The sequence below is a fragment of the Leiobunum rupestre genome, chromosome 11 (genome assembly GCF_980474605.1).
Source record: "Leiobunum rupestre chromosome 11, qqLeiRupe1.1.hap1, whole genome shotgun sequence".
Classification (NCBI taxonomy): Eukaryota; Metazoa; Arthropoda; class Arachnida; order Opiliones; family Sclerosomatidae; genus Leiobunum; species Leiobunum rupestre.
In genome coordinates, this window is record NC_143394.1 from 48,313,642 (window position 1) to 48,457,820 (window position 144,179).

The 144,179-nt window shown below is 36.0% G+C and overlaps 1 protein-coding gene across 1 annotated transcript; it reads right to left on the reverse strand.

Moving 5' to 3' along the window:
* Positions 1–29,542: 29,542 nt before the first annotated feature.
* On the reverse strand, positions 29,543–79,694 carry pb (homeobox proposcipedia). The gene is made up of 3 exons (XM_090162347.1): positions 79,370–79,694; positions 43,162–43,224; positions 29,543–32,072 (listed from the first exon to the last, which is right to left on the reverse strand). The coding sequence occupies exons 1-3, from the start codon at positions 79,692–79,694 to the stop codon at positions 30,067–30,069; spliced, it is 2,394 nt and encodes a 797-aa protein (XP_090018473.1). The 3' UTR covers positions 29,543–30,066.
* Between the last annotated feature and the right edge of the window lie 64,485 nt (positions 79,695–144,179).

Consider the following 144,179-nt stretch of genomic DNA (forward strand, 5'->3'; position numbering starts at 1 on the left):
ATGTTTGGCCGCGTTGAATTACCCGGCGAAAGTTGCATTTTTTTTTCTGTTCTGGTCAAAACATTATCTCAGCCATACGCGTCTATTGATTTTGCAATACAAAGTTTTCCGCATCTAAATTAATCGTGGCACGAATCTCGGGTTCCGAAGGTGGTTTTCGACATGAAAATGCGTCCTCGCCGACGCCCACAACCCTAATTGGTTTTTCGCTGGATCATTTAGTTGTTTGTGTAGAGATCCCGAAACAGTTTGCCCAGTTCCCTTCCGTTGTTGATTCCGCCTGAAAAACAACACTCAAATATATTCGAAGAGACATATTTTCTACTGCTTTTTTTTAAATGAATAATATTGATTGTAAAAATTTTGCAGTTTGAAATACAAACGGAATGGTGTGTTTTTTTATAATTTTCAATGTACATTTTAGTAATAACAAAAGTTAGATAGATAATTTAAGCGAAACTGTACATCGATAAATGAACTTGTAGTATTTTAAAAATAACTTGGAATAATGTTGCTTACATACTTAAACAGTTGGAAATGGAACATTAAGTTTTTGGGAATATTCAGTTTGCTTTTACTACGGCCAAAACCCATATTTTGTGCAAGAGTTACGCGATGATCGAGTTGCTGTAAAGGTAAACGCCTATTAGAAAATGTAACTAAGTTTATTTAAACTTCCGTGTTTGCTAGTTATGGGTTTCACAAGGGATCCATTAAGCTACTTGCAGTGTTGCCGGCTTCCGCTAGGTATTTTCTGAATGTACCTTTATAGAATACGGAAACGTACTTTTGGTACTTTCGCTATAAAAAACAGGGCGCCAAATATTTCGGTATATTTTTAATGCCAACAAGTTTTAATAGATGGCGCTTAACTTTATTTTTCTCAGAAATGTTTCAATTTTAAATTGAAATGTGGTACAACCAAATTTTGGTAACTTTGAACATGTGAGTCTCAAAAGCCTAATTTTGTAAATTATTGTAAATCTAACCTAGCCAGGAGCTTCTTAAAGGTCGTTTTTCTCATAATTTTACGGTTATGAAAGACCTCGAAGGAAAATTTCCCAAAATTCTGAAACGTACTAAAATTCTCCTTAAAATTTTAAAAATATACTTTTGTACTTTGTTATTTCAAATCGTACCGAAAAAGTACAAATTTACCAGTTTCGGCAACACTGGTGACTTGTCCTTTGATATTTTGTAACGAAACAGAGAAGGTTTTGGATAGATGGCGCAACACTCCATGACCTCGAGACTTAACTTTTAATTGGCCGTTAAATGGTCGATGCAGGTTCGGTAAGTAATCATTGTAAATTAGATTTAAGAAACCTTTATTCGTATTATCACCGACGTTCTTGGAAAATTGAAAACGTTTGTTAAAAATTACTTATTCGATCATAAACTCACGTATTTGGATGTTTAAGAAAGAACGAGTGAGGTACGTAAGCTATTGATGTACCAAGGCTTAAAAGTATCATTCCCTAATCGAACGCGAAAACTACTACGGCATATTATGTACTGAATTTCATGAAATTATGCAAAATAATAATTTATTTTTATAGATACTGACGTAAAGGATTTTGAATTTCATCGTTTCAAGTAAAACACTATCAATTTGCTTGAATTTTCGACGTAAATATTGGGTTCAGAACAGATTCAGAAGTGATTAACATATTCAGTAAGTCCAATGCTTTTTTTTGGCTGCATAAATAAAACATTTTTGTAGGTTTATATATTAAAATAACGTATTATACAGATCTGAACCTTCAAAATTATGATTTTTAAAATTGGTAACTTGTCCACCCCTGTTTCAGACTGACCGCCGTAGATATTTCGCTTTTCCAACTTATTCTTAAAATAAATAAAATTTGACCTATGAAAATATATTCCACGTATGATCAATATTTATATTACCTTTTTTTATCCACTTAATGCTTATTTATTTTATACTTAAATAATGATTAGGTATTTTTCCAAGCGTGGGGTAATTTTAGTAGAAATCTATCTTTTTTTTGGTGACTAAATCGGTGCTTAATCTTTCACTTTTAACTGTTTAATGTCTACATAAAATAGGCCTAAGTTTCGATCGTAGGTTGTTATTAATTTATTTAAATACGTATCTTTATAATATAATGAAAATATACTTGTACATTTCTCACGACAAAGTGTTGGGCGCGTTTTCTATTCTTAATTATGTCCTGTCAAATGTCGGATTAAAACCAACGTAGTGCCTCCTAGCAGCCCTACTAAGAATTAAATTGAGAACGCGGGGACAAAAAATGGTCCCACGTTGAAAGCCCCCTTCACGGAGCGACAACTGTATACGTACGTAAATCCAATATTCGCTTTTCTTATAAGTGCCTCTATAATATAATGAAGGCCGTCATTCGCCAAATTGTACACCTTACCTGACACTACGCGTAGAACCGGGCCCGTACCCTTCCGTCCCTTTAGCGTCGCTTTTAGTTAACGGTGGACCCGTACTCGAGCTGCCATTGCCGGTGTCGCCCTCTGGTAGTATCCCTTCTAATCATCGCCGGGAAAAAAGGCGAAATGAAGACGAAGCTCTCGAGGGGGAGGGGGGGGGGGTGCTCTTTCGCAATATAAGATTTAGACCGCGCGGTGTCACTGCCTATCAATTAACATACTACGGCACAAAAAACTTTTAATATCGTAGGACGCAGCCTTTAGCAGTGGGGCCGAAAAATTAAGCTTGCCACTCATCTGCCTTTATTTTTTAATATCACGTCTGTGAAACGTTCGAAGGCTTAAATACAATTAGGCTCCCGTTATTATAATTAAACTCTTTCAATGTGATAATTTTTTTAATTCTACGTTACCGAATATGCGTTATTACGAAATCAACTTGTCGAAACTTGAAAATATATAATATATAAAATAATTAACGCATATATAATGTATGGAATTTGAATATTAAGGGGAACTTTGCGTTTATAATATTTTTTATATCTTGAACTTGAATTTTGATAAATTATAAAAATACGGTACTATACTAACGGCTTTATAAATTTCTGTTGATTTGACTCTGGAATTTTTTTTTGGCAGTGGGGTCCAATTTTTTCTAAATAAGCCACTGGTTTAATGTAGTGCTCGGAATTGTTTATTCATTATCCACAAATTTTCCGATTTATTTAAAAAACGTTGGTAAAAAGAATATCATTTTACGCAACCAAGCATTTATTTGCATAAAAGTGGTATTTATTTAAATAATTGTTTGTTTTATTTAAATAATAGGCTTATTCACTTTCGATTATTTAAACATTTTACAATTTTTATTCAACTATTGGTTATTTAAATAAATATTATTTAAATATCGCTGAGCTTATTTTATTCATGGATAAAAATTAATCGAAATCCGAGCACTAGTTTAATGGCAATAAATGGGCCTTAAATAAATAAATATGTATCGATTCCATAATTTCCAAAGTAAGCGTTATTTTATACATAAAAAAGGCTCTTGGTTGAGAATTGTGGAGCAGTTCCAAAGATTTGTAATAACTAAGAGAGTTGTCAGTCCTTATCCACGTAATTATTTATGTTGTCAATGGTGAAACAGACAATCATTGAAAAAATTCGCTTTGTGATTATTCAATGATTATGTTATGGAGATTAAATTTTTTTTTTCCTGAAAATAAATTAAATTTGAATGATAGAAAATTTTATTTCTAACTTTCAAGACAAATAAAATGCCACTTATTGATATAAAATGACTTCGATATTTCTGTTAAATACTTTAGATAACAATTAGAACGTGTCATACTTAAAGTTATTACTTTACTTATGATAATGGTGTTAAAATAATCTTTACACCAGTCATACTAAAATTGCTTATGGTGTTAAGTTAACAGGTAACTTTTAGTATGACCGGTGTAAAGATTATCTTAACACCATTATCATAAGTAAAGTAATACATTTTAGTATGACCGGTGTAAATATGATCTTAACACCATTATCATAAGTAAAGTAATACATTTTAGTATGACCGGTGTATAGATTATCTAAACACCATTATCATAAGTAAAATAAAATATATTAGTATGACCGGTGTAAAGATTATCTTAACACCATTATCATAAGTAAAATAAAAAATATTTTAGTATGACCGGTGTAAAGATTAACACTGTGAAGATAATCTTTACACCGGTCATACTTATGATGAAAACGTGACTTAGTGTTGGAATGACCGGCGAATGACGTAAAAGAACGAAACCTAAACGTCTAAAGTGGTGTCATACCCTGGCACCCGAGGCTATGCCCCCGTCTTATGATTGCCATGGGATGATTCATTTTTTTATTCACATTTTTCGAGCGGGGGGGGGGGGGAGAAGCTATTTCGTAGGAATGATGGTAGAGAGAATGCGGGTTGCATGCAATCTCGGAGGCGAGTGTCTTCGTTGATGGAAACCGTACAGAGAGCATTTCGCTCTTCAGTTAACACTATTTCGCCGATGGGCAACTCAACTAAGACTACTCGCCGTATCTGATTATCTCAATAGCTGCCGCCAGGCTGCGCTACCATCTACTCTCTCTCTCTCTCTCATATAACGAAAAAAATACATATAGGCGTCGAGAGCGAGCTTTAAAACATAGAGCTAACGAAATTACGGTCTTTGGACTGGCATTGTATAAACGTAACGCGAGTTGGCCACGAACCGTGCAAAAGAGAGTCGAGTTGATAGGGAAGAGAAAAAACCCGGCTAGTTCTCATAGTTCTTCTATACACGGCGAGAGTGGAGCCCCCGAAAAAATCTGGATCTGGGGAACTCTGTCACCTTGTCTACGCGGATGCGCGACCTCTAGTCTCGGCAGCTGCGTCCGGATGACAGGGCGGCCGTCGCCGAGCGGGGGCAGCCCCGATGATGGATTAGGATCGGCCCAGACCCGCCAAGCGAAAGCCCCTTCCACGGAGAAACTCCTCCCCCGAAAAAGAGACCATTTCTACCCCCGCGCGCGCTCTATACTTTTCGTCGGCGGGTTCCGGTTCTTCGTGGCGGAAAATACAAAGAATTCGCCTATATCAATAAAGCGTAACTCCGAGGACCTATACGGATAGTACGGTAGGATGGCCTGGCATGTGTGGTGCGCCCGGATTTCGACGCCGATTCCAGTTGCGGTATTGTTCGCCCGCGCGACAGCCACGGCGCCTGCGCCGAGGTCATTCTCTGGATGTGCCCTTTTCCGGGACTTCAACCGCCACCCGACAGCGCCAACGTAGGCCAATGTTGTCGTTCCTTATCCTTCGCGGTATTGTCCGGTTAAGATTACTTCCGAATCGTCCCGGTAATTTTTTTGGATGTTTGTTTCAAAATTTCCCCCAATTTCCTTATTCCCGTAGAACCCCCCCTTTTTAGCGGGTGGGTGGAAGTCGTTGGTTTGTGACGTTTTAATGGTATTAGCAGATGCGGGTTGACATTTTTGCCAATAGTGACGTGTCAATTTCGTGTATTTGCCGTATTAGTTTATTCTTTTGTTGAAATCCACGTGGCTCTAAGCGCATCAATCATTGCCGAGGGGGGCTCACCACATTCGAAACACTTTGGCCCGTTACTCCCCTGGAAAATATAGATTAGATCATTTTCCTTTGAAGTTAAATTACATTTGAACTATAGAAAATTTATTTCTTATATAAGAATTATCGAAAATTTATTTTTTATATTAGGATTACCGAAAATACATTAAAATTAAAATTATCGAAAATATATTTCTTGTATAAGAATTAACGAAAGTAAGTTTCTTATATTAGAATTATCGAGGGGTCGGACATTTACCAAAATCCCGTACACTTTGTCTAAGATCGCAAAATCTTTTAATTCTCTTTATGGTAAATTAACATTGAAATCCCAAAATCACTTCAATAAGTAATGATAAAATCGCCAAAATCTCTACGAAATCCCGAAATCCCGTACAAAATAATAGCAAGTGTCCGACCCCTCGAGAATTATCGAAAATATAATTCTTACATTAGAATTATCGATAATTTATTTCTTATATAAGAATTATCGAAAATATATTTATATATTAGAATTATCGAAAATATATTTATTATATTAGAATTATCGAAAATTCATTTACTATATAAGAATTATCGAAAATTTATTTATTATATAAGAATTATCGAAAATATATTACTTATTTTAGAAATATCAAACATTACTTATTTTAGAAATATCAAACATTACTTATTTTCGAAATATCAAACATTACTTATTTTAGAAATATCAAACATTACTTATTTTAGAAATATCACACATTACTTATTTTAGAAATATCAAACATTACTTATTTTCGAAATATCAAACATTACTTATTTTCAAAATATCAAACATTACTTATTTTAGAAATATCAAACATTACTTATTTTCAAAATATCAAACATTACTTATTTTAGAAATATCAAACATTTATTTTTTTTTTAGAAATATCAAACATTTATTTTTTTTAGAAATATCAAACATTTATTTTTTTTAGAAATATCAATCATCTTACTTCCAGTACAAGAAATATAGTTCAACTAATTGATATAAAATGGTCGCGAAGACATTGGGTCAAAAGGACGACCCGTTGGTCCAGATCACAGATATACTATTAGTCGGCTCTGCGCGCGCGAGGGAATCACTGCCGGCGCGCGGCTATAAATGGGGGATATCAACAGGTCAAGCGTTGACCAGGGCTAAAGTGTCTTAGGAGCCAGTGATTAATAATCCTTAAGTACCTTTGAAGGGCCTTCATTACGTCATACAGGTGGGTCATTTTTGCGGCCACTCGGGAAAGGGCCGTGACTTTCCGCGTTGGAAGAAATCGCCGTTATGGTCTTCTAATGAGCGAGCGTGGGCCTGGAAGCAACCCCGGCGCTTACAGGCTTCGTAGATCAATCTGGTAACCCTCCTTAACCTATGCAAATTGCTTGTATTCCAAGCCGCCTAATTTCCGCATTATAATTCGCCAGCGCCGCTTCTAACGAGTTCTTCTTATAGCTCTGTGTAAGAAAAGAAAAATTGATTAGGGGGCCCGTTCCTAGATAAGAAAATGGGTCAAAAATGAAGACTCGATCCCTTCCCTTTATATTTTAATTGATATGGGATTTTAATTCGACCACTAAATCATCCGACTTCATCCACAAGTGCCTTTTAAAATAAATTTCTTCTTAATTTGTTCTTAATTTTTTATTCTTGCTTTTTTATACGCGGATTATTTTAAATATAGGTATAGTTGGGATAGCTTTTTCAAATTAACTAGAAATGCATTAGATAAAAACTAAAATGTTATATAATTTAAGAAATTAATGTTATTTTTGGTAATGATGAGATAATAAAATTTTATTATATTGCATTACATTATATTTTTAATTTTTATTATATTTACATAAAGCTGTAAGAACTTGTACGTTTAGAATAATCACGGGGAAACATGCAACTAGAGCGAAGCGCTTAAATATTACATTTTATTGTTTTATTTATAGATGGCGCCAATTTCATCTTTTTGTCGGAAGGGGAACAAATACCGAGGTCATTCTCTGGATGTGCCCTTTTCCGGGACTCCAACCGCCACCCGACAGCGCCAACGTAGGCCAATGTTGTCGTTCCTTATCCTTCGCGGTATTGTCCGGTTAAGATTACTTCCGAATCGTCCCGGTAATTTTTTTGGATGTTTGTTTCAAAATTTCCCCCAATTTCCTTATTCCCGTAGAACCCCCCCTTTTTAGCGGGTGGGTGGAAGTCGTTGGTTTGTGACGTTTTAATGGTATTAGCAGATGCGGGCTGACATTTTTGCCAATAGTGACGTGTCAATGAGATAATAAAATTTTATTATATTGCATTACATTATATTTTTAATTTTTATTATATTTACATAAAGCTGTAAGAACTTGTACGTTTAGAATAATCACGGGGAAACATGCAACTAGAGCGAAGCGCTTAAATATTACATTTTATTGTTTTATTTATAGATGGCGCCAATTTCATCTTTTTGTCGGAAGGGGAACAAATACCGATTTATTACAAAACGAAATTTCTAAAACTATAAAACTATAAACTATAAACAAAAATCTACTGAAAAAATTCGCACAAAAAGAAAAGCGAAAAATTATTTTTGGTGGATTTAAGATAACTTATAATTTTTTCAGACTGGTGGCGCCATCTGATAAACGTTTTATAGTTTTGTAGATTTTAAGCTGATTCGTTAATAAATTTAGTTTCTTTAGCTCCTTGGGGGTTAACAATACTTAACAATTGAATATAAAATTATCAGCACTAATCTAAGCAATGAAGGCTTTTTAAGTCATACTCGAGGCAGGAATTTAACTTATTTAGTTGATTAGGCTCCTCTTTAACATTTTATTACTAATTTACTATTAAATTTAAAATTATCAAAACTTATTTAAGCCATAGAGGCGAGAGTATTACATATTTTTCCGATTGTAAACGCGACAATAAAACCGTCCAACTGGAAGGAACAGAAATCAACAGGCAAAGGTCATAGTACCCTAACAACATTTCGATAAAGAACGCGCAAAGAAAGTGTAAACTAAATCTTCGATTTAATATATAATCTCCGCTGAGAAATATTTTGTTCGGCTCGGTTGATTTTCTCCAATATCCGAGGAATCCAATATAGCAAAATCTCGTAAGAATGCAATTGATATCGTCTTCGGAAAACCGCAATAATCCGGCCCTTCAATCTTGACATTATTTGCGTAGCGAGTTATAAATTCCCGTGTTTTTGAGGAGAAACACAGTTGCGGAATTGAAATCGCGGGCTTCTCGTTCGCCTCTCAAATACGCGCTCCGCACAAAAGAAACTTGAATGATTTCCTGTCAACTTCGGGTCTAGATAGTCGCGCCTACGACGACTACAGCCAGTCAGCGCTCGCCGCTCCCTTATCACGGTTCTCGCTCTCCCCTTTCGCTTCTCCTTCCCTGTATGGCTCGATTTCGCCCCCCCCATCCCCCTCCCTCTCTTCTCCGCCGAGGTTAGGCCTAAAAATTTATCCCTCTCAACGAGATAGAGGTTTGAAAAGGCGAACGCGTTCGTGGCAAAAATATCTTTCCAACACTTTGCATTGTGTGTGTACGATTTTCGGGTTAACGGTGTAAAGGGGGCCTAGCTTGTAAGGGGAGAGGAAAAAATCTGCAAAGCCAAGTTTTAGCCGATAACCGATTCCGGTTTGCCGAGCCTCGATCTCATCGAACCGAGAGACTCTCTTCTCGATAAGAAACATTTTCAAAAGAGCCAACTTCGACGGCCGTCGATAGGCCGATGATGAACTACCCGCCGAACGGGCGAGTTCCCCGTACACGCGTCATAACCGACGTTTTATATTTCTATTTCTGAAACCTTGTTACCACTCTTTAGTTAGTTTTGAATGGTACTTAATTTTTTTCAAACTTTTAGCGCCAATGTATACGATTCAATAATTGGCTGAAATAAATAAATTATGTAAATATTTCAAGAACCCAGCTAGTCCATTTTGGAATACATATTAGTATTATGCTTATGTAAGATAAATGTTATTCACATTTTTGTGCAAAAATTGGCAGAAAAACAAAAGTTCAAAAATGAATCGAAATTATGTAACTATTACATGAACCCAGCTAGTCCAATTTGGAACAATTTTTTTTAAATATATTAGTATTATTTTTATATCAGATAACTTTTATCCACAGTTTTGAGCAAAAATTGAGCGTCAGATTAAAAAAATTCCAAAAATAAAATGTTCAAAAATGTATCCAAATTAGATAAATATTTCAAGAACCCAGCTAGTTAATTTTGGAACAAAATGTTTTAAACAAATTAGTATTGTTTCTATAACCGTTAAATTTTATCCACATTTTTGAGCAAAGATTGAGCATCAGATTCAAAAATTGGCAGAAATAATATGTTCAAAAATGAACCGAAATTATGTAAATATTTCAAGAACCCAGCTAGTTCATTTTGGAACACATATTAGTATTATGTTTATGTCAGATAAATTTTATAAACATTTTTGAGCAAAGATTGAGCGTCAGATTCAAAACTTGGCAGAAATAAAATGTTCAAAAATAAATCGTAGTTATGTAAATATTTCAAAAACCCAGCTTGTTCATTTTGGAACACATATAAGTATTATGTTTATGTCAGATAAATTTTATAAACATTTTTGAGCAAAGATTGAGCGACGTATTCAAAAATTGTCAGAAATAAAATATTAAAAAATTACAGGTTAATTATCGCAAAATATCTCGTCACAATGAAAAACAAACAAAAAATATGTAATTGGTGGGCTATTAAAGGAAGTATAACCCTAGTAGGAATGTCAAGCTTTCATCAATACTCACTCGTGGCGCGACAGTCTAGAATGTAGAATATAGTTGGGAGATATACACCCTAGCCGAATTTTATACGAAGTTCTAGACTGTCGCGCGAGTTTTGATGGAAACTTCACATTCCCTGCTACGGTTATACTCCCTTTAATGACGCAATTAACCATCCTGCTGCCAGGATGGTATAGCGAAATTTTACACTAAGTTCTAGACGGTCGCGCCACGAGTGAGTACTGATGGAAACTTCACATTCCCTGCTACGGTTATACTCCCTTTAATGACCCAAAAAATTTTAAATAAACAAAATCGACTTTTAATATTTATGTTTCACTCGGAAAAGTTACATATAATTTTTTTAATTTTATTTTGACGATCAATTTTTGATATCGCTATTTTGTTTAGCCCCTGTAAGAGATTAAAATAATTAAAAAATCACTGTTATACAATTAAAACGTTTTATTACAAAAATCCTTAAATAAAACCTTTTAATTGTACAACAGTGATTTTTAATTATTTTAATCTCTTAATTAAGTACAAGAACTGTCTTTTTATTAGTTTAGCCCCTGTAAAGTAACTTTCCTCAGAACACCGGCGTGCTGCGGTTCAGATACGCTTCTGATTTTTTTTCGGATTAAATGAGTCTAACCCCCCCTCACTCCTTAAAGGGCTAGGTTTTCTTCCGTTTGTCACTCTTTAAATATACTTTCCTTCCAAACAAATACCCTGGTGGTAGGCCAACGTGTTCCGTCGGCCTACCACCAGGTTATTTGTATGGAAGGAAAGTAAATTTAAAGGGTACAAACGGAAGAAAATCTAGGCCTTTAAGAAGACCCCGAAAACCGGTGTATTGCGGTTGCAACACTTCCACAGGCGCTAGTAGGCCAAAACATACTAATTTTAAACATCTCTAAATAGGTCTTAAAAGGGTATGATTATAACCGAGCCTCCGAAAGGGAATGAAGTAGACTGTCCTTTATGTCCTCGACACGGGTTGTTTCGTCACTGTATTTAGTCGGCATCGGACGGAGGTTGAAGAGATCGCCCAGGCGGTCTGCAGCGAGATATGGGAGTGAAGGAGAAGCTTGATCGGGACACGTGCTTGACTGGGCAGAAAACGTCCGAGCATTGTCTTTGGCTAATGACGGAATAATTTGACAGATTTATGCATAATGCTGATAAGGCCTAATCGATCCGCAATCTGCCGCCCCGAGAACAACCTTAGCGCCCAAAATGCTCCCTAGAGGGCGCCTCTCCTTCCCCCCCCCCCCCTAGACTTCGCTCGGCATTCTTGGCGAAAAATAGAAAGCGCCACCTTTTTCCTCAAATGGAAACCTAGCGGAGGAATATATATTTTTTTAATGCTTCGAAAGCGAACCAGCGATTTTTTTTTCTCGTGAGTTCCAATAGTTGCGAATCGAGCCTGGTGAGATTGAAATTCAAAGCCGCTTTGCCGGGGGTTTTTCCCTTCTGACTTGGCTATCGCGTCTGTAGCTTCCCGAGGGACTAGTAAAACCACAGTCTTGGAATATAGATTTTGTGTTTTAGGCTGAGCTAGCCGTTTCACTACTAGTAAACCTAATTTATCTTTATCGAAGTTAATATTTGTTCATTATATTAGTGCTATTTTTTAAGATGGAGATTATTCAAAATTTATAAAAATTTCAAAGTGACCTAATTTTTTTTAAATAACCTTATTTTTACAGAACTATTTTTTTGCCTCATTTTCATATTAGACCAAATTAACCTTATCTTTATCGAAGTTAATATTTGTTCATTATATTAATGCTATTTTTTAAGATGGAGATTATTTCAAAGTGACCTAATTTTTTTTTAAATAACCTTATAACCAAATTAACCTTTTTTTTATAAAAAAAAGTACATTTTTATAACGAAATTTTTATTTTTATTAAAAGAAATATTTTGGGACTCATTTTCATATTAGACCTATTATGGTTTGAGCTTAAAAAAATATGTAAAAATAAAAAGTGCCAGGCCTGGCTGAGATCTTGGCGGAATAAATAAGAAGAATCCAGTGGCTGGCTGTGGATCTAGTTTAAATGAATTTACGCCCGCATTATGTAGATTCTCCTTTTACTGTTACTCAAACGACCGAGTTTAGACTTTCAGAACGAGAGCTGCAGGTACTGACGTAAAAATATGCGCGTTTTCTTAAAGGCAGATTTTTCTCTTTTTTCATTTTACTTTCTTCCCCGAACAAAAAAAAAGAAATTGCAGAGGCGGAAACGGGCGAAAAAAATTTACCTACAGTAAATAAAACTTTCATTCTTAAAGGCGCGTGTATACCCTTACATCGGGAACGTAGACTCAAATGAACTAGTTTAAGGATTCCGAAAACCGGGGCGAAAATAGACCCTTTTCGCGCTAGAGTTTAAACCGAGTAACGGCGGACGTCATTGTCGATCACGTTTCCGCGCGGAAAAGTAGAGGGATCCAATATGGCTGCCTCCCGATTGGATGGCTGACGAAAAGAGTCCGTTACGGAAACTTAGCAAACTAGAGACCCTTTGGAATATATATTTATATATGATTTTAAATCGAAGGCGTCGCGAAAGTGGGTGAAGCTTTTTAGCGTTTTTCCGCCGTTATCGAAATGCCGTTCCCTTTTGTGTCTATGGCTGTCACCATCAATGGTACGTTTCGACGCTGAAAGCCGCATTCCGCCGCCGCTTATATCCGAAGCCCGCTCACTCGGCAGCGCGGGGAAAGGGGGCAGACGCCCTACTTAGTCGCGTCGGCCGGGGAGCCCGCTTTCGGGGGCGCTATCTCTCCGAAACGAAGGGCGGGCGGGGGGGCTCCACCTCGACTGAGACGTAAAATCAATGGTGAGGCGCTCCAAATGACGATTTCATAGTGCCGAAATCCTCCCCAGCCTCACCCGGGCCGGGATGCTTTTCTCTTCCGCGAAACCTCCCCCTCTTCTCCCAGATTCGCCCCCCCCCCGCGGTACAGGGTGGGGAGTTGGTTGTCTCCGAATCGGAACGGTGATAGGCTGATGTAGCGTCGAGCACCCAACCGGCCACGTGGTAAAAGGAAAATCTAGCCAAGCGAGGATCCTGTATCCCGTTAGGCTTAGCCCAAACAGAGTCTACATTCCTCTCTCTCTCCTGCAAATTCGGAATATATAGATTCCCCCCTTTAGCCAGCTTCCCCGCATTGACAAGCCGGTTACCATGGAGATTTATGGGAGAATGGGACGCTTCCGATGCCGCCGCGCGTCTTCTCCCCCACCTGGTAGCTCCCCCCCCCCCCCGCCTTTATCCATAGATACGTCGAGTCCTTCCACTTTCACTCCAAACAAGAGCACCGCTTTGTCAAAAGATTTCCCCCGCGTTTCTCTTACCGAGACTTTCCCTTTATTTTTTCTCTATTCCCGGAGCTTTATCTTATTTTCTTCAACTTCTCCGCGTCATTTTTCTTTCTTACTATTTTTATTCCATCGAATTTTGAATTATTGTAGCCCGTTTTTCACGGCGGATCCCGAGCTTCTCTCTTTCCAAACGATTAAAGGTTTACCGTTTCTTATTTTCCCCGTCTCCCCCCCTCCCGAATTATTTACGAGGCCCCACCCTCCTCAAACTCCTTTCCTATACGACTTCATTTCAAATCACTGACAATATATCGTTATTTTGTTGTTTAAAGGATCTGTACTATTGCATAATCTGAATATTTAATTTAATTAAAAATCTCTGTTTGGTTTTTGGGATGAATTTCAGCAAAGCCAGGGAGATTTTAGAGACATCCCGAGGTGTTTATCCCCGATTTTTTTCAAACTCGGGGCTTAGGTAGATCTTCGTGTACCTTGAAAGCTCCGAAAGGAAAATATTCAATGAGCATTCGTTTTGCCAAGGCAAGAAAAAATGTTTTTCACAACTCAAGTTTAAATTTGCCCTACGTAAAATAGCATGGGGAAATCACGGATTGTAAGGCCCCCCCCCCCTTTTCCAAAATCGATAAAATTGGGTAAAATCGATAAAAATGGATAATATAAATTAACCAATTTTATCAATTTTACCCAATTGTTTTGCCAAAATTTTAATTTTTTAATTTTTTGAAATTGGCATGCTACTAAGTTTGAACTTAATTTGTGAAAAACATTTTTTGATTGTCGAGCTTTCAAGGTACATGAAGGTCTACTTAACCCCGAGTTTGAAAAAAAAATGGGGAGGACCACCTCAGGATGTCTCCTTGTTAGTACACTATCAAATTAATTTGATGAAACGTCCACCAAGTATTTTGGAAACCTTGACGCTCCCATTCCGAAATATCGCCTACTGAACCTCTCATATTATACCTTACATAATTAATCACAAATATTATTGTGGTAGCCTTGCCCATTTATTTTAATCTTAACTTTAATCTACCCCAGTTTGTACAAAATTCCCCAAGTGTCAATATTTAAAAAAAAAGTATAATTAGTATTATATAATATGTAAAAATACCAATATTATGTAACTAGGCTATCGACTATTGTATCTATGGAATGGATTGTTTTTAGCTTTTTTTTTCTTTTTGAACCCTGCCTAATACGAGGCCTAAAAGTCTTATAAGACTTGGCCATACTAACTGACAGTTTCTATATGTTTTAATAAATAAATAAATATTTGTTTTGCCTCGGCTGCTTTCTCTGCAGGGCCAGATTAAGACTTTATGGGGCCCTAGGCCCAAGTTAATTTTGGTGCCCCCTTTCAATTTATAATTGAGAAATGGAAGGAAAATTCATTTTGCTGCCAGATTTAGTATGTCGTCAGGGGCAAGACGGCAGTCCGTCAGAGAATGTGACAATCAAACGTTTTTGGTTCATAGGGGTGGACGCATTTTCTAAAATTACTCCGGAAAATATTTTGTGAAAAGCAAATTATAAAAGTTTTGTACTTTTTTTTCGAACCCTCTTGGTGCCCCTTGTAGGCTTGCTGCCCTAGGCCCAGGACTATTCGGCCTATTGGTTAATCCGGCCCTGCATCTCTGGCATACTTATGGGTAATTAAGTTACTTCAAACCATATCAATATTTTCAGATCTGGAAATTATAATTTCATACACTTGGAGCTTCTAAGACTGGAGCTCGTATAACGGTTTATGCGCATTTTAAATTCGTCAAATGATTTCTTAAATTAATTTTGAAGTATGTTTATTTTCGAAGCAGAGATACGTTTTACATTCCCATTTAAATTTACAGTGACTCTACATTGATATTGAGCACCAGATTCGTGTGCTTCTGATATTACAAAATTTAAGTTTAAACGTATGATGTATAAATAATGATTTGATTAATATTCTGAAACTTGTTTTCCTTTATTTGAATAAGCCTCTATTAATCACACTCTTCGCGCTTAATTATTTTTAATTTTCCCCAAACGCCGTGCCCATTAAAAGTATCCGGAGAGAGCGAGGCTTAATCGGTTCTACAAACAGAAGCGGCGACAAATATTATTCCATCGGTGGCCCCTGAAGAAAAACCACTTTCGTCTCTTTCAAGTCATTTAACAAAAAGTTCGTTTTTCAGCCCTTTTAAACAATTAGTCGCTATTACTCTTAAGTAACCCGAAGGAAATCAGTCGACCTTAAAAAAGGACAACTTCGTTTTCTCTTTTTTCCTCTCGTCCTCTTTGTCTGATCCTCCGTTTTACGCCGAGATGAAACAATTCCGTCAAATTGCGACAAATCGCTTCTAATTTTTATAAAACACTTTTTCCCGTCGCCTTTTACGATTCCCAATAGTGCCTTTAATATTTTTCTCTTTTTTTCGTGTCCCTGTACGCGGGCTCTTTGTTAATTTGTTAAGTACGTTGAAAAAAGTTCATTAAGATCTTTTTGCATATTGTGGTAGAGGTAATACTAGTCAAAGGTCTCTATTCTAGCTTTGTACAACGCAAAGTTATAAAAATACGTATACGCTGTCTTCATCGGTTTTGCTTGATTTAATTTAATTTAATTGGAATCAGCTGTTTATATTTAGTTTTTAATATCGGCTATTTAGTTTTAAATCAGCTATTTTTTATTTAAAAGCATTGATTTAAATATTAGAAAATATTATTTTAAAAGGAATGCTATAAATCAATTTGTTAGATATCAGAGATTTAATTTAATTTTAAAATTAACTCAATTTATAAATAGTAAAGTTATTATTGTCCATAATTAAGAATGTATTCTGATTAAAATTTTAAATTGAAGAATTACATATTGGTTGTTGTTTCCATTATAAAAACCTTTTAGTAATTAAAAGCGTTTAAAATAATTATACATAATTACAGAGGCTCTCATTTTAATTTAAAAGTATTTATTTAAATCATATGGTCAAAGAATTTGTTAAAAATCAATTTAAATAGTTTCTGTAATTATGCAAATTTAAAGTATACCAAATATGGTATTTAAATTAAATTAAGATTAATTAAAATTTGAGGTTACTCTTCGAGCATAATTGGGATTGTGAGCAACACTAAAAGTTGTTTGAACATAGTCATCCTCCCAACTACTGGGAGCCCAAAGTTCCTATAAATTCCTATATTTTGATATTTTGCCCATTTCAAATTGCGCCACTTACAAGTTAGTTAAATTGCTAGATTTAGCTTTATGATAAATTCTTAGACAAAGTCATTCTAGTCTAAACTGTTATTACTGTTAACATGGTTAGCTACTAGTATATTTTTCTGATAAAATGGTTAAATAGTTTATATTTTTAAGTTAAAATTAAAGATTTATTTCACTAAATATAGATTTTGTTTTAAATGCATAAAGTTGGTAAATGAAATAGCATATATAATCCTATAACATCCTATAATTTAGAAAAAAGTCCTATATATTTAAAAATATAATCCCATTTTCCTATAAAAAATTCAAAGATTGGAATGGGGTCCTACAAGTATAATTAAAAAAATATGTATAACATATAACTAGTTAATTTGGGATCATTTATATAAATATATAACATATAACTTGTTAATTTTGGATCATTTATATAAATATATAACATATAATTTGTTAATTTTGGATCATTTATATAAATATATAACATATAATTAGTTAATTTGGGATTATTTATATAAATATATAACATATAACTTGTTAATATGGGATCATTTCGCATGGGCTGCACTGCTTAGTTGCAACTCAACCAGTCCATAGGTATAGAGAACTGAAGGACTGGCACGTATACGCTTTAACTTTCTCCTCTCTTTCCTGTTCGCGGAAGAGAATAGTCGGAATACTGGTGTTAATTATCTGATTTTTTTCCTTTATGTTCTCCCCCGCTGGGGGGAGCTTATCGGCACGATGCAGAGCGCGCGCACGTCGGAAGGTGCACTGGCTCATTAGAAGAAAGAATGTCCCTTCGGAATGTCGCCGAAAACCGAGACGGCGACTGAAATCATTCAAATGAGCGAATGGCATTTAAGCACGCGCTTCGAACGCGTATACCTTTTTACAAAAATGCCACCCGGGACTTGACTCGGGACAGATGATACCGAAGAGGAAAGGAGAGAAAGATGGAGATCCAGTTTCCGAGAAAGTTTTTGCCGCCTTAGCCGCCTTTTTTACGGGCGCCTGCCATTAGGAATACTCCGCGCGAAGTCGGCCTAATGAGTTGTCAAAATGTCTTTTAGAAACGCGACGCTTATGGGAGCCTTTCTTAGCTTACTTTATTCGAGTTTGTTTATTCGCCCGGATGAAGAAAGGCTGGGAGGTTAAGAGAGTCTTGATTAAAGATTTAGCGTGATAACCTTTTGAACCGTTGACGTTTTCGGAGTTTAGAGTAGCTTATATCGGTATGCCAGGAACGTGGTAACGCGCGAATTAAGTCACCATCGGTGGCTAAAACTCGAAATGGGATACGCGCGGAGAGCTCTGTAGCAATCGTACGACTTTTAATTTATGATGTACAGTCTTAATTTGGGTTAATGCGCTTTTATTAAATGTCGAGTGTGTTGGCCTGTTAGCTCTTTTATACGCTTCTTTTCCGTTTAGGGTACGTGGCTAGTTTGCGTGGTAGTCGATACTGGTTTAAAAAGGTGATAAATAGTTTCGGTAAAAAACAGTTAATACAATGGTTAGCAATTAACGTAATTCCAAGTAAGAGGTAAGATTTGATGTAGAAGCGTATTTAATGGACCATTGACAATGGTGCACCAGAGGTAGAAGCGTATTTAATGGACCATTGACAATGAGACACCAGAGGTAGAAGCGTATTTAATGGACCATTGGCAATGGGGAACCAGAGGTAGAAGCGTATTTAATGGATCATTGACAATGGGGCACCAGAGGTAGAAGCGTATTTAATGGACCATGGACAATGGGGCACCAGAGGTAGAAGCGTATTTAATGGATCATTGACAATGGGGCACCAGAGGTAGAAGCGTATTTAATGGACCATTGACAATGGGGCACCAGAGGTAGAAGCGTATTTAATGGACCATGGACAATGGGACAACAGAGGTAGAAGCGTATTTAATGGACCATGGACAATGGGACAACAGAGGTAGAAGCGTATTTAATGGACCATTGACAATGGGGCACCAGAGGTAGAAGCGTATTTAATGGACCATTGACAATGGGGCACCAGAGGTAGAAGCTTATTTAATGGACCATGGACAATTGGGCACCAGGGGTAGAAGCGTATTTAATGGACCATTAACAATGGGGCACCAGAGGTAGAAGCGTATTTAATGGACCATTAATAATGAGACACCAGAGGTAGAAGCGTATTTAATGGACCATTGACAATGAGACACCAGAGGTAGAAGCGTATTTAATGGACCATTTACAATGGGGAACCAAAGGTAGAAGCGTATTTAATGGATCATGGACAATGGGGCACCAGAGGTAGAAGCGTATTTAATGGACCATGGACAATGGGACACCAGAGGTAGAAGCGTATTTAATGGACCATTGACAATGGGGCACCAGAGGTAGAAGCGTATTTAATGGACCATGGACAATGGGACAACAGAGGTAGAAGCGTATTTAATGAACCATGGACAATGGGGCACCAGAGGTAGAAGCGTATTTAATGGACCATGGACAATGGGGCACCAGAGGTAGAAGCGTATTTAATGGACCATGGACAATGGGGCACCAGCGGTAGAAGCGTATTTAATGGACAATGGGGCACCAGAGGTAGAAGCGTATTTAATGGACCATTGACAATGGGGAACCAGAGGTAGAAGCGTATTTAATGGACCATTGACAATGGGGAACCAGAGGTAGAAGCGTATTTAATGGATCATTGACAATGGGGCACCAGAGGTAGAAGCGTATTTAATGGACCATTGACAATGGGGCACCAGAGGTAGAAGCGTATTTAATGGACCATGGACAATGGGGCACCAGAGGTAGAAGCGTATTTAATGGACCATGGACAATGGGACAACAGAGGTAGAAGCGTATTTAATGGACCATTGACAATGGGGCACTAGAGGTAGAAGCGTATTTAATGGACCATTGACAATGGGGCACCAGAGGTAGAAGCTTATTTAATGGACCATGGACAATTGGGCACCAGGGGTAGAAGCGTATTTAATGGACCATTAACAATGGGGCACCAGAGGTAGAAGCGTATTTAATGGACCATTAATAATGAGACACCAGAGGTAGAAGCGTATTTAATGGACCATTGACAATGAGACACCAGAGGTAGAAGCGTATTTAATGGACCATTGACAATGGGGAACCAGAGGTAGAAGCGTATTTAATGGATCATTGACAATGGGGCACCAGAGGTAGAAGCGTATTTAATGGACCATGGACAATGGGGCACCAGCGGTAGAAGCGTATTTAATGGACCATGGACAATGGGGCACCAGAGGTAGAAGCGTATTTAATGGACCATGGACAATGGGACACCAGAGGTAGAAGCGTATTTAATGGACCATTGACAATGGGGCACCAGAGGTAGAAGCGTATTTAATGGACCATGGACAATGGGACAACAGAGGTAGAAGCGTATTTAATGAACCATGGACAATGGGGCACCAGAGGTAGAAGCGTATTTAATGGACCATGGACAATGGGGCACCAGAGGTAGAAGCGTATTTAATGGACCATGGACAATGGGGCACCAGCGGTAGAAGCGTATTTAATGGACAATGGGGCACCAGAGGTAGAAGCGTATTTAATGGACCATTGACAATGGGGCGTCAGAGGTAGAAGCGTATTTAATGGATCATTGACAATGGGGCACCAGAGGTAGAAGCGTATTTAATGGACCATGGACAATGGGGCACCAGCGGTAGAAGCGTATTTAATGGACCAGGGACAATGGGGCACCAGAGGTAGAAGCGTATTTAATGGACCATGGACAATGGGACACCAGAGGTAGAAGCGTATTTAATGGACCATTGACAATGGGGCACCAGAGGTAGAAGCGTATTTAATGGACCATGGACAATGGGACACCAGCGGTAGAAGCGTATTTAATGGACCAGGGACAATGGGGCACCAGAGGTAGAAGCGTATTTAATGGACCATGGACAATGGGACACCAGAGGTAGAAGCGTATTTAATGGACCATTGACAATGGGGCACCAGAGGTAGAAGCGTATTTAATGGACCATGGACAATGGGACACCAGAGGTAGAAGCGTATTTAATGGACCATGGACAATGGGGCACCAGAGGTAGAAGCGTATTTAATGGACCATGGACAATGGGGCACCAGCGGTAGAAGCGTATTTAATGTACCATGGACAATGGGGCACCAGAGGTAGAAGCGTATTTAATGGACCATGGACAATGGGGCACCAGCGGTAGAAGCGTATTTAATGGACCATGGACAATGGGGCACCAGCGGTAGAAGCGTATTTAATGGACCATTGAAGAAGTTTTTGGAAAGTAGGCCATGTCGATGGAGCCCCATATTTATTTTGGGCCCCTTTGAAGAATTTGGGGACCTTTTTATCGTCCTGAAGTTAGCCAAACATAGCGATGAACACACTCCACACGTTTAAGAAATAAAGGGTCCTAAAGCTATTTTATGGTATTGTCCTAAATGTGTTGGTGAAGTTTAAAAGATAATTCGGATAAAATTAAAGGGGTCCCCTTTAAAAATGTTAAGGTAGAACTTGGTCTACCTGGTCTACCCCTGGTACTGCCAAATAAAAGGGTCATTTGTTCCAATTTTAAATACTGGATGCAGCTTTTAATGTATTCACGTGGTCTATTTCTGTTTGGACTTTATATTATTTAATATCTTTGGAGCTATTTTCAAGAATTAAAAAACACTTTATTTTTAATTTCTACCATACCTTTGTTTTAAATAAAACAGAACAAAGGTATCCTTATAGAGTAATATGAACGTGACGTATGTTGACGTCACCTATACTATTTCCTATAGATAAAAAACTGCCCTCTAAATGGCGGCTATAGTCCAAAGCTACAGAGCGATACTACTCTATAATCGCGTGTCTTACCTTAACAAGATGTTAACTGATGAAATATACGTACGGCGCTTGTCACGTTACTGAATTCGAAGGTCAACAACCAAATATATTAAACATGGCCGCGTCCATAGAAGATATAAGAAAAGAGTCTATTCTTGTTTGTGATCTAGTAATGTAAGTCGGAAAATGACCGAGGCCTTTTTTCCTGAAAATTTTCCGTATTTTTCCGAAATAAAAAAGTTTTCATTCCATGATTAGGCTAATATGGTTTGCAAATTTAAATAAAGCGGCATTTTCGCCTCATTTTTTCGAATCTGAAAGTAAAAATAAACCTCTAGACTAGCTTTAAACTGATTAACAATGTAACACTATTAATGTTTTGTAGTATGTTTTTATTAGACATTTTATATCGATAAAAATTTAAAAAAAATTGAAAACCCTTAAAAAGTAATTTCAATTTTTTATTTTTACATTTTGCGTAAAATTATCCGCAATTCGGAAAATTTTCTGGAAAATTAACAACACAAAAATAGATTTAGATTATTCGGTTTACAGAGCCGCTGTATGATATGGAAAATTAAACGTAATTATTTACGGGGGAGTTCGGTCGTTCCAGGAATCGATACACGGTGGCGCGGTATACGTTTCAACGTGATTACTACGTTGGCGCCGGTTACAACGCTTAAAGCCGGTTATTACGGCAGCTTCTTTTCTTTTTATCCGTCCAATCAAAATTAGGCGCTGCGGGTTACCGAGTCGCTTCTATTGTTCGGCAAAACTTTGGCTGCGTGGCAGACGGAGCGCGCAGCGACTGGCAGCGAACCGCGCTTTCAAAAGAAAAAGGACCTCCAAAAAAAAGAGTTCTGACGCTGGGCCGGATTGAGAAAGAGAAAAAACTGAAACTTCCTTTTTCTCTTAACGAAAGCGCGACAACAAAAGGGGAAACACTAAGGCTTCGGACGAAGAGAGACAAAAAATTGCCAGCATTTCCTAAAAGGAACAATGTTTTTCAGGGGAGAGCCCTCTGCTGGTGCTTCGACGAAATATTTTGGACTTTTCCTTTTTTTTTGGAAAAAATCAAGGCTTTGTTCGCATTCGCTTTGAAGATATAAAATATTTTTATTTTATTTTTATTTACAATAGATTCTTTGAATGGTACTAGTTGGTCGATTTCTAGTGTAACCTTCGTGAAGAAGGTATATTTCAATACATAGTTATACAATTATTGCGTTACTTACTTACTTACTTAAATTGAAATAATAATATTGATATATTTTCAAATATATTCTAGCCGATTTTGCTACTGGCTTTGGTAGTAGACGGCATGTGATTTAAATCAATCGCTTCTAAATAATCCAGTTTTTTAATATCACTGTATTTATATCCAGTTTTTTAACATCACTTGATTTAAATCAATAGTTTTTTAATATCACTTGATTTAAATCCAGTTTTAAATATCACGGAATTTATATCAAGTTTTTTTAATATAACTGGATTTAAAACAAGTTTTTAAATCACTTGATTTAAACAAAGTTTTTAAATCACTTTATTTAAAACATGTTTATTAATATCACTTGATTTAATTCCAGTTTTTTAATACAACTTGATTTAATTCCAGTTTTTTAATACAACTTGATTTAATTCCAGTTTTTAATACCACTTGATTTAATTCCAGTTTTTTAATACCACTTGATTTAATTCCAGTTTTTTAATACCACTTGATTTAATTCCAGTTTTTTAATACCACTTGATTTAATTCCAGTTTTTCAATATCACTTGATTTAAATCTAGTTTTTTAATATCAATTAATTTAAATCCAGTTTTTTATTATCACTTCATTTAAATCGTTTTTAATATCACTTGATTTAAATCCAGTTTTTTAATATCACTTGATTTAAATCCAGTTTTTTAATATCACTGGAATTAGAACAATAGTTTTTAAATAAAGTTTTTTAATATCACTGGATTTAAATCAAGTTGTTAATATCACTGGATTTAAATCAAGTTTTTAATATCACGGAATTTATATCAAGTTTTTTTAATATAACTGGATTTAAATCAAGTTTTTTAATATCACTGGATCTAAATCATGTTTTTTAATATAACTGGATTTAAAACAAGTTTTTAAATCACTTGATTTAAACAAAGTTTTTAAATCACTTTATTCAAAACATGTTTATTAATATCACTAGATTTAAAACAAGTTTTTTAATACAACTTGATTTAATTCCAGTTTTTTAATACCACTTGATTTAATTCCAGTTTTTTAATACCACTTGATTTAATTCCAGTTTTTTAATACCACTTGATTTAATTCCAGTTTTTCAATATCACTTGATTTAAATCTAGTTTTTTAATATCACTGGAATTAGAACAATAGTTTTTAAATAAAGTTTTTTAATATCACTGGATTTAAATCAAGTTGGTAATATCACTGGATTTAAATCAAGTTTTTAATATCACTGGATTTAAATCAAGTTTTTTTAATATCAATTGATTTAAATCATTATTCAATTCAAATGGATTGAAATCAGTCACGTTCTCTGAGTGAATATTAAATCAAAGACGAAGGATTGGAAATTGCATTGCACAGTCTTAACGTGATCTTTGACTATTTATGTCCGTGGTAGTTCAACCCATTAAAAATGTAAGTCTAGTTGGCGACCTACTAGCTGTGATTTTATTTTCCCGAGTTTAACCTCTTTATTTATTTACAAGTTGAAACGAACTAAAAACTAAAATTGAACCTTTTGTCGAGCATAAAAATTGATACGAAAGAAGAGAATATTCCCGGCAAAAGCCAAGTTTCTTTCGTGTTGCCACAAAAAATGGCAACAATAAAAAATGGGGCGTTGATTTTTTTCGCCGTATCTCAACAGGGGACGGCGAAGAATCTCCACCCATTTTTTCGCGCGTTGACATGTCCACACGCAAAAAAGAATTAGTGCCGGTAAAACGGCGGCAGGCGGCGACAAAGTCGTGGTCTCTTTTTTGTCGCGATGGGCCTCCTCACTCCTCTCTGTATTCTAGCGCCCTTTTTTGCGGACACCTATTCTTTCCTAATTGAAATCCAATAAGAAGGGAACTCTATATATCATACAGTTCCAGCCACTGCTCGCCACCTATATGTAGAACAATGCACCGCGTCTCTTCTGTTTTGGGTCAATATGAAACTTTACTAAAAGCACGCCGGACAGTGTCGCGACCGTCCATGAAGATTGCGAAAATGTCCCAAAAGTCAGTGCTATATAATTATAGTAAAAAGCTTTTTGTCACTATTTTTCCGTACTACTAAAAGCAACCGTAAGGTTTTGTATTGATTACTATCAAAGCTGTAGAATTACTTGGTTGTACTTATATTCTTAATTTAGTAGTTAAAGGCCTAGGATTTCTTCTGCCTGTTTTCCTTTAAGTTTACCTCCCGCCGCGCAAATATCCTGGTGGTAGGCCAACCGCGGAACACATTGGCCTACCACTTAAAGGAAAACAGGAAGAATAAATCCTAGGCCTTTAAAGTATTTCAGGGCCCCCAGAGTTCCTATAATTAATATAAAATCCTATATTTTCAAAAATGTCCTATAACATCCTATATTTTTAGCAAAATCCCTCAAAAGTCCTATAAAATCCTATAATTTTGATATTTTGCCACTCAGTTAAATTGCTAGATTTAGCTATAGGATAAATTCCTATACCAAGTCATTCTAGTCTATAATTTTGTTATTATTAACATGGTTAGCTACTAGTATATTTTTGTGATAAAATGGTTAAATAGTTTGTTTTTTAAGTGAAAATCAGACTTATTTCTCTAAATATAGATTTTGTTTTTAAATGCATTAAGTTAGTTAATTAAATAGTCCTATAAAATCCTATAATTTTGTAAAAATAGTCCTATAAAGTCCTATATTTTTAGAAAAATAATCCTATTTTTCCTATAAAAAAATTGAAGATTTGAGTGGGGGCCCTGGTATTTCTAATTTGGAATTATTGGCATTTCCATATCATAACGTGGCCTTCTTGTTTACTGTTTTTACAATACTTCCCCAGCTCTCCCACTGAATAGACCAAATGAATTCGTCCATAGGCTTGACTGCGCTATCTCCTGAACAAGTTGGGCCGTCCTAGCGAATTTATGGAAAGGTGAGATTGAGCTAAGGTGAAAGAATCGTCTTTTTCCTACTCGTAGAGCGTGAAGTCCATAGATAAGTCCAGTCCGTCTCCGTAGCCCATTTTCTGCAATATTTATAATTTACTCTGACGTGTTTGTAATTTTAAAATTTTCCTCCTTATTTACATATCAAAAATGTATTTATTATCATACCCGTTTTTAAGGACATTTTTGTTCGGTCGCGTTAGAAACGGCAATAGCATTCTGAAATTTGGGTTGGTAGGGCTGCGGCTGTATATATTTTAGAAAGGCACTTTTAATTAGATTTTGTTTATTTATTGGGGTACCGGTATGCGATTTATTTACATTTTCTCATTATTCTTTCGCAGTTGAAAACATGACGTGGAAGGAGAAGGAGAACTGGAAACGTAGCGACGTCCTTCGATGCTCCACAATGAAACTGTCTTCTGTGTTACGATTTAATTTTAATTTATGCGAGAGCCTGGAATCCTAGTTAGCCTTGGTAATTATTCATGCAATACGTTGGCGAAGAATACGGGGAAAATATAGGACTTTTTACCTCGGATCCTTTGAGGCAAAACTTCCGCAATTAAATATTTCCCTATATAATTTTTCCAATTTTGGGGATACCAATTTTTCGACTGAATATTGATTTAACCTTCGTCCCGTGTAATAATTTCCGGTCGGGCCCCTGTTATTGGCAGCAGCACCTTTTTTAGAACCTAACGTGAGAAATAAAATAAAATCCCTGTAGATAATACAACATTTTGCTAGAAGTATGAGCTTAACCTCTAGAATAATCCAAACAAAATTTGCTTGTTATTTTTATTACAACGAGTTATATTTCTGACGTAAACAGGTAATTTTCTTTATTAAAAACTCAAGTTTTAAATTATGGCGAGGCCCCCGGGGAACTTAGTAAGCTGTATTCACGTAGAAACCGTCTTTTCGAAGTTTTCATATTATCATAACCAGTTCGGGCTACCCACACGTTACGCCAAAGGGCTCTGCGCCAAATATAATATTATACGCTACAGAATTTTATTCTTTTTCTTTATGTTATTTCTCCGATTTTAGTTCTAATAAGATTTAAAGAAAAAGTTGGCCAGGAAAAATTAGTATTCGCGCGGTGATGTCGGTGTAATAGGAGTGCCCGTAGGCGCCGAAGTCAGCCAAGGAGGCAAGGTTGCTCATTTTCGTCTAATTTTTCATTTATATTGCCCAAGGAAACTATTATCAAAGTGTTCGTTTGAGGTTTGGCCTACGTAATAAGATATTACAATAATTTGTCAATGCGACAAATCTTCTAAAGCCACTGGGTTTAAAACTAACTATTGAAAACGGTTTCGATGCTAGATTATTCACACGGGCTTTACATAGCTTGTATTGTTTAATAAAGCAGAGTACACGACGACGAAGATTTAAAGCAAAGACTGCAGTCCAATGGGCCTTTTACCATGTTTGCAGTATCGTCCAATCACTTCATGTACCCTGGTTTATCGCAAAAATATAGATACATAATACTTTATCGTCCATAACTATACCCACCGAACCATCTTCGTGTGGAATCCGAAACCAACGCAGCCGAACCGAGTTTACAATAGGACTCAATTAGGTATTTAACTAGTTAGTTAGTGGGTTTTAGTTGTAGTGTGACCGTGGTTTAAATTTCACCATTTTCGTTATATACACCCCACCCCCCTTTAAAATATTTAAATATGCCAAAAATGCGCGTTGAAAAAAATCACAACAAGAGCAGCAAATACAAGCCGAATAATATTATTTTTAATTAATCTACTATTTTATATTTTCGTTTTTTTGTTGTTGCAATCTTCGCGTATACTTTTGTTTTTTTATGCATTGTTTATTTTTTGGGCCTTTCACGCGTGAACATGATGATGTTACTCGATGGTTACAAACCAATTTTATTTTTGTTTATATATATTTATATATATAGAAAGCCTACGTTTATTTAATTTTTTTTATCCATCATTAGAATATTAACAAACGTAACTATATAGGCCTATATAGGAATTGTTCATTCATTTTCTCTTAATTATTTTTGCGAAATTGGCAAATCGTTTTTTTACGTTATTTTGTATTATAGGAACTACTGAAAAATCGAAAAAACCCAGAAAATTCTCATTGAATTTTATACATTTATAATTTGACATAATCTTCCCCGCAATAAATGTACTTATAACGACAGACTGTAATTTTTGGCGGTTGTCTTTTATACAACCAAAAAAACAATTACACAGTGTTCATGATTTTCGTATCTGTTTGAGAAATCGCTTACAGTTTATTTTGGTTAAATTGGTTTTTTTCTTTCGAGGGTTTAAAAATGGTTGGCTGTACTTGGTCGACATTCGCGTGCTTGTACTCGCTACACCAGTCACTCCCTCTTTTCGCTAAAATCGATAGATCAAATTCATTAATCAGCATAGACTGCCCGGGTTAACCGCGTTAATTATTTAACGGAATTATATCGTTAACAGCGAACCGTAGAAGACATCGATGCCGGAGAGAGAAATTATCATTACTCAAATTGACAGTTTTTGATTTTTATATAAAATTATCTTTTTTTCTCCTAGCTTTTAATTATAAAAGCGTTTATTGAATTGGCCCCCGGTCTTTTTTCAGGTTTATACCAATTTAATAATTGCCTCTGTTTTTGATATATTTCAGGTATGTTTTAAAATTATTCAACTTTCCATAAAGAGTTTAAAAACCAAATGTCGGTTGTACGTTGAAAAACGTGTTGAAATTTAATATTTCAATTTGTTATTTGAAATTTATCGGTGATTTAATCGAGGTTGGCGTAGGAAATTAATTAATAACTAAATAAAATAAATTAATTTAATTAATAACCGAATAAAATAATTTAATTAATTAAAATTAACTAAAAAAATCGATTTTAATTATTGCAGTGAATGAACAGCTTTTAGAGTGTGGCGAGGTGGTGTAGCGGGTACAGTTGTCGTATTAAAACGTAGAGAAGTGGATTAGACCATTAGGTAGGGCGATGAAGGATCCATTTCCTTTTCCGGCGGGGCGCGTTAACGAGTGTTTTAATTTATTTATTTACATTGTACAGTATCCTAAATACTTTTGTAATATCAGCTGAACTCTTCCACGGAGACGCCAGTTTTTATTTTAATTACACAGAAAGGAGTCAAAGACGTAAACTTGCGTAAAAACAAACAATTAAAACAGTCTATAGTTAATCTATACCTAGGGAATTTTTTAATTACATAATATAATGAATATAATTATAGCTTTTTTTTTTAAACTTTACTCTTTTAAAATAAACCTTTTTTTCTTCAATATTTATCTGTTTATAATATCAATTTTTTACGATAGGTCTTTTTTCATTTAAATTTTTTATTATTTAAATTTGCACCTCTCCAATTTTGCTTTTGGAATTCCCATAACTTAAAAATACAAGAAAATAAAATACATTGCACTATACCTATTAGAATTATAGCCAAGAGCCCACACCTCTACTAAAAATTCGGCCGTTTTAAACAAAAATATTTTTTTTTATGAGAAAAAGAAAGCTCAGAGCTACTTAATTCGTTTTCTTATAATTAGTCGAGAAATTAATTAACTTAGCGCCACTTTTACCGAAAACAATTTAAAGTTTTTAAACTATCTCGACATATTTTTTTTCAATAAAAAGTAAGATATAATTAACAATACCGATATAATTTATTTACAAATTATTTAGTTCTTTTAAAATTTTTTAAAGCAATAGTATAATCACAGTGTTGGTGCTCATTCAATGGCTGAACATTTCATCGTAATTTAATTGGCTAGTTATGGCTGTGTTTTCCCGATTATCTAAAATCAAAACGAATTCTTTTGGAAATAAAATACGACAAATGACTAGTAGAATTTATTTTAAATTTGATTTTTTGTTGTTGTTTTTCATTAGAGGGTCTGAAAGTGGTTGATTTTAGGATGAACTGTTGAACTAAAATCAGGATATTCAGCCATTGTAACGCGAAGAGAGTCTCGAGTGCCGGAGCCAAATTTGAAACGAAAATGACCCGTTGGTGTAAAGTCAAAGCGTTGAAAGGTACTTCGTTCACGAGAGTCGAAATAATTTCTCGAAATGTGGTGGTTGTTTATTCTCACTTGCTTGCTTAATTTATTTACAGGAGCGCGGAGATTTCGTCCATACGCGGGTAAGAAGGTCTAGTGGCGCGTTCGAACCAAAACGGTTTAGGATACTCAGCTTAATTGGTAATACTCGGGTGTACTATACTCGTTGGCTATGTTTAGAAAGTTGAAGTCGGTGGAACTCCCGCACGAGTTGTTCGTAGAGTATCCGTTGCTGGAGTCGTAGTAGTTGTAGTTGTTGAAGTTCATGTCGGTTTCCGTGGCCGTGCATTGGCCGTTGTATTGTTCGGGTGACTGGTTGTAGCTGGGAATGTTGGCCGCGTCTCCTTGCACCTCGTAATAGTTCGCGGGGGCCGAGAAATTCTGTTTCGGAGCCGTCGCGTTGTATTCGGGAACCCGACTGATGGCCGAATTGCTCTGCGGGACGTTGGCTGTTCCGCCGACGGCCGCGTTGGGCGTCATCTCGTAGTACAGACCCGACGCTAGCTGCTGTTGATTGCCACTGGTGGCGCTCGCGTCTTCCGTCGGGTAGTTGCCGTAGCAGTAGGCCCCGTTGCCGCCGGAATACTGGTCGTTTTGCAAACCGTCGTCGCAGAACGAATTGGCCACGGAATTGGCGTAGGTACGCGACACGGGTTGGTTGAAATCGTTGACGCCGGCGCCTCTGTAATCATTCGTCATGCCGTAAGGGTGAGGCGAAGACCTCGTGGACGTCGCGTCCTGGTTTCCAATACTGGCGGCGGTGTCGACTTGGGCGGCGTACCCGTAGGACCTGGAATGAGCCGTTCCTCGGTTGTGCATGGCGCTGTTGACCGTGTTGGCGCTGGTGGCGATCGACGCCCCTCCTTGGTGGGCCGCCGCGGAGGAATACAGTCCGGTGGCCTGGCCGCATCCGTTCGCCAATTGCGTTGGGTTCAGAGCTTGATTCGCCGTCTGCCTCGTAGCGTGCGATGATGGAGAAACGTAATACAAGGACGAAGAAGGCGACGAGGACGTTTTGTAGCCCCCGACGGGTCCGTAGCCCGCTTCGAGGTGTTGAGACGATTGCTGTTGGTGGTGGGAGGTTGGTGGCGGCGTTCGATAGCAATACGGCGGGGCCATCGTCGGCGAAGACGTTCGGTGGTTTTGGGTGGAGAAGTAGGAGGAACCGCCGCTGTCCGAATGGTGGTAGTTACCGGAATAGAGTCTCGATCTTTGATAGCTGGGCGAAGCGGATTGCACGCGACTTTGAAGCGCCGAGTGGGTTTGTCCCGGCGCCTGGTACGAGCCGCTGGGACTCGGCGGTTGAACCCCCGTCCCGCATTGCGACGGGTTGCACGGCTGGTGGCACCTATTCGTGCCGTTCAGGTCCATAATGCAAGAGAGCGATTTGGAGGTACTGGGCGATCCGACCGACGACAGGCTGTTCCGGCTCGACGGCGATCCGTTTAACCGACTACCCAACGCGTCTCCGACACCGACCGACGTTAAGATGGTCGTTTTGCCGGCGTTTAAAGGATTCAAAGTTCTCTCGACGCCCGATAACGAAGCGGAGAGCAGTCCTTCGGAACTCAAGTCCATGTTGCGTTCCACTTGCGACGGCGAAGAAATGGAGTTTCCGGAGCAAGTAGTCGGCGTGGCTGTCGAGCTAGGTACGTGCGTCGACGGGGAGTGTAGATGTCTCATGGAATTCTCCCCTTCGGACATCAGTATCGAGTCGGATTTGGCCGGCGAGACTGTCCTACCGCAACACAGGTCCGACTTGGAGCCGTCACCTCCCATGGGCGTCATCGGAGTGGAGCCGTCTTGGCTCGTCGATGTCTGATCCGAACAAGGACTGCCGATCGACGACAGAGTCGACGGGCCTTTGTCCGACAGCGAGTCCTTTCCGTTCTCGGACTGTCCGCTGCCCTTTTCGTCGCCGTTTTTGGTCATCATCGACTGTCTCTTGTGTTTCATTCTCCTGTTTTGGAACCACACTTTGACTTGCCTTTCGGTCAGATCGAGGGACGCCGCGATCTCGATTCTGCGCGGTCTGCAGAGGTACTTGTTGAAATGAAACTCCTTCTCCAACTCCAGCAGTTGGGTGTTCGTGTAGGCCGTTCTCAGCCTCCTGGGCATTCCATTTTCACCGGGTTCTGCGACGAGAAAAACAAAACAATTTTGTTAGTTTAGTATTATATACACTTCTAGAGTTAAGTTTCTTTTAGAAATAACGACTTCTCGATCGAAGTCACCGCGCAAATAATTACCCATCAAAGTCGTAAAAAAATGGGTAAATCTATATTACATTCGTGATCTAAGAACAATTTTTCTGACACGGATGGGAAGAAGCTCCCCAAAAAAGACAATTTTTATAGTAGAATGATTTTTACGCGTGGATGCTAACGTTTGAATCTTTGATGTTATTTTTAAGTAACGATCGTACTTGCGTTCAACGTCTCGTCCCTTAATCGCGATTAATCTGTCCGGAGCAGACATTTGGCGTTTTTTTGTACAAAAAATGATAAAAGATGGATTGCTCGCGAATAACTCGAGATACATCCGCCTTTTTTTGCATTCGATCGTTGTAAGGTTGGTTTAATGTTGTGACGCGAGCTTGCATTCCAGGAACAGGGGGGGGGGGGGGGGGGAGGGGGCACCAATATGTTGGGGGAGTCGACTACCGCAATTGCTCGGTGGAAAATTAAGATTTATGAAATAAAGGTATAGGAACGGCTTAATAGAGCAAATATTACACTACGGACTTAAATTTTCCTAAGAAATTGGGTTTTGTATAAAAATAAACTTGAAACTTATTAACATCTCTTCTATTTTTATATTAATCATCAATGTAAATTCATCAAAATGCAAAAAATACTAAATCTTGTCCGTTTCATTTTTTTGATTGTCAGACCGCCGGGTTTAAACTGCTCTCCCCCCAACTTTTCCTTCCTTCGACAGCAGTTCCCAAAAGGTGTTCCGCGGAACCCTGGGGTTCCGTGGAAGGGTCACAGGGGTTCGGAGAATTCGCAACGCGGCCATTTTTTTTTGTGTCAAGAGTCTTTTAAGATAAGTAAAAAAAATGAGTTGGGGTTCCGCTAGAATTAGGTGGATAATTTAGGGTTCCATAGCAATAAAAAAATGTGAACCGCCATCATACGCCACTGTCCAAAAATAAGCCTTAATAACTAAGATCGTATCATCAAAGACTATGAAACATTTCATAGTCTTTGGTATCATCCATTAATTTTCTCCAGTGTTATATTTTGAAGAGACTGTCAATGAAAACGCTGTCGTAGAGCAACAAGTAATTGAAGAGGACCACTTTTTACGACATTAGGAAAAACCGGAGAGTATCTGGCGGGGTTAGCCAGTGTCCGCGTCCGACAAGCGATCGTCAGTGTTTATTAGAAGGCACTTCTTAAAAGTTTCCGAAACGGTTTGAAAGATCATCAAGAACGGGGAAAAGTCTCTCAGTCACTATCTCTCTCTCTCTCTCTCTCTCTCTCTCTCTCTCTCTCTCTCTCTCTCTCTCTCTCTCTTAATTACGACTCCATCGTCATTAACCTCAAAGACCCGTAATTGCGCGTGAGTGGCCGAGCCCTTCTGTTACTTTTACCTATAGACTGGAAAGCCATCAGAGTTAGCGGAACCATTACTTATCGACTGTATATGAGTGAAGGAGAAGGCACCACCAAGCTATATGATGCGTCTTTGGATGATATCAGGGTGTCAAGTCCAGCCTTTAATTACGTCTAGAGACTGAGAGAGAACTTCGCAACTCCGAAGTTCTATAGCGTGTGATATCGACTTTTTCTTCTATAACTGTCTAAATTAGTTTTCTTTGTCGCTAGTCCTACAATTTTCGCGTTGTTCATTACTAACAAAATTCACCTATTGATCAACTTTCAATTAACAAATTGTTTCTAATTTATAAATTTGTTGAGCATCGACCGAATTGTTTTCATTAATTGCTTTTTAAAAATGCAAAACGAGTGTTTTAGCGAGCACATTCATATTAATTTAATATTTAAATTTTAAATCTATAGTGTTATTGGAAATTTATGGGTGATTTAATCGAGGTTGGCGTAGGAAATTAATAACTAAATCAAAATTTAATTAATTAAAAAATCAATTTTAATTATTTGTCAGAATCGCCCAATTTACTTATTCGTTATTTCAGAAGTATATAAAATTTATCTTACGAGAGAAGTATGCAACTATAGGCTATTAACACGAAACAAGTATACCTACGCTGGCTTGACGCAGTTTCTAATGGACGCCAACCGTTAGATATGTACATTGAGTTATGGCTCCAACTAACGATGTAGAAATTAAACCTATTTAAGAACCACTGTTCTTATCTGTAATAGTTTTAATAAATCATTATTTGACGTATTTCAGTCCGCACTATTTTTCCTTCATTAACGTATTTTGCAAAATCAGCGAAATCCTGCTCGGGTACGTGTTTGAATCTAATAACATTAGCGGAGTAATGAAATGGATACTTTTGTAAAGGATATATATTTATTCACTTCTGGTTATTTCTATCGTTTCGATATTTATCGTCGCTACGACTTAATAGGTAATAATGTGTCGCAATTGCCTTTATCCGGATACATTTGCTATTTCGATGGCTGTCCTTTAAATTCGCATATTCTTATCTGCCACGGGCCATATTGCCCGACTAAATGTATCGTAATAAAACTCGCAGTCAAGCGACTCTCACGGCTAGTTAGATATCTTTTAGCTAAATCCTTATACGCGAACGGATGGAGATGATGGGGTGAGAATTCACCTGACACCTCGGTGGAGGAAATGACACCTCAGTTGAGGCAAATTACACCCATTGGTATCGAAATGCTTCCTCAATGAGACTTAGAAATTGCGACTTGGAAAAAAAAATTGCAGTTTTTTTTCATTTCTTTTTAAACTTTTCATTTCCTATCGGGAGATTGGAGTCCTTTGGCGCATTAAAGTAGTGAAGAAATGCGGGGATTTATCCCGCTAATCACTCGAGACTCAAATAAGTGAAGAAAAGACGGCTGGAGAAGGAAGGATCTTTGCAGCTATAAGTCTTATTCACCACAGTCGTCGTTAACTCGAGGATGATCAGGTGTAGCGAAAAGGCCCAAAAGGAAAAGGCTTCGCTGCTACAGTTTTTTTTTTTTTTCATTTTGGAGGGGGATTTTGAGAGGGGTGTAAAAGATGGAACGCTAAACCCATTCGGAATTCTAAAAACGGGGAGTCGAATTTCCCAATATGAAGCTCTCTTCCACTATTTAAATCGAGATCTCTCGGGACCTGGCTGAAATAAATGATCGCGCGATGGGTATAATCAGGCGCGGAAAATGCGCGTGACGTTTCGCGGAAAGTTGGCGGGCCTCTTTCCCGCGTACCAGCGGACGAATACGCGTGAAAAAATAGCGCGTCATGACCATTGAAAGTTGACTCTCGTCGTATTCCCCGACGTATTTATATACGCCTTTTGGAAATATTCGGCTCTGTAGATTTAAATACGTGTCGCGTTCGCGGATGGTTTTAAAAAACCTTCCAGATAAAACCCCTTTTGGGGTCTACGCCTAATTACCGTCGAAACGAAGTGGAGGGCAAGACCTCCCGTTTTCCAAACATTTTTTCCGCTTTTTTAGCAAAAGGGGCCGCTCCTGGGAAGTAGGAGGAGAAAAAGATATGCTCATTTCATTTCTGATGCTTCCCGAAGGTATCTTTAAACATTTTTGGGTGGAAAAAATATCGCGTTTATATTATTGCGTAAAAAGGCGCAGCTCAGACCTTTCTCTCGTCGAGTCTCCGGAGATGCCCTTAAAAAGGAAGTTTTTTCTTCAGAAATATTCATGGGCCATCACTTTCTCGGAAACCCCTGGGATATCATTAAATAGCCGAATTAGAAACAAAAAGACCAGCTCGCAATTTCCACCGCGTGGGGGCAACAAAAAATGCCACTTCATTATGACAAAGTTTTCCGCGACTGCTTAGCGTACTTTGAATTTTTTACTTTTGAAGCTATATATTCCGAACCGGTTGTAAATATGAGTTGATTCTGTAGCTGAAGTTTCCGAGAATTTGCATTAGTTTAGGATTCTTAGCGAAGGAACATTGGGTCTGCACGAATTTTTCAAATTTTGGCCCTTACGCGTAGGTTAGTCAGAATGGAGGAATGATAATAATAATAATATTAAAAATCAGCTAGGCTGATATCCTTGGCGTCTTTCAATTGGCGATTTATAATGCCTTTAAATCAGGTGCCGGGTTACAATGCAAAGGAAGGCGGTGGCAAGCAGTGTTCCAAAAATGATACTTTTTCGAATATGGCGCGTACCACTGGTAATTATGGTAAATATTGGTTTAAAATGTGAAATCGAGATAATAATTCAAAAAAGGAATATTTCAACTTTAGAAGATCTTTAACTTTATTTTCATTACTCTACAAGTCGATTCAAAATCCTAAACGCTTTATCTCCTTAAACGTAAGATTAAGTTTTAAATACTGTAAATAATTCATACCATTATCTACCCCTTTACCCATTTTATATCATAACGTTATTTACAATTATTTACCACCGGTTAAATACCACTTCGGAACCCTGATGGCAATCTTGACGTGCTTTGAAGCGCTTGCCACCTAAGGAAATTGTGCTTTGTAGATTACAAGAAACAGGCTGTGTCCGAAACTAGTCGGTCTCTAATATTTTAATGTTTTAAATAAAACTATTTATCGCGCACTTTTAAACATCGTTGTTATTTTTCTAAATTTCTTTTAAATTCGTGCAAGTCGATAATAACATCACCTAATTTAAAATATTTGTTACCACGTTTAAAAGAAGAAGAATGTACTCCATTTACAGAAATGTAAAAAATAAATTTTGAAATAGGCCTATATAATGTTTCTTTTAAAGGTTGGGGATGGTTAACTTTTAGTCAATAGATAAAGCTCCCAAAATTATTCGTAAAACGTTTTGATCAAGTAATTTATATTTCTGTATTATCCGATGAATTTTTTGATAAATTTGTAAAACGACGTTTTTTTCGATAAAAAGCTTAAATTTTACGAATAATACCTGTTTTTTAATCATTTTCCGAAATATTAACCGTTTAATTTCTTTGTTTACATTTTTTTCTCGAAAAAAATTTAATTTAATCATGGATAATGATTAACCGTCTCCGACCTCTAGTTTATTTTGAAAAAAATCTCTGAAGTATCTTTCTTACGTAATGGATTTAGTTATTTATGATTCTATTTGCGCTAATATTTTAAACATTAACGAATCTAAGATTCCGCATTAAAATAAATAAACTTAATAGTATTTCAGAAATGGCAAATATCTTATTTCGTATAGCAAGAGGAATTTGGGTTGAGCAATTGTCATCCTTTGAACAGCGCTATATTGAAAGATGTCATAATCGGGCGTGCATTCTTTTCATCTCCGTCTTTAGCGCCAAGAAGAAGAAGTTCGTAAGGTTGGTGACCCGATTTCCAAAGAGAGAGAGAGAGAGAAAAAAAAACGTATATAATTGTTTTAATTTATGCAACAATGTGCCAAAAACTGGGGATCGAGCTAATCAACTCGCGGCTGCGGTGGCAACTTCTTCCAATATACGGTCGAAGGTTTAAAATATTCTTACCGCTAAATTCGAAGTTGGTTAGATAAAAGCGAATTAATTACAGGTTCCTTAGGTGCGAGGCGTATAATTAAAAACTAATTTTAATCCCTTTATATTATCCATTTTTGATGATTACGACGACGACTGGTATATTTTCAATATAATGGCTGCTCATTTTTAATGAAAGGTGTCTTTGCGAGGAGACGTAATTAGCTAGCGTGGATTTAGAACGAGACTCGATTTCGGTGTCTTCCTTTCCGTTGAGGAAGGTATCTCGTTTTTGCCGTTAATAAGGTCAAAAACAGGGGCATGCAGTTATACCGTCGACTTCCCAAACCGCTTATTAAATTTCAAAATTGCCCGATCGACGGATTTTAACGTTTGCCGCTTTTCGTTTTAACACTTTGAAATATAATGAACGTTTAAAATTTTATCGCGGTGCTTCTCGCGTAAATAACATGGATTTCCCGTACCTTTATTGGTTCCTAATTATTGTTTTCATCCGTGGAATATGGGTCAGTTACGTTGCGTTCTACGTTAATCTTTATCTGTTTGGAATAACTCTTTTTTATGCTTTTGACGATAGATGGCACCACGGTGTTTCAGTTTGGGGTTAGATAAGACATGGCAGGGTTGCCACAAAATTTTGATACTCAAATTCCCTGACTATTCCCTGACCATTTTAAGAGATTTTCCCTGACTTTTTAAGTCCAAAATTTTTATTTTATATTTTACTTTTATCAGAAATTAATAAATTTAAACCGACTTCAGTAAAAAAGGTTATTGCAATGTTAAAAAAATTAGCCAAACTTTCAAGGAAATAAATGATAATCATAAAATTTGTCATAAATCTAGAGTAAAATTACCTTCAAAAAGTGTCAAAATAAAATTGAATTCCCTGTCTTTTTACAAATTCTTAAAATTCCCTGACTTTTCCCTGACGTGTGGCAACCCTGCAAGGACCAAGAATCTAAGGGGACTCACTGTTCAGTCTTTAATACTGGGAATAGGAAAATCACGGTTATTTTAGTTGGCGTCGATTTCGTAGAGAAGCTGGATCGTTCACGTTCAATTTTGATAAAATGGCGCCGTTCGGTTTAGGCCACGCCTACCGTGTCAAAATATCGGGAACAGTGAGTCCATGGATAAGAGGTACATGGTACCGCGTTTCCCCTTGGGTCATCTCCTACTTCAGCGTAACGACAATTAGAGAGGTTTTGAAAGGGAATATGCTTTCGATTAAGTAAACTTGATTATCTTTTAAATTTTCGAGTCATGATTATGTTATCTCTATCAATTTTCGAGTCAGATTATGTTATCTATAGAAATTTTCGAGTCAGATTATGTTATCTATAGAAATTTTCGAGTTAGATTATGTTATCTAAAGAAATTTTAGAGTCAAATTATGTAATCTATAGAAATTTTCGAGTCAGATTATGTTATCTATAGAAATTTTCGAGTTAGATTATGTTATCTAAAGAAATTTTAGAGTCAAATTATGTAATCTATAGAAATTTTCGAGTCAGATTATGTTATCTATGGAAATTTTCGAGTTAGATTATGTTATCTAAAGAAATTTTAGAGTCAAATTATGTTATCTATAGAAATTTTCGAGTCAGATTATGTTATCTATGGAAATTTTCGAGTCAGATTATGTTATCTATAGAAATTTTCGAGTCAAATTATGTAATCTATAGAAATTTTAGAGTCAAATTATGTAATCTATAGAAATTTTCGAGTCAGATTATGTTATCTATAGAAATTTTCGAGTCAAATTATGTAATCTATAGAAATTTTAGAGTCAAATTATGTAATCTATAGAAATTTTTGAGTCAGATTATGTTATCTATAGGGATTTTCGAGTCAGATTTTGTTATCTATTGAACGTTTTCGACCCAGATTATGTTATCTATAAAACGTTTCTTGCTTGATTATGAATCTATAGAAATTTACTTGCTTGATTATGAATCTATAGAAATTTACTTGCTTGATTATGAAGATAGAAATTTTCTTGCTTGATTATGTTATCTAATATAGAAATTTTCTTGCTTGATTAAGCTATCTATAAAAAATTTCGAGCACGATTAGGTCATCTATAAAAAAAATTGAACTTGATTATCTTTTAAATTTTCGATCTTAATTATATTAGAAATATTTTCATCCGGATTTCGTTAACTTCAAATTTGATAATGTTAAAAATTATCGAGCCTGATAATTTTGATAATTTCCGAAAAAGAAAACTTGAGTGTCTTTTAACTGTCAATGCAAATTACAAACGCATGATACATTTGATTATTACGAGGAAGTACGAACAGAGTAACGTTTCTATCTAGGGCTGTGCGATTAGTGGTTTTAGGCAATCGAGTCGGTTATCGAGTATCAAATTTATTTCATCGAGTATTCGAGTCGAGTAATATTGAAGTCGAGTCGAGTAATCGAGTACTTGATTGAGGGGAAATTTTCTCTTATTCGAGTCGAGTAACTAAAAAAAACCTTGAGTAATATTTTTAACGAGTCGGGTTATCGAGTACTTGATTAGGAGCTGGTTTTATTCAAGAAATTATGAAATTAAATTTAAAAGGAGTATAAAGTAACTTTCAATGCTGAAAATATTCCTTTAATTTAAATGAACCACAGTTTCCACAACTTTGTAGGTACCGTTTATTGCCCCCCAAAAAGTTGTAAAAACACCTCTTTGAACTTTGAAGCAACGAGGATAGAAAAAAACAAATACTCGACGAGTTTAGAGAGCAGCTTATTCGAGTAATCGGGTACCCGAATATGCAATTTTTTAATCGACGGTAATAGTTAGTGTAGGGAACTGTTGGCTCGCGTGGCATGAAGGGCTTGCCACCACCCTCCTACGCATTGTAACCCGACCACCTGAATTAATGGCTTTAAAAGTCGCTTGATGACTTAGGCCTAAGGTGGTGCCTTGGGTATTAGCCTAGCTGATTATTCTCCAATTACTTATTAGAGGTTGAGTTCGAGTACTGGACCTCAAAAAAGGCCGAGTACTCGATGATGTTCGAGTACTCGCGCAGCCCTATTTCTATCCCGTGTTGATATATTTCTATAATTCTGTATTTGAAACAAATTTCTTCCGTCCCTTTTGTTAGAAAATATCCATCAACGGAGGAGAGAGAAGGAAATAAAGTAGAAGCGTCGCTTTTAAAATTCCACCGGCATCGGTGAATTCGAATATCCTCATTTCAATATTTACGAATGCAAATTGTTATTTAACTCTCGGCGTCGGCGGAAACGGTTTCGCGTAGACGCGTCCCATATCACAGCCAGCCAGTAATAAAGCCCCAAAGCGAATCAATTTTAAAAGGGGGACTCCCTTTTTCGCGTCTATGAAATTGAGATTCCGGACCAACGTTTTCGGTCCTTCGTCGAAGATAATAGAAGGTTCCATCGAGCCGACGTGGAATTACAAAAGGCCGAAGTTTTGATCCGGAGAGACAACTTTTTACGCCTAAGGAGAAAAACCCCTTTACGTTGGACTTTCCGGTGGTGGAAATATGTAGCGTTTGAAAAGAGACGTTGAGCAATGATGTTATCGGTGACGCCTCGAACCCGCGATGTCTCTGTCTCGAATCGCCGTACACTGGCGGCCATCGACGATCGATCGGGAGGAAATCGGTGAATAAGTACGGCTGTCACGATCGCCAGAGAAGATGTATAAATCACGGCGGATACCGACGATGATTTACGTTTCCAGCATCCAATCTTTTCTCTTTTTGACGAGCTACGGGTCTACGGCCTATCGCCGCACGAACGGATATACATTTTGAGAATCACTCCGTTCTTCCCGCGTTTGTTTACCGCGCGCCTAGTTCCTCTCTTTTCCTCACCTACACCTTCCCAGCAACGGTACGGGGGTCCATCTACGAATATAGCGCGTCACTGCCACCAACTTTTATTTCCGAATCTCTTCTCTCGTTCATTTTTCTTCGCCGCTGGATCTTCTTGTAGAGCGCGTTTTGCGATATATTTTAAGCGTTATAACGTCGTGCGCTCGTCGTCGGTAGCCCAAAGATTTATAAAATATAGTGTTTCTATTTCAGATTTGCGTGTGTAGAAATATATTAAAGTTTTGACCAAACTGTAGTTCTTCGTGATGAATTGTTTGTAAGTAAACAAATACGCTTATATATGTTTCTATGATCAATATTGATACGATACTTTTGAAAGATTTGTCTAAGAAAATCTGGCAAAGGCGCGGGTCGTTGATTTATTGAGTCTACGCCAATTGGTTGGAATTTGTTACGGTGAAGGATGATTTGGGTGAAGGCAAAATGGTCCACCCAAATGTCGCGTTCACCTATAAAACACATTCTCCAATTAATCGTTCACCCAATTTCTGTATTTCCAATAATTAACGCCCGTGTTAAAACTGGAGGATGGCTTTAAATTTCAAGTGAATTTGACAGCGTATACCTTTATTTTGTCGAACTGTAAATTTAATATTTATTTTCAGAATTTATCAAAACTATATTCTAGACTCGAAAATCAAGGCTCAATTTATCACCTGTTTTAGAGATATTAAACGTATTGTGAAGCATTTAAGGTTTTAAAAAAAATCTTTTTGTGTTTTTTTTATTTACTGGAATAATTAAAACATGGTTTTAATTAACGGATTAATCCAAGAAGATAATCAGATTTTTTTCAACTTGTATTCAACGAGACTAGTCAATGTAGAAGAAACCAGAGTACGAACTTTCAACTTATATGTAATAGGATTAATCCGGGTGATTGAAACCGTAATTTGAATTTTTCTACTTGTATATAATGGGATTAATTTAGATGGATAAAACGGGATCTAGAATTTTCAACTTGTTAGTAGAACTTGATTAATCCAGATGGTTAAAACTGGAATCCATTTTTCAACTTTTTAGTAGAACTTGATTAATCCAGATGGTTAAAACTGGAATCTGGATTTTTCAACTTTTTAGTAGAACTTGATTAATCCAGATGGTTAAAACTGGAATCTGGATTTTTCAACTTTTTAGTAGAACTTGATTAATCCAGATGGTTAAAACTGGAATCTGGATTTTTCAACTTTTTAGTAGAACTTGATTAATCCAGATGGTTAAAACTGGAATCTGTATTTTTCAACTTATTAGTAGAACTGGATAAATTTAGATAGATAAAATGGGATCTAGAATGTTAAACTTGTTATTAGAACGGGTTTAATCCAGATGGATAAAACAAGAATCTGGATTTTTTCAACTTATGTATTAAACGGTATTGATCCTGGTAGATGAAACCGGAATCTGAATTTAACAGCAATAATTTAGAAGGGGAATTGAATCACCGGTTTAATCCAGATGGTAAAGTACTGGTTTGAATCATGGTACTGTATCCGCCGTAATAAAAACCGCGAAACCAAAACATCGGTACGGGCAATTCGCTAGAAACTAGCCGAATCATAGACATCATACAGGTGTGCTTTAGAGTCTAAGTCCTCGGGGTGTTACAGACGCGTAAATACCATAGCGGCGCGCGCGTCTGCGCCGTTTCTAACGTATACCCGCCGATTAATTAGAGGCTGTCAATGTAACGTATTAAACGATTGTCATTGAGTTTGAAACGAGAAATGAAAGAGAGTTCTCCTACTCGAATGCTTGGTTCCTTCGAGCAGCGCCGATAGCCTGTCCTGCGCTGATTTGGGAGGAAGAGCTGCAAGTAGACAGAAAAAAGACAGACCATCAATCAAATTGTACACGAGCGGTGACGTTGATTATGGGAAAGTTCGCGCCAGCGGAGCTAAAATATATATATATTTATATACACGCGTATATATAGGTTTTACGTAAAAATTTCATACTGGACGTAAGCTTACAATTAGGCGCCCGTCCATTTATTAATAAAGCGGATCTCTCCATTTTTCAGAGCAATTAATCGGGGGTACTTAAGTACGGGTAATTCCGTCGAGTGCTGATCGTTAATTGATTTTACGACTTAATTACACGGACAAGCGCTGTTGCGTCGATTGAAGGCGGTTCATTTATCCACGTTATTCGGATATGTACGCGTAGGAAAGTATAGTTACGGTATTTATACAAATTGAATGTTCTTACGGCTCACAGAATGACTTATATATTAATAGCAGGCCTAGAGGTCGGGGATGGTTAACTTTTATTCAATAGATAGAGCTCTCAAAAGTATTCGTAAAATGTTCTGATCAAGTAATTTATATTTCTGTATTATCCGATTAATTGTTTCGATAAATTTGTAAAATTTATCGGAAAAAAGACGTTTTTTTCGATAAAAAGCTCAAATTTTACGAATAATACATGTTTTTTAACCATTTTCCGAAATATTATCCGGTAAATTTCTTTGTTTACATTTTTTTCTCGAAAAAATTTAATTTAATCATGGATAATGATTAACCGTTACCGACCTCTAAGCAGGCCTGATACTCACTTACACAGTAGAATTTAGTGAATTTATTGACTAAAAATTTTAAAAAAGTGACTGAAAATCTACCAAAACTGGTAAAAAAATACAGTTTTATTGGGTTTTTTGACTAGTTACACAACCATAATAGTAACTATATAACCATAGGAAGTTATATCACTTAGGTTATTCCACTTCTACCAAGTTTTTATCACTAATAGCTTTTTTCAACCGCTTATTTGCTAATTAAAAAAAATTAAAAGCGAACGGAGTTTGATTATGTTTTATTATTTGTAAAAAAAGGGTTGTAAGACAGTTTTCTTACGTTCAATGCTAAGGAAATCTAAAATTTCGAAAAAAGTGATAAATAGATAAATGGGAAAAGTGACTTTTAGTGACAGATTTAAAAAAAAAGTGATTTTAAGTGAGAAAAGTGACTCAGTATCAGGCCTGTAATAGGTGATCTCGTTTAAATGCTAAATTAGAGGGGTTTAAAAACGCGAGCAAAAGTATAAATTAGTGGGAACTTCGCGTGTCAATGTTATGAGCGTAAAAGGGTAGAATTGGACTGCATTTGGTCTAGATTCACTCCAATTTTAATAGCAAATTTTGTGATGCAGAAAAGAGAAGATTTGGACGATATTTTGTCCATAGAGGCTATTAGGTAAAAATCAAAAATGACAAAAAAATCATGATTCGTCAAAAACGACAGTGCGCGTGTGGAGAAGAGGTTGCTATCAAAATATAAAATTCCAAATCGTGGTCGTCTGTAATGCCGCGGTAAATGATTTAAATGAAATGCTTCGACATGCCGTCGATCGTGCCAATTTAAGCATTGGGCACCAAAAATAAACATATATTTGTCGTCCGCTTAAGCATAGTTTATGATTTAACTCTAATACCGTATAAAGCCACTACTTAAATTTGAACTTACACAATCGATAGTTTGTTTTTTCGATTTCCGCCCCTTCTCCACATGCGCATGGCCATTTTTGACGGACTGAGATTTTTTGGTCATTTTCGATTTTGACAGAATAGCCTTCCAGGTTCAGTCCTATTTTAATATCAAATTTTTAATTTAAATATTGTTATATTCTATGCACATTTAAATTATATTGTTTCCGGGGCACTAGAGCGAGCAATCTATAAATTTCTTGCTCGTAAAAAACCTTTTAACATAAAAAAACTCCAAATAAAAATAATATAATATAATAATAATAATAATAATAATATAAAAATGATATAATTGAAAGTTAATTTAAGATAAAATAATTGAATTGAAAGTTAATTTAAGATAAAATAATGGAATTGAAAGTTAATTTAAGGTAAAATAATTGAATTGAAAGTTAATTTAAGATAAAATAATTGAATTGAAAGTTAATTTAAGATAAAATATTTGAATTGAAAGTTAATTTAAGATAAAATAATTGAATTGAAAGTTAATTTAAGGTAAAATAATTGAATTGAAAGTAAATTTAAGATAAAATAATTGAATTGAAAGTAAATTTAAGATAAAATATTTGAATTGAAAGTTAATTTAAGATAAAATAATTGAATTGCAAGTTAATTTAAGATAAAATAATGGAATTGAAAGTTAATTTAAGGTAAAACAATTGAATTGAAAGTTAATTTAAGATAAAATAATTGAATTGAAAGTTAATTTAAGATAAAATAATTGAATTGAAAGTTAATTTAAGATAAAATAATTGAACTGAAAGTTAATTTAAGATAAAATAATGGAATTGAAAGTTAATTTAAGGTAAAATAATTGAATTGAAAGTAAATTTAAGATAAAATATTTGAATTGAAAGTTAATTTAAGATAAAATATTTGAATTGAAAGTTAATTTAGATAAAATAATTATATTGAAAGTTAATTTAAGATAAAATAATTGAAGTGATTAGTTAATGTTTATACACAACGGAAGTTTCCTGCAGAAAATACAACGAAATACCCTGCTGTACTAAAACATTCCGATCACCTGATACAGTTCGCGTAGCGGTAGAAACATGAATTATTCCAAGAAACTTCATGGTTTAGTAACACGCACGTTGCATTTTTTCAGACGCGTTTTTTTCAAGAACGCAGAGTTGGCCAGCGCGGGTATATTTCGCGTAATGTGGTATTTTCCTTCGATAACAAACAAAACCCCAGAAATTCCATTAGTAAAGTTAATGGGCAAGAGAGGAAAAAAAGTGAGGGGGAAATGTGGACGGGTCGTTTTCTTGTACTCGAATCTTTTTCGAAGGTTTAACGGACTTTTGCAATTGAATTCCAATAACGTTGATGATTGCCGAGCTCTGAGACTGCGCGCCCGTTGTATGTTTTATACCGCTTTATTTTTTCTTTTTCTCCGTCGCTGGCTGGGGCTAGGCCTTGCCTATATGATTTACGAAATAGCATTTCGACCCAGTTTAAAATCTCGTTTTATGTAATGTTTTATCTGTTTCGCTCGTATAGCCTCTTTTACCGCCAAATGTATTCAATTTCGAAGGAAGGTTATCATTTTGGGTTTGAATATTTTTTACGCTTTGGGGGGGTAGAAAGGGGCGGAGCTTGTACCGACTTTACAAAAAAAAAACAGTGTAATTTTGAGGTGGGGGGTGGGGTGATTTATGGTTATATGGTAGCTAGTACAGTAATAATTATACGTATAGTATTTTCATAAATTAAATGTTATTCTTGAGAGGATAAATTTATGACGGAAAATAGGTTACGACCGAAAATTAAGAAAATATTTTATTATTTAACAGAGGTCCTTTTGGAATTTCTTCACAAAAAACCGCGCGTATTTCAAACCTTTTCGCGAACATTTGAAATAATATTTTATACAGGGTTTCCACAATATTTTCTGCTTCAAATTCCCTGACTAATCCCTGTTTTCCCTGACCATTTTAAGAGATTTTCCGTTACTTTTTAAAACACAATTAGACAATTTTTAGCTTTATATTTTACTTCTATCAGAAGTATATAAATTTCAATCAACCTATATTTCAGTACAGAAGTATTATGGCAACGTTAAAAAAAAATAGCAAAACTTTAAAGGAACTAAATAATAATCATAGAATTTGTCAGATAACTAGAGTTAAATTACTACAAAAATTGTCAAGATAAAATTGAATTCTCTGACTTTTCCCTGTTATATGTAACCGTTTTTTGGATAACAACAAATTTATTATAAATTATCTTCGACAAAGAATAACACCAGAAGTCCAAACTTGATTTCTCACATGAGGTCATATTTGAATGACCCTTGAATTAACCTTTCTTATGCTCTAGTACTTCGTATTGAAAATTGACTAAGCTAAGTATTTCAAGTTTCAAGTTTTCTGAAATTAAATTTTGCACAACAAGCATTGCAGATCCAATCAACAAAACCAAATTCAATCATTTTTGACCAAAATGTGTTAGTAGGTGTTGTATGAAAATTTTCCTTGAGTTTTTATTTTAAAATTAAATTCCAAATTAGTGCATACCCAACCCCTACAAAATTTCGCTATTTTTTAAAGTAGGTTAAGGAAATGCCTTACCACAACCCAGATTATTATCAGTAAAGTTTAAACCACTGAAAATATATTTTTCCGCAATTGCCGCATGGAAGTTTTCAAATTTGAAAATTTCTAAACAAATTAAAAATTAAATTTTTCAAATATTTCGGCTTGAATAACTTTAAAATCAGCCTAAGTACCGGATGTGTCGGACTCAATTCGCGACCGAAACGAGTCTAGGTGGCGTATCGACTCTAGCTTCTCCGAGGTAGCGCCTAAGATCTAGCGTCTGCTACAGACAAATTAAAAGGTCATAAGAATGTTTTCTTAAATAAACTTTCAAAATATAAGCAACCGATGCAAAAATTATATTAAAATGCAAGTATCATTTATTTATAAAGTCAAATTTACGAATAACGATGAGGAAAAACTAATAGCGCCTGCTTTAGCCGCTACCTATCTAGGTTTCAATGGCGAATCAAAGGGGGCGTAGCGATAGTTTTCGGTCGCGAATACTGCGGTAAGTGGAAGCAGCATTGGACGCCGAATCTATCCGCTGGTGTTACCGATATCTTTGGCAGAGCTGACTCTCGGTATAGCTTATGGGATATTCCAGAATTATGGATTAAAAGTACGTGGTATTTTTAATTATTTCCGTATTGTATGATTTAGAAATTAATCCGGTTTAGTTATGAGGTTATAAGGTTGGTTTTCTCTAGGGTAGAAAGGCGACCGTCGACCCAAAAAATCGTCGTTAGGCCTAATTTATTATTATTATCTATTATTGATCAAAACTGGTAATGAAACCTGGTCTTTTTAAGTTGCGGTGGGACCCAGGGTTTTGTGTATCTTACAGAACAATTTTTTATATGCTCCCAAAAGTACCGCCTGCAGTGGTACCTAGAGGTCGGGGATGGTTAACTTTTATTCAATAGATAAAGCTCTCAAAATTATTCGTAAAACGTTTTGATCAAGTAATTTGTATTTCTGTATTATCCGATTAATTTTTTGGTAAATTTGTAAAATTAATCGAAAAAACGACGTTTTTTTCGATAAAAAGCTCAAATTTTACGAATAATACATATTTTTTAATAATTTTCCGAAATATTAACCGGTAAATTGTTTTTTTTTTCATTTTTTCCCAAAAAAAATCAATTTAATCATGGATAATGATTAACCGTTACCGACCTCTAGTGGTACCACCAAACGACCAAAATGTCGAAAGTTCCGACATTTGCCAACTTTGCGTACGTGATTTTGAATCTCAAAGTTAATCAGAAAATATTTTGGGATTTCAGAGCAAGAATTTTGTATTGATTTCTTTATTTTTCAAGGCTGATTTCGAGATTTTGGAACTCATTTTTGCCCAGATTTCAAGATTTTTAAAATAATTTTTCTCTAGTGTACGGGAGTTTTACGAATGTCGAACCACTGGCCAAATGTATTACTTTCTCGAGGTAAAACTCAGTCGTTTGCTGACGTCAAATTAGTTAAGTCAAAAGTTAGTCCATCTAGTATATATACTCTTAGATCTTTCTAGGGGACCAACCCACTCGCGTTTAGGTTCTGCAGAGAAAACGTTTTCTTGGCGCTGGCCAAACTTCGCGACTGCGCGCGCGGCCAGAGGGCGTTGCTTTCCTAGTTGGCCGCGTCAAACTCGCGGGAAAATGAGATAGCAACTCCAGCTGCTCGGCTCCGTCGGTGGCGCGACCTTTCGGCGCATTCATTATATAACGACAAAACCTGAAATAAAGGCTTCACTTCGGCACTGCACAGTCGCGCACAATAGGCCTGACTTCCTTTCTCCGGCGAGCCACGGATCACGATACCAGCGTGAATATTAGACAAAACTGAATAATAATAATTCCTCGAAAATTAGCCACATTTCCCGCCCTTTATCTGGCTCGAAAGAGAACCCTTAAGGCCGAATAAGTCACGATTAACTCACCATTAAGAAAGCGAAGAATTCTACACCCTTAATGGACGGCGATTTTTTTTAAGAAACTCTTTATTAAAAATGGTATAGAAACTTCGTCGAATATAATAAAATCAAAATGATAAGTAAAAGTTGACCTCTTTTCCAAGGTGAATTATTTTCTATTCATACAAATTTTCACGAATAACAATGCGATAAATAGCGAATTGTCATTGATATCCAGTTTGGTCTTTTACGACCCATTCTTTAGAAATCACTATCATATTATTCCAAATTCCTATTTGCTTTCTTGGTTAATTTTTAAATGATTTCCTAGCTTTACGAAATAAAGTTTTTTTTTTTAATTCTAAGTAGTGTATTTTCGTGAATGTATTAAAATATGTTTTTGCGTTTGAAAATTATTCCAAATCTTCTTACTTAAACCATTTTTTCAATATCTGTTCCTTGTCCCAACCACATAATGTTACTCATCAAACTGATTTGTGAAGACTGATGTAAAAGCAGTTTTCAATTAAAATATCAACCGTAACATTTTTATCTCTAAAAATTAGCTAAGAGACCAAGTTAAAAAACATTCCGGTTTAAATTCATTATTGAACTATAGTCGGAAATGATCAAGCGTACCCCAAATTTAAAGCTATAGTAAAGATGAATATTTCTAATTCCACATTAGATATAGTTAATACATGACACCGTTAATCCTAAAACTAATTGTAACAAATTTTACAATGTTTCCCGAACCTATATACCTTATTGGGAGTTTGACGAATTTCGTTTTAAATTATGGACTACACTCTATAAACAAATATTTGTAAACCATTTCCTCGACTCTCAGTCTCTATCAAAAATTGCGAGGAAAGTGATAAATTTTATTGTCCGGGGGTATCATCGGGGGATTCTGTTTGGAAGGAGTCTTCGGTATCGCGCCACCATCCTTTATCTGTTACTCTCGAATGACCATAATTTGAAACCACTTGTGCGAGCCCCAACGACGTATATCAGCCTAAGCTCGACTCCGTACGAATATAACGGTATGTCTCTCGACGTATACAAAGCTTTCTGTCTGTCCGCGTGTAGGATTCCCCTACGCACTCTCAGTGCGCGTATAGGCTAGGCTAGGCTAAGCTAGGCGGGCGGCGAGGACCGGGGAGGCTCGGTAGGGAGGGGTGGCCTCGAGCCTTTTCACTCGGAATGGTGTGGTCATTAATAAGACCGCTGAACTAGCCCTGACTAATGATGAATGGGTAATGAGCCTTACGTTTTCCTGAGTAATTACACCCGCTAAGTAATGAAAAGCGGACAGTTTTTGTAAAACACTACGTCGTGGAGGGACTGTGGCTCGGCTCGCGTCGGGGAAAGCCCCGAATAAGACTCGCCGAAACAGCTTGTCCTTCCACTTTGTACCCCTTCCTTTTTAAACGCCCTCCAAACTGGCTCTTTTTAAATAGATTTGACCCCTACCACCTCTTTGTATATTTCGCCAATTTATTACGATACCCTCCCACCAAAAAAAAAACAAGAAGCGCGCGATAAAGATTAAATAATTAGAAGAGTTAACTTCGGTCGCCAGTTTGAAGGATGGTCTGAAGTCGAAGTAGTTTTAGTTTCGCCAAGGAATGGTCTCATTCCGCGCGGTACTCGATCTTTCCCCGAAGTTCCCGAAAGGTGTTTGTATCTGGCTAAGCGTAATGACTTTCGTAACCAGAGAGTGGTCTGATGAACTTATAAATTCGAGATTCGTGTCTGACGCCGTCGACTATTTTATCATATCAAGTTATGCTTTCTTGGCACGCTTAAAATTCGAGGATCGACATTCCTGATCGTTTTCTCTCTCTGGCTTCCTCGCGTACGTCTCGGGCTTCTGGCGGCGCTGAGGTTGCGGGGAAAACGCCCGATGTCACTTCCATTCCTGAACGGATATAAATAACCCCTCCGACTATCTAGAAATAATTTGCTTTGGCCAAATTTAGAAACACAGCGGCCAACGAATGAGACGGAGAATACCTTAGACTAGGGATGTTAATTTTCCGGAAAAATAAAATGCGGAAAATTTTCCAGAAAAGTTTCCGGAAAATTTTCCGAATTGCGGAAAATTTTCCGGAAATCGGAAAAATAAAAATTTGAAACATAAATCACCTTTTAAGGGTTTTTAATGTTTTTACCTTTTTATCGATATAAAATGTCTAATATCAGTAAACATACTACAAAGCATTAATAGCGTTACATTGTTAATCAGTTTAAACTAGTCTATAGGTTTAGTTTTACTTCCAGATGCGAAAATACCGCTTTATTTCAATTTGCAAACAATATATTAGACTAATCATGGAATGAAAACTTTTTTTATTTTTTTCGGAAAAATACGGAAAAATTTCCGGAAAAAAGGCCTCGGTCATTTTCCGGAAAATTTTCCGAGCGGGAAATTTTCCGACTTACAACACAGCCTTAGACAGAATGCCGAGCTAGAACCAGTTCAATACACCTCAGATTCTCTGGATCGTACCTTAAGCCGAGCACTATGGACCGCAGTCTTCGCGGTTCAAATATTAGATGACTTGGGCCTAACGTGGGGCCTTGGGTCTTAGCCTAGCTGCTGCTGATTATTATTAGTATTACTATTGTGTTCTACCAAAAACCGGGCTACGTTTTTTAAGCCGTGCTCTAAAGAACGCAATCTTCGTAGTTCAAATATTTAGATGTTCTACTAAAAACCGGTTACCTTTCTAAATCGTGCTCTAAAGAACGCAATCTTCGTAAACCTTGCTCTAAAGAACGCAATGTTCGTAGTTCAAATATTTAGATGTTCTACCAAAAACCGGGCTGCCTTTTTAAACCGTGCTCTAAAGAACGCAATCTTCGTAGTTCAAATATTAAGATTTTCTACCAAAAAACGGTTACCTTTCTAAATCGTGGTCTAAAGAACGCAATCTTCGTAGTTCAAATATTAAGATTTTCTACCAAAAACCGGTTACCTTTTTAAACCGTGCTCTAAAGAACGCAATCTTCGTTGTTCAAATATTTAGATGTTCTACCAAAAACCGGTTACCTTTTTAAACCGTGCTCTAAAGAACGCAATCTTCGTTGTTCAAATATTTAGATGTTCTACTAAAAACCGGGCTACCTTTTTAAACCGTGCTCTAAAGAACGCAATCTTCGTTGTTCAAATATTTAGATGTTCTACCAAAAACCGGGCTGCCTTTTTAAACCGTGCTCTAAAGAACGCAATCTTCGTTGTTCAAATATTTAGATGTTCTACCAAAAACCGGTTACCTTTTTAAACCGTGCTCTAAAGAACGCAATCTTCGTTGTTCAAATATTTAGATGTTCTACCAAAAACCGGGCTGCCTTTTTAAACCGTGCTCTAAAGAACGCAATCTTCGTTGTTCAAATATTTAGATGTTCAACCATAAACCGGGCTGCCTTATTAAACCGTGCTCTAAAGAACGCAATCTTCGTTGTTCAAATATTTAGATGTTCCACCAAACACCCGTAGATGCTTAGCTAAAAGACTTTTTAAGTTATCCCTTACAAAAATATTCTATAGAATTTTTATAGAACCTTAATCGGAATCCTAAGATTGTACTTTTTTTTAAACCACACAATTAAGAACGCCACTTTATAGTTCCAATATGAACCCAGTTTTAACTATAAGAATATTTTGTAGTATCAGTAGAAGCTATAGAAATTTGGGCTATTGGAAAAACCTAGAAATATTTAGTTATTTTCTATTGAAATTGTTATAGATAACTCTGAAGGGTATATAAAACTTAAGACATTCTATAGACTTGTATAAGGTTTTTTAAGAACTGTATATTTTTTGTTCGAGATACAATCTTTGTTAAACTTAAAACGAAATAAAATTGTGAAAAACATATTGGATATAGAATTTTGGGAAGTGACTATCTTTGTAAAGTAGAAAAACAGATAGGACCTCCATTGTAAATTTGAATACGTCGTATAGCGTAACAATGGAATTTTTGACACACTCGTCAATGTATCGAAATAGAAAGTGGTCCTTTTTTGGTTTAAGACGTTTCAATGAAAACTTTCTGACAGCGAGCCGAAATAGGGCAATCGCTCTTTGTCCCTTTTACTTTCGAAAAAATAAATTCGTCAACTAAAGTTTTTGGCCATTGGAAGGCGATGGTTCCTCTCAAAGCAACTTCGTTTTCGGCAAGGACAAGAAAGCCGCGACAGTTACATAGAGCGAAAGACAACGAAGCCAGAGAGACACTGGGACGAGATTGAAAAACTTGGCTGGTTTCTCGGGGTACGTATCGAAAACCAAGATCATTACATCAATTGTGTCGCTTGGCGGTGCCCGTTTCTGCTCCACGCCGGCCGTTCTATTCAAAGGTTCCGCCACGCTCATCCTCGCTAGAATCTAGAAATCCTCCCCCCCCGCTTGGTTCTAGAGCGACAGGCTCTCACTAACATGTAGAAACTATCTCAACGCCGTACGCGTTTTAATCTTAATTACGATCAGCCGGGAATATAGCTTTCCCATCATCGCTGCAGCGACTGTCAGCTTGGTCTTCATTACACATCGTCGCGGCTGTTCCCCCCCTGCCCCCCTGACAGCCACCGGGAACAATACCCGAGGCAAAATCTCAAAAGTAATAAAAGGCTACCACAGGGTGAAAAGTCCCCCCATTCAAACAGCGAAGGCGCTGCACCGAGTTTGTCAGTTTTGAAAAGGCAAACTTTAAAAGTTTCGAGGTTAGCTTATTATTATTTTTTCACACGGTGTCCGTAGCGCCGGGGCTTGATAGCGGAGACATTGGGAATGGGCTGTTTGTCAATTAATAGGCCTAAGTCGAATCGAAGCTATTAGAGGATGTCGAGGCATTGATGTAGGCCTACACCCCGAAACACACCGAGCATCGCGAAGCTACACAAAGGTTTGGACGGCCGCTTCCTCATTCAACGCGCTCAGGACGCATTAATCACGGTTTCCGTGAGATAATACTACAGCCAGGGATTCCCCGTAATGTATCTATACTCGATCCATTGTCTTACGATATAACTTTACCTCCATGGCGTGTAAAACATGGCGTTTATGATCCTTCTGTTTGGCCAGTTACGCTCTAACGTACGAGCGTACGTAACGTATAATCACTCCTAAATATGCCATTTTATTGAATATGACGTAAAGTACGTCACTTCCAGCTCTGCCACCGAAAAACGCGTCATCAACTTTATAAGTTGTGAAACGTGCAGAAAATTATAAGCATTTTATTATTACAATCCACTAAACGTATATGTTCCATGTGAAACCAAGTTTCATCGAAATATCGACCACGGAACTAATAAAATAATAATAATAATAATCAGCTAGGCTAATACCCAAGGCAGCACCATAGGCCTAAGTCGTCGAACCATAGGCAGAGGCGTACTTATGACAAGTTAGGAGTGATTATGTCACATTACGCGTAAAAAGTGAAATTTTCCTCTTCTTCACACGAGCCAACCTTCCCTTACAAAACCTTTCTATAGATATTTCTATAAAGCGGTTTCATAGAATGTTAGTAGATAAATTGTGAAAAAGGTTTTAAGAATATTTAGAAAATATTTCATAGATTGCCTTTAGCAAATGGGTCATTTTTCTAAAATATGTTTCTATAGATTCAATAGAATAGTTTCTATAATAATCTTGAGTTTTCTTTTTTACAGTTTCTTTAAACTTCTTAAAGGTTTTTCTTATTTTTTAAAATAATATTTTCTTAGGGTCTCTTTAAGAATTGAATAGAATTTCATCAGAACCTGTACATCATTTTATTTCAAATTTAAGCTAATCCTTTTTTAGTAGAAATTTTATGCCGACCTATAGAGCTCTAAAAGATTTCAGAGAGATTGGATAGAAAGTGGTTCAACTCGCTATAAATTTTTCCAGGAACCTTGTAAGTTTAACCATAGATCTATTAATGTAAGGTGATATGCTGTATGGTTTTTGTGTTATTCTGAATAGTTATTTTAAATTAAAGGATTTTAATTGGTATTTTCTTTGAAATGTGGATCAAACTTTTTGGAAAATTAAATAAACGGATTGAAATGACAGGTCACCCAGCACGATATAAATTTTGCGCCTATTGTCACGCGTTAGAAAACTCTTCAAAGACCTAAATTAGGATCTGACATTTCGTCATTTCATCGAACATAAACTCTAAAACTACCCAAAATCATAATGAAAATCAAAATGGTTAAAATCGAGGTTTCAATAATTTGCAAGCTTTATTCGCTCGCAGTAATTGCTTAATTTTCTCTGATATTTCAGTAAATTTGACTAAATTGGCGAAATACACGCTAAATTCCAAAAACATTTATCCGGCAGATTTTTTTAGTTGTAAATAGATGTTTGGTTGAAGAGATGTTATTTTGGAAAATTACTCTGGGAAAATCTGTCTCTGCAGCAGATATATATCGGTCCAATATTTGAAACGAGTGGTTTTAAAGTTAATTCCGTGAACCTCAATTTGGAAAAGTTTTGTTTGTATAAATTGAGATCGCGTGAGTCTAACTTCCCAACAGTTATCGGTTTTGTTCGTGTTCCCGTCTGTTTAGCGGCGCTTTGTACACGTGTTTCGAGCTCACCAGCAAACAGGGGCCAAACTCGAGATTCGATAGACGTCGTAAAATATTCCTACGCAATGAAAGCCACGCCAACCAGCGTATCTCGCGGAGCGGATCTACAAAGTCTCTCCGCGGAAGACAAACAAGTGATACACATAGGAACGCGGTACTCTAAGACGGCGGCGGCGGTTTGAAATATCGCAGAGAGATCCTCGACAAGAGGCCTCCTTCGCTGTACCAACGTGACTTCTCGGAAAACCGTGCAAAAATAACACTCTACAGTTTCATTCGGTTTCCGAAAGGAAGTCGCAGTCCTAGAACTCTATTGGTTTAGAAACGGCGCGGCGTACTTGAGAAAAAGTCTCGCGAGTTTGTTGTAGAAGTATATCTATATATACTGGATGAGAGAGCAAAAAATATCTTTTCCCTCCTCCAAGATTTTCTAAACGTAGCTGAGCCAAGTCACGGACTTTGAGGTCGAATGAATCGCGCCGCTTGTCAAACGTCTCCGAAACGATTTTAAGCGCTAAGCCCGACCGACTATAGATTCCTTCGCGTATCGTAACGCCGCTCTTACCCTGTTCTTTACCTTCGACGGAAGTAGCCGTTGAGTGTAGGGATTTGGGGATGGTAGGAGGCGAGAGTTCGGCGGACGCGTTCTCCAACGCGGACGCGAAGATGTTTTTGAGTGACGTACGGCTACGGCGCGCTTCCTTTCAGGTGCTCTTTCGGAGACAGGGTCCCAACGTGGTCGACGGCCGCTTGTCAAACGTCTCCGTGGTAGCCGTGACAGCGGCGGAGAAAGGAGTACCCGCTTGTACTCTTATTTAGCTTTAGTCGAGCCAAAGATGATCCTGGCGCTGGAATAAATAGAAAGGCCCGGGTCCCTTCTGTCACGCCTTCAGAAAAGATTTCAGCGGCGGGACATACTCGGAAACAGTCTTTCAAACGTTAATTGAAACTTAAGCCCTGCCCGATGTCGCTTCACGCCCAAAATGCCGCTCGCTTTTAAACTACAAACTCACAGATTTTACCTACAGAATCTTCTCGTTGCATTTTTAAGGAGAATATCGCGTCAGGAACCAAGAATCTAAAGAAAGTCAACGCGCGTTGCTACGGGGAATCGTAAAATCACGACCAACTCGGTGTTGCCGTAGTCGATTTCTCAGATAACCTCGCTTAGCTATTGCTGAAAGAGGTTCTTAAAGCGGTTCTTGACTGGACTCGAAGCTAGCGTACAACAGCAAACTCGGTGTCGCCGTAGTCGATTTCTCAGATAACCTCGCTTAGCTATTGCTGAAAGAGGTTCTTAAAGCGGTTCTTGAGTGGACTCGAAGCTAGCGTACAACAGCAAACTCGGTGTCGCCGTAGTCGATTTCTCAGACAACCTCGCTTAGCTATTGCTCAAAGAGGTTCTTAAAGCGGTTCTTGACTTGACTCGAAGCTAGCGTACAACAGCAGTCCTTTAGTTTGAGAGCCCGCCTATACCGCGTTTGCTTGTGGCACTGGGTGAAAACTCGGAACCACTCCTTCCGCGTTGAGTTTGTAAGTTCCCTCCTTGCTAGTTAGAGGGGTTTTTGCCGAGTTCTTTGATTTTCCCTTTCCATAAAACCTTGCTGGGGTTAATAGTAATTTTAAGGATCTGTTTGCTCGCGTGGCATGAAGCGCTGGCCACCATTCTCCTACGCATTGTAACCCGGCCTTAGTTTTCTCTTGGGTACTAGTGCGTCGTTTAAATATAACTTCCTCTTGTGTACACTAAAATTATGAAAAATCTATAAATCGCTTCAAAATTAGTGTAAATAAATCCTAATTACTTGATTACTTAAATTGATCTTTGCTAGTGTATTACTTAAATTGATCTTTGCTAGTGTATTACTTAAATTGATCTTTGCTAGTGTATTACTCAAATTGATATTTGCTAGTGTATTACTCAAATTGATCTTTGCTAGTGTATTATACTTAAATTGATCTTTGCTAGTGTATTACTCAAATTGATCTTTGCTAGTGTATTACTTAAATTGATCTTTGCTAGTGTATTACTTAAATTGATCTTTGCTAGTGTATTACTTAAATTGATCTTTGCTAGTGTATTACTTAAATTGATCTTTGCTAGTGTATTACTCAAATTGATCTTTGCTAGTGTATTACTCAAATTGATCTTTGCTAGTGTATTACTTAAATTGATCTTTGCTAGTGTATTACTCAAATTGATCTTTGCTAGTGTATTACTTAAATTGATCTTTGCTAGTGTATTACTCAAATTGATCTTTGCTAGTGTATTACTTAAATTGATCTTTGCTAGTGTAATACGAGTAATACTACAAATATATATTTGTTACACGCCATCATAGGTAATAACGTTCCAAAAGTGTATCAATTGGTCGAAATAATTAGTCACGTGTGGAGTGACGTAAAATAAACGTCATGCCCAAAAAGAAAAGCTTAAATTTTGTTATTAGAAGGTACTCTATTTCTCTTATGACGTCACGCTAGTAATACAGTTCAATAGATTGTTTGCTTTAAAGCGAGACTTACGCGAACAAGATTACAGACTTACGATAGTATAATAGATGCTGGAAGGTTTTTGACCTTTCAATTTCATTGTGAAACCGATGAAGCGGCGCAGACCGTATCCGTACGGTTATAATTTTCAAATTCGGTATAAAAATATAATTACATAATGGTGTGTCTTGGTTCGCGTGCCGTACCGAGTTTTTTCTTTGTCCGAAGGACGAAATGATGCCTCCTATATACTTCTAAGCACGCGTTCGAGACTGGCTCAGTTCGAAGCCCGGCAAATGATGTAACCGCGCGGAAATTCGCCGCTACTCCGTCTCGATGTCGTACCAGTTTCGCGGAAGCCGGGCCACCATTAAGAAACGGAGTGCGCCTTCGACGGCGGTTTCTTATCCCTCGTAATGGCGACGACCACGAACGCGAATCGAAAAGAGGCGAGATAAAGGTCGATTGTTCGCGAGGCAAAGCGACCAACGCGAGTCGCACGCGCGAATTTCAAATAGCTAGAAAGAAAAGAGAATCGGGGGTCGGATGGAGGGGGGGTGCGTAGAAGAGAGAAGGGTGTCTCTAAACCACGACATGACAACTTTTGGAGGTCCATCCATCTCCTTCAACGTCGTCGCTTCTCCGGCAGGAAGGATTCCTCCCTCGCCGCCATAGAGACATGGCCGCGCGCAACCTCCGCCTTTTTTCGCCCGTCTTTGGCCAGCAGCTCCTATTTAACCGAGATTCTCCAACCTCGCTAATTGTTAAGGAATTAAAGGCCTTCTTTCTCCTCTCCCTCCCGCGGTTCCGTATATTTTAATGTCGCTACAACCCCCGACCATCTCCTCGCTATGCTAATCATGTAAATGTCGGAGGAGTTCGCTTTAATCGATATGGAAATTGCCTTTTTCACGGATTCTATAGCTTCCAACAATAATTTATTTATTTATCCTATTTTGGGATGATTTTTTAGCTTTGCTCCCAGTCTCCATAATGCTCCGAAAGCTCCATCCCCCTGAACGAAATCAAATCAGCACGGTATGTCTCATTGGTTCTCTAAAATGTCCAAATGTCCAATATCTGCTTAGCTAATACCCAAGGCACCACCATAGGCCCAAGTCATCTGGCGAATTTTATTGCCTACGGTGACGTTAATCCGCACCCCCATCTCGTGATAGGACAAAATTCGAGCATGATAGCTACGGAATGACTCAACATATTCATTTTCCCTAAGTATAAATATATAAGAGGAGCCGGGTTCGATCCCAGCTTGTGGCACTGCTGGGTGAAAACTCGGAAAAACTTCTGCCTTGAGGTTAACGGGAAAAGTTAGTGTAGGGAGCTGTTGGTTCGCGTGGCATAAAGGGCTTGTCACCACCCTCCTACGCGTTATAGCCTGGCCACCTGAATTAATGGCTTTAAAAGTCGCTTGATGACTTAGGCCTAAGGCGCTGCCTTTGGTATTATTATTAATATTATTACTTTCTTGGAATATTTTTAGGATTTTTTGAAAGATTGAAAAAAATTTGTTTTTTGAAAGAAAAATATTTTTAATTGAGTCAACGGAACGCAACGTATAATAATAATTTCATATTAAATAGTTACTAGGTTGTCTTTAGCGACACTGAAGGCATTTTACACGCGTTCAAAAATATCTCGTGAAATTTACGGATAAATTTCAGGTCTGTTGATTGAGTATACTTAACATTTTATTTCACGTCGGTTCTCGTAGACCTTCATGTAACTTGAAAAACTCTAAAGGGAAATGTCTCCATAGGCAACCGTTTTGACATGACAACCAAAAATGTTTTTAACAACACAAAATAGAAATTTAAATTTTTCAAATTTCTAAAAATATAAAATAAAATTAAAGTTCGAAAGTGATTAAAATTTTAACAGAGGGTAACCCTTAAAATTGGTCAGATTCCCATGTTATATTCAATGGGAAAATTATATTTTGTGTTGTCAAAAACATTTTTGGTTGCCATTTCAAAACGGTTGCCTATGGAGTCATTTCCCTTTAGCGTTTTTCAAGTTACATGAAGATCTACCAAACCCCCGAGTTTGAACAAAATCGGTGCGTTACACCTCGGGTCGTCTCCTTGTAAGTTTTCTATCAATTTTAACCTAACGTATAACCTAAGCCAAAGTTAACCTAAATTAATGAAAACAGCACTTAAAACTAGGCCTTGGCATCAATTTGCCCTTTTCATAGAACCCGGAAAATAAACGAGATAAGTCACTATGCCTGCGTCGGTGATAAGAAAGCTTACTTCAATAAAAATCAAGTTTTGGTATATTTTATTCTAAAATAGATACTTTTGTTGGCGCAGGCGTTAAAGGCCTAGGTTTGCTTCTGCCTGTCCCCCTTTAAGATAACTTGCCTGAAAAGCAAATACCCTGGTGGTGGGCCAACATGTTCGGCGGTTGGCCTACCACCAGGGTATTTGATTTTCAGGCAAGTTAATTTATGGGGGACAGGCAGAAGCAAACCTAGGCCTTTAAAGAATTCAAAATGGAATATTTATAAATCTTATTATGAAAAGATAAACTTAAAATTAGCTTAGAATTTGATGTACAAAATTGAAAGAATGTAATTTTTGTAACGAGTTGAAACATTCCACGAATGTTCGTTTTCGTCCCTGGCCGTTTGTGACAATCTCGGATAAGCCGAGACACGCGCGAGGTTAAAATAAAGTCGAGGGTAAACAGATTAAGACGAGCTAGTTGTTGTTGCTGTTGGTGGCAGAACGGGCGAATGCGAGCGTGTTAGCGGAACCGGAACCGTCATTTTCGGAAGTATCCCGATGATTAATTATAACGGTGGCAAGCGAGGTGTTTTTCACGAAGTAGCCAAGTTTTTATCTACTATTAGTGTTCCTTCTACTTTCGTCGTAATAAGCTTGACTAAAACGCGAGAAGAGACATAATGGAAGCGAGCATCTGGCGAGGCTTTTGTCCCAGTCTTTGGCGCGTGTGGAATCGAACTTGTTGCCTCCGAGGAACTCGTCTTCGGAATTCCAACTCTTCTTCCTGATGCGTCCGCGATGGTACCTCCAGATTATGAACGCGGCGCGCTGATTTTCCGAACTATTTGGCTGGCACTCTGTTTGCGGACTTATTTTTTTACCAGTAAACATATTTCTATCAAACGCGGCTGCCACTGACGGGATTTTTAAGGAAACGCGCGTTCTAGAAAATATAAATTGAACAGGTGACTGTCCCGTCTGCGCTGGTGACAGGAGCACGCGAAGGCTGGACCGTCAACCGCTTTTAATCGTGACATTGAGGACGCGGACTCGTTAAAACGTTTAGCGAAGTTATGCTAAATTTAAATTAAGCTATGGCATCTTTGTCATTGGAGAGGCATTCTATTCTAACGCATTAGCGGTAGTTACCCAAAATAAATGACATTTTAAGTCCAATATTTAAAATCATTAAAATTTGGAAGGGGAAATTAAAATCTATCAGGGTTGCCATCTCTGGAGATTTTCCATGACTTATATTGTGTCAAGATTTTATATTTTTAAGCAACATTTTAGAAAACGTTTCCTATTTGCAACCGAAATTAAATTTCCTGACATTTCCTTGATTTTTAGAATAATTTTTAAAATTCCCTGACTTTTCCCTGATTTTCAGAATAATTTTTAAAATTCCCGGACTTTTCCCAGATTTTTAGAGTAATTTTTAAAATTCCCTGACTTTTCCCTGATTTTTAAACCCATATTAAAATTTCCTGGCATTTCACAGATTTTTAGAATAATTTTTAAAATTTCCTGACATTTCCCTGATTTTTAGAATAATTTTAAAAATTCCCGGACATTTCCCAGACTTTTAGACAAATTTTTAAAATTCCCTGACTTTTCCCTGATTTTTAGACCCATATTCAAATTTCCTGACATTTCCCTGATTTTTAGAATAATTTTTAAAATTCCCTGACTTTTCCCTGATTTTTAGACCCATATTCAAATTTCCTGACATTTCCCTGATTTTTATACCCATATTCAAATCCCTGAATTTTCCAGGAATTCCAGGTTTTCCAGATACCGTGGTAACCCTGTCTATATTTAAAAGTACTTGTAAATAGTTCTGCCGGCAAGTGTTCAAACATGAACACGTATTTTAAAAACGTCTGTCGCATACTTCTATCACGAGTGTTAAATTTATTATTAGACACTTTGGCATAAGTCTATTGTTCCATAAGTGTGGCACTTCGGAAGATATTCGTTAAGTTACGTCTATATCAACTATAAAATTAGCGTAATATATTTAGCGTGACAAGTATTGCGAGAGGCGTACTTATGTAAATATAATATATACTTATGATATAGATGTTATCTTATAATTTTATAATATTAAATCGCAAAATTTCGACGTAGACCAGTGTTCCAAAAATACCACTTGTTTCGAATATTGTGCATACCACCGGTAAATAATGGTAAACATGGTAAATAATGGTAAACATGGTAAATAATGGTAAACAATGGTAAATAATGGTAAACATGGTAAATTAGGGTAAACATGGTAAATAATGGTAAGTAATAGTAAATATTGGTTTAAATTGTATGATAATACGCGAGATCAAGAAAAAACTAAATATATCAACTTTATTTATCTTAAACTTTATTTTAATTACTCTACAAGTCTGTTCTAAATGTTAAAGATTAAAATGTAGTTTTAAATACTGGAAATATATTATATACCATTTTTAAAAAAATTTCCCATAATTCTTAAAGGTTTTAAATACTTAAATAATTAATGGAAATATACTTTTTGTATTATTTACCACCTGTTAAATAATAATAATAATCAGCTAGGCTTATACCCAAGTCACCACCTTAGGCCCCACTTCGGAACCCTGACGTACGCGCTTCAATTTCCAAAACGTAAAACCGCTATACTGGTTGCCAAGAAAATATAATCTCTCTCAGCAAAAAAATTATCTGAATTTGAACGGAATCTGAGAGAATAAACAGTCTCAACACTTAAGTAAGCCTTCGTTGCCACCGTAAAAGGTTCAAATAAATTGCGTTTTCGAGGACAAAATCCGTTTCGGTTCAGCGTGGAACGAAAGAGTGGCTAACCCCTTACGAGAGAGTCAATTTGAATTTTTTCCCTTCTCCATCCTTAACCACCCGAAAATTAATTAAAACCCCGTGAAGGGGCCACCGCCAGCTCCACAAAGAGTCGAACTTTTGAAAATAGCGAGGCGGCGGTACTGTATTGGAATAACTACGGGAAGGGGCGAGCTGAGAAAAACTCGAAAAAGGAAAGGTGCTTTTTCTTCCGAATTCTGCCCGTAAGAACAATGTTATATAGAGCGTCCCAATTTAGCTCGTGCACAATGGGTTTTTGCGGAAAGCATGCCGATGTAATTTTTACCATCACGAAACAAAAGGGGTTCATTGTCGAAGCTTCTTGTCGCGTCTCTGGCTCGCGTGCGGCCCGGAGATGGATGCGTCTATAGTCGATCTCGGCGCTAACAGACCCGGCCACCGAAGCCCGCACCAGGGCGCCCAACTCATCTCGCCTTTCGACTATTTTGTTTGGCGACTTTTACCGTAGGCATATTCGTTGGGAAATTCCGCGAATGCTATGTTCAAGATTTGAAAAACACTTTATCAGCCATAAATAGCTTTCTACCTAGCAAAACAGAAACACGTGTTCCTCAGCCATTTTAATACGCGTATATTAACCGTGGATGGATGGGGAGTCTGCTACGATGAAGGTTCTAAAGATGTTATATTGTAAAAAGACGTAATTAATTCAGGATTGTATTACTATTTTGTACTGGGTTACTACTAAGTTAGAAAATGGTTCAATTCTGGTATAATTTGAACAAAGATATCAATAAGTATTTGCTACCAATGGAATAAATACTTTTTGTCAAGACTAGCAATGGAATAAATACTTTTTGTCAAGACTAGCAATGGAATAAATACTTTTTTGACAACACGAACAATGGAATAAATACTTGTCAACAAGACCACCAATGGAATAAATACTTGTTAACAAGACTACCAATGGAATAAATACTTGTTAACAAGACTACCAATGGAATAAATACTTTGACTACCAATGGAATTAATACTTTTTTTGACAAAACTACCAATGGAAAAAATACTTGTCAACAAGACTACCAATGGAATAAATATTTGTCAACAAGACTACCAATGGAATATATACTTTTTGTCAAGACTACCAATGGAATAAATACTTTTTGTCAAGACTACCAATGGAATAAATACTTTTTGTCAAGACTACCAATGGAATAAATACTTTTTGTCAAGACTACCAATGGAATAAATACTTTTTGTCAAGACTACCAATGGAATAAATACTTTTTTGTCAAGACTACCAATGGAATTAATACTTGTTAACAAGACTACTTATGGAAATAATACTTATTAACAATACTACCAATGGAATTAATACTTGTTGACAAGACTACCAATGGAATAATTTTTTGTCAAGACTACCAATGGAATAATTTTTTGTCAAGACTACCAATGAAATAATCGAGCGCAGTCTTCTTAGAGAACCTCCAGTACAGCCCCGCCACCAGCGGCCAAAGTTTTTTGTAGCTTCCCATTCGTTATAAAGTCACCTGAGAATTATTTAAAAGTTATTTCTCTATTAGAATTTTCGCGTCTCCAAAGTAATTGCAACCGAGTGTAATTAGGAAATTAATACAGGCTTATGATTTGTAACATTTCGGGAGGTTCTAACAACCATGATTTGTTTTTCAATCGAAATTAAAGTAATTAATGTAATTATGTTGGCCGAAAATTATCCACATATAGGAATGGCCAGGTTGAATAATAATTGAGGTCAAAGCCCGTTCGGTTTTGATGTTTTAATTATAAAGTTTGAAATTGCGTAAACTTGATCGTTACGCCTATTTTCGCACTTAATTAATCATAAGATACGAAAATACTACCGCGTTAATTGATGGGAGGATAAAAACATACCAATAGTTCAAGCCAGTAAGGTGTCGGTAGTGGGTTGGCGTAAGAATCTTATCTAGTCATTATAAGTTCATTTTGCCCCTTTTAATTATATACACAACAGGTATACGCGAAGGCTACATGGGTAATTCACATTAAATATTAGTTTCCGATACAAACGATTATGGTTTAAAAGAATGTCGTCACGTAGACCAAACACTTTTGCAAAATAACCACTAAGAATCTCTAATTTAGTGTTTGTTATTTCAAATGAACGTGTTCCAAATGAATCAGAAATATCTATTGAACATGGGTGCTGTGATCATTTACAAGGATGTGTTTTGATGTGCTTCAAAGGTAATGCAAATATTTGAAGGAGTTGTAGGGGGTGAGTTGAGAAGTATGCCTGTTTTCCCCCCATTTTCCTACGATGAGTTAAAAAAGCGACAGAGGTTTCAAAGTGTGGCCTACTAGCCCCTGGAAGTAGGCTGTAACAAGCGCAAAACCAAGCAGCAGGGAAACGCGAACATTAAGGTTTGGGTTCGTCTGGTAGGGGAAAAAGGACTTTGTAAACAAATCGAGGTAACCAGCGTAAAAAAGTAAACTTAAACAGTATTTAAAGTCGTGATGGACCGCGATTTCTTTCAAACTGCAACTTTGGAGTTCACTTCGGAAGAACTGGCGGATATTCATTTCGTGTTTGGACTGGCGGATGGCAATGCTTTGGCCAGGAAAGGTACCCGAACCGGCGCATCCCCATCTCACGGACTTCTACCAATGTCCATCGTCGATTACGTTCGACGGGCACATTCTGGGTACGTTACTTATATTTTTTTATTTGAACTTCGACTGATTCGTTACACACGTATTGTTCGTTTTACAGAACAGGAACGAAGTAGGTCGACCACCGATTGCCCACAATTTTCAGTTGGTTTTGCGCTTGTTGCAGCCTACTTCCAGGGTCTAGTAGATCACACTTTGAAGCTCTCTGGCGCCCTTTTAACTCATCGTAGGAAAGTGGGAAAAAAACAGGAATACTGCCCAACTCACCCCCTACAACTCCTTCACATTTTTGCATAACCTTTTGAAACACCCTGTATATGGAAAACTGCCAATTTCATAACCCATGTTCTTTGACATTTTTGTTTCATTTTGACCCAAAGAATTTTTCGTAGCTTAAAGGCCTAGGATTTCTTCCGCCAGTTTTCCTTGGAAGTTTTCTTCCCACCGCGCAAATATCCTGGTGGTAGGCCAACGTGTTCCGCGGTTGGCCTACCACCAGGATATTTGCGCGGCGGGAAGTAAACTTAAAGGAAAACAGGCGGAAGAAATCCTAGGCCTTTAATTTACTTATTTAGTAAAATAAGTGATTTTTGGTAACCACCTTTAAATAAATCCGATATCGCACCTACAAAGACTTTCGACGACAATTGAAAAAGGGGGTTAGCCCTTAACCGAGGTGTTTAATATCCTGGCGCGAGATGATTTATCCGCGACGAACAGACCGAAAACGCGTTAACTCGAATCCACCTGCAGACGCCATTTTTCATACTTCATATCCTATACATATATATCTCCCCGCCTCTATATATATATGTATTCTTGGGAAGGGGAGGGCGATGAGCGCGCGCGAAAGAGCGTGGAATAAAGGGGATTAAATGGGATGAGATAGCTCTAAATAAACTTCCCTTCCCTCCGTCGCCCCGCGCAAACCGTACCGGCGCTAAGGCACTCATCCATCGCGCGAGTCTGGCCTGCTGTAAAAGGTTTCGAGGGGAAGCCGCCCCACCCGGCGGAATGAAAAATGGAAGAGCTTCGTCGAGTTAGATCCGGAGAAAATAGGATTTTTGTAAAACGTAACAAAATTCTATAAGTTGGTTCGCCGCTACGGGCCTTTCATCTCGCTGGATTGCCGTAAATTAAGCGTCTAAGGCCGCGGTGTTAAAATCTCATCACAATTAATGTTAATTCAGCGAGAACTCTCTCCCTTGTTCCCGGATTTTCTTAAAATTAGATTTGAGGTTTATTATTTATCCCCCGTTCTAATTTAATTTTTAGCCAGTTTTTCGATAAATTATTTAGCCGCGTTGCGTTTTAATATTCATAACGTACTTAATATGACCGAATGACTGTGTTATATTTATAACGCTTTATACGGCACTCGCTTGAATTCCGTTTTTCACTATACCTTTAGGTATATTCAATTTTTAACGGTAGTTTATCAATATTGCAATTTAAATACACTATTTATTAATCAATAAATAAATAACTACAATACTAAAAATTAAAATCAATTTGAACGACAAAGTTAGCGGTAGAGTATCTATGTTGAAATTTAAATACAATATTAATAAATTAATTAATTAATAACTACAATATTTAAAAATAAAATACAATTTGAACGGTAGTTTATCAATATCGGAATTTAAATATTATTAATTAAAATACAATTTGAACGGTAGTTTATCAATATCGGAATTTAAATATTATTAATTAAAATACAATTTGAACGGTAGTTTATCAATATCGGAATTTAAATATTATTAATTAAAATACAATTTGAACGGTAGTTTATCAATATCGGAATTTAAATATTATTAATTAAAATACAATTTGAACGGTAGTTTATCAATATCGGAATTTAAATATTATTAATTAAAATACAATTTGAACGGTTGGAATTAAAAAATTAAAAAAACTGAATTTCTAATTTACCTAAAAGAACAGAGATTTAGGTGTTAACAATGAAAGGCGTACGGAGAGGGCCTAGAGCGGATACACTTCTCGATACAAGAATTTTATGCATTCATTACGATTACTTTGTTGAGTAACACACCCGACGACCCAGTTAAGGTAATCTGAATAAACTTGATCATTATATAAACAATGTCGAAAAATTAGGCGTTCTTCGTACACGTTTTATTGCTAAACTTATAACCGTATTTTGTGATAATAGCAAAATTCTGCTAACAGCTTCAATTTTAATCAGATTAAGCTGATATTTTTTCGTGGCGTTTTTAGCCACATCAGAATAATAATTAATAGTTAAAAGTTTATAGTACACTTATTACGAATAATAATTAATAGTTAAAAGTTAATAGTACACTTATTACGAATTATAATTAATAGTTAAAAGTTAATAGTACACTTATTACGAATAATAATTAATAGTTAAAAGTTAATAGTACACTTATTACGAATAATAATTAATAGTTAAAAGTTAATAGTACACTTATTACGAATAATAATTAATAGTTAAAAGTTAATAGTACACTTATTACTTATTTCCGTTAATACGTTGTTTTCGTTTTAAACCTAAAACCATTCAAAATGTTTACCTATACCGTCGTTGTTTTTGCCACTACATAGAGGGTTTTCTAGTTTAAGCTCCTCCCCGTATTTGATATACCTTAAAATGTGTCAACAAGTGACGTGTACATGTTTTAACAAATTAATAATCAAACCGTTTTATATTTGTATCTCATCCAAGAAATTACGCTAAAATATTTATGAAGTTCACGCAAGATGAACACGCGTATAAACTACGAAAGGTGGTAAATTAATGTTATCCGAAGAAAATTCATAAACATATAAATATTACGAGATAAGTAAGATATAAAAATTGAACGTGTACATTCGTCTTTTGGCGGTGGGTTCAAATGGGTGAGAATTTCCTGCCAAATAGCGGAAGCATACACCGAATCACGCCTAAACATGTGCCACCTGTATTACTCCGCTTGGAAAATGAATTAATTATTAAACGTACCGGCTTTTGAAATTTTTTTGCGGAAGTTAATTAGTTAAAACTTTCATAGACTCATTATGACGACGTATTTTATCCCTTACGTTCTTATCTCTAAAGAAATATAGTATAAACTTCTGATAAAAGTAATTTTTATATTTCCTTTGGATCACGGTTAAATATAAAATATAAAAATGTATAAACCGGTACATTTTCCAAGCAGTGAACTCATCCGTTAACAGTACAAGGATTCTTTTGTAGTGAGGCGAGAGTAGATTCTAGAAACCCACGTGAGTTGAAGAAGAGGACTGTGTTCCAGAGAAATACAGTACGCCAGAGAGAGAAAAGAATTGGGGCTATGGTTCTCATGCTCCGAATCAGCGAAATTAATCAAACTTTTATTTGCAACGTTCCCCGTAAGGCTACGAGCGAGGGCGAGGGGAAATCCCTTATCATCCTGATCTTTCTGGATCTCGGCGAGAGCGTCTGTAACTACGCAATCTCATCCTTCAACTCTGCACCAGAGAGCGCAACAAATAAATCCCTTATACGTGCCTTAACTGCCGCGTATACCCCTTCTCTTCGCGTATGTTTCTGGAATAATGCACTATCTATATCGGCGATCTGTTTGGGAGGAGGCCTCTACAGAATGAATATTGAAATATTTTTGTTGGGCCAATGGTAACCCAAGCTTCAAATTACGGATTGAATACGGCGTTATTTTCTAAATATTTTACGCGCACTCTATTGGCTAAAATAAAATTGTATTTTTTTCTCTACCCACTCTTCGTCTGTTTGTGGAGGGTCTATAACATCTAAGCTTTGGGATCTGATTTTTAACAAAATTGTAGATTTACACGTTCTAGAGTGGTGGCTTAACCTCTATAATGTTCGAAAAAACCACTAAACTGAATTTAGTCACCAATTCAACATATTATTTAGCACATTAACTATTTTATTTTTCCGTAAAATATTTACTTAAAACCATTTGTTGTTATATTCATTAATAAATGAAGTTTTAATTTCGAATTAAAAATATTTAAAGTAGTTTATACGAACAATAATTTTATTATAACAGTAAGCTCTTTCCACCTAAAAATATTAAATCAGCCAGGTATCTTACTGGTTCTCGTGCCAAAGGGGAAATTTAATCATGATGTCAGCGTAGTAATCCTCCTTAAGTAAAAATAAATACATTATAGCTAAAAGTTTAATAAAACCGCTGGGAAAAGTACGAGCACACTTCACGATTCGAAGCAATATCAAATGTTATATTTAAATATACTGAAGTGAAGGTTGGTTTTCATTCGTACGTCAAGAATGTTTTAATTATTATTCCCGTCGCGTTTGAGACAAATCCCAATGACACGCATTTTTAATCAAAACTTTATAACCTACGGAATGGTCGCTGTATTTAAAATAACAAAAGTATGCCTGTCTTGAGGGCATCGGATTCGGAAAAGTTTAAATAATTGCGTTTGGCCAACTTGGCCTTTGAATAAGGGAACGAAACCTACAATTGATACCGGTTTCATCCCCCCGCACCCCCCCCCCTTGATATCATCTGGATCAAATTTATACCACGTAATACTCATTTGCACACCTACATCGCCATAGTATCGCCTCGTCAATAAAGGTTTTGCCATAGAAATAGACCGGCACGTCACGATTCGCGATGGAAATCGCTAATAACGCTACGTTTATACATTTATACATTCAAAACCTAATTGTATCGACAACGTATTATAACCGTTACAGAGAAAATAGCTTAAATGTTAAAAAAAAATGCTTTCGAATTGTTAGCGTTTTGTAAGGACGCGCGCGCGTGTTTCGATGTTATTGCGAGAAGGAACAAACGCGGCTATCTAGGCGCCTTGAATAGCTTGAAGATTGTATTTGCATAACGGGGAGAATTTTAGATCATCTATTGGAAAGAGGAGCATAATAGGGGGATTCGCGGTTTTGAAGTTTTGGAAACGAACACTCTCTCTCTACGCGTAATCGACGTTTATTTCGACGCTTTCGAAGCGAGTAGGGCGGCCCCGATAAGGCCCTGGACGAGTGAAAACGCCACTATTTAGGCCCCCGAGGACCATCTGAATAATGGCGGATCATTTTGAAAAGTACGCCCCCCCTCCCCTCCCCTGGCCCGGTCGTTCGCCGAAGGAGAATGTGCCGATTGAGTTCCCCGCCGGAGTGGTATAACTCTGGGAATAGTACGATGGTCTCGCCGCTCGTCCGGGGCCGCCTGGTCCGGGCTCGCCGACCGACGACGGGAGGCGGAAGAGTCAAGAGTTGCAAATGGCCGGAGATCACGGAAATCATAAATCTTTGCGGTAATTTTATTACGTAAACAAGAGGGAGACTGGCCGGCGTTCGGGGCTGCTAATAGGTTTTGCGATGTTTCTCTCTCTTGGCTTTGTTTAACGCCCAATTTAAAACAAATCCCGCCACCAAATTTGTTTGTCATCTATTACCCCGCACTCTCCGTGTTGTCCAAAACTCCGAATGAGCTGGAAAGTGTCGAATGATAACGCGGAGGTTCCTGCTAAAGTTTCTCTATTTGGCTGGCGCTGACTTATTATAATATTATTATTATTATAATATTGTCTTTAGTGTTAAATTAATGAAAATATTTATAAGATATTTTATCGTGGCTTCTTACTTCTAAAATGGTTAAGCCTGGTTTCCACTAGGACAAAAACGCCACAACGCTGAGAGTCGACGCAAAATTATTGCATTAGGCCTAACGGGAATTTAATAATAATAATAATAATAATCAGCTAGGCTAATACCCAAGGCACCACCTTGGGCCTAAGTCGTCAAGCGACTTTTGAAGCCATTAATTCAGGTGGCCGGGTTACAATGCGTAGGAGGGTGGTGGCAAGCCCTGCATGCCACGCGTTCGAGCCAACAGCTCCCTACACTAACTATTACCGTTAACCTCAACAAGTTTTTCGCGTCGACGTTCACCGTCGGGGCGTTTTTGCCCTAATGAAAACTAGCCTAAAACTTAAGGTTCGGTAATTCTAAAGGTATACATTTCATGTTGCATTAATATTAATTATAAATTTAAATACACCTTCGTGCTTGGTCTAGCCGTAGTAACTTTTTGAGGTTAACGGTAATAGTTAGTGTGATATTAATTTCGTAAATTTTATTGAAATTACTCCAAACGCGTTTAACTATTGCGTTATTTACTTTCGTGTAAACGTGAAGATAACCAGCGGTCAAGTTACCGAAGGACTTGCCACCACCCTCCTACGCATTGTAACCCGACCACCTGAATTAATGGCTTTAAAAGGCGCTCGATGACTTAAGCCTAAGGTGGTGCCAAGGGTATTATTATAGCCTAGCTGATTATTTTTACTTTTAAAATTTATATTTCATATAAAAAAAATTTTAAATTAAAATATAAATGTAAATACACTTAAGTACTTGGTCTAACCGTAGCAACTTTAAAAGTTTATATTTAATATTAAATTATTATGAATTTAAAATATAATAAATTTAAATACGCGATCGTACTTGGTATAACCTTGTTTCTTTAAATAGTAAAATAGTTAGTGAAGAATATTAAGAACTAAAAACTTAAAAATCAAAATAAATTATTATTAAACTATAATTTACCAACGCAAAAACCTGAAAGGAAGTGTTAAAGTTTAAAACTCCTTTGAAATTCCTAACATTTCAATCTTCATCACCTCTTTATCAAATCACACCATCTCTACCGATACAAAACGCCATTTAAAACTGAAACTCGTCCGTTTAAATATCCCGAAACCACGTTCAATTGATCAGCGCTCGAGCAAATACGTGGAATTGTACCCGAAAGAAATGATAGACCGTTGGAGGCGACGTACCCGCGGCCAGTCAGTCAGTCATTCGGTAATAGCCAAAGGCCCCTTATAATTTCGAACGATATCAATCTTTCGGCGGCCCGATGCGTCTTCATATCTCAGTTTCATGTTTATCCCGCGTCTGGCTATCTCTTTATACAATCTGCTTAATACACTCGAGCAAATTACGGGTTACGGCGGCCGGGTCAAGCTTTCTCAATGAGCGCAAATTGCTTCTAAGCCGCGTATATTTGTATAATTTATTGAACAGTCACGTACGAGCTAATTTACGACTTATCCGGAATTCGTACACCTTTCAACTTTTAAAATACCGTATTAAATAAACGCCACGTAATTTTATTTTAAAAAAATAACCCGGGTTAATATAGACATTTAAAAGATTATTTCGTCACAATATTTTTGCAGGGTTCGTACAAAATTTCCGGTATTAAATTCCCTGACATTTCCAGGTTTTCCCTGAACAAATTGCCAATTTTTTCCTGACCATTTTTGTTGAATAAATGAATGGTCTGAGGTAAAACCTGGAAAAATATTTATTATGTATTTTTAGTACATCTTTTAAAAATTTATTTGGCCGATTTTTTTAGGTCATTTTAAAATTCCCTTATTTTTTAGACCATTTTGAAATTCCTTAACTTTTCCCTGACCTTTTGGAATCATTTTCAAATTCCCTGACTTTTCCCTGACCTTTTGGAATCATTTTCAAATTCCCTGACTTTTCCCTGATCTTTTCGGGTAATTTACAAATTCCCAGGTTTTCCAGGTTGTGTACGAACCCTGTTTTATATTTACGTTCCCTGACTATTCCCTGACCATTTTAAGTGATTTTCCCTGACTTCTTAAAAAGAAAAATTAGACAATTTTTAGCCTTATATTTTGCTTTTATCAGAAGTTTATAAATTGAAAACAACCTACATTTCAGCTAGTACAAAAGTATTATTGCCACGTTAAAAAAAATTAGCAAAACTTTAAAGGAACTAAAAAATAATCATAGAATTTGTCAGATAACTAGAGTTAAATTACCGTATAAAAATGGCAAGATAAAATTTAATTCCCTGACTTTTTACAAATTCTTAAATTTCACTGATCATTCCCTGACTTTTTAGGTCCATTATTAAATTCCCTGACGTTTCCCTGTTTTCCCTGACGTGTGGCAACCCTATGTTATTTGGGGGGGGGGGGGGGGGGGTTTGGAGCGATATCATGGCAGTTCGGTAAAGAGTAACAAAAATAAAAAGATTTGTACGTACGACCATACATTTCGGGTCCTCCCCCTGACTACGCCACTGTATCATGGAGTGTTTCGCGACACCGCTTACGGACGACATTTCTTGTCGTGAAAATAAATAAATTTAGGCGTATGGGATGTAATCTTTGTCGGTACAGGTTTAAGAATTCCCGCGAGCGACGGATGCCCTAATTTTTATCACATTTTTTTACGTTGTTCTTATCTGATACGTTTATATGCCTGTGTTTTTTAAAAATATGCTAAAATTTGTCAGGAGTTAAAATATTTTTCTAAATGGAATTTAATTACGCGAATTAAAACGATGCAAAGAGATGATATATTAAACAACTTCATAAATGTGTACTAGTATGTTTAGTTAACGTCCAATGCATGTGCACTCCAACACACATACTTAATTTTAAAGCCTTATCAATTCCGATATTAAAACCTCGATAAATTTAAGTTTAATAATATTAATATATATATAGCATATATAATATATATATATATATATAATAGTATATTAATATACTATTTATATTGTAAGCAACCCGAAGAATAGTTGAAATAAACTGTATACACTTTTTTACCAAGTTAGTGTAGGGAGCTGTTGGCTCGCGTGGCATGAAGGGCTTGCCACCACGCTCCTACGCATTGTAACCCGGCCACCTGAATTAATGGCTTTAAAAATCGCTTGATGACTTAGGCCTAAGGTGGTGCTTTGGGTATTAGCCTAGCTGATTATTATTATTTATCGGTAGCTTAAAATTATTTTGAAACAATTTATTCGCTTTACCGTGGTAACGATGGTTTATAAAAAGTTATTGTCGTAGTTGAAATAGTTTTAATATTAGCGTTCCAATAGATTGTTGATTAAATCTGACATTGAAAATATCACGCCTGATATTTTCAGATTAGCTATTGCAAAACACCAAATATTTTAAAAGCAATTTGAGGATGGTTTTGTGACACTATGTCGTGGATAATCGGTGAGCGCTATCTTTCGGTCATCGGACCTTTTTCTACAAAGGGGTTGACCCTCTAACAGGCGTTTAGTTAACGACCTTACCAGACTCGGAAGCGAAACAGGGCCAAAACTATCTATATAACCCGCTGATACGCGGTCCAGAAGAAAACTGCCCGTTAAAAGGAGGACGGTGGAACTATCAGGCACTCTCTTAAGACAATCAACGTCTCGAAAGGTGATGCTGGATCCACCTCGCTAATATAAGAGCTGTGGCCCAGCTTCTGGCCGAGGACCATTAGGAAAAAACCACCGCATCATTGCACTAGCAACAAGACTATTAGTCCATTCTTCGCCTTGTTCCGTAACCGCCTCACTGTCTGTTTCACCCAAATGATATTTATTTCATCGCCATCCATTTTAAGGCGGCATCGCTGTCTTTAATCGTCGCTAAATAAAAGGAATTTGGCGGAGATTACCTGGGTTAAATATTTGCGGCTAGCTAAATATTTAATATTAAATATTCAAATTCCGTTTTTGCGCGCGATACTATACACTACGAGTCCTGGGTAAACACCCGTTATTTACCACGCATTTTTTAACACAACAGATATATTTTTAAACGCAAAATTCATTTTAAAATTAACTTTAAATGTAATTTTTATCATTGATCATTTTAAATTGAAATAAAATGCGGTATCGTTTGGTTTGTCATATTGATATGCACTAACTATTAACTAATACTCTAAAATATGAAATTGGTATTTCTGAATAAATGAATTATTATTTTTAATACCTGAAATACAGAAATTGGTATAATTATTGTTTTGTTAATAAATTTAAAATTATTTGTAATAACTGAAATACAAATTTGTTTTTTTTTAAATAATTTATTAATAAAATCATTATTTTTAAAAACTGAAAAACAAAATTGATATTTTTAAAAAATTTTGAAAATTTATTTACTCATTATTTAAGTAATTAATATCTTGAATAATATTTAAAAATAAACTTTGCAACGAAAGCGGGCATAACTTTGACCCCAGCACGACCTGCCATAGGTCTGTGATATTGATTTCGTAAATTTTATTGAAATTTCTCCAAACGCGTAAAGAAGTATGAAATATTCATGATCTGCCCGTCTAGCTATTGTATTATTTACGCGCGTGTCAACGCGAAGCCAACGTAGGCAAGATAACTAGCGGTCAAGTTACTAAAACACGAGCCTTTTACGGTGAACGAAATACTGAGGGCAAATATACTTTAGCGAGTGAAGTGCGGACACGGAAACTAGCAACTGCATTGGCACGCTATGGCCGGCGTTACGTACGAAAACCGAATTCAGTTCCGTTGACGATTGAAACGAGAGTCACAGAGAATGTAAATAAATTGTTAGCTCCTGATGATCCGAGTTAATGACGATTCCAGAACAATTAAATTTAATTAAATTAGAAAGCGTTCTAGAAATTATTTAAATTAAATCGGAAAAAAACTGGGATTTATTTTTCAACGTAAGTGGCTTTGTGTTGACGAAGTCGTGGCTATTGACTCTGGAAACACGAAACGTAAAGCTGTACGATCAGAGCAAAAGCAAACACGCGTCGTCGACCAAACTGAGGGAAAAACTTTCGGGATTGTTTGTTTAAGGCCGCCGACAAATCTGGTGAGAATTTTCGATTGACGAGCATCTCGTAGTGTTGAATCTAATGGCTCATTCGATACGTCAAAATGATCATTAAAATGACAAAATTGTTTCTACAACGCTTATCCGTAATTCGTACGCGTTACTATTTATTTAGTCTATTAATTATTTGGACTGTATCGGATTATTTAAAAAGTTGGTAACATTTTATTATTTGACTGAATCATTGGCGAGGGGTCGGACATTTGCCTGTTTTGTGTACGGGATTTTGGATTTTTTAATGTGGATTTGTCATACAAAGTCTATGGGAGCAAAATTTTTGGATTTGTGGATTTTTTCCCAAATTTTGTACGGGATTTGGCCAAATGTCCGACCCCTCGATCATTGGTTTTATACGGGGCTTCTCGTAAAAAGGGGGGTCTATATTTCGTTTCGATTTTAAAATTCAAGTGACGTCCTCAGTCGTATAAATTCGAGAAAATCAAGTCCTCAGTCGTAACTCGAAAAACAAGCGTTTAAGGCGAGATTTCGAATACAATTACCCGATACTTTTCACTTTCGACAGCGAGGCGCTCAACAGGCCACGGTGGATTCAATGGCAACGAATGTAATTCTTCTCGAGATAAAGAGTAAAGGGGGGAAATAGTTTTACGGTTAAAAGCAGTACCACCACAGCGTGCCTCGCATCTCAATCGGTTCTCCGGGACGCGGGTATAACGCCACTTGCCCTTTTTTCGGGGCTTTTCGCGATCGCAGTTCGGGCCTGGTTTCGCTTCGAGGCGGCTAAGATTGAGACGAGGTCCATAAGGACGGACTATCAGAAACAAAAATAGAATCTTTTAGTCGACTCTTTTGACTTCCCGTTATAAGGCCAGAGGGCTTCTCGGACCAGACTGAGAGCGAAGTCCGAAGAGGCCTTTTATACCTTAGGGCCCACGCGCCCGGGGGAAGGGGAGGGGGGGGACCCGGAGAGGTCATGATTGATAGCCGTCAGTAAGGACCACTCGGCGTGATTGATACGGCCGTGGCCAGATTCTAGTCGCTGACCCTACGGTGCTGGGTTACGACACGAGCCGAGGGCCCTCCCGCCATCACTTAACTCGCTTGTTCTTCTGGCCTTTTATATGGATATTGGCCCACGCGGGCCTCCGATCGCCTACTCTCTGCCTTATGACTTTCTTTGCAGCTTAGTTTACTCGGGTTAGCAACAGGATCGAAATAACGATTTATAGATTTCAGATTTTATATTTCGATTGGAATGCTATAATAAGATATTTAAGTATCTCGGACCCAAATTTAAATTAATTTAAACGCGATTTTGTACTACCTTTTTAACGGTACTAAAATTTTAGATGGTTAATTAATACCATTCTCGATTTATATCCAACTTTCTGTTAAACATTAATGTATTAAATATAAATTTATTTTCCATCTTGGATTAAACCAAATTATTTATAAGTTAAATTATTTTTCAGAATAATTATAATATGACCGAATATAATGTAATAAATAAAATTTTAAAATGTATTGATAAATTAAATCGATATTTCAAACATTACGAATATCTCTATCATTTAATTTAATTCGTACTTTACATTAAATTCGATTAAAATAATTAGAATTTTTAATTCACGTATTCAACTAATAGTAAATACGGATTTTTTACGTCGATGATAATGACAAAATTTAAAAAAGCGTATAAACAAGCTAATATCCATACTTCAAAAATTGAGGTAATTCTAACAGTAACTTTAATAATAGTAAATAAAAAAGGCGAATAATCATATACAATCATAAAGATTAAAAAACAGTTAACGAAGCGCTTGTTAGAGGTATTTTATTGTTTTCAATGAAAGAATAATTACTTCGATAGTTAAGTAATAGAATGGGAAACAATTAACTATCATACTATCGAAACGCTTGCCTTAATGGACACAAATAATATTTCTTATTACTTCGACCGCGAAGACTAACAATTTTATCACCTGTACTGGAATACTTAATACGTCTTGATGGAGGGGATCATCGACTAATGAATTTAAAAATGAAAGTTCTATGTATGAGGAGGTGGATCATTTGTTTAGCGGCGATCATTAGGCGGCGACTGCCGACGTCGAACCGTGAAATTGCCGGCTTCGAACGCCTCCGCCGCCCGTCCCTGATAATCCGAACACGATGTTAAATATCTCGGATTTGAAAGCTACGTTTAAATGTCGCGATTTTTGGGATGATATTTGGGTCCCATACGCGTGTATAACACCGTCAGGGGTGGAGGGGGGAGTCGCTTTGTTTTAATTATCGACGATGTTAGAGCCTTAAAGAAAACCATTAAATATCCATTATTCCCGACTGAGAGAGAGTTTTCGCGCTCTGGAAACCGTCGCCGAAATCGAGAGTCGACGGAGCGATTTTTGCGTCATTAAGTGCCGAGATAAGGTCGTATTAAGGCGACTGTCCCTCGTTTCGGCGCGCGCTTCTGTCGTTTCGCGGGTCCGCGCTGGGACGGGCGTTTAAGTCCGACGGCGGTCATCGCGGGTCAAGCTTACCTTGGTGTTGTTTGCGTGTAGTTTTCTTCTCTTTCATCCAGGGGTATTCCGTGACGGAGACGCCGAGTCCGTTGGGCGTCGGAGAGGCCAGTTTCGTATTTGGCGGGGACGGCGAATTTGGCGGCGCGGCGGAGGCGATGGCGGGCGGCGCGCCGGCGTTCGGGGCTCCGGGCGGCTGGCAGAGGGGCTGCGGCGGCGGCATGACCGGCCCGTTGATTGATGATCCCCTGTGAAACGTTTCATTGATATGAGGCAGCGCTGTCATAAATTCCGCCATGGACGGCTGGCTGTTGATAAACCCCGTCTCGCTGCAACCGCTCTCCATAGCGCTTCGGTCTCCCCTCGCCGGAGAGAGGGCTTGGTGGGGGACCCGCCAGGGGGCGCTAAGAAAAGGAGAGCGTAGACGAGAAGGGACACTCGGGGCTCGCGGAAGTGACCACCGAGACTCGCCAGAGGAGAGCCCTTGTTCCTTATCTTCTTCCTTTGGCGATTGTTGTCGGCGTCGGCACCAGTTTCGAGCACCGTTACGCGTGTTCCCTTCGTCTCGATCCGACTTCTGACGAATGGACGCGTTTTTCGACAATCATCCCAGCACCATTTCGCCGAAGAAGACCTTCTGTTTCTGTCTCATGGCAACTGACGCGACTCGTCCCTTCTTCCCGGGGTCATCGCGGCCCCAAATTCTTCTTTATTTTCCCTTCCGTATCGAGTCAGTTCGCTTTCAAACAGCCCGTATTTCAAACGAGCGAAGGATTAGCTAGTAGTGGTGGTTTGGGAACGCTCTTCCAGTTCGATACTTATTCGCGAGCCTGCCGAGTTTTTAAGGTTTCTCTCTGGGAGCGGCGACTGTCTGCGCGCTGGCGTTTCCAGTCCCCCTCGTGGACCAAAACACAAACTTCTAGACACGCACGCACGCCGGAGTTGAGAGAGGGCTGCGGTAGGAAACGGGGGGGAAGCGGCGAGCACGCCACTACCCGATACTACGTACTTTCACGCTCTCCGTTTCGTCACGACGTTATCGTTTCCCAGTTGGATATCTCGGAGGCGCTTTCACTAGAGGCAGCGCGCGCCGTCGGCCGCCCTGCGAGCGAAATTTCCAAAATAGCGTCTTCGGATAGTTTCTTTCTCCGCGACGATCTTCGGGGCGAACGGCTCCTCTCTTTTCAGTTCGGCTGGCCCCCTTTCCACCGCTACCCGCCCCCCTCTCGCCTAGACTGTAACGGAAAGGAATATACACACACCCGAGAATGCCGTAAGGAAATGACGCGCGCCCGGGGGGCTTGATTTTTACAAAGGGGGTGAAAAGGGTAGACAAACGTCAACGTCGGAAAAATCTCACGTTGTTCTTTCTTCGTGGCGTGTGGTAGTTTCAGTTTCGGGTTGTTTCGTAACGCGTTTTCACCGATCTACGGAGTCAAGCGTGTACGTGTATTTTCCTTTTATTTATTTTTATTTAACGATTCCTCGGTGAAATTCGTGGCGATCAAGTTAACGCGACGCCTAAAACCCGGCCCGAGCGTACTAAGTTTGATCGAAAGACGCGAAAAGTTTCGTGTCGCTCCAAAACAAAGCGACTCAAACTTTGCGCGGGTTTTTGGGGGAGCTTTGGAGAGCGAAATCCCTTCGTTTCAGTTCGAGTCACGTGATTAGTCGGCGGCCAATGGTAAGGCTGGGTTTTGTAAGTTCTCTCTCTCTGGTTGTGTGCTGAATAGGAAGCGAACTCGAGGGGGAATCGGCGCGTCGGTCGCGCATTCGCTTCTGCCCTCCGCCGCGAATCTTTCTCGCTCTGTCACAGGCTTTGATCTCCGCGAAACGGGGGGTTGACCCGGGGGGGAGGGAGGCCCGAAAAGCGCCTGCTCAGCCCCTCCCGCTTACTTCAGCCCTTTTTTTTTCATTTTTACTTTTTTTTGGACTCTGTTCTCCATCTTATGATATTTCCATCGGTACTCATCGCCAATGCGTTTTTTTCTTTCAAACTTTCTTTAATTTTTCCTCCCCATTGAAATTATAATTACCAGGGTTCATACAACATTTGGAAAATTAATTTCCCTGATATTTCCAGGTTTTCTTCTGGAAATTTCCCTGATATATCCAGGTGCTAAAGCACCGTATGTTTTCGTTTAATCGAAAAAATTACATATAATTATTGAGGCGCTTCCAGACTCAAACGAATTTCCCTATATATATCCAGGTTTTGGTTAAATATTAAAAATTTCCCTGATATATCCAGGTTTTGGTTAAATATTTAAAATTTCCCTGATATCTCCCGGATTTTTTTGGAAATAATCTGTTTCACTGATATTTCCAGGTTTTCCAGGTTCTCCAGGTTTGTATGAACCCTGAATTACGATAACGGAATTACGTATATTTATTTTAATCTATGGGGCCCTTTTCATTTTTTATATGGTGAGCGAGCCCCCCGAAGCGAGCCCCCCCCCCCCATCATCTACGCCACTGTATATAGTGCTTGTTTCAATAATGGAAAATTTTCACCTGTAAATAGAACGTCGTGTAATTGCCATCCTTAATATGTCAAAAAAGCTACCTGGCTTGTTGCTGCCGTAAAGGTGAAAATTTTCCATTATTTTAACCATCACTATTAAAAAACAGTGACTCGCGGGTCCCGCTGACTGTCGGAAATATTACTTCTTTTCGATTTCCTGGGAGGATAATTTATGGAAGCGTCTATTGAATTAGGAAATTAATTTATGTCAATATATATTCGCGTACTCTGATTGCCAAATTATACATTTAATTCCCCAGGGAATACTTATTTCGCGGTCATTCTCTCAAATCTCTCCCTGTCTTCAATGGGTAATTAAATTGAATTTTACTGGCCGGTGGCGTGACCAAAGTACTTATCCATCGAGAAGGTTTTCGTTATTACGAAAGTTGTTTTCTCTCATTTATAAAGACCAATAAGTTGTTCATTTCAGTTTCCTTTCGTCGTATAACATAGTACAAAATCTCGGTACAAAATAAAATTACTTTTGTTCGAGCCGCGTTTACATTCGGTATAAAAAAATGTTCCCTAATTTTCCCAGCACGCGTACGTACGGTTCATTAGCCAAATAGCTCGCTTCCGCGGAGATAAAATAGCGTGCACGTGTTTTGCTTTTACTGGCAAACAATGTTTATACCCTATAGCCGTAGATGAAACCGCTCCTTCTCATTTGGCAGTTGTTTCGGCTTCGGACTAGGGTATACCCGTCGTTGCGGTCTTTACATTTTCGCCAAGGCTTAGGAACGGCGCTTAATTAAAAAGTGAAACTCACCCAATTCCGCATGGCAGCCATCCGCCGGTGACATTATACGCTCTTGATTGGTGACGTTGAAGGAACGGTTGTTGCGACCCGCCGATTGGACGCTCCATTCGGTGACCATTATGCGACTGTTTCAAATTTCTTCGGAGGCGAAATACTACAGGCCCTTAGCAAATCGACATAATGGTAAATGTAAACTTTGTAGATAATTTTTAAAGAAGATAATTATTGGGGGGATGGAGAGGGGGAGGGAGTTAAAGTTGTAACGGGGATTTCCACGTGGTCACGCTCTGCGGGGAAGCCGCTGCAGCTCCATCCTCGCGACACTCTGGTTCGCGGTTAATAAGTCCACGGACGACCTCTGAGAATCCGTTCGAAACAGTCTCGATAAACTTTGTAAGGTCGAGGAGAATAGCGCGAAAGTTTGTCGAGCTCCAACTCGTGTCCGCTATCTTGCTAGCGGAGAGACGTCGTATATTGTTGAGCGAAGGACGAACACAATAGGGATGAGAGGGAGTGCGGGGCCAAGCGTCGACTTCGAAATACAGACACACGCGTCTCGGAAGAGCGTGCGGCGGTAGTGCTCGATAGGGCTGTGCCTTTTTTCACTCTCCCTCTGGCTCATAACGCGCGCACCACGTAATCCCTAGCTTTCCCCTTCTTTCGAGCGCGCGTCCCCTGGATCGCCGCCGCCGCGTATTGATTTCGCATTTCCCCCGAGCCCCGAAGGTTTGCTAAAAGAGTTTCCCCGGTGTGGAGCGCCAATGGGAACGCGACGGGTGGACGATGGTCGAGACGTTCGTCAAGCGGGTCTCGATCCAGTCATTTTAATAGGACTCCTACCGTGTTAAAGATCAAATACTGAATCGGAACAAATTGGTTGTCGGACGGGGGGCCTTTTATCGTCTCTATAAAAGGGCCATCCTCGCCACCCGAATCAAATTCCTCTTCTCTCTAAGTAAGTTAGCCCGGCTGGTTGGACCCCGGCCTCGTAAAGGAGATTTTTACGACTTCGGGGACCCGACCTCACCTTATACGATACGTATTACCGGCTCGGGATTACCAAACCGACACTCTTTCACCCTCAAAACCACCGGAATAAATGCTCCCACCAATAATATTAAACAGAAGGCTTATATAGAATGGCTAGCGATTGAAATCATTTTTCCGTGGAAACTAGGCGGTAAATATCACAAAGATTTAATTGAATTCCAAATATAAATTATTGTAATATACAACATATCATTTTCCCGTGGAAACTTGACTTTAAATATCACAAAGATTTATTTGAATTCCAAATATAAATTATTATATTATACAACATATAATTTTTCCATGGAAACTAGGCTTGGAATATCACAAAAATTGAATTGAATTCCAAATTTGAATTATTATAATATACAATATATCATTTTCTATAGAAACTAGGCTTTGAATATCACAAAGATTTATTTGAATTCCAAATATTAATTATTGCAATATACAATATATCATTTTTCCATGGAATTAAACTAGGCTTTGAATATCACAAAGATTTAATTGAATTCCAAATATTAATTATTCTAATATACAACATCTCATTTTTCCATGGAAACTAGGCTTTGAATATCACAAAGATTAAATTGAATTCCAAATATAAATTATTATAATATACAACATATAATTTTTCCATGGAAACTAGGCTTTGAATATCACAAAGATTTATTTGAAATCCAAATAAATTATTATAATATACAACATATCAATATATATATAAGGGTTTTTTTTTTAAATATGGAAAAAATACAATTCGAAAAGAAGTGATAAAGGTCCTTAAAATTACTAATTTATTCTGATGATGCTTATTTTAATAATACCAGATTTTCGAAGAATTCGGTTTATTTTATTAACACTCGTCTGACCTTTGACACGAGTGCCATTTTGATATAAAAACGTGACCTGCAGAAAAGAGTAAACTCTTTTATTATTATTTTTCATAAAAAATTATTGAGTTGCCGAAAGTTATTGGGGTTTTACTAATAATAGCGCAAACGCTGTACCAATTTGTTGTTAGATTTTACGATCTCTTGTCCCAATATCATTTATCCCGCGACAACGATCATTTCTAAAAATAAGCAATCGATAGAAATAACATTAGTAGGTCAGAAATAGGTCCAAACTCCCGTAGAAGTGTAGAAATCGCAATGCACCTATGTTGAGAACTTGAGAGAGAACATACCAACCACAACCAAGCTCTTAATGATGTTACTTAGATTCAATTTGTTAAATTCAATGCAATTATTAAGTGTTTGATTGGCGACTTGCGCAGAGATACTGGTTAAATCAAAGGACAACGATATTTAAAAAGTGCACAAGAATACATAGGACAAACAAGTAGAAGTTTAAAAAAAACGTTCAAAGGAACTCGCCGCTGATGTAAGATTAAAAAAATCAGAGACTTCAGCCCTAGCGGCTCATATCTGTAACTCCAACCATAACATTAACTTTGAATCCGCAAAACTTATAAAAACCTGTAAAAATCAAATAGAATTAAATATTTATGAATCTTACCATATTAAAAAATCAGTAGATAAAAATAAATGCTTAAATCGAGACTTAGGACCTGGAGTTGAATACGTTAATAATTGGAAAAAACTATTGTTCTAAAAAGTATTATTGACTGTAACTTATAAATAAGAGTTGTAAAGTTGAAAACGGATTACACCCCTGATGATGGAGCGATTTTAAAATGTTTTAAATAAATTTTAATAAATTTTCTTGTGCACTTTTTAAATATCGTTGTCCTTTGATTTAACCAGCAATGCAATTATATTTAAATTTAGCCCGCGCGAATAACGTAAAATTTAAAGTTTTTAAACTGACATTTTATTTTAAAATTTAGAACTACATTTCCTCCGGATATACACGCGAAATTAAATAATTTGTAGAATAACTATAACAAAATTAATGGTTTATCCAATTATCCGAACAAATATAAGAGCAGTGTTCGCTCGATAGTCACACGACTATAAATTTTAGCGCATAATAGGCCCTGATAAATTGTATTTCATAAATCATAATGTAGTTTAGGAAAAATGAATCTTTTTATATCCGTTCACGTCCTGACGAAATGTAACGCCGCCGGATCAAAACATTTCATTCTTTTCGCCTCCATACAGAAAAAAGAGATTAAAAAGATTAATGGACTTTTCCAAATTAGTGAAGCATGTTTCGTTTTGAAATTTTTTGGAGATTTTCAATAGTTATTTCCCTCCCATTCTCTCGCTCTCGTCACGGGCTTTCATTGAAAATTATCCGCTTCATCACACCTTGTGTTCGCCGCTTGTAAAAATTGCCACTTTCATTTTGGACCGACGATTTTCTTCTCTGCCCATTTATCTCTTCTAGAAACTCATTTAATCGGGCATGCAGTCTCCGATGGGGAGTTCAGTGACGACATAATATCGGATTTAAAAATACGTTCTAATAGAATTTCGATTGGCATTTTGAAAATTTTTAATTAATTAATATAATTAAAATTTATAGTTATAATTTTATTTTTTTCTAAATATCCGATACCATTCGATTGATTTTATAATGTCAAAAAGGTGATAAAAATAGTTTCCGTGTATATACTATAGTAATCAAAATAAATTTCCAAACTTGTATCACGTAGTAAAAATTTTATTTTAATATATTTTTAGATTAAAGGAAAAGTCCAGGTTGGGTAAAACTTGGGTCTATTTGAAAGGTCATGTTTAAATAAACTAAAAAATATCAGTCGTAAAATTGTATCTTTTTTTAATGACGAGAAATTAATTTTTAAACGAGCGAAATTTACCCGCCAAGCGAGCTGCCATTTCCCTCCGCAGACAGCGGAGTTTATCTAAACATGATCTTTCAAATAAATCCAAATCTTACCCAACGTGAACTTTTCCTTTAAATATTTAAATTAACAATATAACTTTTAAATTTATATTCTTCAAAATATTTCAATACATTCAAAGATTCTAAATTGCTTCTATTACATTTTTGTTAAATTATTTTGATTATTTCGATACTTTAAAAACTTTAATGTTTCTTCTAGAGTTTTAAGTCGACAATTTTCCGTATTTTACAAAAAAAAAGAAAAAAAGTTTTCATTCCATGATTAGTTTAATATATTGTTCGCAAATTTAAATTTCGTGAAATTTTCGGCTAATTTTTTCGAATCCAAAAGTACAACTAGACCTCTACCTAAACCTATGTTTGAAATAAATACGACATCACTGATACAGTAACTAGGTCAAATCCTTATACGTCCCCCAAAATGTCACACTACAAAAAAGATTAATTCATTATACTATTTAGCAATAAAATTCTATAACGAAAATCATGTTAATATAAAAAAACCTCCATACATTAACCGATGTTAAAAAATATGTTACAAATGTTCGTAGATCATTAAGGGCAAAATTAGCCAAGTTAATTTCTAAAAAAAAAGTGTCGATATTTTATTTATTTAATTTTTTGTCTGTGTTAAATTTTTCTCATTTTTTATCTTTTTGTTTAAAACTATTAACAGTTGTTCTATATTTTAAATTTACATTTGTTTTAAGTTAAAAATCTTTAAATTCATTTATTTGTAATCTTTCAATATTTTTATTTTTCCTATTTGCGGAAACTTTTATTTTAATTAATTTTTCCGGAAAATTAACAACTGCAGTTTCTTCACTCGTAAATCTAACGTTTCCATGCCCGTGACGAGCTTATTTTTGATAACCATTAATATTGACTGGGTGTACGTTGGCCCCGCGGGAGCAGAAGCTCACATCATTTCGGATACGAAGGGGGGTGTGCAGTCGAACAAAATCTTCGATTTGAAAAGATTTTTAAACCTCCAAAGTCAGTCCTTGACACGAATAATACCGCAAAGACTTTATTCTGTAATGGATATTTTATTTTTATTTTATAATTCAGATATCGAATATTTTGTTCCATCAAAAGAGGGGCTAATTTTTTTTATTTTATTCGAATCTTGTCATTTTCATCAATATGGCTGCCCCCCACCCATAAAAAATCAGGTACGAAATACATTATGCCTGAAACAATAGCTTCGAGGCACAGTGCGAGAGAGAGAGAAAAAAATGCAAATTTAAGGGGGGGGGGTCGGAACGAAACCGGTTGAGTTGAACCCCCCTTTAGAATACATTAAACTGAGAGGAGAAAAGTGTGCGTACTGTGGTCGGGAATTTTATCGCAAAGTTTGGCTTCGAAAGAGTGTGTTTATGGAGGTCCCCACATTTCACGAAATCTTAAGAAATGAAATTAAGTATATATGAAAAATAATATTAAAAAAAGTTACCGATAAAATACGGAGAACCGAACTTACGTCATATATTGGCACGATTCGGTACTTAAAATTTTTCGTTAAATTGTTATTTCATATACGCATTTGTTTCTTATTGTTCCGTGTAAATTTAGTATTGCGTAAACGAAACATTGTCGATGTCATTTGACTCGCGTTTATTCGTATTTTTCGTATCCCCCGGGCGCTTTTTGCCGAACGATATTTTGAAACAATATTAATTAAATTTTGAATAAATTGAAAAAAATCCGCACCCTTACATTTCTCATTGTCGAGGTCTCGACGAAAGTTTCAAAACCATATTTTCAAAGTAAAAAAAAAACCCCCACAAAATGTTGTCATTGGATTATTATTTTCAAAGTTATTCGCAATCCTTAGAATTTGGAAATAACTCCAGGAAAAAGAATCGTTAGAAGAAAAAAATATAACTCTAGAAAGTTCTTGGCATGCCAATTGGTAGTTTTTTCTTTGGTTTGTCGGAACGCGAACCCGCCTCCTCGCATGACCTTGTACGCTAGATATCGCGTGGCATCACAAACTGGCTGCATTTTCCTGTGACGAAATCGAGAAACTATACTTATACGCCAGGTTCATAGCGCTTGAGATCATACAAACTTCAGGGTCTTTCTTTACCTTAACACCATTATTACGCTCCGTACAAAGGTGTGGAGTAGAACCGAATGTAAAAAAAAAATAATAATAAAAAATTCTGTTGGAAATTTTAGCGTATTCGAATTGGTTAATCGAGACTATAGTCATCTGATACTGACGAAAAACTTGGATGGGAAAGAAACGCATTGGCGGGCTATATGTTCTTAATTTGAGATTGGCTCTCGCTCGGAATATTTTGGGATTTCACGCGTGGAGCGTTTCTGAGAGTGTCGACTCGATCCCCGTTCGTAATAACAGACTGGCTCTGCTAAAATCGTGTGCATAAGGCGTGCATTCGAAGGATCCTTTTTTTATCTTCATACTTTTATTTCTCGATTCAGCAAAAACTTCTTTTCCCACCTTTTCTTTTCTTACGTGTATTGTTGTCTTCGAATTTTGAAGAATCTTTACTCGACTACCAAGGATATCTTTGGTAGTGTTACAGGCAGTACAAGAGACGAAATTCGTTATTCTACATCTTTTTTAATAATAAGAGATTTCAAAATACCCAAACGGAAGTTGTGGAATGATAAATAATTCAATGACAGGAAAACACATTTTTCTGAAGTTAGTATTCTGACTGAATTAGATCCACGAGGAAAATGTCAAGATTTGATCAAATTGCTTAGATTTAGCAAGGCTGCTTTGATGACGTAAGGCTCTTACAGATGTTGTGGAATAATAAATTATTCAACGACAGGAAAACTAATTTCGCTGATTTTAGTACTTAGAATGAAGTAGATCCATAAGGAAAATGTCATGTCTTGATCAAATTACTTAGATTTAGCTGTCTGCTAAGAACGCAAGACTGCTATGGACGTAAGGATCTAACGGATGTTGTGGAATAATAAATAATTCCACGACAGGAAAGCTAATTTTGCTGATTTTAGTACTTAGACTGAAGTAGATCCACGAGGAAAATGTCAAGTGTTGATCAAATTGCTTAGATCTAGCTGTCTGCTAAGAACGCAAGACTGCTATGGACGTAAGGATATAACGGATGTTGTGGAATAATAAATTATTCAACGACAGGAAAACTAATTTCGCTGATTTTAGTACTTAGACTGAAGTAGATCCACGAGGAAAATGTCAAGTGTTGATAAAATTGCTTAGATTTAGCTGTATGCTAAGAACACAAGACTGCTATGGACGTAAGGATCTAACGGATGTTGTGGAATAATAAATAATTCAACGACAGGAAAACTAATTTCGCTGATTTTAGTACTTAGAATGAAGTAGATCCACGAGCAAAATGTCAAGTCTTGATCAAATTGCTTAGATTTAGCTGTATGCTAAGAACACAAGACTGCTATGGACGTAAGGATCTAACGGATGTTGTGGAATAATAAATAATTCAACGACAGGAAAACTAATTTCGCTGATTTTAGTACTTAGAATGAAGTAGATCCACGAGCAAAATGTCAAGTCTTGATCAAATTGCTTAGATTTAGCAAGGCTGCTTTGATGACGTAAGGCTCTTACAGATGTTGTGGAATAATAAATTATTCAACGACAGGAAACCTAATTTCGCTGAATTTAGTACTTAGAATGAAGTAGATCCACGAGGAAAATGTCAAGTCTTGATCAAGTTGCTTAGATTTAGCTGTCTGCTAAGAACGCCAGACTGCTTCGATGACTTAAGGAACTAACGGATGTTATAGAATATTACCTAATTCCGTGACTGGAAAACAAATTTTGATTTAGACTGAGTTAGACCCACAAGGAAAATGTCATGTCTTGATCAAATTGTCTACTATAGAAACGTGAAACTGCTTTGATGGCGTAAGGCTCCAACTACAGCTAATGTTTAACCATGAACTAATATGTTAGATTCTAATGGTTGTACGAGTTTACTTATGAATCTATATAAAAATAATTTTGTTCTTATTTTTCGCGACGAAATTAAGTCAAAAAACCTTTGGTCACGAATAAAGTATGCAAACCGCATCACAGCGTGACGATGTAAAATGTAAAAATTTAATTGTTTGGGATATAAAAACCATAATTTTCTAGTTTTGTAATAGTTTTATTACACAATTTTATTTTCCGAAACGATGAAAAATCAGCTTGATCCTTCGAAGTTACTTTATTCTAGCATTTAGCATTAGCAGGATAGGGAGACGTGTAAATCTCTCTGAAGGGGGAAGACTACAGGGCTATTGATGAAAAAGTAGATTAGTCCTTCTCACAGTCCATAGGTGGTTTCTTCTAACTTAGCTTACAGTGGTCATTGTCTAGTTTCGCGCTATTTCAAGCTGAACTGTTTTATTTTTTCGTTCTAAGTTATAAAATTAATATTGATGTGTAGAACAGCTTCTTGTTTAATACTTAAAATAATTTTGACAATTTTAAATTTCAAAGTAATTTAATTATTACGTTTTAATTCGGACCCCCGGAGCTAAACAAGTTGGGCAAGCGCCCATACTACCCTTTAGTTATAGCCTTATATCTCGTTAACTATTAATATTAGAATTATGAAAATTATTTTAAGCACTAGAGGAAGGAATAAAAATATAATTCGAGTGTGTAATTTTTAAAACTAAAACGTTCAGCTTGAACGAAAAAGGTGTTTTTACTATAGTCTTCCCCCTTAAGGATATAATATTTAACACTACTAAAACTTAGAAACCAACAAGAGGCCCTTAATAAGGGGAGAATTCGATTAGATTTTCAAATCTTTTTTATAGCCAACAATAGTTGTTTCTGAAAAGTACATTTGACATTCCTATCCAACCATATTCTTCGGTAACAGAATAACCATTTATTGGGTGTAATGTTTCAATGGGTGGAGATCACGAACCTAAAAATTGTAGACTTTAAGGACGACGCGTGTCTCGGAAGCGGACAGAATGCGTCCGTATATCCGCTCCAAAACTTCGAAGAAAACGCGTTTCTTTTTATTGTAGGTTTGCCTCTCCGCGAGACTATAGCCAGAAGATGAAAAACCTCCTCCAACCAGGAATACAATAGCGCTCTTTTTTTCTCAACGTTTTCCCTAGCTGAAATTTGTCGAAATACCACCGAGAAAGCCTATAGTTAGCCGGAGCGAGCTGTTATCACGCGTTTGATTCGAGATAGAAGAACTCTCCTTTAAAATAAAAAGAAGGAAATAGCTGGCTCTAAAGGAACCGTACGCTGAAGAACCAACCCATCGGAAACAAAGAAGCCGCCCTCCTCGCAACCATCCAACGCCGTTGCCTCGCGTTTCACCCGAATTCTTCTACGTCCTAAAAGACACGAAAACTTTAAATATATATACGAGCAAAGAAAGTCTTTTGTTTAGCACGCTGAGGGAATGAAAACGGAATAGACGGGGATGCGGAGTCAGGGTTCTAACGTCCAACTGCCTGCCAATTATGCCCGTTCCAGAGATAAAAACCAAGCTCTCTAGTCTCTCAACGTAATATTATTTTTTTTTACCTTCCTTTTAAATTTTCTATAGAATCCGGCCGCATTTTCTTTTATAAAACAGTTGAAAAACACTGTCCTCTTTGCCGGTACCACCCTCGGCGCTGGGGTACACTCCCGTTCACCTACGAAATTTCTCTTTTCAAATTAGACTCTTTATTCGGTTTTCTCTTCACTATCGGGTCACTATTCGTACTCTACGGAGTATATAATTCCAGCCATATCGATTATTTATATATATACATCTACCACAACATTCGACCCAACTTCATAAAACGCCCATTAATTTATTTATCCTACTTTTGAAATGATCCTTCAACTCGTAAACTTTTTTTGGGAAATATTTTGAACGTAGTTCTACTGATACAGTCATTTTATTTCAAAGACACTAGATAGAAGATTTTTTTTAATTCGAGAATGATATTTAATCCTGCGGAATAGATAAATGGTGATGATTAATTGATTGTTTTGAGCGAAATCTCCCCCTCGCCCTCGCGAATTTTTTGGTTTCCAACTTTTCCACGCTGGTTAAAAAAAGAAAGCTAGGCAGCGCGCCGAGTGGCGAGATGGGGAAGCTCCCTTTTGATCAGTTATATTATTTTCTTTTCGCAGCCCCCTATCGGACGATGAGGGAACGAAAAAGAACGCTCGAACGCCAGGGTTGAAAAACAAAAAAAGGCAAAGCTCGGTCTACCATGTATCACGCGCGGGGTTGCGTTCGCCGGGAGTTATTGATGGTTGCTACGGATCGAAAGAATATCCCTCAATGATCCTTTCCCTGATACACTCTTCGACATTCCGCCTCCCCCCGGTCTTAGCCCCCCCCCCCTCCATAGTTGGGGGGTTTTTTTTTATAGATATATACCTTGTCCATGGTGATATTGAAATGGGTTTTTATTTGGACACGTTCCTCAACTCAACCCTTGTCGCTTAGGCGGACTTTTTAATTACTAAGGATAGAGATGTCGTCTATTTTTAACTTTTTCCGTCTCACTCTCGGGTTTAATCTTGCGTAGTTAAAATTTTAACACTTTGTTCTCATTATGCTCGGGGCATTTGACACTCGCGTTAGCGAAACAATCATTATACCGAAAGTGAAGAAGAGAAAATCGTTAGCCGTTTCTTAATGTTTAGATAACGTATACTATTAATTATTTAAAATTGACATTGATGTAAAATAGTACAATCTTATATAAAATGCACGTAGTAACTTAAGAATATATGTATGGCATTGAACAATTATTGAAGTATATAAATATTTAATCAAATATTTTCCTGATACGAAGTAGAATTTCAATTACTGATATATTATTTTTCCTACGTAAATTTCTACATGATTATTCAGAAGAACTATTAGTTATTTTATAAGTGTTAAATCAGTAGAGTTAACAATTTGAAGGTCAAGCGTTTAATTCGTTACGGTAAATACAAGATTGTTATTATTTAAGTTTCACGTACTGCGATTACCATTGCTACATATGGTAAATAATGGAAAATATTGGTTTATTTTATACATCATTCAAAAAAGGAATATATCAATTTTAGAAGATTTTAAACCTCATTTTCATTACTCTATTCAAGTCTGTTCTAAGACTTAAAAGTTTTATCTCCAAAAATGTAGGTTTAAGTTTTAAATACTGTAAACAATTCATGGAAATATAATATATTTATAATTATCTACCTAAGATTATACGTGATATATTTCTGATAATAAACTTCAAGATTGGAAAAGTAGGCGCGTGTCTGTTACTCATGTTGTAATAGTTATTTTGTTGACGTTGAACTTTTAAAATTAGACACGGTTGGTTGGTTTGTGAAAACATTGCGAGTGCATATAAGAAAACGAAAATGAGTAATTTCCAACTCGAACCAGAGTTCGTTTTTATTTTAGTCAATTTCGAAGATCAAATTTATACACGTGCAAGCGCTTGCCTATCAAAAATTGGGAAATTTGTAAACATTGGCCGTTCTGTCATTAGACCAATCCAAGCGATACGCGCCTCGCGGCACGCTCACGCTTCTGTTGTTTTGATGATGACAACAATCAGTCAGCCAAAGGATCCAATTTGTTTTGAACAATTTCCACGACGCACGATTTCGTTAAAAACGATTTGAAAAAAATGGAATGGAAAATTTAATCTTCTAGAAATATACCATTATCTTTCCACATTCAACGGCTTTTATTTAACTTTTACTAATTATTTACTCTTCATTAGTACACGGTTGGATGATTGGGGGGGGGGATTTTAAATCTTCTTAATTTAAAATATTTAAAAAAAACATAATTATTTAAAATTGGTATTTAAATCACTTAAAGTTTCATTTATTTTATCCGTAAGCAAACATCTCGAATGTAATAACTTTTTTGTCATAAACTAAATGACAGTACCTTCGGGTAAATACACTCAAATGCGGTTTTTTCCCTTAGAATTTAATGTAGCTTTAGCTAATGGCTAAAATGTTAATAAATATTTATGAATCGTATAAAATGAACCGTTCTAACTGGACCTAGGGAAATAACTATTAACTATAGACGTTTTGTACGCGAACTTAAAATGCTTTTCCTAATGTGTAGTAAAGCGTTATACCAGGGTTGACTGGTTTAAACCATCGTTTAAACCAAGTGATTTTTCGAAAAAATCCAATGGTTTTTTTAATATTTTTTTTTTAATTAACTAACAATTATTCCAAAATGTTGGTACATTTTCTTACCGAAATGATTAAATTTCTAAAACATTTACAAGGTGACCACATTTCTTATTTTTTCGATACCTTCCTATAATTTCCTTAGGTGTTCTCATGTAATATTTAACCCGAAAACATTCCGTCGTCGTGTACCCTTCTTCATCCTATATTTCACTTTATTTTATCTACTGTTATTTTGATAAAAATCCTTATTTTTTCTCATGGTTTTTATTTTATTTTTCTTTAATTCGTTAGAAAATTTCCTATTTTTTCTATAAAATTTTCCAGGCATTTTCCTGGTCACCCTGCATTTATAGAAAATCAAAACTAAAACTAAAACTTAGTTCTGGTAAGACTTGTAAAAGAATGAAACGAAAACTAAAACTTTGCTCTGTTCACGTGAGACTTGTAATACTACTCATAATAATATTTAGTTGATTGATAATATGTATGCACGGTTAAACAAAAACGAAAAATAGATTAAACGTAAAATAAAGCAGTGCTTAAAAAAACCTGATTTAAACAAAAAAAAAACGGTTTTAAGGGTTTTTATTAAAAAAAAACGTTTTTTTCTTCTCCAACACTGTCTTATACGATCGGGTACAAACGTCTAATGTATCAACTCACTTCCCCACCGGCCAGTTTATCCAATGATCATATTTGATTTTCCACGGTGATCGCTAAAATGTTGTCTATTACATAAAGATGAACATTTCTTTAGATAGTTCCTTTAAGAAAGCTAAAATATATAGCGAATAGTTAGTTCTGACAAAGAGGGGCTGAGGTGGGCTGATGGGAAGAGAGAAAGATATGCCGAAAACGAAGTGTCTTAAAAGTGGAAAAAAGGCTCCGCGTATGGAGCCATGAAACTGGGAAAAGCTTTTCTACATTTGAAACTATACGAGCTATCAAAACTAACTCAACGATTCAATATGCGCAAGCTGCGCCATTCTGCCAGCTCCCCCTAACGGCTCTTCTTGTAAACATTTTCGAAAGCGTTCTCTCTCTCTTTCTCTTGCCGATGTTATTGCAGGTAGTTTTTAGGCGCGCCAACGAAAGTGCTATAAAAATGTATTTTATATAAAAATATACAAATCTTATTTTTCCACATTTTTATACCGAGAACATTTCGAAGAGATATACCTACACGCCCTACAAGAATATTTTGATTGTATATTTACCGGTATATACTCCATTTTATATATATATATATCTCTCTATATTCGAACTGCCAGGTGTCGCGCCATTTATTACGTGTCAGGATTGTCCGGTCAGGAGACTAAATAGCCGAAAGTTGCTATTTTATTTAGATATATTTCTTAATTTAATATTATCGTCATAAAAATTTCGATTTTAGAGTATGTTTAAAATAACAACATGAATGTTAATAAGTTTTATTATAATTTTATTTTTACATTTAATACAATTTGTTTAGGGATATTTTTGGGCTATTTTATCTCATAATTTGGCGATATTTCTCAGTACTAGAAACGACAGAAAGCTTCAACCAGCATATAGAAACTATCTTTGACATGATACCATTTTTATCGTAGAAAACCGTAGAAAATATGGAAAATGGAATAGAAATTGTAGCTTCAAAATGTATCTCTAAGTTCTAAAGCCAGATATAACTCAAGCCGTAACATTACCGGAAGTTAATAGCGCCAAAATACCCCGAGACGATAGACCAACAGAGTTGCTATTCCTCTTCCATATTTTCTACGTGCTCTAACAGTGTGCAGCCTTAAATAGTCCTATAGATGGCGTTAGGGTATAAGCGTGAATGCTTGGACAAGTGTAAGGCAAGGCGTAGAAAAAGAAGGATCTTATATAAGTTTCTTTTCTTTTTTAAAAATTTATATATATATATATATGAAAGTCTCTCTTGAAATTTGCATTTCAATTCTGCCGGTCTAAGATTCTTAGATTCTTCGGCGGCTATAGAGAGAATAGTGTAAGCTTTGAGAAAAAAGGAGAGCGAATTTTTGGAGAGAGGCGAAGAGAAAAAATCTACGCTACTTAGCCATCTGTTTCCTAAGACGAATTGATTTAATCCAGTCCTTAGAAGTTGCTGAAGGAAAAAATATTATCAGAGAAAGTGGGTGGGATTCGTTCTAGCTTCTCGCTGCCAAAATGCAACGCCGGCCCTTCAATTTTATATAAGAAAAGGGCTCTTTCTGCGTAATCATAAAGAGAATTTAGTAAGTTTCACGGAGTTTCCTCCCCCCTCCTTTCGTTCTTTGCACCATGCCGCCTTCTCCCGTTATTGCGCACCATGTGACGTTTGAGATTTTAAATGTTTCAGCCGATGCAACATCAGGAAAACTGATATTCCTTTATTAATACATGGTTGCCGCTGGTCAGGGAAAAGTCACGGAATTTTAAGAATTTGAGAAAGGTCGGGGAATTTGAAAGTAGGCCTACAAAATCAGGGAATTTTAAGATTTTGACAAAAGTCAGGGAATTTTAAGAATTTTCGAAAATTCAGGGAATTTTAATAATTTTAGAAAATTCAGGGAATTTTAATAATTTTAGAAAAGTCAGGGAATTTTAATAATTTTAGAAAATCCAGGGAATTTTAATAATTTTAGAAAATCCAGGGAATTTTAAAAATTTTAGAAAATCCAGGGAATTTTAATAATTTTAGAAAAGTCAGGTAATTTTAATAATTTTAGAAAATCCATGGAATTTTAATAATTTTAGAAAATCCAGGGAATTTTCATAATTTTAGAAAATCCAGGGAATTTGAATAATTTTAGAAAATTCAGGGAATTTTAATAATTTTAGAAAATTCAGGGAATTTTAATAATTTTAGAAAATTCAGGGAATTTTAATAATTTTAGAAAATCCAGGGAATTTTAATAATTTTAGAAAATTCAGGGAATTTTAATAATTTTAGAAAATCCAGGGAATTTTAATAATTTTAGAAAATCCAGGGAATTTTAATAATTTTAGAAAATCCAGGGAATTTTAATAATTTTAGAAAATTCAGGGAATTTTAAAAATTTTAGAAAATTCAGGGAATTTGAATAATTTTAGAAAATTCAGAGAATTTTAATAATTTTAGAAAATCCAGGGAATTTTAATAATTTTAGAAAAGTCAGGGAATTTTAATAATTTTAGAAAATCCATGGAATTTTAATAATTTTAGAAAATCCAGGGAATTTTCATAATTTTAGAAAATCCAGGGAATTTGAATAATTTTAGAAAATTCAGGGAATTTTAATAATTTTAGAAAATCCAGGGAATTTTAAAAATTTTAGAAAATCCAGGGAATTTTAATAATTTTAGAAAATCCAGGGAATTTTAATAATTTTAGAAAATTCAGGGAATTTTAATAATTTTAGAAAATTCAGGGAATTTTAATAATTTTAGAAAATCCAGGGAATTTTAATAATTTTAGAAAATTCAGGGAATTTTAAAAATTTTAGAAAATTCAGGGAATTTGAATAATTTTAGAAAATTCAGGGAATTTTAATAATTTTAGAAAATCCAGGGAATTTTAATAATTTTAGAAAATCCAGGGAATTTTAATAATTTTAGAAAATCCAGGGAATTTTAATAATTTTAGAAAATTCAGGGAATTTTAAAAATTTTAGAAAATTCAGGGAATTTGAATAATTTTAGAAAATTCAGGGAATTTTAAAAATTTTAGAAAATCCAGGGAATTTTAATAATTTTAGAAAATTCAGGGAATTTTAATAATTTTTGAAAATTCAGGGAATTTTAATAATTTTAGAAAATCCAGGGAATTTTAATAATTTTAGAAAATCCAGGGAATTTTAATAATTTTAGAAAATCCAGGGAATTTTAATAATTTTAGAAAATTCAGGGAATTTTAAAAATTTTAGAAAATTCAGGGAATTTGAATAATTTTAGAAAATTCAGGGAATTTTAATAATTTTAGAAAATCCAGGGAATTTTAATAATTTTAGAAAATCCAGGGAATTTTAATAATTTTAGAAAATCCAGGGAATTTTAATAATTTTAGAAAATCCAGGGAATTTTAATAATTTTAAATTTTTTTGGGAATTTGAAAGTAGGCCAACAAAGTCAGGGAAATATCAGGGAATTTTAAGAATTTGAGAAAGGTCAGGGAATGTGAAAGAAGGCCTACAAAGTCAGGGAAATATCAGGGAATTTTAAGAATTTGAGAAAAGTCAGGGAATTTGAAAGAAGGCCTACAAAGTCAGGGAAATATCAGGGAATTTTAAGAATTTGAGAAAGGTCAGGGAATGTGAAAGAAGGCCTACAAAGTCAGGGAAATATCAGGGAATTTTAAGAATTTGAGAAAAGTCAGGGAATTTGAAAGAAGGCCTACAAAATCAGGGAAATATCAGGGAATTTTAAGAATTTGAGAAAAGTCAGGGAATTTGAAAGAAGGCCTACAAAGTCAGGGAAATATCAGGGAATTTTAAGAATTTGAGAAAAGTCAGGGAATTTGAAAGAAGGCCTACAAAGTCAGGGAAATATCAGGGAATTTTAAGAATTTGAGAAAAGTCAGGGAATTTGAAAGAAGGCCTACAAAGTCAGGGAAATATCAGGGAATTTTAAGAATTTGAGAAAAGTCAGGGAATTTGAAAGAAGGCCAACAAAGTCAGGGAAATATCAGGGAATTTTAAGAATTTGAGAAAAGTCAGGGAATTTGAAAGAAGGCCTACAAAGTCAGGGAAATATCAGGGAATTTTAAGAATTTGAGAAAAGTCAGGGAATTTGAAAGTAGGCCTACAAAATCAGGGAATTTTAAGATTTTGACAAAAGTCAGGGAATTTTAAGAATTTTCGAAAATTCAGGGAATTTTAATAATTTTAGAAAATTCAGGGAATTTTAATAATTTTAGAAAAGTCAGGGAATTTGAATAATTTTAGAAAATTCAGGGAATTTTAATAATTTTAGAAAATCCAGGGAATTTTAAAAATTTTAGAAAATCCAGGGAATTTTAATAATTTTAGAAAATCCATGGAATTTTAATAATTTTAGAAAATCCAGGGAATTTTCATAATTTTAGAAAATCCAGGGAATTTGAATAATTTTAGAAAATTCAGGGAATTTTAATAATTTTAGAAAATCCAGGGAATTTTAAAAATTTTAGAAAATCCAGGGAATTTTAATAATTTTAGAAAATCCAGGGAATTTTAATAATTTTAGAAAATTCAGGGAATTTTAATAATTTTAGAAAATTCAGGGAATTTGAATAATTTTAGAAAATCCAGGGAATTTTAATAATTTTAGAAAATTCAGGGAATTTTAATAATTTTAGAAAATCCAGGGAATTTTAATAATTTTAGAAAATCCAGGGAATTTTAATAATTTTAGAAAATCCAGGGAATTTTAATAATTTTAGAAAATTCAGGGAATTTTAAAAATTTTAGAAAATTCAGGGAATTTGAATAATTTTAGAAAATTCAGGGAATTTTAAAAATTTTAGAAAATCCAGGGAATTTTAATAATTTTAGAAAATTCAGGGAATTTTAATAATTTTAGAAAATCCAGGGAATTTTAATAATTTTAGAAAATCCAGGGAATTTTAATAATTTTAGAAAATCCAGGGAATTTTAATAATTTTAGAAAATCCAGGGAATTTTAATAATTTTAGAAAAGTCAGGGAATTTTAATAATTTTAGAAAATCCATGGAATTTTAATAATTTTAGAAAATCCAGGGAATTTTAATAATTTTAGAAAATCCAGGGAATTTTAATAATTTTAGAAAATCCAGGGAATTTTAATAATTTTAGAAAATTCAGGGAATTTTAAAATTTTTAGAAAATTCAGGGAATTTGAATAATTTTAGAAAATTCAGGGAATTTTAATAATTTTAGAAAATCCAGGGAATTTTAATAATTTTAGAAAATCCAGGGAATTTTAATAATTTTAGAAAATCCAGGGAATTTTAATAATTTTAGAAAATCCAGGGAATTTTAATAATTTTAAAATTTTTTGGGAATTTGAAAGTAGGCCAACAAAGTCAGGGAAATATCAGGGAATTTTAAGAATTTGAGAAAGGTCAGGGAATGTGAAAGAAGGCCTACAAAGTCAGGGAAATATCAGGGAATTTTAAGAATTTGAGAAAAGTCAGGGAATTTGAAAGAAGGCCTACAAAGTCAGGGAAATATCAGGGAATTTTAAGAATTTGAGAAAGGTTAGGGAATGTGAAAGAAGGCCTACAAAGTCAGGGAAATATCAGGGAATTTTAAGAATTTGAGAAAAGTCAGGGAATTTGAAAGAAGGCCTACAAAGTCAGGGAAATATCAGGGAATTTTAAGAATTTGAGAAAAGTCAGGGAATTTGAAAGAAGGCCTACAAAGTCAGGGAAATATCAGGGAATTTTAAGAATTTGAGAAAAGTCAGATAATTTTTTTAAATTCAGGGAATTTGAAAGTAGGCCTACAAAATCAGAGATTTTTTTTTAAATTCACGGAATTTGAAAGTAGGACTACAAAGTCAGAGAATTTTTTGAAAATTCAGGGAATTGGAAAGTAGGCATACAAAGTCAGGGAAATATCAGGGAATTTTAGATTTTGAGAAAAGTCAGGGAATTTGAAGGTAGGCATACAAAGTCAGGAAAATATCAGGAAATTTTAAGAATTTGAGAAGAGTCGGAGAATTTAGTATTTAACATGAAGAGTCACCTACATTAAAATTAAAACTGAAGTGAAAAGGTTAAAATCTGATAAAAGTAAAATATAGTGTTCCAAAATGATAAATTTTGGTCTTAAAAGAGGTCAGGGAAAATTTTTAAAACTGGTCGGGGAAAGGTCTGGGAAAATGAATCTGAAAATTTTGCGGCAACCTTGTAATATTTTCAAATTGTAAACTCCAGATTGAATTAATTAATTCTAATTTTAAATATTTTATTTAAATTATAAAGGAAAATAAGAACCATAATTATTTTTTCAAAACGTTTTCGCGTTAATTAATATTTCCAGAATTAAATGATAATAATTATTATTCATTTTAAATATTTTTCAAAGGTTGTACGGAAAAAGATATTATTAAATTTTTTAAATGTTTTACCATTAACTGAAAATTTCAGATTGAAAATATAAAAATTATCGATAGTCTTAAATACATTTGTTTGTAAAATTTTAAGGAAAATTATAGTAATAATTTTTTTTTCTAAATATTTTTAAGAGTTTTTATAAATTTTTTAAAATGTTTTCACATGAATTGAAAATTTCAGATTGAAAATATAAAAATTATCGATAGTTTTAAGTAGCATTTTTGGATAAATTTAAGGAAAATGATATTAATAATTATTTTTTCTAAATATTTTTAAAAGCTTTTATTAATTTATTTGAAAATGATTTCACATGAATTAAAATTTCCCGACTTAAATTATAGAAATTATCGATAATTTTAAATAATTTTTTTTTAGTTCTAAGGAAAATGATATTATTAATTAATTTTTTCTAAATATTTTTAAGAGCTATTATTTCGCATCAATTAAAAATTCCAGATTGAAATGAAAAAATTATCATTAGCTTTAAATAATTTTTATCCTGTTATCAATATCGACAATTTTAAATAGAAAAATCAATTTTTAATAAAATTTTTCTGAATACTTGTTTATCGTGTTACGTAAAAAATATGAACGCGAAACTTGGTTCGGAACTCGATAAAGCTCTAAGTGAATATAGCGGCAAAACCAAATGTTTAATTTGTCACTATTATATATTCGGCATCCCATTATTAAGCGGATAAGCTTATAAGCGGGAAGGAAGGCTGCTTAGCGTGGCGACTGGCCAAAACCTTTCGCTAATTAATCGAAGTATAAAAAGCATTACTAAGTAGATGGCGCTTCTAAGGCGCTCGGATCTCACGCTTTAGCGATCCGCGCGCCTTCGGTGCGGTCGCTCGCGGAACTCCTTGAGAAAGGCTCTCCCCGATTACTAATTACATAGGTACGCGCGCGTTGGTAATTTGTTCATAATCGAGATAGCAACGACGCCAAGCGGCGGAGGACGGCGTTAGCTTCCAACACGTGTGTCCAAAACTGGGCGATTTCGCACGTGCCTAAATGTACACATTCGTTCCCGCTGTTGAGCACGGGCGGGAGGGTGGCGCCCCCTCTCCGCAATCCGACACGAGCAGCCGATGACAAATGGTTGAGTGGAAATGGATTTAGCCTAATTATCATCGGGCTGGAAGCAGTTAATTAATTATTAAGGGAAGTCGCCGTATATATATCGCTATGTAATGGGATTAAGCCGGGTTCCTGCAGAGCATTTCCTAGCGCAATCCGCACCCCTTCTCTTTCCTCTAGCTCTCTCTCTCTCTAGGCAAAGGGGGCCCCTTAGCCTACATAGGGGCTACACCGCCGTTTATGCAGTCGCTTTATTTTCAAATGAATCCGAGTTGTAGGAGAAAATTCATTTATGAGGTTCGCCCGTATAAGGAGGGCTTTTCAAAAATAAAATCGTCCGTTTTATATTATAATGCGAAATTGCCTTGACGAATCGCGGGAGCTACGAGTTAAATAATGTTTCGGGTGTTAGTTTCGGGAAGGTATTGAATAAATTCGCTGTTGGAAATTTGTCACGCTAGTTGATGAAAATGAGATACGCGGGTATTTCCTCCCGCTTCTATTTCGAACTTTTCGGTATTATTGACGCTGATGAAAGTTGCCATTGTTTTTGTTATCGAGATTGGCCCTTTAAAAGTGCTTTTAGCTGGACATGGTATAACCGGAAACGCCAATATTCCCTCTTTCTCCGTTGACAGAACAGCAACTTCCAGGCAGGAAGTAGCCGGGGAGGAGCCCTTTCCAAAAGTTTCTCCAGAACTATACCCCGACACGCGCTAAAAGCATTCTACGGATAGACACACCACTGTACTTATAGAACCGCTATTGGGGACTAGCCGCTATGGTTAAATTCTTTCCCGTCTCCGTCGACCAATAAGAATTCGCTTTGGCCCGCGGTATGTTTACTTACGTCCATTTCGAGGGCATTCGATAAATGCACGCCTTGAAGAGTTATTTTAGATCTTGTTTTTACTCGTCGTAAACGTCACGAAATACGTAAAAGTTCAGTTCAGTTTTTTTTTAAAGCGCCTCAAATTTGAGCTCAGTTTTAAACAGGGTGGCTCGTATATTTAATAATAACAATAATAATAATAATCACTTTAATCAGCTAAGCTAATACCCTAGGCACCACCTTAGGCCGAAGTCATCTAGCGACTTTTTATGCCTTAAACAGGTGGCCGGATTTAGTAGGGCTGTGCGCTTAGTGGCTTTAGGCAATCGAGTATTCGAGTCCAGTAATATCGACGTCGAGTCGAGTAATCGAGTACTTGACTAAGGGAAACTTTCTCTTATTCGAGTCGAGTAACTATAAAAGAAAAGCTCGAGTAATATTTTTAAAGAGTCGGGTTATCGAGTACTTGATTAGGAGCTGGTTTTATTCAAGTAATTATGAAATTAAATTTAAAAGGAATATAAGTAACTTTCAATGCAAAAAAGTATTCCTTTAAATGAACCACAATTAACACAACTTTGTAGGTACCGTTTATTGCCCCCCAAAAAGTTGTAAAAATCCCTCTTTGAAATTTGGAGCAACGAAAAACCAATACTCGACGATTTTAGAGATCAGCTTATTTGAGTAATCGGGTACCCGAATATGTAATATTTTGGTACTCGCTAATAGACGATTATTCTTCAATTACTTATGATGTTCGAGAACGATTTAGGGATCCAAATAAACTTTTAATATAAAACATTTTATAGAAATTTGGTTTCGTTTATCATTTCGTTGACGCTTTTAACTTATTAAGCGTTTTGAGCTATGGATAATTTGGAAATTGCGAGAAAACTGAATTAAATACTGTTCGTGGAAGTTTTAATGAAAATTCTATAACCAAACACCACCGCGAATCTCAAGCCGACTTTAACTAAGCACTTAACTGATTTTTTATAGGAGATTATTTAAATGGGGTGGGTAGTACTTGGCTGACCCATGACCATTTGGGTTTGCAATTATTACAGTAGGTGTACAATTCGAATTGATACTTAAATATACTACTATCTCAAAATTTTACAATGAAACAGTCATCAATGTAACTCCGTACGTTATGTAGGGGACAAATCCACCCCCCCCCCACCTGCCCAATGGTGCGCCACTGCTTTCGGGTCGTACCTCAAAGACCAATGACTTCAGCTTAAACTTTCCCCTTTATAGTGAAAAGTAGCAAATAAATAATTATTTGTAAATCCTACGGTGAAAAGTAGCGAATAAATAATTATTTGTAAATCCTACGGTGAAAAGTAGCGAATAAATAATTATTTGTAAATCCTATGGTAAAAAGCGGGTAAAAAGTAGCAAATAAATAATTATTTTTAAATACTACGGTTAAAAGTAGCGAATAAATAATTATTTTCAAAACCTGTGGTGAAAAGTAGCAAATAAATAATTATTTGTAAATCCTATGGTAAAAAGCGGGTAAAAAGTAGCAAATAAATAATTATTTTTAAATACTACGGTTAAAAGTAGCGAATAAATAATTATTTTCAAAACCTGTGGTGAAAAGTAGCAAATAAATAAATATTTTTAAATTCTATGGTAAAAAGTAGCAAATAAATAATTATTTTTAAATTCTATGGTAAAAAGTAGCGAATAAATTATTATTTTTAAATCCTACGGCAAAAAGTAGCAAATAAATAATTATTTTTAAAAACTGTGGTGAAAAGTATCAAATAAATAATGATTATTAAATCATATGGTGAAAAGTAGCAAATAAATAATTATTTTTAAATCCTACGGTTAAAAGTAGCAAATAAATAATTATTTTTAAATCCTATGGTAAAAGTAACAAATAAATAATTATTTTTAAATCCTATACGGTAAAAAGTAGCAAATAAATAATTTTTTTTAAATTCTACGGTGAAAAGTATCAAATAAATAATTATTTTTAAATCCTACGGTGAAAAGTAGCAAATAAATAACTATTTTTAAATCCCATAGACAGCGCTACGATTATTGAACGTTGCTTATTAAGAAGCTTATATTAAGTTAAACTATATAGTAATAGAAACATACCCGCGTAAATTGAGTTTAAAAAAATAAAAGACTAAGCTAAAATTGAACGTAAGACAAACTTCCTTTATTTTGGTGGCGTCTATACATTAAATCGTGAATTTCCATTATTGATACGCTTTGGTAGTCTTTCCTATACTTTTCGTATTTCAGTAGTGGTCCGAAGAACAATAGAGGCTAGCGGCCCTTGATGAGTAATTGCGAACTTTCCTCTACTTTCGGCGTTCACCAATTCGGAATATAGACTGTTACACACCATTATTATATCAATGCTTTTGTCGGCGGCTCGAAGCTGGAGGCTGGACACTGTCCTCGCGTGATCCGCTCCATTAAGGAGACCATCATCACCTACATCGGGCACCCACCTCGGAAAGAAGAGAAAAATAACCCCCACGATTACACGCTGTACACACGATGGTACACAGTGTTGGAGATAGAATATTTTGGCCTTCGTTTTCTATATTTTCGCTTCTACTTTGGCAATCAGAAAGTAATAACCTATTGATTTGCGTCCTCGCTGTACCGTGTAGATCAAACCACGCTATATTCGTCGCGAGGATATTAAAACGGATAAAAATATAACGGATATTTTTTTAATCAGTTGCCAGTCAAATCAAACTTGATTCCGTCCCCCTACCCCTGCAAGAAGTTGTCAGAGTTCGGGTACGTATAGGCCCAACTTATATATATATATTTTTTAAATATTAGGTTTTAAATATTTGCTTAGTTACTAAGCCTGAAATATATTTTTTAATTTATTAGGCTTGAAATATATTTTTTAAATTATTGCGCTTGAAATATATTTTTTAAATTATTAGGTTTGAAATATACTTTTAAAATTATTAAGTTTGAAATATACTTTTAAAATTTTTACGCTCAAAACATTTTTAAATTACTAAGGTCAAAATAGTTTTAAATTACTAAGCACAAAATATTTTTAAATTACTAAGGTCAAAATAGTTTTAAATTACTAAGCACAAAATATTTTTAAATTACTAAGGTCAAAATAGTTTTAAATTACTAAGCACAAAATATTTTTAAATTACTAAGCTGAAAATTGTTTTAAATAATTAAGATCAAAATATTTTTTAAATTACTAAGCTCAAAATTGTTTTAAATAATTAAGCCCGATAAATTTTAAATACTAAGCTCAAAATATTTTTAAATTACTAAACTCAAAATATTTTTAAATTACTAAACTCAAAATAAATTTTAAATACTATCCTCAAAATATTTTTAAATTACTAAACTCAAAATAGTTTTAAATAACTAAGCTCAAAATATTTTAAAATTACTATACACTCTTTTACGAAGTCGGCCATTTCATTACAGGCCTAATTTAAAATAGTACAGGCAAGGGCGCCTGCACGTGCTCATCAGCTCGAGACGTCGCGTGCACTTGACCGCGTGAAGCGGCCTTGCATGCATTACTTGAAATCAGACCTGTAATAAAACGGCAGCTCTCACAAATAAGGATATAAAAGAGTGTATATGCTCGAAATATATTTTTCAAATCATTTGTCTTGTAATGTTATTTAATTATTTGGCTTGATTTTTTTTAAATTATTTTACTCGAAATGTTGTATTTTAATTTTTTGCTTCTTAATGTTTTTTAATTATTTCGTTCTAAATTTTATATTATACTTCCCATAATTGAAATTTTCAAAATTAAGAATAAAAGGATAAAAACGGCTTAATACATCCTTCTTCATAACATGCATTATTATTTAACCATGCAAATATAAATATAAATTTTGAATTATCATTATCACTTAGAATCTTTCACAATATACTTCTCGCTGGATTTAAAATAATCAGGCTATAAAAATTAAAATAATCAGAATCCTAAAATTAAAATAATCAGAATCTAAAAATTAAAATAATCAGAATCTAAAAATTAAAATAATAAAAATCTAAAAATAAAATAATAAAAATCTAAAAATTAAAATAATCAGAATCCTAAAATTAAAATAATCAGAATCTAAAAATTAAAATAATCAGAATCTAAAAATAAAAATAATAAAAATCTAAAAATAAAATAATAAAAATCTAAAAATTAAAATATTCTGACCCTTAAAAATTAAAATAATCTGACCCTTAAAAAATAAATTATCTGACCCTTAAAATTAAAATGGACATGCTCTAAAAATTAAAATGATCACTCTAAAAATTAAAATTATCACTCTAAAAGTTAAAATTATCACTCTAAAAGTTAAAATTATCACTCTAAAAATTTTAATTATCACTCTAAAAATTTTAATTATCACTCTAAAATTTTTAATTATCACTCTAAAAATTTTAATTATCACTCTAAAAATTAAAATTATCACTCTAAAAATTTTAATTATCACTCTAAAAATTTTAATTATCACTCTAAAAATTTTAATTATCACTCTAAAAATTTTAATTATCACTCTAAAAATTTTAATTATCACTCTAAAAATTTTAATTATCACTCTAAAAATTTTAATTATCACTCTAAAAATTAAAATTATCACTCTAAAAATTAAAATTATCACTCTAAAAATTAAAATTATCACTCTAAAAATTAAAATTATCACTCTAAAAATTAAAATTATCACTCTAAAAATTAAAATTATCACTCTAAAAATTAAAATTATCACTCTAAAAATTAAAATTATCACTCTAAAAATTAAAATTATCACTCTAAAAATTAAAATTATCACTCTAAAAATTAAAATTATCACTCTAAAAATTAAAATTATCACTCTAAAAATTAAAATTATCACTCTAAAAATTAAAATTATCAATCTAAAAATTAAAATTATCACTCTAAAAATTAAAATTATCACTCTAAAAATTAAAATTATCACTCTAAAAATTAAAATTATCACTCTAAAAATTAAAATTATCACTCTAAAAATTAAAATTATCACTCTAAAAATTAAAATTATCACTCTAAAAATTAAAATTATCACTCTAAAAATTAAAATTATCACTCTAAAAATTAAAATTATCACTCTAAAAATTAAAATTATCACTCTATAAATTAAAATTATCACTCTAAAAATTATCAAACTATAAACGCGTATAAGTCTAAAAATCCACATGATCAAACTTCAAAATTATCGCAACGCCACGGTCAAAAACAGCTAAATTGATTGTATTTTCCGTATTCTTGGAAAAATAGCGTTACAATCAAGAAGTTATTTGAGTGATTCTTAAAACCCAGATAGGAATAACGAAATCCTCCTTATCCGTAGCAATCCAACCAAACAGGCAACCCGGGTATAAAGCTTTGGTTGATTCTATCGCCGGTTGGTGCTCAATTGCTATTTGTCTAAGATGTTACGAGCGAAAGAAGATGGGAAGGCTTTTACCGAGAAATTCAACGAGCACACTGGATTAAGACGATTTAGCTCGCTGTTACGGAGAACAGAAGAGAGGTGCCGAGAATGGTAGCCAAGAAAAGACACGTTGTAATCGCCGAAATGCCGGGGAACAAAATATGCTAGGGTTCATCTTGAACCTCAGTTTCAATTCAGTAATTCGCAACTGCCTCATTTATTTGGAAACTTGTTTTGGGAATTCTCGACTAAACTTCATTTTTTTTTGTCTCGTTCCAGTGGCGTTCATTCTCTTTATTCTTTACGTTATTATTACTTTTGGGAGAGTCAAACTCCGCGAAAAAAAGGCACGGGTGCTTGTTCATTTTAGCAATTCGACACAGACGTTTAAGAGAGAATAATTGGGTTTCGTTTGCAGTGTGGGTTTTTAAGTTTTTACTGGTACCGGGTGATTGTTCAGTTGCACCACAAGTAAACAGAAAGTGTCTTGCAACGAGCAAATATTTTTTGCACGATTTTATCTTTCATTTTCCGTACCTGTTTACAGGAATTTTCCAAAATATGTACTAAACCACGGCGAAATGTAGTTCTATTTTAGTTGGCTTTAACAGGGCCAAATTTAGTTGCTAAGTACTTACAAAATTTCATTCTACAATTTGTTTAAGCAGCTATTTCTATATTTAACTAAATGGTATGGGATCTTAATTAAAACTAATAAAATTTATAATAATATATTAATATCTATATATATAACTGTCGGTTTGGTGATCACCCTGTGAATAACTAACGGTTTGCTGATCACCCTGTAAAGAACTGTCGGCTTGGTGATCACCGTGTAAAGAACTGTCGGTTTGGTGATCACCGTGTAAAGAACTGTTGGTTAGGTGATCACCGTGTAAAGAACTGTCGGTTTTGTGATCACCCCCCTATAAAGTACCGTCGGTTTGGTGATCACCGTGTTAAGAATTGTCGGTTTAGTGATCACCCTGTAAAGATTTGTGAAAATCTCGGTAGTTCTTGTTTTCTGCTTCGTTATTTCTGAAGATATGGCCTCGTATGATAAATGAATGTCAGTGTTCCGTACACTTAAAAATAAAACTCTTTTTCTCCTTTTTATCGCCTTAACTTTTATTATGATATTTGCCAAAGATTTATTTCTTCGGGGTTGGAATAAAAAAAAGAGTGAGTAAGGGATCATATCTTCGAGACTCTTTTCAAAACGCTAGAAACGTAACAACCTGGACTGGCTATAGAAGCCATATCTAGTTATTATATCACAATTTCCTTTCGCTATATCGCGAACATTGAAAAGTACGAAGTGGGAGATATAGTTTCGCCCCTCTTTCGCAAATAGTGTTTTTATCAAAAATTTCCGTTCAGTCTATTTACTACAACAACAAGAGGGGGTGTTCGTCTTTTGGATTTGGGGGGTGTTGTACCCCACTGATCAATTCTTTTCTGGAAGGAGAAGAGATCTCCCGGAGGCTGCGAAAATATTTGTATTTACGGTGGCTTCCGCGGAAGCGTAATCCGCGGGCCCGGGCCCGAGAGAAGTAAATCGGAATTTTCTTCTACATTTGCCCCGTTGCTATTTAATCCTCGGCGCTGGGGGTGAAATATCGCAGTCGCGGTTAGATGTTCCGGGTTTATCAGTCTCCCCAAATCTCCCGCAGTTCGAGCCCTATCATCTATAACTCAAATTCATCGAAGAAGAATATAAGCCTCGGTCCATCCAAAAAAAAGCACCCTCGATATACAGTTATTATCTTCACTCGCATCGACGATCCGCGTGTTTTCCTACAAGCAACCCTAGCTATTTATTTTGGCGGGCTATAGAGTACGCGGGGCCTACCTACCGGGACGCGCGGAGGGATACGGCGGGGGACCCGTTTATATTGAGTTTTTCGTCTTCCGCCCGAAGGCGCTAGTTTTAAATAAAATGTAGAAAAGGCGAATGATTGATACGACGTGGCGTTTTCCCTTCTCTATATCGTTTTCTTGGCGCGCGTAACCAGAGGCTGCTTTTCGATTAAAATTGTTGCCGTTTTGTCATACACTTTTTCTTCTTTTCGCGTTAAGAAGAGAGAGAGGAAATATATACACGTGTTGTTAGTTCGTACAGCGCCGCCGAAATGGGATTCGATCCAATTTGGCACGAGCAATCGGATCACGATGGCCTGTACGAACACGAAATTAAATATTCAACTATTCCGAGCTCAAGCTTCGAAATTTCCAAACATTTTGTTTAATTGTATCAGAAATAAGATTTATATACCAGAAGTTAGTTTAATTGTACCAGACATAATTTTAATTGTACCATAAATAATTTTAATTGTACCAGAGTAATTTTAATTGTACCAGAAGTAATTTTAATTGTACCAGAAGTAATTTTAATTGTACCAGAAATAATTTTAATTGTACCATAAATAATTTTAATTGTACCATAAATAATTTTAATTGTACCAGAGTAATTTTAATTGTATCAGAAGTAACTTTAATTGTACCAGAAGTAATTTTAATTGTACCAGAAATAATTTTAATTGTACCAGAAGTAATTTTAATTGTACCAGAAGTAACTTTAATTGTACCAGAAGTAATTTTACTTGTACCAGAAATAATTTTATTTGTATCAGAAGTAATTTTAATTGTACCAGAAATAATTTTAATTGTACCAGAAGTAATTTTACTTGTACCAGAAATAATTTTATTTGTATCAGAAGTCATTTTAATTGTACCAGTAATAATTTTAATTGTACCAGAAATAATTTTAATTGTACCAGAAGTAACTTTAATTGTACCAGAAGTAATTTTAATTGTACAAGAAGTAACTTTAATTGTACAAGAAGTAACTTTAATTGTACCAGAAGTAACTTTAATTGTACCAGAAGTAAGATTAATTGTACCAGAAAAAAGTTCAATTGTACCAGAAGTAAGTTCAATTGTACCAGAAGTAAGTTCAATCGTACCAGAAGTAAGTTCAACTGTACCAGAAGTAAGTTCAATTGTACCAGAAGTAAGTTCAACTGTACCAGAAGTAAGTTCAATTGTACCAGAAGTAAGTTCAATTGTACCAGAAGTAAGTTCAATTGTACCAAACCTAAGTTCAATTGTACCAGAAGTAAGTTCAATTGTACTAGAAGTAAGTTCAATTGTACTAGAAGTAAGTTTAATTGTACCAGAAGTAAGTTTAATTGTACCAGAAGTACGTTCAATTGTACCAGAAGTAAGTTCAATTGTACCAGAAGTTAGTTTAATTGCACCAGAATTAAGTTTAATTGTACCAGAAGTAAGTTAAATTGTACCAGAAGTAAGTTAAATTGTACCAGAAGTAAGATTAATTGTGCCAGAAGTAAGTTTAATTGTACCAGAAGTAAGGTTAATTGTGCCAGAAGTAAGTTCAATTGTACCAGAAGTTAGTTTTATTGCACCAGAAGTAAATTTAATTGTACCATAAATAAGTTCAATTGTGCCAGAAGTAAGATTAATTGTACCAGAAGTAAGTTCAATTGTACCAAACCTAAGTTCAATTGTACCAGAAGTAAGTTCAATTGTACTAGAAGTAAGTTCAATTGTACTAGAAGTAAGTTTAATTGTACCAGAAGTTAGTTTAATTGCACCAGAATTAAGTTTAATTGTACCAGAAGTAAGTTAAATTGTACCAGAAGTAAGATTAATTGTGCCAGAAGTAAGATTAATTGTACCAGAAGTAAGTTTAATTGTACCAGAAGTAAGGTTAATTGTGCCAGAAGTAAGTTCAATTGTACCAGAAGTTAGTTTTATTGCACCAGAAGTAAATTTAATTGTACCATAAATAAGTTCAATTGTGCCAGAAGTAAGATTAATTGTACCAGAAGTAAGATTAATTGTAGCAGAAATAAGTTTAATTGTACCAGAAGTAAGTTCAATTGTACCAGAAGTAAGATTAATTTCACCAGAAGTAACTTTATTTGTACCGGAAGTAAGATTAATTTCACCAGAAGTAACTTTATTTGTACCGGAAGTAAGATTTTTTTACCAGAATAAAGATTTATTTTACCAGAAGTAATTTCAATTGTACCGGAAGTAAGATTTATTTTACCAGAAGTAAATGACCAGATATTATCAGAAATCTATATTTCCCATGCATGGAGGTATTTTTCTCTTTAAATCGCCATTTTCGTATGTAACGCTTTAGAAACATTTAACGGCAAACCTTTCCTATCGCCTTATTTCCGTAATAGTTGGCAGTGACGTCATAGACACAATTCCCTAGAAGAATAAAATCCGGTTTGATTTTGAAGCCTCTCAATCACTGATGTTAATTTACTTCTGATCCTAGTTCTTAGAATGGATAAATCGCGCGATGTCGTTAGACAGTATTATAAGCAAAGGTTTGTGTTCTCGTTACAGTCGCCGCCATTTGGACACGACCTTCAACTGACATTCTCTATTTACTTAAGCAACCATAAATTTAACTTAGTAAAAGCTACTTAAATAGCGCGTATACGCTTCCGGAAAATCTATTTTGGCCCTAAGAAGCGCGGAAGGAAAGTTCTACCTTTTTCGCGTGTTTGCGCTCAGAGTCAGAATGGTAAGCAGCGAAGCCAAACCTTCACAATTAGTTTTTGGCGCGAAGGAGGTGTATGTATACGCGGGAGGAGATTTTAGTTGCCTTCATACGTCAATGCGAGTTCGGGCTGCAGGGGCGTAGGCACAGTCGGGGGTTGGGGGGTTGGGGGGGTTGGGGGTTGTAGAGACGCTTCCTCGCTCAACCTGCTTCATCTGCCGACAGCGAAAATCCATTACGGAGATGATCCCTTCCATCCTCCCTTCGTCAGGCGGCCCCCGTCGGCTGACTTGCCGGCTAAACACCCCTCAGTCTCGCTTCTTCCGCCCCCCTCGCCCCCCTTCCCGGTTTCGCTCCTGAAAGTTTTTCTCGTATCTTTCGCAGTTCCCTTCGTCGCTCTAATTTTCGATTTTTTTCCCACCGATGCTTTCTCATTCTTTTATATTCGAATTTCTACTACTACTGAAGCCGTAGACGCTATTTCTGCAGGAATTTGTTCGCAATTTATCGTTCGATATATTAACTCGATATTTCCCTGTTTTTATTTGGCGCGTGAGCCGTTATTAAAAGCAGAATCAAGAAGGCGTAGAAGTATCTAAGAACTGTGTACGATAACAATGGCCTCTGCAGCCATGATCTCATACTTTTCGGGATAGACACGCCCTAAAAATCCGTTTGTAGCGCCATCTGGGAAATGCAAAAGTGGCAATTATTTTCCCGGTTCTGATTGAACACTCAAAAATGGGAGGATAATTAAAAAATTATTTAATTAAAAAATAATAACAATATTAAATAATAATCTATAACTATAAGTCTTAAAGTTTGTCCTTTTATTTATTTATTTATTTGTATGTCATGTTCCTAACAACTCGAGAACGGTTAGCTCTAGAGCTTTGAAATTTTAACTCAATGTTCAGGGCCTAATTCCAAGTACCTGACTTGGTAATTAATCCAATTCAATTTTACTCATAATTCAATTTTATTTTACTCGATTTTGGACTTTTGCCGCTTTCCTTCCCTTATCTATTTTCGCGGCTGGTCTCGGCTTTCAATTTTTTTCTCGACTCCCACCCCTTTGCTTCCCTTATCTCCTCTCTTGAGTTCCTCGCGCCCGTCCCGACCTTTACACTTTTTTAACGGGTTAGTGTGAAATTCTTAGAAGGGGAGCTAGTGTAAAAGAAAGTAGTTCAGAACTTTTTGCTACGCGTGTTGCGTTTTTGCTACAGCGTTTACGTTTCTTACGTACAAATCAGATCTAATTCATTAAAACTAAGACCCCGGGCGAAGACGGTTATTAAAGCTAGTATATTATAATTTTAATACTCCATTGTCCACGTCTTTATTAAAAAGTAGACACTATAGGGCGCCAGTCAATGTTCTTTGTTTGAAAAGTACAACTTCTTGGATACAGCATTTTCTGTTTTCATAAATCCTAGTTACTTCTACCTTGGATTAATAATAGAAGCTAACGCGTTAGCTTCTATTATTAATCCAAGCTTCTACGCGTTCTTGACCATATTCATAGAGTAAAGAAATTTCGGCTGAAGCAGAAGCAAATATTATATGTTCATTCGTAGGTTAAGTTTTGGCCGACTCCATAAAACTCTAGTACGCTCTGTCTCAACTGTACAATCCTACATTTTGGGGTTGGGGATCAAGCATTTTATCACCTTCAGAAACAGGCACTAATTTCATCACTTTTAAAGGAATTTATAAAGGAGTCGGTTCACTGGAATCGGCCAATTGACATTTGACGAGTGGACATGCTGTAGTCCGCTCAACTGGCATTTTGCAAGTAGGGTCGTCGCAGTCGGCCAACAGCAATTATTGAGGTCGGAAGTGTATTCGTAATCAACTCACGGTTGGCCGTTTTCCGACAAAATGATTGACTTTCAAAAAGACTATATTTAATTAAAAATTTTGAAATATTTTAGAAAATATTTAATTTATAATTGAAATTCCATACAATTATTTAAGTTAGTTACGAATTGATATAATAAATGAACGGCAATAGTTAGTGTAGGAAGCTGTTGGCTCGCGTGGCATGAAGGGCTTGCCACCACCCTCTTACGGATTGTAACCCGGCCACCTGTTTAAAGACATTACAAGTCGCTAGATGACTTGGGTATTAGCCTAGCTGATTATTATTATTAGATCCTTTATAGAAGTTTCCTTTGTTTTCTGCGTGTTGGCAAATTCAGGGTTCATACAATATTTCAAAAACCATTTTCCCTGATATTTCCAGGTTTTCCAGAGTAGTTTTGAATATTTTCCAGGTATACTTTTTAAAACAATACGGGTCTCTAAAATGTTAAAAGCATTACTGTTACACTTTCTAATATAATATAGTCAAGATTTAACGTATGAATTCAATACTAAGTAATAATAGTTCTTTTATAAACTAACGTGGCCTTCTTGTTGAAATGTTGCTCTTACGTCACAGTCTCTTACTTTGACAAGCCTACGAGCGCGCGCTACAGTCGCGAGGAATATAGCTTTTTCTAGAGCGCGTGCAAATCGCTCGTGCGAGGAATACACTAATAAAGCTGGGTCTTGTGACGTAAGAGCAACATTTTAACAAGTTGGGCAAGACCACTTTTTATTTTATAAAATCAACTATTTCAGTAATACTAAAACAAATTGCGCATAATTTGGAGTTCTCATAACTATTTTCCCTGATTTTTTTGTCGACAAAGCCTTGAGGTTTTGCAACCGACTTTATAAGACAGTCGATATGACGAAAAACCCAACTAAACGCTGCAACCTTGAGCATTTTGGACAGCTGTTTAAACAGTCTATTCTACGAGTAGTGACCAAATACGAAACGAATCTTTATAACTCCTAGTTTTTCTGGCAATACTCACATTAATATCCAGCACATAATCATCTCCTTGATGAAGGTGACCACGAAGACTCGCGTACTCTCTCGCGACTAATTTTCGTAGCAGTACACCAACATCTTCCTCCATCTCGGGTAGCGAAGTTAATATCTTGTTCCAAGCATACCACCAGTTTGTGTATCGTTCTTTGGAATCCCCTTTCAAATCGAAACCTGGCCCTCTCGGGGGGAGGGGGGCTCGTGTGACTTTTACGAGTTGAGAAAGAATGGATGGAAAACAGCGTGTGTTCGACTAATAGCGTGCCACATTTTGGTGAGAGTAGCCCCTTCACTGGTATACTTTTTCCCGAGGACCTTCGCCGAAGAATACGTACCAGTAGTGCTGGTGTGTGTGTGTGTGTGTGTGGTAGGCTGTTAGTGAGAGTAGGGAAGACTAGGCTCGATGCCCTTGGGTTTCCCCCTTCATAAATCATCTTTCGGTGGCCAACAAGTTCGACTTTTCCGCGGAAAGCTAGTGGAAAGCGGAGAAAACCAATGAAAGAGAATACGTTCCTGGGCTTTAGTCACTGCCGAAGAGAAACACGTTTCCTAACTATATCTTTACGAGAGTTTTTTCGTCGCTATAAAGGCCTATCTACTGAGAAGACCTCCCAGTGGTGTTAAAGGACGGCTCGAAGACAGATTTTCGATGGATAGCTAGCGCGGGTCCCCAAGGACTCGCTCGTTTTTATACGCTTCTGTCAGAGATAGGCCTGATCTAGCTCTCCAAAGACGATATTTAAATATAAATGCTGTTTACAAGAAGACTTTTTTTAAAGCTAACTGGGAAATTACTTTCAAGTTTCCTTAAGTTTGTAACAGTTCTTAGAGGTTGTTTACGCGATGGTACGCGTGTTGGTCACTAACTTATACTCGTACGACCTCGCGCGTTATTCTCGTAGTTTCTTTACGAGTTACTGTTGGGTGTGAGAGAAAACCCAGAGTCGAAATATCGACTATCTTCATCGTGAATTCTTTCCCACGACTCTCTACGGTGACGGACCGCGAGGAAGGGTTTCTTGGAAATTTCCCTATAGCGAACTGTTGAGCGATAGCTTCGAGGACCCGGGAGACCGGTCAACGTGGAAAAAATGGATTGGCTCGGTGACTTTCGGTGGGAGTGGAATCGTTTCATCAAGCCAAGAAGGAGAGGAAGAAGCGCGTGGACGCGGGACACGATTGTTTGCAGGTGCGCTCGGACATTTCGGTCAGCCTTCGTCCTCCCCCCCCCTCGGAGACAAAATAAATGGTCGAAGAAAGCGAGAGTGAGCGAAGGGACGTAGCCCGAAACCCCCGCGGCCATTATCGCGGTCGGAGGGCAGATTCCCCTTTGAACCTCGCGGGAGGGCCCGAGCCCGGTCCGGCTAATCCCATTTGAAGCTCGCGACCCTGGCGTTTTTGTAAGCGTTGACTTTTTAGCGAAAGGGCTTGTGCGTGTCCCCTGGATCCACCGTGAAGCGTTTAACAAGGTCGCGCTGTTCGGAAGACGCGGACGCGCTGCAGTGTGGGAAAGTGAGCTTCGCTTCTTTCCGAAGTGTCCCTCGGGATGGCTTTTAGCGGCGGGAGGTCCGTTGTACCCCGGCTTCCCGCGACCAATTCTATCTCGTTCTAGTTATTTCCCATAAACCGTTCAATTTCTACCACCAATTTTCATCGGCGCTATTAGATTCGCGGCTTACTGGGGATTTGACCTTAAAGCCTTTTGTGGAAAGCGAAATTCTCAATTGCTTGGAAAATACAATTTGTCACTCAAATAAAGGACGAAATCAAATTGACATTTGACTTTCTTAACCTACCGCCCTTAACATCTATATTCTAGCCAACTAATTTCCTTCCTTATTTTTGTATTTATAAATTTCATTAATATAGCTGCTATATTTATCTAGAAGGGTTTAAGTTTAAGCCATACAAATTTATTATATCTTCATATTTTACTTACATGCGCATGTGGAGAAGGGGAGGATATCAAAATATCAAACTATCGATTGTATAGGTGGTATTCACGAGAAGATGGCGGCCATTGCTCTTAGGTAGATAGTTATGGGGGAAAGGGGATGACACTAGCCTTCCACTACAGCCTTCAATTTTAAGAAGTGGCAGTATTTTACTCTTTATCCTTTATTTGAGTCAAATCATAAACTAAATGCTTAAGCGGACGACAAATATCTGGTTATTTTTGGTGTCCAATGCTTAGCACCATCGACCACGATTAAAATCACTTACTTTGGCATTTTGAATTTGACCAATAGGATCGATAGTTTGATATTTCGATAGCAAACCTCTTCTCCACACGCGCACTGTTATTTTTGACGAATCATGATTTTAATTTTTTATTGTTACAGAAAAACCTCCCAGATTCTAAAGCTGGGTCTGGTTAGAAAACTTGCCTGTATAGGGACAAGGCACTTGATACCATTTTGAGGGAGGGAAACGTCACGACATCGTACCGTTATAGCTAATTTCGCGCGCTTTTCCCCCAGTGGGTGGATTTTCAGGAGTGTGAGATAGAGCGTAGTGACGTTCTACCTCCCCCAACTGCCTTGTCCCTATAGAATAATATACATTCAACTAGTAAAAGACCACTATTGTACAATAAAAGTTTATTAAAAACTGCAGTTTTTAATAAGCTTTTATTGTACAATAGTGGTCTTTTACTAGTTGAATGTATTTTATTATTTACAAGGTTGTCCTTCGACATGTTTGGTGTATAGAATAATGTTTGGTGTATTTCTAAGACATATTTTATAAAGAAAAAAATTGAATAAAATATCTTCTAATATATGTTTTTTTAACATCAACAATATTTTATCGTATCGTAACAACTGTTAAACAAATCTGTTAAAGTCGACCATTCCATACGATACATAATACATACTCACTCGACCCATAAAATCGAAGATTTTAACTCGGCGTTCTGTTGAAAGCAGCGAATCTCAAGATATTATATGATAGTCTATTTATCTATTTTCACGACATCTACTCGTCAGGGAATCACCCATTTGAAATATAGAGTCGAATTGAAGGGGGTGAGTGAACGCAAAAGGGGGGTTGTATTTCGCTTTACTTTTAGAGAGCGATCTGGCGAAATGTTTTTGACGAACTGAGTTCCATTAAGAGCCATTATCCCGAAGTAGAAACACGTCGAAGTGTTTTTATATTTCTCGATACATAAAGCGGCAAACGGCGCTCCGAGTCGTGAGTGCTGTTGGACGATTTGCTCCCCAAAAGAGAGAGACCCCTCGATTTTTCCTTTAAATTTTCGTTTTTAATGCGAGAAGAAAAGAACGAATGTAGGGGTGAAAGAAAATATGTCCTTTTAGGTGTCGCGCGGCGATGGGTAGTTCGAAGCTACTTTTCGCGCCACGACGGAAAGTTTTTATCCTCGGAGGAAGGCTCTTTGAAAAATGGAACGGACCTGCCATTTGATTTGAAGAAAAAGAAATAGGTGCGGCTCTCTTGAAAGCTTCGCCAAGCGCGAAAGGAAATAGAGAAGCGCCGGCCGGCTAGAGTAATGTTCGCCAGCCGAAGTAAAGCCGAACAAAATAGTTTTTCCGCTTCTTGTTCTTCTTCTTACTCGGCAGCTAGTTTAGGCGCACTTGGCCCCGCGGAACTCAACCTTTTTACTCTCGCAGTGGGTAGTGTTTTAGCTCTGCCTTCGAAATAAAAGAAATTCTTCTCCGTTGCTGGCCGAGTTGGCAAATAAAGTGGCGTCATGTTTTATGTGGATAAGTTGCCCTAAAAGCGCTTAAGTGTGAAGCGGTTCTTCTGATGTATGTACTCTAGTTTTAGAAAACCGCGAAACATCCACCCTCCATCGAGCCCCGTTAACCGTTCCCTCGTTTTCTTCGAAGTCCATTGTGCGAAAGTAAATCTGACCCTTGGATTTTTAAATATAAATATTCCCTAGCTGGTTGGAAGATAATTTGGACATCTACTACATGGTTGAAATTATAAGGCTCATTTTAGAAGATCATTAGGACTCTTACTAGCTTGTTGAAATTAAGGCTCTTTTTGGAAGATAATTTTAACTCCTATTAGCATGTTGAAATTAAGATTCGTCTTGGACGATAATTTTTACTTGGACTAGCTTGTTGAAATTAAGGCTCGTCTTGGAAGATAATTTTGACTTGGACTAGCTTGTTGAAATTAAGGCTCGTCTTGGAAGATAATTTTGACTTGGACTAGCTTGTTGAAATTAAGGCTCGTCTTGGAAGATAATTTTGACTTGGAGTAGCTTGTTGAAATTAAGGCTCGTCTTGGAAGAAAATTTTGACTTGGACTAGCTTGTTGAAATTAAGGCTCGTCTTGGAAGATAATTTTGACTTGGACTAGCTTGTTGAAATTAATGCTCGTCTTGAAAGATAATTTTGACTTGGACTAGCTTGTTGAAATTAAGGCTAATTTTGGAAGATAATTTTGACTTCTATTAGCTTGTTGAAATTAAGGCTCATCTAGGAAGATATTTTGGACTCCAACTAGCTGGTTGAAATTAAGAGTTATATTAGAAGCTAATTTTAACTTCCACTAGCTTGTTGTTATTAAGGCTCATTTCTAGAGCTAATATGAACTCCTACAAGCTTGTTGTTATTAAGGCTCGTTTTTAGACCTAATTTTAACTCCCACTAGCTTGTTGAAACTAAGGTTCGATCTTAGAGCTAATTTGAACACCTACTAGCTTTTTGTTATTAAGGCTCGTTTTTAGATCTAATTTGAACTCCTACTAGCTTTTTGTTATTAAGGCTCGTTTTTAGATCTTATTTGAACTCCTACTAGCTTGTTGTTATTAAGGCTCGTTTTTAGAGCTAATTTTAACCCCCACTAGCTTGTTGAAATTAAAGTTCGTTCTTAGGGCTAATTTGAACTCCTACTAGTTTGTTGTTATTAAGTCTCGTTCTTAGAGCTAAATTGAACTCCTACTAGCTTGTTGTTATTAAGGCTCGTTCTTAGAGCTAATTTGAACTCCTACTAGCTTGTTGTTATTAAGGCTCGTCTTTAGATCTAATTTGAACTCCTACTAGCTTGTTGAAATTAAGACTCATCTTGGAAGGTAAATTGGATTTCTACTTCCTTGTTGAAATTAAGGCTCGTCTTGGAAGATAATTTGGACTCCTATTAGCTTGTTGAAATTAAGTATCGTCTTGGAAGATAATTTGGACTCCTACTAGCTTGTTGAAATTAAGGCTCGTCTTGGAAGATAATTTGGACTCCTACTAGCTTGTTGAAATTAAGGCTCGTCTTGGAAGATAATTTGGACTCCTACTAGCTTGTTGAAATTAAGGCTCGTCTTAGAAGATAATTTGGACTCCTATTAGCTTGTTGAAATTAAGTATCGCCTTGGAAGATAGATTTGACGCATATCAAGTAAGAATAAATCTTTCGTAGACACGCGTGTGAATAGGAACACTCGAGGTTTCAAGCCTACTGGGTATAAATATATATCTATTTCCGTGGTTCCAACGCGGCAATGCCATGTTCTTTATTTTACCTTCATGCATCGCGCGGCTCGGATCATCTGGGCGAGTTAAAGCGAGTTCGTTTTACGCGTTCAAAAAGAGAGGATAAGTTTGCCCGTTGAAAGATTGGGGCAGCAAAGCCGCACGCGTGGTTCGGAGCGATGAGGTGCCCCGTATTCCGTGTCACCTCTCATACGGAGAGCACACAACAAAATTTATGGCTTACACGAGCCGATTCGAAGGCGAGAAAAAGAGAGCCTCGACAGATACGCGTGAGATTTTCAACTGCGAACATCCATCAGAACGCCCGGAGAAAGTTCAGTTCGGATTAAACAGTTTAGCGAAGATAATTTTGACGGACATACCCTGGTTATGCGTGTGAGAAATGAATTAATTTCTTGGGACTGACCGCGTGTCATAATCGGTGTACATTCTTGCTAAATAGATTACCGTAATAGGCCTCTAATCACTCATTTATCATTGAAGTCGCTTCGTAAACATTATCTAATAACCCGTAATCACTCTGTAATAATTTGGTAACCAACCCGTAATTGTTCTGTAATCAACCCGAAACCAACCCGTAATCATAACGTAATCATTCCGTAATCAAACCTTAATAATTCTGTAATCCAAGAATATTTCTGTAATCCCATAATCCCCACATTGTAATCCAATAATATTTCTATAACTCATAATAATTCTGTAATCCCATTATTCTTCTGTAATCCCATAATCATTATAAAATCCCGTAATCATTCCGTAAAGCCGAATCATTCTGTAATCCCATAATAATTCTGTAATCCCATAATAATTCTGTAATCCCATAATTCTTCTGTAATCCCATAATTCTTCTGTAATCCCATAATTCTTCTGTAATCCCATAATTCTTCTGTAATCCCATAATTCTTCTGTAATCCCATAATTCTTCTGTAATCCCATAATTCTTCTGTAATCCCATAATACTTCTGTAATCCCATAATTCTTCTGTAATACCATAATTCTTCTGTAATCCCATTATTCTTCTGTAATCCCATAATTCTTCTGTAATCCCATAATTCTTCTGTAATCCCATAATTCTTCTGTAATACCATAATTCTTCTGTAATCCCATAATTCTTCTGTAATCCCATAATTCTTCTGTAATACCATAATTCTTCTGTTATCCCATAATTCTTCTGTTATCCCATAATTCTTCTGTAATCCCATAATTCTTCTGTAATCCCATAATTCTTCTGTAATCCCATAATTCTTCTGTAATCCCATAATTCTTCTGTTATCCCGTAATCATTTCGTAATCCCGAATCATTCTGTAAATCAATAATAATTCTGTATTACAATAATATTTCTGTAATCCTGAATCATTTTGTAGCCAACTCGTAATAATTCTGTAACCAACCCATAACCATTCTCTAAACCTTAATCATTCTAAAAATGGGGAATTCCTTCTGTTATTGCGTAATTCTTCTGTAATCACGTAATTATTACGTAACCAACTCGTAATAATTCATTAACAAACCCATAATAATTCTGTAAATAAACCGTAATAATTCTGAAATCGCTTAATCCTACTGTGATCAACTTGTAAAAATTCGGTAACCAGCCCATAATCGATTCGTAATTGCTTTAATAACACGTTTTGTGTAATGGTTTAACCGAATATGTGTAATGATTAAAGCGAATATGTGTAATGGTTAAAGCGAATATGTGTAATGATTAAAGCGAATATGTGCAATGGTTAAAGCGAATATGTGTAATGATTAAAGCGAAAATGTGTAATGGTTAAAGCGAATATTTGTAATGATTAAAGCGAATATGTGTAATGATGAAAGCGGATGTGTGTAATAATTAAAGCGAATATGTGTAATGGTTAAAGCGAATATGTGTAATGGTTAAAGCGAATATGTGTAATGGTTAAAGCGAATATGTGTATTGATGAAAGCGGATGTGTGTAATAATTAAAGCGAATATGTGTAATGGTTAAAGCGAATATGTGTAATGATTAAAGCGAATATGTGTAATGATTAAAGCGAATATGTGTAATGATTAAAGCGAATATGTGTAATGGTTAAAGCTAATATGTGTAATGGTTAAAGCGAATATGTGTAATGACTAAAGCTAATATGTGTAATGATTAAAGCGAATATGTGTAATGGTTAAAGCGAATATGTGTAATGGTTAAAGCGAATATGTGTAATAATTAAAGCGAATATGTGTAATGGTTAAAGCGAATATGTGTAATGGTTAAAGCGAATATGTGTATTGATGAAAGCAGATGTGTTTAATAATTAAAGCGAATATGTGTAATAATTAAAGCGAATATGTGTAATGATTAAAGCGAATATGTGTAATGGTTAAAGCGAATATGTGTAATGGTTAAAGCGAATATGTGTAATGGTTAAAGCGAATATGTGTAATGATTAAAGCGAATATGTGTAATGGTTAAAGCGAATATGTGTAATGGTTAAAGCGAATATGTGTAATAATTAAAGCGAATATGTGTAATGGTTAAAGCGAATATGTGTAATGGTTAAAGCGAATATGTGTATTGATGAAAGCAGATGTGTTTAATAATTAAAGCGAATATGTGTAATAATTAAAGCGAATATGTGTAATGATTAAAGCGAATATGTGTAATGGTTAAAGCGAATATGTGTAATGGTTAAAGCGAATATGTGTAATGGTTAAAGCGAATATGTGTAATGATTAAAGCGAATATGTGTAATGATTAAAGCGAATATGTGTAATGGTTAAAGCGAATATGTGTATTGATGAAAGCGGATGTGTGTAATAATTAAAGCGAATATGTGTAATAATTAAAGCGAATATGTGTAATAATTAAAGCGAATATGTGTAATGATTAAAGCGAATATGTGTATTGATGAAAGCGGATGTGTGTAATAATTAAAGCGAATATGTGTAATAATTAAAGCGAATATGTGTAATGATTAAAGCGAATATGTGTAATGGTTAAAGCGAATATGTGTAATGATTAAAGCGAATATGTGTAATGGTTAAAGCGAATATGTGTAATGGTTAAAGCGAATATGTGTAATGATGAAAGCTGATGTGTGTAATAATTAAAGCGAATATGTGTAATAATTAAAGCGCAGATAACGAAATGAACGAAGCTTTCTTGGTTCAAAAAATATCAATGGTTCTAGCGCCTGCTTCTTCCTCGAAAATCGGTGATCAAAATTAACAATTTATATAACTTCAGTTGATTTAATTGATTTTTTTCAAATTCATACAAATACGAAGAATACATAATACATAAGGCTTTAGCTTCTCTCAAATATATTATAAAATAGAGTTGTTAATTTTCCGGAAAAAATTTCCAGGAAATTTTCCAAATTGCCGAAAATTTTCTGCAATTCGGAAAAATAGAAAATTGAAACATAAATTACTTTTTAACGGTTTTTAATGTTTCTAACTTTTTATCGATATAAAATGTCTAATAACAGTAAACATCCTACAAAACATTAATAGTATTACATTGTTAATCAGTTTAAACTAGTCTAGAGGTTTAGTTCTACTTTTATATTCGAAAAAATGAGGCGAAATTGCTGCTTCATTTAATTTTGCAAACAATATTAGACTAATCATAGAATGAAAACTTTTTTTATTTTTTTTCGGAAAAATACGAAACATTTTCCGACTTACGAATCTAAAATTTCAGTACTGAGAAATTAACTATAAAAATGTAAAAATGGAGTTCATTATGGCTGACGAATAATAATAATAATAATAATAATAATAATATAGTTTTATTCTAATGATAATAGAATCACAATGAAACATCTACATACCTTTTAGATACGTAATGTTTGACAATAAGTTACTCCTTATTTCATTTGACACGAAAGACTGAACTTTACATAACACTCCAACATGACTTGAATTTTTTATGACAGTTTAAATAACCACCAGAGTGGATTCGCAGCTTAACTAGGCATAACATTGGAATATAAAAATAAATATAATAATCAATTAAATTTCGCGTTAAATGTTTCAAATAATAGTTTTTGCTAGCGAATAGATAAAATGGAATATTGTACATCTCGTAACAAAACCGGAATTTTCAGAATAGACTTCTGATTCTAGGTATTTACAATGTTAAGCCTATGGAAACCTCTCTACAGATTCCAATAAAATTTGGTAAATAATACGAAATGCCTATTAGCTGTGATAATGTTAGAATATTCAACCTGCTGTTGCGACGTATAACCGTTCTTTAGTTCCAATCCACCACTGCAGACGTCAGTAAAACTGTCACCAAAGTAGCCCAACTGTATAGGAGACAACATATTCTATACCCAAGATATTATTTTATTACTGATTACTGTTATTGTTGGGTATTAGCCTAGCTGATTATTATGATTATTAAAAGAATTTCTAATAACACAAACGTTGGGGGGTTCATTCTGTTACCCCCGAAAGTGATTGAGTTTTACATCGCCACAGATCACGAGTTGTTCACGCTTGACGTTTGTAGATTTTGAAGCTGAAGGATGTGGATGGTTTGTGACAAGTGGCATGACCTCACGATCTTCCTGACAACCATGGATTAAAAAAACTAAGGATGTTCAGCAGCGCTAGAAACATTAAAAATACCTGTCCCAAACGCTATCTCGCGGGCGAAATCGTCAAAACGGATGCAATATTGTTTTTGCTGCGTCACACGTGGCCTAGGCTAGAGCGGAGGAGCAGACGAATGTTGATCAACGGTTACCACGTACATGGATTAAACACTAGTGTTTAATCCATGCCACGTAGATGTTTAAAATTGATGATGTTTTCGAATTATAATTATGAAACATTATATTTGTCTTCATCAAACGATGCCAAAGAAATTTCCTATTTAGATTTATCATCGGGTAAGCCTTTCAATTACGAAATTGGCATTTAATTTAGAAATTACATTAAGCCTTGGCTCGGTTGGTTCGTCTGTAGTTATAAAATGAAAACCGTTACATTTCAAACACGCTAGGAGAGCACGACGTGCCTGCGTTAATTTGGTGCCGTGAATAAACGAAAGGTGGTATTTAGAATTCTTTTTCCGTTTGCCGCGGTAAAAGGGGGGTAAGAAGGGGATGACATATACAAGTTCGGGACACCTAGCTACACTTCTTTTAGTAGAGATATCTAGCTTTGCTGAACATTTTTTAATCCATGTGACAACCATCCGCATTTTACAGCACATCCAACATCACAATCACAGCCTATCCAGAGAAGGATACTTTATTGCTGCTATGTTGAGGAGTTGGTGGGATGTCTTTATCTCGAAAGGGGAGATGGCGTTTATGACTTTTTGAAGCTCCTCCCATTTTAGGCAGTTTTCAAAAGTTCGTGGACAGCGTAACCATTGTTCAATTTAAAGAAAATACATTTTTAGAGTACTGTACGAGTGACGAGGGGTTATGACCCCGTCACTTTGGTATGGAATGTGTTGTTTAAGAAGGGGGATAAGTTAGGACGAAGCTTCACTGTGATTATCGCTTTTAAGTCTTTACAACACTCTGCAAGAATTTATTAACCGGCCGTATTGTATCTTTAAAACTCACACTTTATTTAAATTTTAGATTATATCAAGCGGTTAAATTTATCGAAAATCCCTTACACTCTAAAGAAAAAAGACCCTATTTTAGAAAACTTGAAATCAACTTGACAAATCTCGAAATCGGAGCCAAATTCAGTCTTAAAACTTCAAAAATAAGCTTAAAAAACCGCAAATTAACGCGAATGCCATATCTAAAATCACAAAATCAGTTTCAACTATATCGAATGGTATGTTCTCATTTGCCCCAATCTCATTTCTCCCAATCTTAATCTTTTCAACGAAAATAATCTCTTCCATTTCTCCCAATGACCTTTTTATCCTATTCCTTTTCTCCCAAAGGTAAGGTAAGGTTAGGTTAGGTAAGGTTAGGTAAGGTAAGGTAAGGTAAGGTAAGGTTAGGTTAGGTTAGGTAAGGTAAGGAAAGGTTAGGTTAGGTAAGGTAAGGAAAGGTAAGGTTTGGTTAGGTAAGGTAAGGAAAGGTAAGGTTACGTAACGTAAGGTAAGATAAGGAAAGGTAAGGTAAGGTAAGGTAAGGTTAGGTTAGGTTAGGTAAGGTAAGGTTAGGTAAGGTAAGGTTAGGTTCATTGCAAAGTGGAAAAAATATTTCAGTCATATTTAACTCGTTTTAGGCGAAATGAGAATTGGGATAATTATTTTTGGCGAAATGCGGGGTAACCTATCATATCACTTTAAACGGGTAATTTCCAATTGTCCAGCACCTAGATTATGCAGATACTAACCGTTTTACTTATTCATAATGCATCTTTTACAAATTCGTATTTGTGCTTAAAATGGGAGCTTTTGAAATATCCCGGGCGTGGGCGAATGACTTAGGACAAACACGCCGTTCTCTTTTCGGTATAAGTCCCATTCGGTTTTTTTGGGGGCTGGGGTTGGGGTGGGTAGGGGAGGGGTTGGCCGCGTGATATATAAACTCTTCCTTCCCGAAGACAGCCCAACAGATGCTAACACGAAGAGATTTTCTCTGACCCTTATACCCAGCCATAAGTCAACCGGCAGCCTCTCGACGTACAGCGAGGATGCTAGCCGCCTGGAACATTTTTTACCACCGCCTTTTCGGGTATCTATATATAGGAGCGTGTCACGCGGCAGCCGAGTACAGGCGCACTTTGACTTCCCCGACAAAAAAAAACAAAATTTCAAGTGCGAAATTTTTCACGTTCTCGCCTTTGCGAAATTAAAGGTAGTAGCATATGTAACATAAATCCTCTTAAGTATGACACTAGCTCCATTTCTTCACTAACGGTTTGTTTCACCTAGGAGCAACAAACTCAAGGAGAACGCAGCTAGTCTTTAAACACGATAACGAAGGGTTGTGTACGAATTTCATTGGACGATCGTCACGAGCCTTTACGCTTAACGTTTTACGGGCGGGGGGGGGGAAGACAATTTCCGAATTTTCCCCTTCCGACGGCAGCAAGCGTCTAGCCAATGAAAAATGTACACAAGAAAATCCACGACTTTTGGCGGGTTGCGTTCTCCTTGTGTGAGGTGCTGTGTTTGTTGCTCCTAGGTTTCACAGATATTGCGTCATCCGTATACTACGTAATATTTGACGTCATATTAGGGGCGCGTCAAAATTCTAAGAATTCTTCCCTTGATAGTGAGAATTCACACTTCTCAAAATTTTGACGGTCCTTCTCACAGGAGGTGACTTAATTTCTTCTCACGAGTTTATAAATTTCAATAAAGCTACATTGGGCTGACTAATATTCCGACACAATAAATTCCTTCTCAATTTCGAGGTTTTCCATTGGCTAAAACACATATGTTAGTAGCCAATAGTGTAACTCCCAAAATTACTAGGATGAATAAAAAGGTTAAAAACTAACGTAGTCCACGTTTTTACTGGTTCGTGGTGATACACCGTTAGTGAAGATTTTTGAATGGAATAAAGCTACAGTGGCATACTTATGAGTTATTATGTTGCATATGGTAGTAGGAACTAAATCCAAATTCGTCTGATAATTCGCGCTAAGCTTAGTTTTTAATGTAAATAGCGCCAATCATACCTGGGTTCTTTTAAACCTGGTGGCGGAAATCCGAAATGCGTTAATCCACCATAAACATGGAAGTGCATACTCCCTTTAAGCGAAATATTTTTGTTCTTTAGTATTTTGTTAAAAAAACTATCAAATGTAAATATTAAAGACTTAAATGACCACAGAATTGTTTGTTATTTCGGAAATAGAGCTTGAAATTTTCCAAGCATTTGATTGGTCGTATTTGCTATCACGAGGTACTTAAGGGGGAGCAGCCTCGGTAACTAAACATTTAAAATTTAAAACTGAAAACATAACAGAGTTATACGTTACCTAAGTTTAAAAAAGGGGTAACTTGGACTACATTAAAGATAGAGTTACGACATTTTTAAACTAAGGTAACGAATTTGTATTTTGGTAAAGAAGGACACACGACGACGAAATACGTGTTTGGACAATACTACCTCAGAAAAACCGAATAGTTTACGGGCCGTCCTCTTTGTCGTCGTGTAACCTAGTTCACCAAAACGGTACTAATATTTCCCTTACAACGTTCTAACAACTACTTACTTAACGAAATTTGAAGAAAATTCTGCAAGTTTGCTGTTTGTACATTTTCGTGAGATGCTGAAACAGTTTAATAACAAACTCGTACCTAAAAGTTTGACGAGTTACAAACCATAATGGTCTTCTGAGTTTCCGTTTATCTATATTTCGTATCTCAAGCGTAGACCATTAAGCTTAATAATTGCTACAGTTTTTCCCTACAATATCATGTTTTAACAAAGCCAACAGGTTTTTTTTCACTTTGAGTTTATAAACCGTAAATGTGGCAACGGGAGGGGGGGGGGTGATCTGTTAAATGACGCCCCCCCTGGCGGAGGAAAATGGGTGACATAGACTATTTATTACGGAGCGATTTCGAAGGTGTTGATCCGTTTAGGATATGGCCAGATTTTTCAACAGGGCTTTAAATGAATCCCCCGAAAAAACCATTACCGGTTTTTAATGATTTTTGCGTCTATAATAATAAAATTCTATTAAAGGCGTATTCACACGAGTCAATATTTTGGCGTTCAGACTCTCCACGAAAAGCAATCTGCATTGTGGCCGCGTTGAGCTTGGTTTCCACTCGAGTAACAAAATAAAACCCTCGAGTAATATTTTTAACTAGTTGGGTTATCGAGAACTTTATTAGAAGCTGGTTTTATTCAAGAAATTATGAAATTAAATTTAAAAGGAGTATAAAGTAACTTTCAATGCTGAAAAATATTCCTTTAACTAAAATGAACCACAGTTTCCACAACTTTGTAAGTACCGTTTATTGCCCCCCGAAAAGTTGTAAAAATCTTTTTTGGTGTAGGTACATTTGTTCGAATTTCAATCGTCCGAACGGTGGAACAAATGTTCGAATTTCATTCGTCCGAACCGCCGAAATAACAAATGTTTCAATTGTTCGAATTGGACAACTTGTTTGTTTCATTCGTCCGAATCGGTAGCATCACTTGTCCGAATTCTGTCGTTTAATTAGTATTTCTTATTGCTGTTTTTTTAGGTTAGGTTAGGTTAGGTTCACGTTAATGTTACTATTTTCTTTTATTAACAATATTTAAAAAAACAACCAATTCCTAATGTTCGAAAAAACGGACAAACTATTATTCGAACAAATGAAATTCGCCAGTAAAGTTAACATAAATTGAACGACTAAATCACCAACAAAGGTTGTGATACATTTTTCGGGCAAATGAAATACGTTTTCGGATCCTGTTTTCCGGCATTCGGACATTAGTACCACCGTTCGGACGAATGAAATTCGAACAAATGTAGCCAAATCACTTCTACTACTTCTAAATATATTAAATTACATAAATAAAGATATTTCATATTCGTATTAGCCTTTAGTTTGGTTATTTATTATCAGTTAAATGGTTGGATAAAACGTTCGGGTGGTCAATGCGTGTTGGAAAAATTTTCCCAATTCACGCGGAACAACTCGGTTAGCGACTCGTACTGACCAACAATGTTTCGTAAATACGTTGACACGTGAGAATCGGCCTTAAAACATAGGGATTTCTAACACCCTTTGCGCGAGAGAAAGGTACGCCGACCAAACAGACGTTCGGTGAGATACGTTAGAGGGTATCGCGTCGAACAATGAGGGAGGCATCCAACTATAGCCTATCATTACCAGCTCGCAATTCCCGGTCTAAATGGCGCCATGGTTGCGCAGTTACATCCCCGTTCGTAATAAAAAAGGTGAGGCTTATTTTTTTCGCTTCGTCGAAAACTTTTTCGACAACGACTACACCTACGACGGTGTGGAACGTAAGCCTCGGTCTCGAAGCTAGAAAGAAATAATAGATGTCCACGAAGAGGCGGAGACAGTTCTTAGCCGCGTCTACCGGTTCGCGTGACGAGCGTATCTGGAGGGCGGAAACTCGGCGGACTATATTTCTCGGCACCTTTCCTCGGTCGCTTTCCGCTTCCTTCCCGCTCTCCGGACTTTATCGGGTGGGCTACTGCCCTCCCTGGCCACCGTGCCGGAGTGGCGGCTTTATAAAGCTCCTTCTTTGGACGTTCGCGTGTCCAGTCGCTGCCCGGAACCCAGTTTTCATTATTATCGGTTACTGGAGTGATTTCCTCCTAGTTCCCCAAATAGGCCGACCTCCTAAATGCCAGTTTCGGGGATATTTAAAAAAGAAACTAATAATAATAATCCTTTTGCGGAATGTAAGCGTTGAATTTAATTGAAAGGGGGCGGGGTTTATATATATTATCGTTCTAATCATACGTTCCCTTTAATAGAAAGTGGGTTTGACTTTAGTCACTTTACCTTTTTGTTATTTTAAAGTCGCCTACCTTAATTTTCGTCGCCCAATTATCAAATTAGTGAAATTGTAAATCTATAATTAGTTCCGTAAGTGTATCAGTTAGTCAAAATAACTATTTGTAGAGGAACGTCGAATATATAAAAATAAGATAAAAATATGCGACTTAAACATAAATTACGCACTCATTTTTAGGAATGACTCTCAGCAGGAATCCATACATCTACTTGGAATGCTTAAAGCGGCAGATTTTCAGCTGACGGTTTTTTTGACGTCACTATGCTAACTTAACAAACAACTACGTAAGAGGGGAGCGCGCATAGAGGGGATTTTTTACCTAGTAGGCGGGGTCAAAGCCGTCAGAGTGATCTTACCATACGCCAAACTGCAGGATTAGCATTCCAAGTAGAGGTATGGATTCCTGCTCTCAGTGACTCTCAGTAAAAAATTTACATGTAGAAGATGGGGAACTGAAACACTAATATATCTAATTGCCCTATATGTGAGCGGTCCATTGTAATTTATAGTGAAATTCTAGACTCATATTGAATTGCGATTTGATGTTCATAGGAGCCGGGTTCGAAGACAACTTGTGGCACAGGGTGAAAACTCGGAACAACTCCTTCCGCGTTGAGTTTGCAAGTTCTCTCCCCACTGGTTTAAGGGGTTTTCCCGCGAGATCTTCGGTTTCCCCTTCCATAAAAACCTGTTGAATTTAACGGTAATAGTGTCACCACCCTCCTACGCATTGTAACCCGGCCACCTAAATTAATGGCTTTAAATGTCGCTTGATGACTTAGGCCCAAGGATGTGCCAAGGGTATTAGCATAGCTGATTATATTTTATGCACGGGCTTCCGTCGAATTCCGACGTTGGGATCAACATACATAAATCAACATTTTAGCCAGAACCACCCACAGCAGACTGGGGCTGACCAGTACTGTGTAGGAGCTCAGCTCATCTATATTAGTTTAACTGTTATCAGCAAATCTCCGAGAAAAGCCAGAACTCCTACCTTTTGTTAAATATTATTATAAACTTATGATAAAATGAACCAAATTAATATATACGAAGGTTAGCTCTACTTAAAGAATTGGTTGGATGCTGTATTATTATAGTATTATTTTTATTTAAAGTTTAGGCTTAAATTGCAAAGGTCGTGTGGGATATGTGCCAAAAATATTTCGATATTTTTTGAGCTCTCCAATTTGTTGAGGCTCTAATATACATAAAAATAGAAGTACAAAGCTTAAAATTAAAAACAAGTTGGCAAGCCAAAATATACCTCTCCTCGGAAGAGTTTTTAATTTTTTATGAAGTGTAACTGTATCCGTGGTTCTGCGGTAGAACGCTCACCTGTCGTTCAAGAGGACTCGGGTTCAAATCCCCGCCGAATAAAAAATTATTCTTCACCCAATGACAAAAAGATGGCGCTTTTGGAAAAACCTTTTCCCTGATTCTAAGAAACTACGTACGCAGTGATTACCCTTTGCCCCGAAAATGCGAACGCGTTCGCAGGCCTGACAGACAGACCCACAGACAGACAGACACGGTGGTTGTATAACCCCTCCTAGGGTACAAAGTCCCCTCGGAGAGGTAATTATATAGAATAGGTTTCTCTATAAAGTAATTTGGCCTTATTGTTTTGATGTTGCTGCTGCGTCATGGGTTGACGTATCGATGACGCCTAACTACGAAAAGCCCTGGACATAAGAGCCAATTCAACGAGGCACCCTGTTTTTAAGCATAGACTGAACTGAACTTCTACGTATTTCGTGACGAAGAAGCTACATAGCAACAAGTTCAGCAAGCGTAGCTTATTTTATAGAAATACTTATTATATAGATGGCACGATGCAATCAAATCTCTATTTACTTTTTTTCACTGTGATTTTGCGTCGAAAGCGTACCAGAAGTCTATAATGTATATGTCTTACCAGGAAGTCTATAGTGTGTATGTCTAACCAGATAACTATTCATCTTCGTATCCTGCTAAGGTACCTTCGCAGCCTACCGCTGATTTTTCAAAATACTTTTTGGAAAACAAAATAGGGCAAGCAATATCATTTTCAAATTTTGTCGCGCCCAATGGAATCAGCGTCAAGGTCCACTTTTGAATGGATACTTATGCCACTACGTAGTTTTGGCCGTCACCGCCATTTTGGGTTCCGTTTTTTTAAGGGGCGGGAAAACGTGGCCCTACAGCGAATCGACAACTCTATAGTTACGCGTGACAAATGTTATTCGTCAACTGCACACGCCATTTTTGACATTTCCCATTTCCAGTTCAATTTATACAAGTGCAAATGGTTGGAAATAGCTCGCTTTTCGTATATAGAAAGCTACCAAAAGGTTGAATATTAGCCTTTAAAACAAAATAAACAAGACTTGTTAGTATCGGAAAAGCAGTCAAATATTGGTACCGTGAAAATTCTTCGAAATATTTCGCGAATGCTTCCTCAAAACGGCCGACAGAAAATAAATCAATTTGGCTGGCTCGCTTTAAATTTTCCGGAATGTCGACGTATAGTGAACGTGCCGGTATTTGGCCGATCATTGGATTTCAATCAAACCCCATTTTGACTGTTCTCGTCCTGGAGATTTCTCTTTGCGCGCGCGCGCGTGTGTGCACCGATCGACTAATGCAAACAAAATTGTTTCGTAGTATTTTCTATCTGTCAAATCGAAGGCGCAATACGCCTTCGTCACGCGGGTAAAAGACCTAGATTCTACCTTAACCACTTCTGTTTATCGAATGTTATCGAGCGAATCGATGCAATATAACCGTCTTTTATATTTATTGAGAAAGCCCCAGTAACTATTTTGGTTTAATAAGCGAGTTTCAATAACTTGACCGCCATCTATCGCCCTGTAATTTTTGTAGATAAACACTAGACAACAATTATACTTATATATTTGATATATATTTTGTAATTTTAAAGTTTCAAAAAAGAGGCTTGGTATGTTCTAAATACGACTTTTGGCATATAACCCTAATTTAATTTCCATATATCGCCATACACAAAGTTACAACTGGTAGCAGATACTTTTGGTAAAAACTTTTCAATTTTTAGTAATTATGTAAATACTATAAGATACTATTCAGTTTCTCCTCCAACCATATACCCAAATATTTACAGGACGGGACCTTATTTATGCCCAACCACTAATCTTAATTATTTTATCTGCACTGGTTATCTTTTCGTTTACACTTAAAACCGTATAGACTGTTTTATTTAAGTTCACTTCTAAGTCGTTATATATATGTATTAGCTGTAGTCGATAATTTACTTAGATATCAATTAATTTCTGATACTAACATCGGTGTCTTTAATTGATTTATCATGCGCATGCCATACAGTGTTATACAATCACCATCTACTACATGCGTGATATCAAGAATGTATAGATTGAAAAGTAGAGGCGAGAGAATCGAGTCTTGGGGGAACCCACAACCAATTTCTTCTTCACTGAAGAGGGTGTAATTCGCTTCACTTTGACAGACTCTATAGTTTCAATAAGACCTTATCCAGTCTTGGGTCGCACTTCTAATCCCCAATCTATACAATTTTGTTAATAATCTAGATTTATATTTACATAATCGAAAGCTTTCTTCATATCTAATTGGATCTAAATAATAAGCTAGGCTAATGCCCAAGGCACCATCTTAGGCCCAAGTCATCTAGCTACTTATAATGCCTTTAAACATTGCGTAGGAGGGTGGTGGCAAGCCCTTCATGCCAAGCGAGCCAACAGCTCCCTACACAAACTATTACCGTTAACCTTTACAAGTTTTTATGGAAAGGAAAAACATACTTGCTAACTCAACGCAAATAGCGCGCCACATACACCAACCCCTAACCTACCATTCTTCTGACCCCTAAGAAACAAAAGGAAGCCTAAACTGACGTCATAGGTCAAGGAGGTCACGCTTAGGTAGGTATGACTTCCATATACCTTCCTCGTTTGCTTTTTCGCCTAACTGCGGATTCTTCAAATATTATTGAAACTCGCTTATTTTAGATTTACGTTTTGGAAAATCTGCAGTGAAATTATTTCGTATTGAGCTACTTTATAAGTTTCAATGACATAACAATCAGAAATACATTATATTTGTTTTTAAAGGTAACAAACTTGACATCGGAAAGTTTCGGTGTCAAAGTTTTAAAGACATTTACAGTTATTTTGTTCAAAATCCACCACTTTGAAATCATGTAGGGAGAACTTGTATATTGCTTAACCTGTGTCTTATAAACAAATTTTTGCCTTAAATATCTTTAGCATCGTTTCAAAAATGACGTAATTTTATTGTTAAAATGAATATTATAAGGAGCCAAATTGTCTACTGAATTTGGTGAATAAATTAAAGGTTTTACAAATTAAATTAACTATTTTCCGACGTCCTTCATTAATAGTAATTTAAAACTAATTTCATAACACGCTAATCTTTTTAATAGCAGAATTTTTCATTTTCCAATATTACTGCTAAATATTTGGCTTTTTAAATTTTCACCCCGATTTTTGTTGGCTGTCAGATGTTGGTTTAATCTTTAATATTTAAACAATCGTATTTAAACCTTATTAATTAAAACGTCCTTTATTTTTAAAGTAACCTAATATGGTTATCGGTATAAATAAAATTAACATATAGTGGAACATTTTAAGGTAAACATCTCCATTATAAAACGTAATCTTGATAAGTTTTTGAAAGCGAATTTTAATGGAATTTAGTCCTGAGACGCCTGGGTTTAAATTATACCCACGCGCGTAGCTCACGATTTAAGCAAAACAAAATATTTTATCCCACGTTTATAGACGAAATAGAGATAACAAATGGGTACATCTTTCCGGAAAAGCGGCGACTTAGTAAAGAAGGTCTTAGATTACAATAGCAGAAAGACACGCGGGAACTATAAGAGATGCCGACGAGGCCTTGGCTCGTACCAATCAAGCGGAGTATTCAGGTAAAAACAATTCAATAATAAACAAAACGGGAGGGATTGAATAATGAGGTTTCTCTGTGGCGCCGGGGCGCAATGTATTCGCTGATAAGGGCGCCAGCAGAATGGCTTGAATCATTAATTTAAATCACCCATTATCTGACACGTTTAGGAAATGGGAACTTATTTCTCCCCTCCCCCGACCATGCCTTCATTTTGGATTCATTTCAAACGGTAGAACTTTTACAGTGGCGCCATTTTGTACAAACGCTGCTATCATGACTGTTTATATTGGCACTATAAAACAGTTAAGGCCTTTTCACACGAGCCAACATTTTGATCCAACTAGATGAGTCAACTTGAGTTGAGTAAACTAGTTGGTTCGTGTGAATAAAAGTTCAATGAGTTGATCCACCAAAAAAGTAAGCGAGAAAAAAATGGATCACTGATCCATTTTTGCTGAGTCAGCATTTTGATTTGAAAAGTTGGCTCGTGTGAAAAGGCCTTTAGAACTGTATCATTTAAATAAGAATTTTCTAACTCAACAGTCATAAGTTTGATTTTTTTTAAATAGCTAACTAACAAGGAGATGACCCGAGGTGATAATCACCGATTTGGTTTAAACTCGGGTATAGTGTACACCTCCATGTACCTTAAAAAACCTGCAAGGGAAAAGTTGCGACGGGCTTTCGTTTTGTCATGGTAACCGAAAACGTTTTTGACAACATGATTTGGGATTTTTCCATTGAAACCTTTTAAAAAATGAAAATTTTTTAACATTTCAAAAACGTTAAAAAAAATTTAAATGGATTTTAAAAATTAAATTTAATCAAGTTTAAATGCAATTTGGTCAATTGGGGGACCCTTAAAATCCTTCAGATTCCCATGTTATTTTCAATGGAAATAATTCCAAATCATGTTGTCAAAAACCTTTTCGGTTGCCATGGCAAAACGAAAGCCCGTCGCAATTTTTCCCTTACAGATTTTTCAAGTTTCATGGAGGTGTACATTATACCCGACTTTGAACAAAATCGGTGATTATCACCTCGGGTACTCTCCTTGAAAGTCTTGACGTACACAAAATTGAATTATTTAGCGTTCAAAGGGTCGACACTGGTGGTATGTTTTCTAGTTCAAATTTGATTGTTTTTCAGGCGTTCATAATTGAAAGTTGAATTATCGTTCACAACTGAACGGTGTATCATTCACCTGTGAATGGTTTATGAAAGGTTGAGCACCAAAATATTCAGATTTTAACGTTAAAATTTGAAAGTTACGTTAACGTTCAAGTTTGAACGGTGAAGCATTCATTATAGAATGGTTTATAAAAGGCTACCGAAACATTAAAATTTTAACGTTATAGCGTTCAAAATTTAATTAAAAATTTTGCTTTCAGATCAGAATGATTAAACCCTTACATTTTATGGATTTACAGCTTTATCGTTCAAATTTATTTACAGAAACTTGCGTTCAAATTATAATAATTAACACTGGTTTATAAACGGTTTCAAAAACTTTCATAAAGCGTTCATATTCGAATGAACATTTTAATTCAAATTTGATTGTTAAAGCATTAGTTAGTATTTAATAAAAATTGGGCCTAAAATAATTGTTTTATAAGCATTAAGGATCGAAATCATAATACTTTTAGTATGATAGTATTCTGCTTTGAGGTGGCATACATTTTAAAGTATCACCACAATATCTCTAAAAGCTTTATTTTATTCTAAATACTTAGGCTTTAAGTTTGTTGATAACATTTATCACCAGAATATATATATCATTCCATCTTCAATTATGAAAATTATAATCAGAGTTTCATTTTCTGTCATCTGTGAAAAGTATTTAAAATAGACTTTTCACAAGCAGTTGAAACGCTAATCGTAAAAAAAAATAAAATTTCAAAATCATCTTACTTTTATATCATGACATAGATCGGTCCTCTCGTTGAAAATTGATGAAAAAATTAAAAGGCACGTTTCAAGCTCCTTTTCTAAAAAATCAATGTTTATTTCAAAGTTATATTTATAAAATAAAAATAATATACCTTCAAAAGCCTCTTCATTCAAAACCTTTTTTCTATCCATAAGAAAAGAAAAATGTTTCTTGGTTCTTCTATTTTTGTTGGTGACCCTTGGCTTGTTGGCAATCCAAATTATTCTTTGTGTGGTGACCAAAACCTTTTCGGCCGATTCTCTGATGTTTTTTAGTCTGTTGAATTCTATAACTAGCTACAAGAAACTTCAATTACAGAACAAACGGGGTAGGTACATTTGTTCGAAATTCAATCGTCCGAACGGTGGAACAAATGTTCAAATTTCATTCGTCCGAACCGCCAAAATAACAAATTTTTCAATTGTTCGATTTGGACAACTTGTTTGTTTCATTCGTCCGAATCGGTAGCATCACTTGTCCGAATTCTGTTGCTAAATTAGTATTTATTATTGCTGTTTTTTTTGTCCCGATTTAAAAAAAAAACTACATTGTAAATATCGTTGTTTGTTAGTAAGTGGGAATTGCGTTGAATGTTGTGGATATTTTAGGTTAGGTTAGGTTCACGTTAATATTACTATTTTCTTATATTAACAATATTTAAAAAAACGAACCAATTCCTAATGTTCGAAAAAACGGACAAACGATTATTCGAACAAATTAAATTCGCCAGTAAAGTTAACATAAATTGAACGACTAAATCACCAACAAAAGTTGTGATAAATTTTTCGGGCAAATGAAATACGTTTTCGGAGATACGATCCTGTTTTCCGGCATTCGGACAAATGATCATTCGGACATTTGTACCACCGTTCGGACGAATGAAATTCAAACAAATGTACCCAAATCGAACAAACTACTTATTTCTCGTGTGTGATAAAGACAAATAGGAAGCAATAAAACACAAAGATAATTTTACCCTGTTCTTAAAGGAAAAGTATAACAGTTTATCACGAAATGACTAAGAAAGTTAAAATAGGAAGCAGTATTATTTATTTATTTATTTATTTATTGAACAACAACTGCGAAGCCAAAGGCTGGCTTATGTGCAGAAAGACCAATAACCAATATAACAAAATAATATAGATAAAAAATAATACAATAAAGAACATATTTTAAAAAACGACGTTTTAAAAGAGGGACAATTTTGAGCGGAATTTGAGATAATGTTTTCGGTTACAATATCATTGGAGAGCGAATTCCAATCATTAATTACACTGTTTGAAAATAAATTTAAGTGAACAGAAGATTTACATGTAGGTTTGCGAAGTTTATAAGGAAAATAATCAGTTTTAACCCATTTAACCCTGTTCTTAAAAGAATAGGATAACTCTAACGCTAAAAATTATTAAGACTAAGTATTCTATTTCACATAGTCCAAGGTTTTTTTACATTGCTTCATATTTTCCCGTTGAGGTGTTTCCTATATTGTTGTCAATACATTCCTTTTGCCATTATTTAAATATTTATGAGGATTCGTGGAAATCCCACTATCCATTCGGCAGGGTGAAAATATAATTGTTTCGGTATGGTTCATTCTGCTAAACTTTCGCAAATTTATGAGGGCCGCTACTCTGGCACCATTTCTCGTCATAAATATTTTTGGAATGATGCGCGGGTCACCCTTTGATGGTACGCCACACCGGGGTCGATCCCACGGTGTGTCATTGGAAGGAGTTCCAAGCGCGGGATTCCAGTCAACGGTCACGATTGGTCCGAACGAATCACCATCACCTTATTACCTCAACTTTGAATATTTTTCGAAAATATATAAAAAAATTACTCCGAGAGATATAGTCCCAAATCGATGAAAATGAAATAAAATTACTCCGAGAGATATAGTCCCAAATCGATGAAAATGAAATAAAATTACTCCGAGAGATATAGTCCCAAATCGATGAAAATTAAATAAAATTACTCCGAGAGATATAGTCCCAAATCGATGAAAATGAAATAAAATTACTCCGAGAGATATAGTCCCAAATCGATGAAAATGAAATAAAATTACTCCGAGAGATATAGTCCCAAATCGATGAAAATGAAATAAAATTACTCCGAGAGATATAGTCTCAAATCGATGGAAATGAAATAAAATTACTCCGAGAGATATAGTCCCAAATCGATGAAAATGAAATAAAATTACTCCGAAAGATATAGTCCCAAATCGATGAAAATGAAATAAAATTACTCCGAGAGATATAGTCCCAAATCGATGAAAATGAAATAAAATTACTCCGAGAGATATAGTCCCAAATCGATGAAAATGAAATAAAATTACTCCGAGAGATATAGTCCCAAATCGATGAAAATGAAATAAAATTACTCCGAGAGATATAGTCCCAAATCGATGAAAATGAAATAAAATTACTCCGAGAGATATAGTCCCAAATCGATGAAAATGAAATAAAATTACTCCGAGAGATATAGTCCCAAATCGATGAAAATTAAATAAAATTACTCCGAGAGATATAGTCCCAAATCGATGAAAATGAAATAAAATTACTCCGAGAGATATAGTCCCAAATCGATGAAAATGAAATAAAATTACTCCGAGAGATATAGTCTCAAATCGATGGAAATGAAATAAAATTACTCCGAGAGATATAGTCCCAAATCGATGAAAATGAAATAAAATTACTCCGAGAGATATAGTCCCAAATCGATGAAAATGAAATAAAATTACTCCGAGAGATATAGTCCCAAATCGATGAAAATGAAATAAAATTACTCCGAGAGATATAGTCTCAAATCGATGGAAATGAAATAAAATTACTCCGAGAGATATAGTCCCAAATCGATGAAAATGAAATAAAATTACTCCGAAAGATATAGTCCCAAATCGATGAAAATGAAATAAAATTACTCCGAGAGATATAGTCCCAAATCGATGAAAATGAAATAAAATTACTCCGAGAGATATAGTCCCAAATCGATGAAAATGAAATAAAATTACTCCGAGAGATATAGTCCCAAATCGATGAAAATGAAATAAAATTACTCCGAGAGATATAGTCCCAAATCGATGAAAATGAAATAAAATTACTCCGAGAGATATAGTCCCAAATCGATGAAAATGAAATAAAATTACTCCGAGAGATATAGTCCCAAATCGATGAAAATGAAATAAAATTACTCCGAGAGATATAGTCCCAAATCGATGAAAATGAAATAAAATTACTCCGAGAGATATAGTCCCAAATCGATGAAAATGAAATAAAATTACTCCGAGAGATATAGTCCCAAATCGATGAAAATGAAATAAAATTACTCCGAGAGATATAGTCCCAAATCGATGAAAATGAAATAAAATTACTCCGAGAGATATAGTCCCAAATCGATGAAAATGAAATAAAATTACTCCGAGAGATATAGTCCCAAATCGATGAAAATGAAATAAAATTACTCCGAGAGATATAGTCTCAAATCGATGGAAATGAAATAAAATTACTCCGAGAGATATAGTCCCAAATCGATGGAAATGAAATAAAATTACTCCGAGAGATATAGTCCCAAATCGATGAAAATGAAATAAAATTACTCCGAGAGATATAGTCCCAAATCGATGAAAATGAAATAAAATTACTCCGAGAGATATAGTCCCAAATCGATGAAAATGAAATAAAATTACTCCGAGAGATATAGTCCCAAATCGATGAAAATGAAATAAAATTACTCCGAGAGATATAGTCCCCAATCGATGAAAATGAAATAAAATTATTCCGAGAGATAAAGTCCCAAATCGATGGAAATGAAATAAAATTACTCCGAGAGATATAGTCCCAAATCGATGAAAATGAAATAAAATTACTCCGAGAGATATAGTCCCAAATCGATGAAAATGAAATAAAATTACTCCGAGAGATATAGTCCCAAATCGATGAAAATGAAATAAAATTACTCCGAGAGATATAGTCCCAAATCGATGAAAATGAAATAAAATTACTCCGAGAGATATAGTCCCAAATCGATGAAAATGAAATAAAATTACTCCGAGAGATATAGTCCCAAATCGATGAAAATGAAATAAAATTACTCCGAGAGATATAGTCCCAAATCGATGAAAATGAAATAAAATTACTCCGAGAGATATAGTCCCAAATCGATGAAAATGAAATAAAATTACTCCGAGAGATATAGTCCCAAATCGATGAAAATGAAATAAAATTACTCCGAGAGATATAGTCCCAAATCGATGAAAATGAAATAAAATTACTCCGAGAGATATAGTCCCAAATCGATGAAAATGAAATAAAATTACTCCGAGAGATATAGTCCCAAATCGATGAAAATGAAATAAAATTACTCCGAGAGATATAGTCTCAAATCGATGGAAATGAAATAAAATTACTCCGAGAGATATAGTCCCAAATCGATGGAAATGAAATAAAATTACTCCGAGAGATATAGTCCCAAATCGATGAAAATGAAATAAAATTACTCCGAGAGATATAGTCCCAAATCGATGAAAATGAAATAAAATTACTCCGAGAGATATAGTCCCAAATCGATGAAAATGAAATAAAATTACTCCGAGAGATATAGTCCCAAATCGATGAAAATGAAATAAAATTACTCCGAGAGATATAGTCCCCAATCGATGAAAATGAAATAAAATTATTCCGAGAGATATAGTCCCAAATCGATGGAAATGAAATAAAATTACTCCGAGAGATATAGTCCCAAATCGATGAAAATGAAATAAAATTACTCCGAGAGATATAGTCCCAAATCGATGAAAATGAAATAAAATTACTCCGAGAGATATAGTCCCAAATCGATGAAAATGAAATAAAATTACTCCGAGAGATATAGTCCCAAATCGATGAAAATGAAATAAAATTACTCCGAGAGATATAGTCCCAAATCGATGAAAATGAAATAAAATTACTCCGAGAGATATAGTCCCAAATCGATGAAAATGAAATAAAATTACTCCGAGAGAT

Coding starts and splice junctions, on each gene's coding strand:
- pb (XM_090162347.1), bottom strand. CDS start 79,694: ATGGAGAGCGGTTGCAGCGAGACGGGGTTTATCAACAGCCAGCCGTCC. Junction 43,225..79,369: donor TACACGCAAACAACACCAAG/GTAAGCTTGACC, acceptor GTCTACTTGCAG/CTCTTCCTCCCAAATCAGCG. Junction 32,073..43,161: donor CGAAGGAACCAAGCATTCGA/GTAGGAGAACTC, acceptor TTCTCGTCGCAG/AACCCGGTGAAAATGGAATG.